General features: G+C 40.1%; 5 protein-coding genes across 8 annotated transcripts in view; 1 reads left to right on the forward strand and 4 right to left on the reverse strand.

Annotated features, from left to right (window-relative positions):
- Nucleotides 1-14848: 14848 nt before the first annotated feature.
- Nucleotides 14849-15493, reverse strand: sst6.1 (somatostatin family member 6.1). The gene is made up of 2 exons (XM_073471065.1): nt 15389-15493; nt 14849-15076 (listed from the first exon to the last, which is right to left on the reverse strand). The coding sequence occupies exons 1-2, from the start codon at nt 15491-15493 to the stop codon at nt 14849-14851; spliced, it is 333 nt and encodes a 110-aa protein (XP_073327166.1).
- Nucleotides 15494-20371: 4878 nt separating this feature from the next.
- On the reverse strand, nt 20372-23603 carry srm (spermidine synthase). The gene is made up of 8 exons (XM_073470316.1): nt 23403-23603; nt 22848-22968; nt 22645-22737; nt 22385-22538; nt 22224-22307; nt 21808-21953; nt 21505-21627; nt 20372-21397 (listed from the first exon to the last, which is right to left on the reverse strand). The coding sequence occupies exons 1-8, from the start codon at nt 23531-23533 to the stop codon at nt 21383-21385; spliced, it is 867 nt and encodes a 288-aa protein (XP_073326417.1). The 5' UTR covers nt 23534-23603; the 3' UTR covers nt 20372-21382.
- Nucleotides 23604-26028: 2425 nt separating this feature from the next.
- exosc10 (exosome component 10) lies at nt 26029-36241 on the reverse strand. The gene is made up of 25 exons (XM_073470791.1): nt 36074-36241; nt 34955-35091; nt 34408-34531; nt 34220-34324; nt 33875-34034; nt 33658-33766; nt 33495-33570; nt 33302-33412; nt 32955-33098; nt 31925-32115; nt 30787-30943; nt 30460-30608; nt 30214-30264; nt 29976-30087; nt 29795-29842; nt 29620-29695; nt 29430-29539; nt 29247-29339; nt 29090-29158; nt 28544-28649; nt 28391-28464; nt 26727-26907; nt 26541-26605; nt 26381-26457; nt 26029-26276 (listed from the first exon to the last, which is right to left on the reverse strand). The coding sequence occupies exons 1-25, from the start codon at nt 36200-36202 to the stop codon at nt 26246-26248; spliced, it is 2685 nt and encodes an 894-aa protein (XP_073326892.1). The 5' UTR covers nt 36203-36241; the 3' UTR covers nt 26029-26245.
- A 6173-nt stretch (nt 36242-42414) lies between these two features.
- Nucleotides 42415-78894, reverse strand: cntn3a.2 (contactin 3a, tandem duplicate 2). Its single transcript, XM_073470311.1, has 22 exons — nt 78840-78894; nt 77117-77252; nt 73338-73513; nt 70148-70243; nt 69456-69659; nt 68491-68593; nt 67958-68142; nt 65855-65991; nt 63571-63700; nt 62972-63122; nt 61936-62063; nt 59482-59651; nt 58004-58121; nt 53442-53600; nt 51333-51482; nt 51111-51181; nt 50201-50435; nt 49602-49711; nt 46779-46965; nt 46434-46546; nt 46142-46310; nt 42415-42512 (listed from the first exon to the last, which is right to left on the reverse strand). The coding sequence occupies exons 1-22, from the start codon at nt 78892-78894 to the stop codon at nt 42415-42417; spliced, it is 3081 nt and encodes a 1026-aa protein (XP_073326412.1).
- A 20143-nt stretch (nt 78895-99037) lies between these two features.
- chl1a (cell adhesion molecule L1-like a) overlaps nt 99038-144179 on the forward strand; it is a 60203-nt gene continuing 15061 nt past the window's right edge. For 3 of the 4 annotated variants that reach the window (XM_073470482.1, XM_073470484.1, XM_073470486.1), the window contains exons 1-23: nt 99038-99390; nt 122840-123016; nt 123553-123661; nt 123794-123981; nt 124126-124248; nt 126765-126935; nt 127292-127330; nt 127520-127625; nt 127733-127914; nt 128050-128184; nt 129162-129302; nt 131411-131522; nt 132812-132972; nt 133805-133970; nt 134413-134537; nt 134747-134851; nt 136298-136495; nt 136913-136983; nt 137084-137306; nt 138177-138292; nt 140414-140618; nt 141659-141781; nt 143489-143671. In XM_073470482.1, coding sequence (XP_073326583.1) covers nt 122935-123016; nt 123553-123661; nt 123794-123981; nt 124126-124248; nt 126765-126935; nt 127292-127330; nt 127520-127625; nt 127733-127914; nt 128050-128184; nt 129162-129302; nt 131411-131522; nt 132812-132972; nt 133805-133970; nt 134413-134537; nt 134747-134851; nt 136298-136495; nt 136913-136983; nt 137084-137306; nt 138177-138292; nt 140414-140618; nt 141659-141781; nt 143489-143671 — 3064 coding nt within the window. In that variant the 5' untranslated portion in view covers nt 99038-99390; nt 122840-122934. The remainder of the gene's footprint in view (nt 99391-122839; nt 123017-123552; nt 123662-123793; nt 123982-124125; nt 124249-126764; nt 126936-127291; nt 127331-127519; nt 127626-127732; nt 127915-128049; nt 128185-129161; nt 129303-131410; nt 131523-132811; nt 132973-133804; nt 133971-134412; nt 134538-134746; nt 134852-136297; nt 136496-136912; nt 136984-137083; nt 137307-138176; nt 138293-140413; nt 140619-141658; nt 141782-143488; nt 143672-144179) is intronic. The other variant, XM_073470483.1, reaches the window with a different exon arrangement.

A 144179-nucleotide genomic window follows, 5' to 3' on the forward strand; every position in this document is an offset into this window, starting at 1 on the left:
GTCATAATGGGGAGTGTGTGATCACTGCCCCACACTAAGACTGTGCTTCTCGGACGGATCATTATTTTGATTATGCTGATCGCAAGACAACATCTTCACTTTGGCAACCCTCAATATCTGGCTTGAAGGACCATCTGAAAGAAAGTCTAAGGAACTGATTCTTTATAACCTTTACATTTTCTAGCTTAGTATGTTGAATAGCCGATGACATCTAGCCGGGGATGAAGCATTAAATTGTTTTCTCTGAGATATATTGAATACTGTTACCACCAGTAAACACAATTAACTAGCCCAAAGCAAAACTTTAAACCAAGCATATTGAGCCTCAAGTAAATAAACCCTAATGATAAGGAAATATCCATTTTCATAATCTGTAGAAAATGAGATGGCAACATCGAATGGCACTTTTAAATGCATGACAGCCTCTTTCGCTTAGCTCTTATCATTATACCACTATACTAAACTGGGTGGAACAGCACACTAGACATTGTTAGCCTTCCAAAAACAGATAATAAAACACACAAATACTAAGCTGCACTCCAAACAAATCAGAAATCAAAAATTTTCCACCTCCTACTCGAAAAAGTACAATGGAAGGGAGCAGTTGTCTGACGTCACACATCAACAGCAGCAACCATTGGGTAGGATGTATTTGTAATTGAAATTGTGCTTACGCTTGCAAAAAAGGCATCATTTTGTCACGGTAAGCCAAGTCTTTTGTGAACTTTTGGCTTTGTGCAATGGAACGATTTGAGTTAGAAAATTGGAAGTTTCATCTAGGAAAATCTGACCTCTGAATTTGATTGGAACACAGCATAAGAGTCATGAAAAAGGTCCAACCTGATTGGTTGTCACATGTGAAGATTTACACGTTTTGTAGAAGAACGTTAAACTGTTGTTGTAACAAAATCAATCTTTGTTTTGAGGTATGATGGATCACAAATGGGCCATCAATCCCATTTTCAAAAAGACAATTTGTTAAAGGCTTTCTGGCTACACAAAATATAGTTTGTCACAAAAAGACTGAAAGGTGCATTAAATGCATTCACTGCAAAAACTGGATTTCCCTTAAAGTGATTTGATATGGTTGACCGTAACTTTACTTTCTAAATGTCATTGCAGAGACTGGTGGTGAAATGCCACAGCTGTACTTATTAGAAACTGCAAGACAGCCGATCCTTCATAATCTACTGCTTGTTTGTTTTATTGAGTAGACACAAAAGATTTTTTTTGGGTGTGAATGACTGCATGCTCTAAAAAAAAACCCTGCGTCCCTCTAAAAGGCCGACAGCTACTCACAACAGCAGCTTTTCCATTGGGTGATCTCTGTAGCGGGCAACCTTTTCACACCCTAAGGTCATACCGTTCACACTGTAAGGTCATACCTCTCACACCCTTGGCTCGGCTCCTCATACCTTAGGGTGTGAAAAACCTTTCCTTTTATTGATAATAGCTGTGAACTGGGGGCAGAATTCAATAATGCAGATGGAAACCAAAGTGAGGATAGCACAATTAATACATGAAAGGTTAAATGTGAAGTCTGAATGCACAGCAGAAGTGAAATGTTTGAGGTACTTATAAAAATCCATATTAAAAAAATAACGTAATAACGCAAGAATAGAATAATAATATTTCTGTAATATTGTGCATTTTAGTTCTGATTCTCTCTTTCGGCCAAGCGTCAGAGAGACAGGCCGACTGAAGTGATGATGTCATCTGAGGATGAAACCTGCAGCTGCTCTTTAGACGGTGAATAATGGACTTTGCCTGATTCACAGCTGAACGGCCTTCATTTAAATGATCTGTTCAGTAATTCACTGTGAAAGAACTGACTCTAAAAGTCGTGACCTGGTGATGCCATCAATTCAAGAGACGATTTCAAGTTTCGTTTTTTTATTTTAATTTGTAGACATCTTCAGGCTTCAGGACTGACACTAAACAATCCGACGCAACCAAATCATCTCAAAACAAAAAGAAAATGATATCAAATATTGGAACAAAGCCACCACCACTATATGCTATTTGTTGCGAGTATGAATTCAAGGTGACAAATTCTTACGTATTGCTCCTTTTAAGTTTAAATAGATCAGCTAGTGCTTTCAAGGGAAGATCCTTTGACCTAATTCACGTAAATGTCACTTGCCTTGTCTTGAGAAGCAATTGTATCTTCATATGAGTTATTCTGAACTCGATACAAGGGACACGTCTGTCTTCCAGAGGCTGGAAGACTTATTTTAAGCACTAGTATATTAAGACAAAACCATCTAATCTCAAGCACTTATATCTAACTGAGATAATCTTATATTTAGATTCATTAAAAAAAAAGGTTCATTTATTTTGTCACATTCCACTGAAAACAATGGTGTTTCAGACGGGTTACATCCCATTCAGATAGAAAATGAACAAAACTATAGTCTCAAAACAATCATTAGAGCTAACACCCCTCACTGACTATGACAATAACATCAACCATTAGATCTTTCTACGGCAATGGAAAAAGAAGTGCTGGGCACATAAGAAATGATGAAGACTAAATCTGGAATGCACTAAAAGATCCTTGACTGCAGTTTGTTAGTTTTAACCTGATCAGATAAGCCTCGCAACATGAAAAGCTTCATGTAGACGTTTTCTAAGTGACCTGAAAAGCTTATATGTGACTTAAATCAAGCCATGGTCTAAGCACAAGCGTTCATTACAAAGGTTTCAGGATGCATATGAATATTAGGTCAAGTATTGCACACGTGCGTCATCAGCAAAGTACATTTGCAAGACATTGGCTAAACTCAGTCTGTGCATGTACCGTGGATAATTTGCTCACACACGGAGCTGAACATGCGCTTGAAACGTGCAGCGACACAAGGCACAGGCCATTTTGATTTCAGCATGATCAAATCTTGAAAGTCCATGTGCGCAAGACAGACGCTGTCCTCGCAGCGCTGTTTCACTTGCTTGCTGTACCATGCAGTAATGAAGTGCTTCCTCATAGGAAGTCAACCAGTCATTAAATAAAAGAGAGGCCACCTGAGATCAATCAAAAAGACGAAGGGACGGTGACTGTGTCCGCAGAGTCAACAAAAGGCAGTGATGGAGATGCAGAAAAAGAGATCTTCGAATCATATCAGTTGCTGGAAGCAGGCAAAGAGGTGAAGGTTCCTTCTTTTCCTCGTTTTGCACTATTTACTCATCGCTCTGCTGTATCTTTCTGAACATCTTGTGCTAGAAACAAATTATACTCCCAGCCACGCTTGAACACTTTGTAAGTGTATTTACCCTCACTATGACATCCCTCTGCGTCTTCATCCTCACTGTCATCCTCTTTCTCCTTTCCACCGGCTGCAGTCTCAGTCGTCTCAACCGCCCACATGCTGTAAACTGTAATTAAGGACTTGAATAAGTGGGGATGTGTCACTTGAGCTGAACACAGAGGAACAATGTGGAGTTTACCCACTGTAATTTGCTCGTCTGCTGTAGTTTTGCAGGAACGATAGAGTTTAGGCTTCCACTTCCACCTGCTGCAAATAACAGATGGTTTAAAAGGCCATGCTGTCTCTTAGTGTGAAATACTCATTCACTGATTCGTCAGTGTCTGATTAGATGTACGGCTTTCAAATGTTACTGGCAGGAACATCCGCATTTAATCCACAGAACAGAGAAAGCTGTTTCACATATTGTTGCTTCTGGCTGTTCTGTGAACTCACTCTGACTTGAGGCTCGAGGCCAGATGTTCATGAGAAAGAAACAGAATTGATTGAATGCCGTCAATATATATTAACATTTTTCTTTGTTCTGCGGGGAGCAGCAGGCTCAGTTTAATGTTTCCATTAACATTGCCATTGTTTTCGCACATTGTGCGTGGGCACAGAGAATGCATTAAATTGCATGAAACAAAAACACACCTGGAAATGTCTTCAAGTGATTTCTTGCAAAACACTGGCTTAAATTTCCTGCATGTTCGTCATCCACCACGAGCTTCCTTTAGGGGTTGCTTCAGAGAAAATGGCATGTAGAAGTACGTCAAGTAAAAGTGGGAATTTAAGGATGTATGAACATGCAAATTAATGGCAGGAATAAATGCTACTGTATAGGTGCTGTTCAAAGAGAATACACAAGGAAATGGAGCCAGTTTGAAGTTGTTCTGCTTGTATCAGTCGCATGCAAACCAAGACAGACCAACCAACACTTCTATTAATCAAAGGCCTCATTTAGTGTTGAAAAGTGCTCAGATGAAAAACAATTTGAGACAGTCTTTCACATATGAGATTTTAGGCAATGTAAAGTTGAAGTCATAGTTGATAATTAAGGCATAACGGGTCATCAAAAGGGCAAAGCTGTGGCCAATACACATCTGAAAATTCAAAAATACTCACATAAGTAACATTCATCCCTATGCATCAACCCACTGCTGCAACAGCATGTCGATCGAACAATGCCTATACCACATCTACTGTGGAAAGCATCAGTGCATATCAGCCATCCCAGCGCTAACAACATTTAATGTCACTGCCTGGAAAATATGACATCCTTGAATATATCAGGCTTACTTTTTGTAAAGTTAAATGACCTTTTTGTTCATTAATCAAGTTCAACCATAAATTACAGAAATCCGGCCCTAATACACCTGAAATAAAAATAGACATTGGGGAAAAAATATTTTTGAGATTTTTTTAAACAAAAATGTAAAAATAAAAAGGGTTTATTTGTTTCACTTAAGGAACATTGCAAGTGTCCCTAACACCAAGCCCACATGTTCAGTATATAATTCATTGTTCCCAGCCTCCCCCGATGCTAATGATCAAGAATGGCTCCTGATGAATTGATGTTGAGCCTTTTTGTGCTGGATTTCACTCCTGACGTCACACCCATTACTCTTCCAATTTGGTCCGGCATGGCTCTTTTTCACAGATAACAAATGCAGTCATTTCCTTGCTAATTCAAACAGGCCCCAGCGTTAGCAATTCAGCGGACTGCCATGAGGCAGTAAAGCATCCAGTGACATCGGTGGGAATGAGCAATGATGAGAAATGGCACACAGGTGCTGCCCTCGTCCCTGAATCCCTTCCTTCATTATGGTGCCTCAATGCCGCCGCGCTTTATCCTTTATTACATTTCAAATAGCTCTCTTTTACAAAACTACTGAATTACAAAACACTCAACATGACTTTTACAAGTCAGAAAATGCCTCCAAGAAAAAAATTACTCATCTTTCTTAGTAGTTCTTAGTAAACCTGCAAGTGATCAGTATCATAATATATGGACTCATCATGAACATACCCACATCACTGGTATGAAATTATATAATAGTGCTGACAGGCCATGACTCAAAAACTCCAGTAGGGATATTAATTGGGGGGTTGTTTCATGTATAATTGATTGAACATTTTCAGGTCTGTTGGGCTTATGAAAAATGATGGTCAGCCTGAACATTAAACATGGATTTCCAATATGAGTAATGGCACGACTCTCTCGTCGGCAGCGGCGAGGAACTTTACATGCCATTAATAAATGAAAATCATCACTGTCACCCATAATGCTGTGGTAACATTTAGGATCTCAATGGTTCAGATCACTTTTTTTCTTTTTCTTCTTTGTATCTGCATTGCACCCAGGCCATTTGACATAAGGGGATTTTGTGTTGTTAGAGCAACTGCAATCAGCTGTATTGTCATTCCACAAGGGCCCAATTGTCCCGAAAATAGTCATAAGAAGTACTACATACTGGGAGAAAATAACATTACTCGAGATCCTCATCTGCTGCTGTGGCAACAAATCTATTATGGGTGCAAAGGCTGAGCCAAACAAGGACAGTTCTGGTAGATAATCACAGGAGTGTCATCCTTGTGATTAGAGACCTATATTGTTCACATCGCACAGGACTCTGCAGTGTTTGAACAAGACAGTCGATATCATCTTGTGCTGCTTTCTTCCCTCCCTGCTGCCCTATTCTTCTAATGACACTATCACCACGAGTGGGTCCAGGTCATGAGTCTGATGCCCAGCGTAAAAACTAAACTATTGACCTGTGACGTAACTCGCACCACTTGATCACAATGGATCACAATAGATCACTGATAGAAGCGACAGAAGTGATACAGAAACAGCTGTGCGACAAAAAGCTATAGACAGACGCTTCATTTATTTCCATCTTCCAATAAGCTTCTCTCATTATACTGCAGAACATAAATCATATGATGAAAAGTACTTTTCTGGGGCAGTAATAACCCCAGTAGAATTTAGTCTTTAGACTTGAGGTCTTCTCAAGGCACATAGACAACAATTTGCTTTGACATCACATTCAGAACAGAACAGATAAAGTGATGAGTTTAGTTGTCAGTCTTTCATGAGGTCACTGAAGCACAAAACAATTATTCTTTACATGTTTCACCAATAGTACAACCACCTCCACACTGCAATGCCTCTGCTCCACTGCTTAACTAAATTATAATCCACTTGTTGTGGGTAAAACATTTAGAGGAGAATATGTATTTTATATGTAACTTTTTCTAGGTAACATTTAATGTCTGACACTGTACAAACTGCAGAGATACAGTGTTCGAATGCAATGAAGGATATGAACTGATCCAATTGTTTTTGTCGGTTTTGCAAATGTTAAATGGCCCTCCCATATGCAGAAATGATGGGAGTTGTCCCCTTCATTAGCTTATATAATTGTAAACATATCATTTTATATAATATAATAATGTGAAAACAATTTGTTAAAATAGGCTAATTGGTGAATTAATAACCAAAACAGAGAGGGGGCACTATATCTTTAGAGTAGCCGCTAAATGCTGTTAGCTAGTTAGCTCAGTTAGCTGTGCAGCTAGTGGTGTGGACTATAGATAGATAGATAGATAACTTTATAAATCCCCGAGGGGAAATTAGGTTATCATAGCAGCAGGTACATTCAAGTACAAATGCAATCAAAATACAAGGGCAAATACAATAAGAAACAATAAAGTACTACATTAAAATGCTTAAGTAGTTATAAAATAAAATAAAATAAAATAAAATACTGAGGTAAATAAAATAAAATGCTATGAGCTCTGGAACCAGGATATTGTTGGTGTTTACATCACTAGCACAGTAGCTTTGGACAGAAACAGACCAGGGCTAGTTGGTTAGCATGCTAACCTTAGTAGATATTTCTGCAACACAACACATAGATGTAATGACGTCAGAGCGGTTATTTCTTCACACACTGTAGATAAATAAAATTCTTACACATTGCACCTTTAAAGACACAAAACAATGTGTTTGTAAGTTTGGTTGGGTCCCGCCTTAATATGCCTCACAGTGGTTCAGTTAACTGCCAACCAACCCTGCAACCCCACAACAACAACAGCAACAACAACAACAACAACAAGGGAAACATCCACCCTTGCCTTTACCTGAAATATCTCAACATAACTTTCTGAGCGATTTCAGGTTCATTTGCAGTTTCAGATGAGAAGCTTATATTTTGGACAACAGCAAAGATAAGACTGGCTCCCTTTGGAGAAAAAAGATAATCTTAGGCCAGAGTGTCATGGTGTCATAGTCGTAACTGCTGTCCCTGCTTTAATCTCTGTGACACATCATCTCCCTCTTTCCCCCCTCACATTTCCTGTCTGCTTGTTGATTGCCTTAAAGCAAAAATGCCAAAAAAAACAGATCTTTGGGCCAGTCTTTTTTAATAGGGTTGTCATTTTTCAAATAATGCCACAACATCTTCAACTTAATTTCCTGTTAGCCATGCTAGCGGCTATCGGCTATCGGATGGGTAGCCGTGAAGTTTTTAATCATTCAGGGGCTAAAATCTGATAGCAACTGAGGAGGGGACTAAGTAAACATTACATTTTCTCAAGAGCAGTTTCGAGGGGGGAACACTCCGTCATCTTGCCAGCTAATGAACGCTACATTGCTGCACATGCTGCTGCAAACACTAGTTAATGTTATTGTGGCTTGCAAACAAGCTTCAGCTAACCAGTGGCTGACATAGAGAGCGACCTGTAATTGGTCGCTTACCCTACAAATCATTCAATTCAATGAAATTAACAAATGTTAGTATGCCAACACTCAAATTTAAGATGGAGACAACAGTAAGCATTATACCTTCGCATCAACATATTAGCATTGTCAATGTGAGTGCATGCTGATGTTAGCTTTAGCTCAAAGCACCACTGTGCCCAGTAGAACTTCACAGAGCTGCTAGCATGGCAGACTCTTCCTCATGTTTCGACATAGTCATTGGGGATAATTGAGTCAAAACTTTTGTAGCCTTTTATTTTTCTTCATTTCTAATTAAACCGTGAAGACTAAAACTCTCGAGAGGTAGTGCAAGCACACTAATGAGCCCTAGTTTAAGACATCTCACATTGAACTGCTAGGATTTCTCCTCTTCGCTACGATAAATGTAACCTGCGGTTTGCATTCTACGACACTTTAAGGTCATCATTAACTAAATCCTCGAAACCCTGTGTTTTGCTTTCACACCGCGGACCTGCCCAGCCTCCCAAAGTAGTGGCATCCAGAATGAACAGGGTCACTATAGTGACCGGCGTGCTGCATCCCTTCCTCATTCTGGTGACAGCTCATTTTCAGAGCCACGGCTTTAGCACTGAAAGAGCAGAGGGCCCTATAATGATCAGCTTTTAGCGCTGGCACTGGGCAGCTGAATAAGCCATCAGGCATCATTAGGCCCTGCTGGGGAAAACAATCTCTCCATTCCCATCGGTGCTCCCAAACAGGAGAACTCTTTGAGAGAAACACATCAGAGATACTTAAACCTGTGTGTTGTGTGTGCTGCAGCTGGCGCCATTCACAGTCAGAGACTCCCAATTCCTGATGATGAAGCTCTTTATGAAACTTTTTAAAAGCAGAATTGATTGAATCGGAAGCATCTGGTTGTGGGTTTAACTGTCAACACCCACAACTCTTTATGCAAAAATATCCGTTCTAATAAATATAAGGCAGCGACTGATAAGCAGCGGGTAGACGTGAATTCATAAAAATATTTTCAATTGAGGAGAGGAGAGTCACTTCTGAAAGGGCACTAATGATGTCTGAACAGAGTGATGCAAACCTACTGGATACTCACAGAGACAGGTCTATTATTCCTACTGGGTGTGCACTTTCCCTGGACCATTTTTTAAAATGGTTATTTTTATATTTATTTTACTTCAAAATGCCTCAGCTAGTCAACCACAGTGCATTTGTTCAGTGCTCTGGATACAGCCCATCTAAAATGTCACCACTAAACAAATTGAGCCCGGCTGACAGAGATGAATAAGGCTGCTGCAGGCGTTGTGTCCAGAGTCGCCGGGTTAATAAAGTACAAGTACATGTCTACGGACTGCACAGAACTTCCATCTCCGCTTTTCAACCAAAACATGTACACCCACTGTATAATGTATCAAATACAACTCCAGGAAGGCTATGATGAGTGGTTTTCCTTTTCTTTTTCTTAGCTAACATCTAAAATTAATGTGTTTATGTTCTTTTATATTTTCAGTACATGCTTTGAGTACACAACACATTCTATTAAAAATATGTCATCCCCTGTCTCCTCAATCTGTGAAACATTTCATTTCAAAAGATCATTCCACTCCTTTTTCCGTATATCAATTTTGTTCAGTATAATATAACTCTGTTGATTGTGTTTGTAGTACACTGCCTTTTTTGTCAGCAGGGAATCACTGCACAACCTGCCTGTTCACACCTTCCCTCAGAAGCATTATTTGAGCGCTGAGTGTTAATTTGGCCTGTCTGGACTGATCAAAGCCAGGTTAGGGAGCTGTTTGATGCTAACCGTTTATAAATCTTCCCTTGTGCAGGATGAAAATTAGTTCTGACAGGTCTGTGAAACACAGATACAATCAAAGTGATCATGCAGCGGTCAGTGACTGAAATAGCTTACATTGACGGTAAAAATGATCCAGTGTATGCATTTGTAGGTAACATCTCAAAAAGTAGGATATTGAGTAAATTTACAAAATAGTACAGTAAATATAAGAGACAGTATGTGTACTGTCAATCAAGATTTAGTATTTACTGCTCAAAAATAATCTACTTGGTGTTAGCTGAGACAGTAAAAATACAATTGGACAGATAAAATCTCTTCACCCCTTTCTAGTTTGATCTCCTGGACACTCTATGTGAGGAACCTTTCCCTAAACGCACCTTAGACACTTAAAGCTGCATTATTAGATTTTTGTCCACTTGGGGGCAGAAAAACAAAAACAAAAAAACAGCTGGCAGCTGGTCTGACATGTTGTCATCATATAAAATTGTCACGACGATCTTGTTGGCAAATCCGTTATCCGTATATTGCTTTACTGAGTCATTGTTGTCTACATAACAGCGACATCTCAGACTAACTGCTAGTTTGGGTCAACTCAAGCTGTCATTTTCTTTGACAGCCAACCTAACATTCGCGAAAGTGTTGTTATTATTGAGATATGAAAGCATCAAACTAAAATGCATTTTAGCTCGCGTACCACTGGTGGTATGTGTACCGCAGTTTGAGAATAATGGTTTTAGGGCACTAAATCGAAAGTGCCTTAAACCTACATTCTGTCTAATGGCCATCAGGGGGAAACTCCACTCAACATTAAGACCAGTTGTATGTAAGCGTATGAGAAAATTAAGCTACTTCTCACTTGATTTATTAACTCAGTAAACAGTTTCTTAATGAGTTTATGGTCTCAAATGCAAGTTTCAGATCTCTTCAATGCAGCATGATGTTCATTCTGTATATTACGTTCCCATTTAAACTAAAATAGATGATAAAGCAAGATATGCTTCAGGGCATGGCTATCTTGTGATAGACATATCAATACCATGTTGTGTACTCGGGCTCTCAGTCAGATCCAGTCAGGATATCCTCCCCCGCCTCTCATTCAAATACAGCCCATTGTGGATCCCAAAAAAAAAGAAAGAAAAAAAGGGAAGATGGCATTTCTTTAATTTAAAACTGAGGCTTTAAAACGGTAGTTGGGTGACACAACGGTGGGTTTAGATTATGTTCAGAGCTTGTTTTCTAAAAACAGCTTCCCCCTGTTGCTTAAATGGGGCCGATTAAGTAGTGAGAATGGACCATACAGAAAATTTGTGGGCTGTGAAACCAAAACAATTTACTAAAATAGGCTAAAATGCTCTGTGTAACGGCAGAACTGGTTGATAATACTCTGTGGGCTTGACTCTACAACTGACCAATTTCACATTACTCATAATGGTTTGATTATTCCTTAATGTATGTAAATATCTTTACTAGATGTCCACCAGTCCTTTTCGTATATTGTCTATTGTCATTCCCCAGATGACTTATGGTCACTATTTTTACACTGAGAAATAAAATTAGCCAACATGAAATTACCATGAATCATATACCATATATATCATCATGTATAGTCACATCCCGTGCAGTTTATTGCTCTTCTTTGCATCTATGTAACTATGATGGGCTCACTTTAGAGTCACTCCTACGAGGAGCGTCAACAAAACCTAATTCTTTATTTTTAAACAGCAGCACACATGAACTCACATTTAAATTTGAATGACACAGTTAGGCCCAAGCACTTCTTTCCCTCCTCCTTCAGATCAAAAGGAAAGTCAATAAAATGCTTTGCTTGCAGGCATCAGCTTTGATGTTGCTCCTTGGCATGCTCATTTGAGCCCAGGGGCAGGAAGTCAGGAGTGGACGGCACCTTCACTGACATCAAATTGTTTTGTGTTTATGATCTCATGCCCAGAGATACCAACTGGCATCAGATGCTGCTTTTTAGGAGTAGAAATCTTGTAGTTTTTATATATATATATAAAACAATATATATATATAACATATATAATATATATTGTGCTTTGTACTTCAAAATAATTGTGTCTTAGCATGACACAGTCTAGTTATCCTCCCCGAGGTTTGAACCTGGATATGTGTCATTTCGATGTGAAGCTTTTCACTGCGCGAAAAAATGAAAGATGCTGCATGATGAACTGTAATCAAGTAAGCCCACAGGAGCCTTTGTCTATTCAGCATCGTTAAAGGGAGCGACAGAGCAGAGTTCCCAGCGGTTGCGAGAACCATGTAATTACATTGCTTTGAAATTTGTGGAACTATAACTCACCATCAAGCGGTATTTTCAGGGGATGTTGCAGTCAGGATGGATCATTGCGGAGCCTTTCTCTCCGGCTGTCTTGAACACGACAACAAAAGGAAGAGAGATGACATCACCGTGGCCTTTAATATTCCTCCTGTAACTGAATCATTGTTGAACTCATGTTAACTCGTGTCTTTACACCTGTGAGACAAGCACATTTATGAGCCATTATCTCCTATTCATCCTGCTCAGGAAGATAATGAGATAGTAACTAAGTTGAGAAGAGTGATTGGAAACAGCTCTGAGCTTTGCCTGTCCTCTGGCTGAGTAAGATTCCTATGAACTCTGGTGGTTCATTATTGTAGGTTTTTTAAGATTTCACATTCACATTTCGCTGTAAGTCTAAACCTCTGCTAAGCACAAGGCATTATTTACCACTGGCAGAAAACTTCAAACAGAATATTCACCAGAGGATAGTTGGAAAATTATGTTTTTACGCACCTACTGGTTTCCATTTTCTACTCAGTTACGTTTAAAAGAAGCTTTAAAGGAGTGATATGTGGTTTTGGGGAAGAAGTTTTAATCAGAAGAGAAAGATCTTCATTGACTGATGTTTTTTATGCCTAAACAAACTAAATAAACAAACTCTTTTTGTTTTCATGACTGAATAAACAAACTGACCTTAAAGTACAACACAATTTCATAGTGTTTTACTTTGTTTACATTTGGTGGACCCTGCCACCTTTCTAGCTTCAAACAGTGTTCTGGGGACCTTATTTTCTCAGAGAGCAGCTTGTTTATTCAGTTTTGGAAAAAGTAAACATTTCTGAGGTTGTATTATTACCTCATTAATGTTGTAAATATTAAAATTCTGAGTTTGAATTTCTTCTCAAACTACATATTGCCCCTTAAATATGGAGCTCAATTAAAAAACAAAAAAAACAAATCGAGGTGGTCTTTGCTGTGCATGTATGATCCATAGCTCCTGAGCACAATAGTGGAAGGTTAAAAGGGGCTAGAATGAATTCTTGTTAGCTTTTTGCTGTGATATTTAATATGGATTCAATTCTGCATTGCCAGTTTTCTCATTCACACGAGAGATAGGTCATGATTTTCGAATATTCTTGAGCTGGTCAGTACAGGGCTGACTGTTTATGATACTGAAATCTACAAGTAGGCAAAACCTGAGAAATTACACTTATCATTTGAATACTCAGATCCAGTAAAGGAGTTAATGTACAAGAAAGAAGTGCCAGAAAGTTTTGATGTATATACAATAATATAACCAGTGTATAGTTAGTCATTAATGTACTGAAAGTGCTTGTATGATGGCAGTCCTCTATATAAAGCAAAGAGTTGTTAGCTTGTTTGTTTGTTAGTCACGTTTATATATAAAAAGAACTGTATTTCATGTGAGCTGGCTCAAACAGCATGACATTTCACTTTTATATACTTTAACACATGAAATCCATCAGTTCACTAATAGGGACTGTGGGCCCGGCATGAAAGCCAATATTTGATTGCGGCCAGCACCGACTCCACACTCTACCGCAGTAAGTGGTTAACAAACACACATATCACACTGGTTGTACATGCCAGAAGAGCCGATGCAGGGTCTTGTTTGCTGCGAGAATCGAAAGCGGGGTTGATAGGGTCACACAGGCAACACTTCATTATCTCAACATGCAGCAGCAGCAGCAACAGCAGCCTTGCCTGTGCTTTCACTCTCCAACACATAGGTCAGATTCATATACATGCATTTTTCAGACTAAGACTGATCTTTAGACCTGTCATTGTTTTCACTGTTTAATTGTACAACAGGCTCCCACCACGTGCAACGCAACTGCCGCTGCGGTCCAGTGACAGCATTGACAGACTACGGGGGAAGCTGATTTATTTATTTTTCTATTTTACTGACATGTTTAATGACCTGTGATTCACTGAAGCAACTCCCTCAACTTGTGACTAGGAATTAATAGGGACCACTAATAAACCATGTACCGGGACACTGGACATCTTTCACACACTGTTACATTTATAGTTTTAAAATATTTAGGCTCAACATCGTTATTTTTTATTTAATTTAACAATGATATAGTTTTTATTAATGAATCAGCACCAGGATATTAATTTAAGGGTGTAATTGCAATTGACATTTTAATGCTTATTTTTTGTTTCTTATTGGAATATTATATACAATATACAATATTTCTTTCCCCTCAAGTATTTTCTTTGACTGGAAACTAGAAAGACAGTTAAACAGCAACAAGTACAAAGTAGCATAAGTAAGATATCCACATTATGGACTGCACAAGAACATTTATTGACTGTTTTTTAGCAGCAAACCTTCATATATTTCCATCATTTTAGTGTGTGAAATGTTCCAATACCCCCCAAAAAGTACAGCCATCATTTCTTGCATGAAATTTGACTTTGCGTTTATGTTGTCGAAGCAGTTGGAAAATATGACCTTTTCTTTTTTTTTGATCAAAAGCAATTAACTGTGATAACCATGTCAAATATTATATCCATGCTTTATTGTTGACCCTGAAATAAAATGTTACATACATAAATACATACAGTGTATACATAAATAGATACATATATCATTAATATTCAAACAGACACACTGTCTGTCTCAGTGAAGTCCATCGATGCTGCATGTCTGACAGGTGTAGATGATATGTACAGCTGAGGTCTACTACAGTTCATGTGGAGCTGGGAGGAGAAGGAGTACAGTCGGCAGGCAGAGCCGGGTGGGTTTTGGGGCGTTGTTAGCAGGAGGTGAAAGTTTTCCAGAAGAAGTTTTTACAGGGGGCTTTGCGGTCACGCTGAGGCAGCGATAGCCTGTTGTAGACAGCCCTCTCCTCCAGTCGAGACTCCAGCGGCTCCTCAAGATCCACAGGTGCCGCTTCCCCCGGCAGCATGTTGGTGTCCAGAGCTCCATCCAACAAGCCAGACACCAGCTTCAGGATCAACTCCTTTCGCTCTTTGCTCAGCTCCTGAGAAAAATCAGAAAAGGGCATGTTATTAAAGAGACTAGATCATAGAAAATGTGAAAAAGTATTATCATTTTTTTCTTTTTCTATTCAAGATGTATGAATTACCAGTATAAATTAAAAACTGAGTAGATTTTCTCTTGAAAATTCTTCAATACAAATAAGAAATAACACTTTATTTCACAAGCAAGATTGTAAATAAAGCATTCTTCTTCAAATTCAAATTATCAAAACAATTTTTCTAACAAAAAATGGATAAAAACACTTCACATTAAGTGCAGTGAACTACAAATAAAAGAGAATCAGCCTCCTCACCCTGTTCAAATGGATGGGGCTCCTATCCTCCACAGGAAGCACGGCGGCTGCTCTAACGCTGAACAGAACCCCCATGAGAGCTGCTATCACCATCAGGAGCTGCATGCTGTGACAGGAGTACAGGTGACGGACCAGCTACAGTCACAGGAGCAGGAGGCTCACAGAGATAAAAACGTGTGTGTGAGTGTGTGTGAGAGAGAGCGAGAGTCTGAGCAGCTCACACTGTCCAGAGATCCAGAGGAGAATGGTGGAGAAAGTGTAGTGCAGTTGGTGGCAGCTGGTCACAAGATTTGGAAACCAGTGATGTTTCTTCTGCTCTACCTCCAAAGTCCCTCACTCTTTTATACGCCTCTCCCCCCGTCTGCCACTGACGTGGAGGGTGGTGGGTGTATGACGGAGGGTGGAGGGTGTATGTGTGTGTGTGTTTGGGGGGGGGTGTGTACGTGATTGTGAAAAAGGAGGCGAGATGAAGGGTTCAGGACAGAACAAATGGAAGTGTTCAACAGTTAACCTTTTTGACAAATTGTGATGCGTTTATGTGATTCATCAGGAGGAACATCTGCAGCAGGCGACGACGTCACCGGGTTCTGACATCAACATATAACTAATGTGTTGACAGTTATGAGAGACAGTCTCAAATAAGACCTCTTCAGGCAGGTGGACAGACAATTCCACAACTCATCAGCTGGGTGATATCAAGATTGTGTTGTGGCAGTCAAAAAAAAATCTAAAATACAAAAGAACCACAATCTGACTGATCAGTGTTTCACACTGTTCTTCTGTCAACATCTGATTCCTGTCAGAGTGCTTCTACGAGCCTCTCTGACACCTCCAGATTACAATTGAACTGTCTGACACTCGCCATGACTTGAGGGGGTGTCTTCAGTAAATGCACACCACCAATATAGTGGAGTAAACAGAGTTGTTAAAAAAAAACAAACAGAAGAAAGAGAAGAAGCCATTCTTCCTCTGAGATTTACTGCGAGATGTACGATGGAGCTGATGGTTAACTTTGATCTGTATTAACATGGACAAGTAGTTAGATTACTACTTAGCAAGTTGGTAGATTAAACTTAATAGGTTTTTATATGCTTGTCTGAGTTAAAAATAAAACAATGGCCTTTGGTTAAGCAGGAATACTATGAGCAGGTTTGGGAAAAAGGCTGATAACTGATTTCACCAATTAGACCAACATCAGGCTGCTTGTCAAATAAAAATAATAAAAGCTAAAAATAAATAAAAGCTCTTCAACTACAGTATGTTCCAACTGGATTAACAGAAAAATAATGTCTGGAATATCATTGGGTGCATAAAAACGGCTGTGAGAGTATAAAATATGCTCGACATATTTAATAGGCTGTAGCTACAGTTCAATTAAATTCACACTATTGACTAAGCTGTTTGGATTCAACAATTGAAAAAGCTCCCAGTGCACATTTAATGTGAGCGACTGTGGCTCAGGGGTAGAGCCAGCGTCTTGTTATCTGAAGGTCACTGGTTCAAATCCCCTGGTCTGCATATCAAAGTGTCCTTGGGCAAGATACTGAACCCCAAACTGCTCCTGATGTGCTAGTCGGCACCTTGCATGGCAGCCACGCAATCAGTGTATGTATGAATACTGTAAGTTGCTTTAGACAAAAGTGTCAGCTAAATGTAAATATTGCCTTTTTTTCCTTAGCCAAGTCTTTTGCTTCTTTCTTTCTCTTTATACGAGTTACACAACAATTGATTATGTTTAAGGATGCAGCTGTCAGATATAATATGGGGTAGAGCTACGATGATTAATCAATTAGTTGACAACTATTTTTATAATTGATTAATTGGCTTGAGTCAAATTCTCTGATGTCAGCGTCTTAAATGGAAATGTTTTCTGGTTTCGTTACTCCTCCTTTTGTAAAGTAAACTGAATATCTTTGGGTTGAGGACAAAAGACATTTAAGGACATTTAAGGAGGCCATCTTGGGCTTTGAGAAACACTGCTGGTCATTTTTTTTTTTTACCATTTTCTGACATTTTATATGCCAAACTTATTAATTATGGTGCAGTTTTGGGGAATACATTTTAATCAAAGGAGAAAGATCTTCATTGACTGATTTTTTTCCCCCAAAAAATCTAAATAAACAAACTTTCTTCATTTTCATAACTGAATAAATAAAGAGACCATAAAGGACAACACTGTCACAATGTTTTACTTTGTATTACTACCTTATTTTCCTCTGAGAACAGCTTGTTTATTCAGTTATGGAAAAAATAAATATTTGTTTATAGTTTGTGTTATATTATAACCTAATTAATATTGTTAATGTTAAAACTCATATTTTGAATTTCTTCTCCAAAACAACATAATGCCCCTTTAATCAAGAAAATAATCAGCAGATTAATAGATGATAAAATGAATTCTTAATTGAAGCCCTATGGCTGTTATACGGTACAACTGTTTGTTGCACTCTACATTAAGACTCATTTATGTGTCATATTTCTAAATAATGTAGCCTTTGTATCTGTAGCTAAATAACATCCATAAATGTAGTTATAAAAAAATACGTGTGCTTCTTCCAAAGTCCTGCAAAACCCTTTTATACTGGTCTACAGTATATGAGCTAAACAGACATTCTTGTCTGAGAGGAAATGATTGTCTCAAATGGTAGAGAAGTTGCCCTCAGCCTCCAGGTTATACAGCTGAAATGGCACAATTAACAGAGTTTACTGTTGTGACGTCTTCAGACGCTGCTGCTGGCAGGGAACATACAGTACTTATGTTCCAGCAGGCCTTAGTTGATTATGTTCAAATGGATTTGTCGTGCTTTCAAAATAGTGTTTGAGGTATTTTCTTCATACACTGCTGATCTGAAGAAGGCCCGGAGCCAATCCAAAGATTAGCCGACTGTTGAAATGGCTCTATATTGGGAATTCAGTGTGTTTGAAGCGTCTACAACAACCGGCCTCCTTAAAAGTATCTGCTGTCCAGCCCGCAAGAGACTTCAAACAGTGAAAAAACGTCAGCATGACGGCTGGTATAGGTCCTCCCAGATCTCATTAATGTGCGTGGAAGTCTCCATTTTCACTACGTCTACTTCATGTATAGCCTCAAGCACCACCTCAAAAACTCTCTACAAGGGATCACAAAGGAACACAGACTCAAAGATCAACTGAGGATTTAGTGTTGAGTGTCATCTCTTAAACAGGTAAATCGGTCTATTCAACTGCACTGGAAACATTTAAATTTGACTTAAAGAAGACAAATGACACATTGTCTTCAAAGCTACAGCGGTGCAGGTATTATTATTAAAACACATCAACATCAAACATTATATTTGTGGGTACTGTAAAGGAAGCATGACAATAATGTACTGCATTGTGGCGGGTTGGCCACTTTTTAATAGAAAACCTGAGAGGGCTGAGGTCTTACACAACAAGAACTAGAGTTGATGCAACTGAGAGCAACAGTGACACTTTCCATCACAAAACACTGACTCATCTGAACGAATGAATGCAGAAAAGAGGCTTCACGGGGCTTTTTCATCCAAATTCAAAGAAAAGCTAAAATACAAAGACCGACTCTCTGAAAATGCATTTGGTGAATTTGAACAGTATAATTTAGCATTCCTTTATATCTTGAGAATGTGAAAGTGGCTGGTATGGGGTGCCATCTTGTGCCTGGAAATTGAAACTACACTTGGACCTCACTTGTGCTACAGCATTGTTAATACCAGCACCTAAGGAATATATTTACAGTTAATCATTAGCAACGAACCACAGCTGGAAAACACATCCCATATTAACCTGCATTTAGTTGGAAAGAGATACTGCAACGGATAAAAATTAGCCAGGTTTTGGACAAGTGGATAGACCTTGAACAAATCATTACTTTCTAACTGAAGTGAAAAAAGCAGAATACTTTTCCTGTATCATTTGTTTTTGTAGTAAAGACATCAAACATGAAACTAGAACAAAATAATACTGAAATGCAGTCCTGCATCTACAGGTGCATCTCAAAAAATGTGAATATCATGGAAAAGTTTTTTTTTTTCTGTCAATTAATTAAAAAAATGAAACTTTTAATCTAGATTCACATAATGTGAAATATTTTGGGCCTTTTTTTGCTCATGAAAATCAAAAATCCAGTATCTCAAAATATTAGAATATTACATGAGACTGATCAAAAAAAGGATTTATATTACAGAACAGTATGTTCATTTATGCACTCTTGGTCGAGGCTCCTTTTGCATGATCAGCCTGTGGCACTGCTGAGGTGTTATGGAAGCCCATGTTGCTTTGATAGAGGCCTTCAGCTCGTCTGTATTGTTCGGTCTGGTGTCTCTCATCTTCCTCTTGACGATACCCCATAGATTCTCTATGGGCTTAAGGTCAGGCGAGTTGGCTGGCCAATTAAGCACAGTAATACCATGGTCAGCAAACCGGTTACTACTCCTACTGAAAAAGGAAATCAGCATCTCCATACAGTATGGAGATGTTGATTTCCTTTTCCAGCAGGACTTGGCACCTGCTCACAGTGCCAAAACTACTAGTAACTGGTTTGCTGACCATGGTATTACTGTGCTTGCACCTGTACCTGTACTTTTCTTTTTGTGCAAATAAAGAAGCAGCTGTCTGATTAAACTAACAATATGTAACTATTTTAACTTAAAGTAACAGCTTCGAAATCATTTTGATGGCACACTGACTTGTAATAGGGAGAATGGTGTCTCGGTCAGTCCAACTCTGCATCCCGATCGCTTGTATATGCACTACATAACTTTGGGTGGGTGGGTAGGATCTCCTGGGACGAGGATATAACACATTAAGGCGCCATGTCACTCAATACCAACGCTGTCGGTGAAACTCGATCGTATTTTTATGAAGAGAATTTCTGGTTTTCACTGATTTACAGTTTCCTGATCCAAATCACAGAAGACCAATTCCTACATAATGGGGCTTTAAATCGGTCAGTGGCTGAATACACACAGATCTCACTTTGACCATTTTATGTTACCAATTTATTTATTATTATAAAACAAACTCATTGCTGAGGTCAACAAATATTGAATGTGGATTTACAACTAATAGGTAGTAACATGTGATGTAATCATGACTCAGCAAACAGGCTTCCTACAATACAAGTTTACTAAAAGGTAGTCAATACCCAATACTGCAAGTTATAATTGCATAATCAATTCACATTAAAGACATTTTGTGCCTTAAAAAGCTCCAATGCCATTCTCCGTTTTATTTTTTAACACCGTAACATTAAAGTCTTCCATATTATACTTATGATCACAGCTGAGCATCAATTCACTTCAATTGGTGATATTTTCAAAAAGGGACAATTTTCTCAACTCGTGACACTTGACCTTTCATCGAGGACACAATCTGCCTGGTACACTATGATAGATACAGAACAAGTTCTTTTCAACACAAACAACCAATTTCAGGCACTATAGGGTTCATGTGTGAGGACTCTAGTATTCTGAATAGACAGTCATGATGGGTGTCAATGGTGTATCTTCCTAGAGTACAAACTGATATCAAACAATACAAATAAAAGTACAGCAATACATTACATATACATACTCTATATGGTACGTAATATATTGCATAAAGTGTTATGCAGTGAATCCAATAAACAGTACAGTTTCAGAGTGAGGTCAGGTTTGATGGCGATGCTCTTCCCACAGTAAAAATTAAATTGCTCTTCATGAATATGCTGATAAGACAATTACAGAGTAAGAGGTAAAAACCAAATACATCAAAAATAAATAAACACCGAGAGCGTGTAAGACTGGAAGGAAGGAAAGAGTAGAACAGACACTTTCTCGCTATGACTCAGCAAGTTCCCACACACTGATTATTAGTTGCCCCCCACCCATAAAATCATGAAGAGGCTACGCTCTTCAGTGGTGCTGAACTGTGATGAGGAGGTGAAGAAGCCGTAGAACAAGGTTGCTTATTTGTGATCTGAGGGCCAGGTAGAAAACGAACATCTGTTGGTGCTGGTCATGCTTCAAGTACCTGTCAGTGTTTCAAGAAGATACTGATTGAAAAGTAGCCAATATTTAACTGTTTGGACTTTCATTCAAGTGCATGCAAATCATTTATGAATGCAACATTTTATTTACCTTTCTTGCAAACTCAGGGAGGACGAACGATGCTTTGTGAATTTCGGGGTTGTAATATTTAAGGTTCATATTTTCCATTTCTTCTTTCGACAGTGCTTTCACTGGATCCTTGAAATTTGTTTCCTGATTTAAAGAAAGGAAGAGGCACTTCAGTCATCTGACGGACGTTACCAATCACAAACAGCGGACAAGTTAATGCGCGATGGAATGGTTTCACAACAAGCCAGTCCCATTCATATTAGGCAATCCGACAACAATCAGGTGTGTGGCGGATGGCATATAGAGAATGACAAACACACTTACAGGATTTTTACTGCAGAGCATGAATCCAATTTGGCCACTGGGATAGGTTGGGATGGTGCTGTAGGCATATTCCACCACAGGGAATAGGGTCTTGCAGAAGGTTCGCATCTCCTTTATCAGCTCCAAATGGAGCCATTGACACTCTCCTGTGAAAGCGACACAAGAGCAGAGGAAAGGCCATGTTAATTTCCTGTCTGCCTTTTTTGGCCTCCTTCCATCTCAAGACTACATAAATATCAACCAGGAGGAATTAATGAAGGCTGCGAGTAATAACCAGATTTTTTTGGTAGACTTGAAAAGAGGATGTTAACTGATGTAAATTCTACTCAAGTCAGGAACTTACTAAAAAAAAAAAAGATCACTCATCAGCCTTTCTACAAGTTTTAACACACAACTGTGGTGAAATATTAAGTTACCCTGGGAACAAAGAATTCCACCGCCTCTCAATGCTGCCTTCATCAGCTGATAGTAAGACTCCTTGAACAAACTCTCAGCAGGTCCTGCAACAAAAAAAAAAGGACTCAGAATAGGGCTACTACCTCAAAGATGTTATTGTTAACAGAAAAGTGGAACTTACCAACAGGGTCTGAGGAATCAGTAATAATGACATCGAAGGCATCCTGGTTCTGCTTCATGAATTCAAAGCCGTCTCCAACATGCAGGGTGAGCTTGGGACTGAAAAAACCTTTGGCCATCCCTGGGAGGAACTTCTTCGATACATTAATGACATCCTGCAGAACAGACAACATTAACACTGAGTGAGGTGCAGTATTACGGACAAAACAGTGTAGCTCTCCAGAGAGAAGCTGGAATCCTCGCCAGTGTTGTTGCTCCCACCTCATCTATCTCACACAGAACCACCGAGTCCACCAGCGCATTCTTCACCACTTCCCTCAGCACACCGCCGTCTCCTCCACCGATGATCAGCACCTGTAGAAATGGAAACGTGTTGACTGTCAGGAAAAGAAACACGGCTTGTCTCTTGTGTGTTGTCATACTGCCACATCAGTGAATTTCACAAGAATACATCTGAGTGATACCTTCTTGGGGGAAGGATGGCTGCACAGAGGAAGGTTGGCAATCATCTCTTGATAGGCGAACTCATCCCTCTCTGTGCACTGGATCACTCCATCCAGCACCAACACATTCCCATAGGTTTTACTGGAAAATGACGTTACAGCAGAGCATGAGGCACATTTGAAAGCTTGAAATCCCTGAGCCCAGAATATTAACATGAGATGTTAATACTTGTGTTAGACTTGAGATGGATTCATAGCAGTTAAGCATAAAGTAGCAGCACATGTCTAGCACATTATTTCCACCACTTTAAAAAAAAGAAAAAAAGAAAAAGAGAAAGAGCTACCGTGATTTGTTTACCCAACAGTGACGGTTAGTTACCACTTTTGCTACCTAAGTCTAGTTAATTCACTACCTAGCTGGTTTATGTGAGCTACAACTTGACACAACCAACATGCAGCTATCGTACCCACTGAAGAAACTTCTCAAGATGCCACGAGCCTCAGATTGCTCATTCATTTCTAGCAGATGCTAACAGCTAGCAACGTTAGCCAAGTTGTGTAGCTAAAAGTACTCACCTCTTGAAAACCATAACATCTTGAAATTTGGACTTCTTGTTGTAGAGGACCTCTTCCACTTGGAGGCTCATTGCCTGTCCGGGCCATAACGTGCATTTTTCCGTAAACCATCCATCTTTAATGTGGTCCATGGTGGTCAGCTGCCACAAGTAATACTAACGTGTTTATAAGTGTGGCGACGTGAGTAAGTTACGACAAAGATCTGACACTTCAACGTTATCTGACAGCTAAACGTGATGGCTCGTACTTTAGCGAATGGGACGCCGTTGACGTCAGTGTCTTGCCGTTGTTCGAGCCAATGGGGTGGCAGGATGTACCGGTTCGTGTATAGTTTGGTTGACTTCGCACCACCAGCGCCGTCCATGCGAAGCTGCATGCTGTAGGGCTGCTGGAGCCCACGTGAAGCTAAACCGCTGTGCCGTGCCACTGCGCATGCGCGGGAACTAGACCTGAAGGAGAAAGTGGGTGAGGGAGTGTGACTATTTGTTGATTGATTTTTTATTTATTTTTTGAAGTAAGGCCTTTTTCCAAAGGGATTCATATTTTCACAGGTCCCTCCCCTTAGAAACAAATAATACAACTTCCTCCTAAATCTTTTAAACCCAAATCATGAGTGGTCATCTAAAATAGCTATGCATTGTATCATAAAGTGCTGAATATAATTTTCTTCAACTCAAGAACAAACTCGAGGTGATGAAAAATGTATGAGTTTTTATTAAATGCGTCTCTTCTATTTTACAAAATTATATTAAGGATGCGTCCAGTACAGCTCAGGTAGAACAACAGAGGATGCATCATATGAACAGTAATATTAATGGGCCCTTCTCAATACTTGCGTTCACATATAACAGTGGTAGCCTACATACTGAGTAAGTCTTCATATATTTTCTATAATAACTCTGCTATAATTCCAGGGCTTGTATGTGTTCGTATTCATATGCTTTATCTTGTGTTTTGTCATTTAACATCCTCGGTAGAGCCCAACCTATAATCGTGTTTGGGGCCAATGCCGATACCAATGCAAAGGGGGAAAAAATTACGATACATATTGGCTGATATACACGTTTTTTGCAGTGATCCCTCATATGTGGTTGTCAAGCACTTGTGACAATGATGTGTAATGGAGGCAGGATATTATTATTTTTTTTAATCATTTAACTAAAATGAAATCAGTTCACTGACACCGTAAACTTCACTGGGAATTTAATCATTATAAATAATCCTGAGCATCTTGTTTCTGCATTGTAATCTTTAAAAAAAAAAAAAAATTAAATCAGGCAACATATGCATGATCTGTGATGGGCCAATATCAGTCAGTCAGTAGCTTGGGACAGACCTGGGCCTGCTCAAACATATTTGAACTGACCCAGCAGTATTACGTAACCATATTGGTTTGATGTAATGACAAACAGTTATAGCCTTATTTTATTTTTTTTCTCATGTTTACTTGTGTTATAGTTCTTTATGTAAATGTAACCCACAACAGAGACAGCACTGCACCGCATGTAACGGTTATTTAATAAATGATGACATGCCCTCACTTTGTTTATCTCTACAAACATAAATTGGATTTTTAAAACTATTTATAGAGCTTAGTCCCAGAGTCGATAGTGGTGTCCTCATACTTTTGTATAACACAGAATTAAAATGTGCTGTCACTCTCAAAGGTTTACCATTTCTTAATTCAGGGGTTACCACTTAATACTTGGATTAATAGTCTGTGGTGCTACTGAATCTTATATTTACATCAGTCATATATGTGTAATGTAAAGCTGAGGATTCAAAGTAACTGCCATAGCCTGGAAATAGGTTCTCAACTTTTGTATTTAAGCACCACAGCATGTACAAACATCATGTCTGCTGAAGGAAGCCTCATCTTGTGCTTTTGATAGAGATTTGTTTAGCAAATAGGGCAATAATGCTTTTTTGGAACAAACTGCAACAGCTATGCTCCATTTTACACCTGTGATTAGTCTGAAAATGAACCATTGAGATTAGACTACTGACTGCTGGAGGGTGTTCCCTTCACTGAAATCCTTCTTGGCTTGCTCTGGAAAGCGTGATTAGTTTGCTTACTTTATCCCCTGGATATACTGTTCTCTGTTAAGGAAACAAGGCCAGCATTGTGCAAACAGACAAACAAAAACAGACGTACACAAATGAAACTAAAATGTAACTTAAGAACTTCTAGGCAAGACCTTAACAAATGTATACCTCTTTTATGAAATGCAACAACATAATTCTCAGTGAGACCATTCCAAATTGGTTAATGCGTCAGCTTATCACAAAGAGCACAGCTATGAATGAGTACAGAAAAAGTGACTAAACAGCTGTTTATGAGTTTCAGCTCAGACTACACAGTAAACTGATGGCAAACCTTAATACTAAGGAACTTTTTTTTTTTAAACAGTAGTGGTATTTCAACTTTCTGGCAACAGTTTGGAGATTGCTCTCCTCTGTTTCAACATGACAATGCCCCTGTGCACAAACTGAGGTACATTTATGTCTGTATCTTAATATCAGTGGTGAAAGTTGAGAAGAAAAGTCTGATTATGATACTGCTTTACCAAAATGAAACTCTTTTTTTTTAGATTTGGTTTTAATAAAAAAAATATAGGCAAGAATCTTTTCCTCTAAAATCAACTTTAATAAAGAGGTTTGTGCGTCCACATATTTACAAGGTAAACTGTTCCGCAGATGGGGAAAAAAATACATTTTGAAATTCATTAAATACTGAAATACTGAATTTCACTGGCAAGAAGGGAGAAATGGGAACATTGTTTCTGCAGGATGAAAAAAAAAGAAGATTTAAAATAAGACAGAAAAGGAACATCAAAGACAGTTTATCTTTTGGGCCAGTTGTGCCGGAATCCTCTGTAGAGAATAAACAGACAATGATTAACACACTGGGATGTTTGAATTTGCACAAGAAAACAAAATAATCTTCTTGTGTATATTACTGTCTACTGTATGTTTACCTGTCAGATTTTCCAGCCATGTATGACATACTCCGGCCTCCAGCTCCCAAATTGGATTTTTGTCCTTTGGCAAATTTCTGTTGGACCAATATTTTAAATTCATCAAGCACTAACAAAATATATATTGCAGAAACACACAAATGTATTAAAAAATAAATACCTTTTTCTTAAAATCATGGGATTGCCGGTTGGGATCAAACTGTGTGTTGTCCTTTGATTTATTACCTGTAAAAAAGTACATGCATGTATGTCAATTCATTTTTATAATGTACAGCAACTGCAACTGAAGGTAAAGTAAGATTTGATTTGTCCAAAGTAATATGAAAAACCTGAACAATATACATACCAGCAAAGACTTTGAGGTCGGACTGACTGTAGTCAAAGGGCTTGAAGCTCTCTTGTGGAGGCGGTTCAGTCTTCTGGGGCTTCTCTGCAGATGTCATCAGCTTCTTACTTGGTTTGGGAGTCGACTCTCCAACCTCACTGGGAACCCTCTCTCTTTTCTTTGCGCCACCTTTTGCAGATTCCTAAAGAAATTGATCATTATATTCTGTTTAATTCTCAAAATAAATATTTCAACAAATGTATTATTAACTGTGTGTATTTATGCAATCAAATTTGCAGTATATGGTGTGAATGACAGCATCAGAGGTTTAACCTTCATGACTGCTTTGTAATTACATTACTGCTGAAACCAAAAACAACACAATTTCTTCAAAAAGTAGGTTTTATCATCCTTATTTATTAACTTGAAGAAAGGATGACATTGATTCTTATTTATATTTGTTGATCCAATTAAAAAGGACTACTTTGCTAAAGATCCTTTTTATGGTACTTTTAATCACGTCTTGACAAATCATGTATTCTTGTGATATTATCTCCCCGTGGTTGTTTCCGATTCATTTATCTGACTTGCTTAAATTGAACTGATGGAAGTAAATCAATTTTTGATGAATAACTGTCACTAACTACTGATGTTGGAGCCCAATAACAGCTATATTCCCTCGATAATGTCATTCATAACATCAATGCAGTAGAAGCTTTGGAAAACCGCAAAGCTTTTATTTCAAACTGAAATTAGAAAAGAAAGAAGAAAAACTTCACTGCCAAAGTGCCGACTGGAACTGACAGTTAATCGGCAGAGCCAATGTTTGCCTGCAGTTGGCAGGTTGACGAGTGTTACTTTCAAGTGCGGCTGCCAACTGGTCTGACTGTAATGCATTCCACCAGACGGTGCCAACGTGCTTATTTGCCAGTGCCGTTTCAGCAGGGAGTGCCTTAAAACCAACGCTTCACTTAAGCCATCATCACACAATGGATTACTGGGGTGCACATCATTACTGTGTGCACCAGCGACTCATGGCTGAAGGCTCATGCAGTGAAAAGTAGAAGCAAGAGTCAAACGGCAGTGACCACTCTTCCTGTTCTCTTTCAAGATGAAGTACAGGGACTGTTGTCTCACTGAGCCTTTAAAACAGAGAGGAAACACCATATGGTGGCATGAGCACGTAATAGCGGGAGGGTGCCAGGCAATACCCCAGAGAGATGGCGCTAACAGAAAGTGGGCTTTTGGGTAGACGGTAGCTATTGTTGTTCCCCAGGAGCACAGAAAATCTTTTGATGAGTGGAGGACGTGTCTCTAATGCGTCAATCCCACGCTGTGCTTTCTTCTTCCCCAGACACATCGTGTGACAGATATAAATATTAAAAGGCCACTAAAATGCCGGTGCTGCAGACTGGTAGCAGTGGTTCACTCGCTTGTGAGTCACCGCATTTATGCACAAAAATACCAGCCGTGTCTCAAGAAAATAGGGGGCAATGCAGAGGTGTATGCTGGCTATTAAAGCACTATCTTTAATACACAGTACCAGGCTCTTGGGTGACTATAACTCATCTTTATCATATGCTCCTTCTCTCCCAACAGGGACGTCAACAGCGAAGTTGACAGAGTGCAAAGCCTATCTGAGGCGGCACGGAGGAAACGGAAGGACGAGAGTGCAAATGACTCACCACTGCTTGCTGGCGAACGGTGGCAACATTCTGAAGAGACTCCTGGTAGCTCTGTTTAGCCTTGTTTCTTTCGTCTGCAGAAATCAAAAGTGAAATTCAATAGGGAACAATACTTTAAAAAGTGTACATTTAGAGCAAGTTAGACCCAGTTACCTGCCACTTTCTTTGCGTGTTGTTTTGCTTCTTCTTTGGCTTTCTTCTTGGCCTCCAGCTCTTTCTGTTGCTGCTCAATACTCTGCAGTTTCCATCTTTTACTGATCTGTAAATATGGGATGGTACAGCCATGAACATGTAGTTAAGAGGAAAACACAAATAAGGCCCTGTCAACATGTACACAGGTATTTCTTAAAACAAAGCTTTTCTTTCTGCATTTTGGCCTTATATACACACGTATATACAGTTTTCAGTGTTTACGTCTGGACGGGCAGACACTCACATACACTTCCTTATTGGGCCTTATCAGTGAATGTAGCATCATTGGCAAATGTGAACTCTGAGTATGTGTTATATGATACTGGAGTATCTGAGTTTGTACACTGACAGAATGGATGTTATATTGTCTGTATTATCAATGCTGGTTTGTGTCTTTCTAAATATAATGATGGAAAACAGAGACAAAATGGCTGCTGACAATGTTTTCAATGTGTGGACGAGGCCTAAGTCTGGATATACATGACTGTATTTAGCTCTGTAAGTTACCTCGAATATTTTTGAAGATGGGTCAAACTTGGCATTCTTGTTGACGTGGACATCACTGGAGGGTAAATACTGAAATTAAAGAAGATAGTTGAATGCTGTGCGTCGAGGAGAATAAAATACAAACAACACTGAGGGTTAATGACTTGTCATCTCTTACCATTCTGAAAGGGTTTTCAAATGACTCAATGATACGTCTGGCTTTCATTTGAGCCACAGGGAGGGACTCTTCGTCTTTCAGGATTCTCGGCTCCTTCAAAAGGAAGCAGAGTTCTTACATTAGGCCTCAACACTGCATACAAATCAACTGGCTTAATAAAGTCGACTCAAAGAAGACCTCTACCTCAAACAGTGTGATTTTAGCTTCTGCCATGAGACCACTTGTTTTCTGTACATCAACATCCATGTTGTGCTCATCATCTGAGAAGAGCATCCCTTGTTTCACAGGCATTTCTGAAAATAAATACTTGTTTAAGGTACTAATATATTATACCAACAGGATAATGCACAACATATACAAGTATAAAAATTACCATCAGGAGAAAACGGGTGGAGGTCACTCTCAGAGACCCTGGATGTATCATGAGGACCAAACAGCGTGACCTCTGGCTGGAAAATTATACAAGATCACATGTATGTTACCCCAGCAACAACTGCAGAATGCAAAAACTTAAAACATCCACATGGTTGAATAAGTTTTGGACAAACCTTTTTAATTGGTGTGAGTCCCTTATTCTTTTGAGCAGCAATCTCCGCCTATTTGGAGTGTAGAAAACAATGTTTGAGTGATTTAGACGACTTCACTGACAAGTGACTTAACAACACAGACACTGAAATTACTTCACAGACAGGAAACGTTAAATCCCTGCTGCCACCCATCATTTCTCACCTTAAGGAGAGGCATTTCTCTGGCTTGCTGCACGAGCAAATGGAGCTCATTGACCTGCTGCCTCACCAGCGGGGGTACAGGGTTACAGCAGGCAATGATGCCCTGAGGCTCTCTGAGGAGATAAAGACAAAATACTTTGCTGGATGCTACGAATAAAAACACTAAATTCCGCCTGCAATGAAGTGAGAACAACGAACACTAAAGAAATGAATCAAAGTGGGAAATCTAATCCACTTACTTTGGCAGCTCCTCAGATATCTTGATCATCATGTGAGTAGGCAGGACATATCTAAAACACATAAAACATTATATTAAAACATGTTAAGACAGATGTAGAAAGACTATGAATGATTCTAAAAGCAGGGAGATTGTCACAGAAGCATGTGGGTTGCAAAATCTGGCTGGGCACGAATTATACATAGGAGAAACCGCTCCAGCAGCAGATTTCCAGGAAAGCAAGTCCATCCATTTCCAAACAGCCTACCCGGTGCTTTCATCTTCCTGCCTGGCCAGCTTGTCCCTCCAGGCAAACAGCAGTCTGAAGGCAGTGAGCTGCTGGGTGTTGAAAGACCTTTTCTGCTTCCTCTGCAACTCCAGATATGACTCCTCTGTGTATATAGGCTTCATATATTTCTGTATGGGAGTGGGGTGGCATAGTGAATTGTGACAAATGTCATAAAATACAGGAAATTATGTGTGCGGAAATGTAAAAATATGAAAGCAGTAAAAGAAACAGACAGAATACTGGAATAGGTTGATTTTTAAGCGTCAATTTAATCTTCATGATGTATGAAATGAGGTCTGTTCTCACCTTCAGGGAAATGTCTCTGCTTTTGTTCCAGACACTCTGCAGAAGACCAGGCTGCCCGTGGTTGAAGTCCAGCAGTTGCGCCCTCACACAGTCGTAGATATAAAGGAGGTAGTGGGTGTCTGTCCGGGCGTACTGCACCATCTCATCTGGCAAGGGGCTACAAGGCCAAAGTATGACAGTTACTTCAATCAATCAATTATAGTAAAAAAAAAGTATTTTAAGAGTGTATTAACACCTTTATTTGGTCTGCAACAAGGGAAAAGTAAAACATCTGTTGCATTCTAGTTTTGGTCTGGTTCTTGCTCACACTGACTTTTAGTAATTAAAGGAGGAGTAAATATTACTTCACACAGAAGGACATGCAACTGGTTGACTGGGCAGTTTTGGTGATTGTCACTGTGCATTATTAGGACTCGAAAGGGGAGATCGAACTCCGGTGACTAACTGAAGTTTATGCAGCACTTTAATGCTTCTGATGTGTATATTTATGTTCTTTAGTGTCACAAAGAGCTCATAAAGAAATAATTGATTATAAGCATTATTAGTTATTTGACTGCACATTGTCTGCATGTAATAAATCATGACTAAAAGGGAGAGACAGGACAAAAAGCAGGCATCTTGTATAATGATTTAGGGCTTATTACTGTGGGATCCCTGTCACACACTTTAACTTGACCCGTTAATCGAGGAAAATACCTGCGCTGATGTGCATACATGTTAAGCAAATGAATTGCATAAATATGTACATAGCTTAGACAGATCAATTATAAGATTGCTTCCTGTACAGATTTCACAATCAGCAGATTGATTTATTAGTAGTTTAGCTTTTTAAAAATTATGCTAAAATCATACATGTACCATCAGAAAAATCCCGTGTTTGGTCTGCTTACTTTCATACCGTAAAGGAACATGAAAGTGGGCCGATGCCACCCTTTCTTGGTGACCTCAGCCCACTTGATCTATCTCGCATTTGAGTGTGAACGATGTGTTAACATATGCTCCTTGTTTCTGAACAACTGTTCCAAACAAGCCAGGTGTGAATACATCCCAAGAATAATGTTATAAACAGTCTGAAATACATGATACACTATCTTGTTAAGACATTAAAAGAACTCTATCCCATCAGTCATCTCCGTACCGAATCCTCCAGTCAGCCAGCTGGTAGCGTTTGTCTGAGCCCACATTGCAGAAGTGCGTGAGCAGGTGGTCGAGAGAATGTCTGGCCAGGTTCAGAGCTCGGCTAGCCTGATGCGTGTCAAAAAGTCTGACGACATACAAGCCGAAGTCCCTCTGGAGCCACTCAATGTCAGAGTCAGCACCATGAAATACCTGAGAACAGGAAAGAAAGATATTCAGCTGAAACCTCTCTGGAAAGCTTCCCAAATTAAAAATAATAATAATATGACTTGCTTTGATGCAGAAAATATTTGAATCAAAAACATTAAACATACTGGAGACACACCATGTGACATTTTCCCATTTGGATTATTTCACAGATCTTGTGAAACAGTTCAAGCCCACGCAGCACACGTTTCACGGGTATCCTACAGTAAGTGAGTGAGTCACGGCAGCTCCCACACACCAGAGGACACCCGCCAACTTTATTAAACACGTGTGAAAACTGTAGGGCTCTGAGACACCTCAAAGGTTTCAAGATTATATCTTTGCAAACTTAATATCACTACATCGCTGGAGATTTCTTCTCTAGGTACCTTTAGATGGTTCAGATGCAGCCAGTTCATAAGTAGTCTGAGTCATCTTCAATTTCATCTGCTAAAAAAATATATTTCCTTGAGGCCATTTTAAGGCTGTTCTTATTGCTGAGATGTTTAATTGTTTTTAGTCATTTTAAAAGCAAAAATATCAATGATTTGCTGGTTTCAGCTTCTTAAGAGTATGGATTTGTTGCTTTTCTTTGTCACTCATAATAGTAAATGAAGTCTTTTGGACTGCTGGTTGGTAGAAAGAAGCAATTCTTTTTTTTTTCTCCATTATTTACATCAGTGTGAAAATAATCAGCAGATTAATTGATACCGAAAATAATTGTAAGTTGCAGCCCTACATAGGAATCTTGGCAACAAATCTTAGACATGTAATATAATCTTCCCTTTGAACAGTCAATATCAACAGGATACAGGAACAAAGGATTTGTGGAACGGTTCCATTACCTTGACAATGGCCGGGTCAGTGAACGCCTCGTTCAGGATGTACATCTCGCTGCGGAGCTCCAGCGTGTCGATGATGAAGTCCTCCTCTCTGGTGGAGATCTGCATCAGAGAGGTGAGACCGAGGAAACTCCTGTAGGAGTGATGCTGTGGCGGAGAACAGAGTGTTAACATAAGTTCTGCTTATACACAAGAGTTAAGCACAACACTGAATCAATGCCTTCCTGACTCAAGATGCCAACATTATGAGTCTCACAAAGGCACCATCTGTTGCTCGGCTGTTTCATTGAATCACATTGCATCGTGTAGGCATACATAGAAATCCAAGAAGCTATTTTCCAATCCCTTACCTCAAGGTCCACTGCAAATTCAGACAATTTGCACAGCTTCTCATTAAGAGCCACCAAATCCTCCAGTGTGTCAATGAAGGAGAAGTTAGATTCAGCCATTGGTTTGTACATCTAAAAATAACCCACAAGCAAAAGATTTAGCAGAAGCCATACCAATAATCAGAGTACCATATTAAAGACAATTATGACTTACCTGCTGTTCTGGCTTAGAGAGAAGGCTTTCTGATATTACAAGATGATCCAGTTCGTATTGATATGGGTGAGCAAACCTACAATAATCAATATCACAACTTTAGATGGAAAACGAGAAATAGAAAAGGCCAAAGAGTAAATAATACACAAGAGACAAGTCTTACATGTCTTCAACGTGTTCTTGAGTTCTCTGCTGGTGAATGAAGTCAGCCAGGGCAGCCGGGACATCGAGGTCCTCGGGTCTCTCTTTACGGATTTGTTTGTTGGTGAAATCTACAAGTGGAGAGCAAGAAAGCAAATACTTTATGAATGTGAAGAGTAAAGTTAAGCCAAATTAATCTTATTAAAACAAAAGATTGGAAGAAGAGAGAGAAGTCTTACAAGAAGGAAGAGGCTTTACTGCGTTGGGCTTGATGAAGATCTTTGGAATAAATGGTGTGTTGCTGTTGTCAACTTTTTCCTTGAATTTCAGCTGAGGCCTTGCAACATTCTTGGCATGAAGCAGTCGGAACATCTCAGAACGACTGCCAGAGCCAGAACCCTGTTCAATAAAAAGCATTGTTTACCACAAGGTGTGAAGCACCTGTATGAATGCTTATCAAGTGTTTCAAAAAAAGAAAACAGTCTGGTGCTTTAAGTGCCTGAATGCCAGGACTGGCACATAATGCTTCAGCTTGAACGCAGCCCAAATCTGCAGTATAAGAGCTTAGAGGTTAATTAGCCAACCTTGCGATTCCAGCTGGAAACGACAATCTTGGGAGGCTGAAACCCTGCGGGCATGACAGGCTGCTGGCTCCGGTTCACCCCATCAGCTTCATCGAGAAGAATCCCCTGGAAATCAGATTCATGCACTCTGTCGGTTTGCAAAGACTTCATGATGAAATTTGTGTTAACATCAAAGCTTTAGGTCATACCACTCTTTCAAGGATGACGTCGTTCGAGTCCACAACCAAGTCAAACCTCTCCTCCAGCCCTGTCAGCTTGTTCCGGTCTCTGAGGTGAGATCTGCAGCCGTGGACCTGCATTATCTGGCTCATGCTAACACAGGGACACAGTGACAAGAATGAACTCAGTCAGATATGCGTTACCGCTGCGCATCAAAACAGGATGTAATGTCACGGACTGTAAATGGACTGCGAGAGTGATGTTGCATTGTGTAGTCTGCTAGTGTACAACTGCAAAAACTGGGGTGATTTGACTCCACTAGAATCAGGTTAACCTCCATTTCCAAAGGCAACACACAGCACGTGAGCGCCTTTTCTCTTGGACAAATGTGCGAATTCATGTGTTCACATTCAATAAAAATGAACTTTGGCATGCAGTCCACAGCTCCTGACAGAGTTTGTCAGTTTCATGAGCTTTAAGGTCATTGGATGAGAGGTAGAGCCATCACTGGCAGCGACAGGTGCATGTCTGACTGAGCCAAAACTCACAAGATGCCACAACATAATATATACTCACAAGTGTAGGAGCTTATCTCCTTGACTTTCACAGAACTCCTGGAAGCCCGGGAAACTCCGATAGAAATCAAATTCATCTCCAGCTTGAGGCAAGCTGGCGGATGCTTTGGTGGCTGATAATACAGCACCGAATCCATGCTGCAGAGGAGAGACAGGCCGAGCTGTTAGTTAAAGGGTAATGCCACCAAATAGATTCTAGATTTTGAGAAGGAAGAAGGATGTGTGGAATAAAAAGGTGACATCTCTGGTTCGGCTGTATCGATTTTGATCAAGTGTCCACAATGAGTCCAACAGTGTTATAGGAGTAAAATGGGAGACCAGTGGACAACTTTTCAAAACCGGGCACCTACATTACCCACAATGCAACTTAACCACTTTTTACATATGCAGTAGTACTCCCCAAGATCTGTACATACACTTCAATGTGTAAAATTGGTGGATTGGTTATTCTTTAATACTTCTTAAATTGTTCCCAATAGAATCAAATGTAGCACAATTAAACATTTACAACAGACAGACACTGGAAGCTAACGTCTATTTTGCTTCTTAGTTTATTTCACGTCATATCGGGGTTTTCAAAACAAACATGGCGGCCATTAAAAGTGACATATTTTAAGTTGTTGAATGCTGAATGACACAACTTATTTCACCTATTTATCTTTTTACTAGCTCTGTCAGCCTCACAAATTTAGCTAGATATTAGCTTTGTTTTTTAATGTTCTATTTAAAAGCTATCACTTCAGCTAGCTGAGTTAAATACCGTTGAGCTGAGTCCTTTAATGCGTGTGATATTTTAGACGAAACAATTTTCCTATTTCACTTTCTATTTCTACCTTACTTGCAGACATAGCGTTACATGAAATGTACACGAGAACACTGACTTTAAGAAAGGCTAATGTTTGTAAGCTAGCGTTAATTAGCACACCAACGAGGCTCAGCTCTCGTAAAAACCGATCATTACTTTACAAATTACTTCGAGACAACATCACGTCAAACGACGTCTGTTTTCTACGTTTTCTGATGCATCTACACTAAGGTGACTACACACACATCCACGTTGCCCCCTCGACTGCTAGTCTGAACTCATAAACTCTGCGTCCAGCTTCGTTAGTTCACTCACTTTAACAAAGGCATCCACGTCTTTAAAACCCGGACACAACTCGGGTTTCTCCTCGTCGTTTGGGTCTGAACTGTTGTCTTTGAGGCCACTGTTTGTGGAATCATTACTCTTTGAAGAAGAAGCCATCATCTAGTTTGATACTACTGTGTACATGTGAGCCGCAGGAAGCAGCCCTCTTTTCCTCAATGTTTTCTTCGGGAGCTGCTCGGAGGGAAGCTGACGGGGGAGAGAGCGACACCTACCGGCCTGGAGTGGAAGCACAAGCACGGACTGTGTTTGCTTTTCTACAATTTATTGGGATCTTACTGGAAATATTGTGACATTATCATGAGTAAAAATGCTTGTTTTTACCTGAACGTGCTGCTAAAATACAACTGTTATTTTACATACCTGCAACATTTGAGTTTTTGCTATTTCAATGTTGACTTCTACCACCCCAAATCAAGAGAGGTCACACATCTTGTCATTGTTCCACTGCATGGTGAGGCTCTGGTCTGATCAGTGTATCTGTTCAATGCAGTGAGACTGCAGACACAGCCTGATCTCCCCTGGAGTGTTGCACCAGGATGCTGGTGCCATGGGGGGGCAGTATTGACATTTGCAATCTGCAGCAACTGAACTACAGCATTCGCACCGTGTTGCGGGTATATATGGGAAGAATACACCAATCACATCATAGACAACATCTCTGTAAGGGCTATCTAAACCATATGTGAAATCACAGCATTTTGCAGTTTTCAGTAATAAAGATACCACAGGTATAGAAAGCATACTAAAAGCCTTTCTTTTAGTGTCTTGTGTAAGAAGTTACGGTTGCCTAGTGCTGTGATTCAGTGGTCAATAGCATGTGAAGAGCCATCACTTAAGTATTGACACACCTGCTCATTATGGATGATCTGTGGTGTGTAGGGAGAAACCTTTCTTTTCTTCACTTCCCCTGCCTATTGATCTCTTCACAGGGTCCTCTCCCTCTTATTATCTTAAAAGCATCTCTGCAACACTGGCTCAATCAATATTTCACAGCAGCTTTCCATGTCATTCCATTGTTTTTAGTGGAAGGTATCTTGACTTCAGCAGATACACGCACACATGAGCCCAAGAAATTAATCAGTGTTCTTTGCAAATGCTGCAGTACAAGCCGACTGCTTGATACATGTTATCTTTAGTGTCAAAACATTGGATTTTCTGTAAGGATAGTCCTTATTAAATAATTGAACAATTAGTAAATGCAGCAAAAACTGTCGAAAATGTGTTCTTTATCCACTGAATAGGACATTACTGCTGCCATTTACTCTCATTTATATGCTTTTTCATAATATTATGCATTTTATAGCTTTGATGGTGCCCCAAAGCACCACTCAAATTCCTCCTGCAGTAAAGACACTAAAACTGCTGATGCCGAAAATGACACCGTGCCACACATATAACTCAAAAAACAAGTCCAGGAGAGAAAATCCTCAGTGAATTGTTTTTATTAACTCCCTCATTTAGAAAACACAGATGCACCAAACGATATCGTACATGCACAGCTTCAGCATATCAAGATCAGCTGATGACTTTTCAATGTGAAAACGTTTACTGCCACGATCTCACGGAGATCACCTGGACATCAAAAATACTGAGGAGTCACAACAGAAAGGCCAAGCGTTGTCACCCGGAGCTCTAATTGGATTTTCTTCATCAATCTCAATGGAATTACAAATTTTGGGTAACTCGTTTATTTGTTTTCTGATCAATTCTGTCTTTTCTGATCTTGAAAGTAGCAAGAAAATTGTAAAGTTGTTCTGTTATAAAAAGACAAAAAGTACTAGTAGATAGTACAACTTGTATTATCTAATGTGCACTGGCTGACTACCCTGTAACAGGTAGTGTTTGTGTCACTGCACCAAAAGGCTGTGTGTGATAGCAGCTGCTAAGAAATGTTTCTCTCTGCTCATGTATTTTTCAGATTCTGGGGTTCGACTGAGAATTACAATTGGAAGTAGGACACCACAGTTTGGTCTCCCAGTAGGGGGGCATTGCTTCAAATCACAAGAAAACACATACAGCATGTACAGTATACTGTATGAAGGCAAGGGAGATCTTATCACACTGGCTTTTGAATGAGCCGAGACTGGCTCTTAAATGTTAATTTAAAGCAACACTTGACCTTTGTGCAGAATTTTTAGAAGAAAAAAAAAAGAAACAATCAGGAACCATATCAAACATTAAAACAAGAGAAAAATCAAAATCCAAACATCTCCACAGTACTGACACGTTACAAAACAAAGAGGTTGGCAATGCTTCTATGTACCCAAGACACACGTTCATAAACTGTAATGTTGTCTTTTTTCCAGTTCAGCAGAATCAATAAATCAGCCAGAATGATGCATTTTTCCTGTGTAAACATTTGTTAGCTTAACAATGACATTCTGTGATGAGAGAATGTATACAGATATAACCACACGTAAAGCCACAAAAACAACATAACAGGATTCAAAGACTGCTTTCAGAAAGTAATTGACACTCATCGGGGAAGGAAAACCTTTTGTCTTCACATTTAATACAAACTGTATCCTGCGAGCTGCGCCTGACCTGGCCTTGGGATTCTGGAGCTTTTCTCCACTTGTTCCTTTGCACTGGCGATCCATGGTGATGTGAAAAATAAGAAATTCAACTCAAACTCGTTTATTTTCTACCTCCCATACTGACCTTGTATCAATGTTTCTGTTGCCAAAAACCCTGAACCGTGGTTAAGTACAAGAAATGAGTTCAAACTATTGTTTTTCCAAATAGCAGAATGGTTGAAAACAGTTGTCCATGACCCCGTGGGGTAAGGTAATAACCACACAAACAGACACACACCCTTGAATCTTCCTGGTGTCATCTTGATGGGATTGTCCTGATTTAGTCCTCCCTAAATCCTGATATATTAGTCTTGAGCGGGTGTCATTAGTACCATTATTCCTATGCCCTTTCCCATAGAATCCCCTCAGGCCCGCTCTAATTTACTAAGATATTTTAATGTCTGTTAAATCACGGCACATATCAGGCTTTCCATTTGTCAAGTCAGACTGCTAAATAGGCCCTTGTGTCGGGCGCTGACACATTCGTGATCTATCCGCCCCTGCCACTGTAGCACTATTGAAAGGTAGGATGAAGCAGGTCTGAATACCTGAGCAGGGGGGGTTTGCTGAAATACATAAATAAACAATGACAACACGTAACACATAAAAAAAGCCAATACAACTGACAAGAAAGGACAGATTCACAAAGTATTAAATCACAGCTGACCATACATTTTGCCAAATAATGTCTAAGCTGGTGGCTAGATTTCAATTATCAGACTGGCACAATTGGCAGCACTTTAAGCCTCTCGTCTCGACTGTAATGGCTCATGATGCGTGTTGACTGGCACGACTACTCTGTGTTGCACAGATGGATGAAGACTAGGGCTGAATATAATGATTATTTCCAATTATTAGATCAGTCTAGGAAATGTCGGAAAATAGAGAGAAATGCATTATGCATACATTTCCCCCAAACGATAGATGCTGTTCTCTCGTTTTGCCTGTGCAACAGTCCAAAGCCCAAAGATATTATACCATGGCCACTGAGAATTCTGGACTCTGATTGGCTGACAGGCGATCCAGTACAACTAGAAGAGTTGTAGAAGAGAAGAATCGAACCACTTTAGGCAGCACTGAACTAGACACAAACAGATTTGAAAAATAAAAATCTTAAAGGGTAACTGCGCCATTTCTCCGCATTAAAGTGTGTTTAAAGGGCTGGGGGAGTACTACTGCATATCTGAAAAAAACAGTATAAAGCCTTTTGTGGCTCCAGAGGAAGCTGCATGTAATCTGATAAATTACCTCAAGCGAAGTCACTCAGTGGCTAGGCTGCATTGTGTGTAATGTAGGCACCATTTTAAAAACAAATAATCAAAATCAATACACCAGAACCAGAGATACCGGCCACTTTTTTCGACGCAGTCTCTTTCCTTTTCAAAATCTGGCTCCTACATTTCCCACAATGCAATTTAGCCATTGAGTGACATCACTGGGGGCAATTTATCCGATTAAACGCAGCTTCCTCTGGAGCCACAAAAGGCTTTAAACTGCTATCATCCACATATGCAGTAGACCTGTAAACACACTTTAATGTGTACATTTGGTGGAATTACCCTTCACTCAAGGTGAGTTTTACATCTGGAGGTTAATTTCAGCCACATTGCAACAGTTTTCTTCAGCAAATGGAGTTCACACAGTTGTGTGACTCACAGGAGGAAACTAAAATTGCTGATATAGCCGTGGAGGTTTGGAAGGTCTGGATAAAGATAGTAAGCGAACCTTGAGCTGAGCTTTTTTTAGCTATTGTTCAAAAGGCCAGGCATGAATTTTTATGCTCACAAAGTATTAAACTGCTATTTTGTATATCTGTAACTGGACTGTGTTACTTCATGCAATCAGTCAAATTACTCTTGAAAGGAACGGTTTGCCATTTTTTGGAAATATGCTTGTTTGCTTTAACACTCTCATGTCTGTGGATTAACTGAGGAGCCACAGGCCCAGTTATGGTTGAAATTAACAAATTTCTATGGCGTGACCATATCAGAAGGCCACACCAGAAGGGGAAAGTGAAAAGCCAGCCTTCATAGCAAGGGGCGAGACCGGATAACTGTTTAGGTATGGGGATAACTGTGTATATTATCAGACAGTGTCTCCTCCAAGACTTGTATACTTCTTCACTCATGTACATGCCTGGTCACTGAAGGGGTGGGATGGGTGTGATGTGCAGATTGTCATTTGAGGAAAGTTATAGAAATTGTCAAAAGCAGCTCCCACCTCCGATTGAGGTCAAAGCTGTTCAAAAATCCGCCACGCACTTCTGATGACATTCAACAAACAAGATACGACCTGAGCTTCACAGGTGCTGGTGGGCATGTTTGTTATCTTTGGACAGAGCAGCAGTTTCGCCTGCACCAAGACTACATCTTTTCTCATCTAACTTGGCACCAAAGCAAATAAGCACACAGCAAATAAGATTATTCCTTTAAACATAGTTTACAAGTTTTTGATTCTACTGCAGCTGCATAACAAGACTTTAGTCTAAGGAGGATCTGTGAGCAGGTTAAAACTCAGAGCCCAGCCTTGTGAAACAAACTCCTTCTGACTATCATCTGTTTGGTGCTTAGCTACGTGTTGCCCAGCTACTGTGTATTTCATCTTATTACTGTAAACAGTAGGGATAAAATTATTCTAGGTAGCTGAATGACAGTTCATTTATTTTGAATGCATATAGCAGTTTTTTGGCATGTGGCCATGGTATAAAGGGGATAATAACCTTGAGTTGGATTGTGTGGCAGCAAATGGATTGCAATCAAACCTACACCTTGTTTGGAACGTTTGGCATTTTCACCTTGAAGAATGACAGAAATGAGATGCTGTACATTATTTTTTGTCACCTGACTGAATGTTTCAGCATTAGTTTGGAAGGAAATACAGCTGTACTACTCTCCCACTACTGCTGTATACAGGCAGATATGAACTCTGTGAATGCAGAGAAAACCCATCAATCAGTCGGCTTTTACAATAACTGGTCTGAGGCATTAAAACCTGTAGGAGCCCTCATGGTACATTCAGCTCTCAACAATCAAATGATAAAAGGTAATTGGCTATCACTGGCACTGTGAGCTGTTTTATGAGTTTCATCTGGGACACAACCAACTTTTAATGGAGCACGAAAAGATGAAGGTGGCTGCAGTATGCTCTGAAAGTATCACTGACTAGTGTCTATAAGTGACGGCGTTACAAGAATCTCCAAAGGCACGGGCACGGGTGAATGAACATGTTCCGACTCGCCAATTCAGATGTGGAGAAGAAAAGTGAAAATCTCCAAAAATACAAAACATGACTTCTCATCACGGCCCTCCGCAAGGTACACTGAGACCTTAAGTAGTAAGAAACTGTGAGGAATAAAATGTTGAGGAAAGCATGTAGCTATCTTAGCAATAACAACAAGAAGGCTGAAACTACTTTGGCACATGAATGGAAGTAAGGCATCTGTATCATTCGAAAAAAGAGTTGAAATGGAGCATTGTTCCCAACCAGGCAGAAATGTCAAAACAGACCTACGTAAAAGGAAAAAAAAAGAAAAGCTCAAGCATTTACCGTTAATTAAGTGTCTGGCAGCACGCTCCACCCCTGTGCTGCCTCATACCTGCAAACTAACACTGCAAAATAGTATGTGGTCACCTCCAAAACTGAGAGGAACAAAAAAAAAAAAACAAAACTCAGCAACTTTCACAAATTTAAGAAAAAAATACCAAGAAGAAGGTTGAAAAAGAGTTTGTCATTGTGTCACGACGTTGACCTGAATGTTGATATTGCGATGGCGAGGAGCAGGGAGAGGGGGGAGACGTCCACGCTCCAGGCTCGCGAGCCGCGGGCACTCATACCTGGAACACACAATACAAAGACAGACTGATGTTAAAACGGCTGGAGGAAGCACACAGTCTTATCTCTTCATTTATTTTTTTCAACCGAGAACAGATCAGCGAAACATTCCAGACGAAAGTGAAAAAAGTCTTTCAAACCAGACGCAATAACTTTGCTGAAATGGAAAACATCATTCACACTGGAACCATGTTCATTACTGTTGTTATTTTTCATTGTGTGTATTGTGATATTTTAGAATGTGTTTTTTAACCAACCTCTGAAGCCGAAGGCAAATTTCCACATTTGTGGACAATAAAAATGATTATTAATGCCATACCATTTCTAAGTGGTATTATTGTTGCTGATTGCTTTCTTTTCTCCTCAGAGTCGCAAATACTAACAAACCTGCCAGTCAGCCTTCATTTCCATGAGATTTCGTGCAGTGGTGAACAAAATCTAGTAAAAAAAAGTAAGATTTATAGGGAACCAAACAAAATCCCCATGGGGTCATTATTCTACAGCCACTCACAGGTCGTGATTGTTACTCTAAAGGCTCAATTATGCTCAACTTTAGAACTGCATATGGACACGGACGGAGCCTTCTGTCCATACTCATTTCGTTCATATTTCTGCCAGTTTTCTGAAAGCTTACGGATACAGACCAACAGAGCAGTACCTCCGGTAGTCGTGGGGGCCAGTGCGGCCAATAGTTCAAGCGAGACAAGACCACAGGACAAGAGGAAGAAGTTTTAAAATGGGGCAACTTTTTGAAGAGAGGTTCTGCGAGTTGGTGAGAACGTATGATGTTACTTTGGCTGGGCACAGAGACAACCAGTTACCGCAGAACAGCTGGACGGGAATTGAATGTGAGTCAGAGGGTGCTGAACGAAAAGTGGAGGTCCCAGCGAGACCAGGTTGACTCTGAGCGGCGGCCTTAAGTGGTTGTATTGCTAAACCGCCATGGCATCCTGAAAGACGCATGGAAGTATGTGGGCAGTGACGGTTATATTGTTAAACGTATAAAGTTTTATACATCAAGGGAGCATAAATGAGCCTTTAGTGACGTTACGGAAAAAGGATCCCTGTTAAGCACGGGATGACTTACACATTTCGTGTCACAATTATCCTGGCTGGCAGAACAATGTGATTCACAATATTAACCCATTAATTATCGAAATATGCTCTTCTTAAATCTTATAATGGCACTAAAACATTGTTGAATACATTTAAATAAAAAACAAATATTTTTAATTGCTTCACAGATTGTACATCTTTTCTTTTTAGTGAACACGCTTTTTGGAGAAAAACAAAAAATCTTAAATAAGATAATCATAAATCATAAGGTCCACCTGCATAAAGGAAAGATAAATAAATGGTGGGCACCTCATCCTCCTGTCATTCTTTCGCTTGGAATCCATCCACACATCCGATTTAAAAACATTTTGTGGGGGATACAATGGGAAAACCAAGCCTTCTGTCATGGTAACAGGCTTAGGATTTTGGAATGACTGGCTCCCAGGAAATCATATATAAGCCTGTCCGTTATTGAGCAGTAATGTTATCATCATAAAACACACTTCTTTCATTCATTTGAATTCCCCTTTAAATTAAAAAAAAAAAACATAAAACATGCATGCTGAAGCTTAACAGGGGTTTTTAAAATGCGGTAAAAACTAAATCATGTCCTGCCTTATGACTGCGAACGCATATATAAAACATAGATATATTAAGGGAGCTGTGTGTAAAGGGACCAGGAGCCTGATGCAGTTTGCTCTCATCGCTAGTTTCTCATATGTGATTTAAGCGACTCAATTAACTCTTATGGATCGCTGAGTATTTTCGTGTAATGACATAATATACATATAAAAAACCCTTTCCTGGATAAAACATATATCTTCCTGAACATCATCTGCACATCTGATGATTTAGAGCCACTAGCTTCCACAAACACAGCGCTCTGTTTGGCCTGCTAATGTCTTCAGCCCACATCTTTCTCTTTGCAGTATCCAAAGGATCGCTGTGAAAAAAAAAAAAAGGTCTATTTTTCAAATGAAATTTCAAAGACAAGCCAGCGAGGAATTCTATCTCTCTCAACTGCTGTTTTCAGGGATTCAACACAGAATATCAACAATGCAAATTAGCATTTAGAGCAGAAGACGAGCCCCCCGGAGTCCCACAGGACAGTAATAGCACCTAGTAAAAGAGGAAGTCAACCCCTGCGACAGAGATGGATTGTGCTGCATATTTCAGCAAAAATGTAAGAGCTGGAAGAAGCCGAACGGGGGTGGCTGGGGACGCGAGTAATGGTGAGTCAACGGAGGACAAACTGTCCCTGTCAGGTTTAAGAAGTGCTAAGTGACTTCATTTACAAGAGTGGGCAAATAACACAAAATAGAAGTTGTGAGAGACCGGGGGTCCTGCTGAATCTATATGTCGAATGTTACCGTTCTGTTGTGTTTCTCTACAACATGGTGGGATCAGCGTTTTTCAGTGATACTGTTGAAGACTGAAAAAGTCCTACATTTCTTGCAGCCATTCTGTTGTGCAGGAACGAGCCAGACTCAAATTATTCCTTGAGCACATATCCACTACAACATAAGCAGCGTCTATTAATGCCACAGTGAGATAACGTTAGCTAACTGCAGCTAAGTCCTAATGTTAAATAAGCATATCAGTTTGCTGACATCACGTCTGTGTTACTGGGCAGTTGGCTCAGTCAACTTGCGCCAGATTTGCTAGCAAGCCGTGCCACAGCAGCAAAAACAGCTCCAAAATAATGAACGAATGAGCCTAGTTTCCGTCTAACGTTGGCTGCGTGAATGTGTTAAGTAACGTCAGTTTGCTAGCTTCAAAGCTTGTGAGTGAAACATGCAGGGCTCTTGGCAATTAAAATTGTAACTTGTCTGGGACAAGTAAACTTTTTGGCCAGACGGGTGAATTGCTTGAAAAACCTTGTTGGCTAAGTTTAAAGACAGCAACTTGCTGTCGAACAATAACTAGACTAAAACTAATGAAGAAAAAATTTGATTAAATTAATAAGCATTTTTTGTCTGAAGACTAAAACTAAATCTAAAATAGCTGCCAACATTAACACCGAACCTGAGAGAGCTTCCCTACTTGGTGGTTTCATATGGGATCCAAGGCAAACGTCAGTTCGCTAGCTTCGAAGCTTGTGAGTGAAACATACAGGGCTTGACAATTAAACGTTATAACTTGTCCAGGACAACTTTTTGGTTAGACAAGTAAAAGGCTTATATTGTCCTATCGTTCGAAGGAAACATATAGGGAAAAACCATGTTGGCTAAGTTTAAAGAGAGAAAAGCAAAATTTGGTAGCAAGCCATGTCTCCATAGCCTGGCTGGAGGACAGCTTTCCCGCAAAAACAAAAAAGGCAAAATAATGAATAAATGAGAGCAGCTTCCAGGCTAACGTTATGTGTTTGCTAACATCAGCTTGAGAGCTTCAAAGCTGGTGAGTGAAACATGCAGGCCTTGACAATGACCAGTATGACTAGTCCGGGACAATTAAACCTTTTGGTCATACAATTCAAATGCTTTCTTTTGTCCTAACTAAAACAAATTTTTGTCTAAAGACTAAGACTAAATCTAAAATAGCTTCAAAAATGAACACCGATCCAGAGCGAGCTTACTTAGTTGGTGGATTTGTATGGGATCCGAGGCCGGGCCCAGCCCTCCTTCGCTCAGCGTCTGAATGTGGATGATGTAGTCGTCCTCTTCCTCGGGGAGGGTCAGCTCTGCTGTTGAATTGGCTGTTGTGAGTGTGTTTACCTCTTTGTGTCTCTGTCTTCTGTATGACAGCTGAACGGGGGAGAGAAACAAGCCGGGTGACACTCTGTAAACATGCATTCTTACAGCCTGACAGCTACCACGCAGGTAAGGTCCACGCTGAGTGTGTGAAGCTTACGGTGATGTTTAACTCACTTGGTAGCCGGTAACTTCTGACTCTGATTCCATTGCCACCACAGGTTCCCAGTAAAGAGACAAGTGAGAGCCAATTAGGGTCCATTCGACATTCAGCGGCGGTTGGGTCGGTGCTGCATGATATAAAAATAATTCATTGTCAGCACAGAAACATGTTAATGTCACATCATTATCCAAGAATTACCATATTTCTCTTATGCGATACTTCCAAGAATGAGATTAGATGTACTTTCTCTTGCTTTTTAGGGACAGCTAAGAATAGACTTCCCACCTCTGAATTACAATCAGCGTGGATACAAACACAAACACTTGAGCAGCAAGGCGCCTTCGGGTGCCGCAACGTACGTGGCTTTTTTGTGGTCACGTTGATGGCAGGGAGGAAGGGGCCGGTGCCTGCTGTGTTGAAAGCGCTGACCGTCAGGAAATACTGCGTGTTTCCTGCCAAGCCGCTCACTGTGACCGAGGTCTGGTTCCAAGGCACTCTAACCTTCCCCATGGTCTCCGGTTTGGTGTCATCCTCCCAGTAAACCACCTGTTTAAGACGGAGAGCAGGTCAGTGAACCGTGATACGTGGCGTTGGAATGCGTACGACGGCAGAATGCATTTTCCATCACATACAGCACAACGATGCGTTTGTAGCTGTTTTTGATGTCGGGAGAGATATGTGATGTTGTTAAATGATCGCCGCGGGGTGTATCATCTGCTTCTGCCTCTGATTCCAGCAGGATATTTGATCTGACATTACAAAGCTTTTGTTGATGCACCTTTACAACTCTGAGGAATGTTTCGACATTGTTCAAATACCGCTGAAAGAGCGGCACAGTAGTAAAGATATTGGTTAATCTACTGTTTTTCTGAGTGTTTTATAAATAATTGCATCTTTATAATGTCAAAAATAATGAAGTATGCCCACTATAATTTCCCAAAACTTGAGGTGACGCCATCTAAATGATGACTAGCACCGGAAAACACAAAGGTAATTTCATTTACAATCATGTAGCAATAAGCAGCAAATGCTCTCATGTGAGAAGCTCGAACCAGTTTTGCATTTTTGCCTGATGACTGAAACGATGATTCAATTATCAGAATTAACAATCAAGATGCTTTCATGGCGTGACCGGGGGATTTATTGTTCGATTGTTTCAGCACTACAATACATCATTAAATGTAGCGTCACACAGCCTGCAAAAATGATTTCCCCCCTAATGAAAATCTTTCTCATCTTGATATGGATTTAAATGAAAATATTACACATCAAATACCAACTAAAGTTACCAATTATATAATAAGTGACCATTTTGCATAAACTGAAAATAAATGAACCCAAACTGACATCCACCCCACACCCGTCCTCTTCCCTACCATCTTTATTCAATGTTAGCTGGTGTTGACGTCGCTGAGGAAGCTCAGATATGAAATGGCACAAAAGCTTATTTTCCTGGATGGAATTATTGAAAGAGCTTTGATTTTATTGAGAATAATATCAACATCTCACATTAAAGCACTTTGATCGCCCTTATTATTCAGTCTGAATTATGCAGGTGAGGCAATCAGGCTGTCCCAGATCTGAAGGTAAAATAGTAATTCAATCTACTGCGCTGGGTTTAAAATGTAATAGGCCTAGTTGAATACAGGGCTGCAACTGACGGTTATTTTCCATTAATCTGCTGATTATTTTCCCAATTCACTGACTAATCAATTATGTTCAATAATTCATGTGAAAAATGTTCATCCCAGAGCCCAAAGTGACGTCTTCATATTGCTTCTTTTGTTCAGTCAACAGTCCAAATCCAAAACACTCTTTATTTACAATAATACATGTCACAGTCAACCAGCAATTTTTTTATATTTCGGCTTGAACGAGAAACATTTATCAAAATTGTTGGCTACTAATTTTCTTTTGAACCAACTAATAGATGAATCGTCTAATTGTTGCAGCTGGTGTCAAATATTCTTATTTATTTAGTGAAAAAAGACTAAAGAGTGATCAAAAGTGAAACTTAAAGGGTAATTCCACCATTTTCACAGATAAAAGTGTGTTTGCAGGTCTTGGGGAGTCCTACTGAATATGTGAAAAAAGTAGCATAAAGTCTTTTGTGGCTCCAGAGGAAGCTGCATGTAATCTGATAAATTACCTCCAGTGATGTCACTCAATGGTTTAGTTGCATTGTGGGTAATGTAGGAACCAGGTTTTTCAAAAAATCAGTCCACACTGTTTGACTTATTATAGACAGCTTTAAAACAAATGGTAATAATCGATTAAGCAAAACCAGAGATATTGCCTTTTTTAAACCACGCATTCTTCTCCCTGTCGCCTACATTACCCATAATGCGACTTAGCCATGAGTGGCATCACTGGGGGCAATTTATCAGATTACACACAGCTTCCTCTGGAGCCACAAAAGGTTCCAGAGGAGCAGTTGTACAGAAGTACTCCCCAAGACCCCCCCAAGACCTGTAAACACACTTTCATGTGTCAAATTGGTGGAGTTACCCTTTAATGGTGGGCCATGGGTTAAAAGCAAGCACCCACTATGAGGAAAGGATCCCAGGTTCCCTTAATTGCCTGGCTTCCTGTGCAAAGTGTCATTCTGCTGAAAATAAATTAGGGAGCCCAAATAATTAACAAAAACTAAAACAGTATGAACATTATTAGGATCTTTTTAATTTATGTATTTTTAAAAATATTTTTTGTATTTCTAAAATTTTGTTTAGCTGGAAACATCTGGCGGGCCAACTGTGGCCTGCAGGCCCCACTATGGCGAGCCCTGTGTTAGACTGTAAAAAACAGTGTTCAGTATCATCACACAGTTTGTGTGTCGTTAAGACGCCATTTCTTGGTATTCTCACATGAAGTCTGGTACAGCATTGCGACGCAGACTATCATGAAGCACCGTATCATGACCCCATAACTGACAGCAACATGAAAAGGCATGTGGACAGGCAATTTTCTTTTGTTCTCTATGAAAACGCTGTGACATGTTTTCCTGTCGCGTTGCTACAAAGAACTGTATAATTTCGGCTGTAACGGTCGCCTGACTGAAACAGCCATTTCCATGGCGACACAGAGTTTGGAAGTGATGGCTTTGAGGTGCAACAGGGGCGATGACAAGCATTTGAATTGTGCTGTGTGTGATTTCTATTTCCATTTAAAAGGGTAAAATGTACCTCATAGCCCAGAACCCTTTCAGGGGTGAAGGAGAGAGCCTGCCAATTCACCTCAATCTCAGAGGCTGAGACACTTCTGGCCCAGACTCCTGCTGGCATCCCACTTGGCTCTGAAAACAGACAACAGGAGACTGAGCATTTCTGCACTTCTTCCAACAGCACAGAGACACGCAGAACAAATCTCTTCAATTTTTACATTTATAACAGTGCACCATTCCCCACTTGGATGAATCATCACACACAGGTGCTGCTGGTAAATAGACCAACACCACACTACAGACTGACCCCCTCTCAGCATGCTGAGAGGTAGCATAGATCTAAATGCCAACCGGTTTTCATAGCCATTCAAAAGAGCGGTGATATTTTGAGGCAATCAGTCTGTCCTTACATGAATGTGTTGTGCAATTTTTCCCCCCTACCCTTTTTTACTCATAAAAAGATTTCTGCAGATTTATTGTCCTGCGTGTCTCTTCTGCTTTTCATGCAGGGAAATAAATGCCTCTACCTTGAAAACCACTTTCATGATCTCTGTCCCCCTTTCACAAACAGAAAAAGCTTTGTAGCTTTGCAAAAAATCCCACTCACGTTCATTCCCTTACCTATCTCTGCAGAGTAGATGGTGACCACAGGGCTGAAGGGACCCTGTCCTTTGCTGTTGTAAGTGCCAACCTTGACATGAAATGGAGAGAAGGGTGCGATGCTTTCGTTGCGGTACACGTAGCGAGACGCGCCAGGGGCAGAGGTGGCCACGTGAGTCCAGCTAACTTCTCCGAAGGCGCGGAAAGCAATGATGTAACCAAAGCTCTCACCATTCTGCAGTTCTTCGGGGACAGGCTGAGAGTGAAACACAAAACTATAGTGATATTAAAACATATACAAACCACTCACGTTCACCCCGCCGCTGGGCTGAAACAATCACCACCCACACTCTCATGCTGCCAAAAGAAGTGCGTGACCCACAAATTGCTTTTGTGACCCACCTGACGAAATGAAATGAGCAGTAAAATGCCATTTAAAAAAAAAAAGAAAATCCAAGCTCATTACAGAGCGTCTGTGCAGCTTTTAAAAATGAAAAGGTATTTCTGATTTTAATGAAATGAGAAAACTCAAATAATGAGATAGCATGAGCCGGCTAATGACTTCTTCAATATCTACATTATTTTTCAGCTCCCCGGCTGGCTTCCTCCTTTGCTCGATTTGAGCAATTCACTTTTTGGCTAAACAACAGCAATTCAGCGCAGATCAAAGCCTCATAAATGACAATAACTGTCAGATTCAGTGTTCTGCTTATGAATACATCGCCGCCGCCTCACATGCAGACTCTGTAACTATGAAATTACAACGACTACAGCGCCAGATCTCAATTGACCCAAAATTTATGACACCCACGAGCCAAACAGAGCAGGGGCTTTGATTTAGGGAGAAATATTAAGCACCTCACTCAAAGATAAAAAAGATTAACTGCAGCCACTTTGAGTAACACACTAGAACATAAGACTGATGACTTACCTCCCATGTGATGACCAGTTCAGATCTGCTTCCACCTCCTCCACCCACATCACCGGGGGCTGCATCAGGGACTACACAACACAGACCATGTTCACACCTCCACACAAGGAAACACTCCAAGCTTAAGAAAGTTGTACAATCACACTTTGAGGATTTGATATTTTCTAGCTGATCAGGATGACTTGAGGAGAAAAGGATAGTGGTGAATTGCATTTACTGTACCTGCGTCCTCTGTCCTGGTCTTGACTGACACAGGGCTCGGTTCTCCAACCCCAACACTGTTTTTGGCCAAAACACGAAACTCATACTCCACCCAGGCATTTAAGTCCACTACAGTGGCCGTCAGTGTGTTCCCATCGATTACCTCAGGGACTGGAAAAAAACAAAAAAGCATTTATATAAGCTGATAAAAAACAGTGGGAGTAGCTGAATAAGAGTAAAACAAGAGAACTAAATCTATTCACAGTTGCAAAACAACAAAATGAAAAGGACAAATCATTAAATAACTATGTTTAAGCAGTGCACGATGCCCCATAATGTAAGTGTTGTTATGATGAAAGTCACATGAGCTTTGGTTCGGAGTCTAGACTATCAAAAGTCTGCCATAGATCCAGAAAACAGACCTTCCTTGTATTTTACAGCAAAATACTCAAAATAAACTCTTAAGCTGGCATGCAAGTGTGATGATCCTACAAGTAATGTGAGGGAGTTCTCAGGGTACGATGTTCCCCAGATTTACATTGCACGTGATGGGAAAACTACAAAGGGTCCTATGTCCTCAAGGTCCTGTGTTGCTCAGCTCTAGGGTCACGATTATTTGACCAGAAAACACAATCAGAGGGTAAATGAGATACCTGGGAACATACTGTAGATCCGTTCCCTAATGTGGCTACTCACAGCTGTATGGATGGAGGAAATGTAGAGGACAGAGGTAAGTTAAGGTAACATAAAGGGGTAGGATATGAAAGGAGCTGTCTGCAGCAGTGTCTTCTTTGATGCTAATGCTAAGGGTGCCATAGAAACTTCAAATCCTACACACAATTACTTTAAACGTGCACTGACAGATTTTTTGAACTTGAAACAAGCTGAAACACTACTGACTGATACTCATGTTATCTGACTTGTAAGTAAACAGTTGCCTATTCAAACATCCAGCAGATACGGAGCAACATTAGAAATCATTTGGAGTTGTGTTGTAGACTATCTGATAAATCCAAGTCCAATATTGTCTTTTGATCATTTTAGCTCTGCACTCCAGACATATGTGGCTTTCTGGCCGCTAAATGCTGCACTGTGTCCATCGGCTATTTTTGGTGAGAATAAAGGTCTAAAGGCATCACCATATCCACTGTATGCTATCTGCCTTTAGACCTCTTTCACACTACTTCTACTACAACTACTACAGCCAAAACTGAAACTGATGAGAGCGGTAAAAACTAAACTGATTCTAGGAGATTTACAGATAAAGTATCCAACATTTCTGCAATAAAATGTCTAAAAGCGTCTAGACATCTGTTGTATATTTCGTTGAGCTAGCTGCTGTGTTACACTGTGGCTTTACTTATACTGTAGGTGGATGTGTTCTGTTCAACATTTTAGGCTAGCTGTGGCTCATTTCCAGTTCTTTGTCCTGTTAATCATTGAGCAGTGTCCCTAATGAAAACTAATGAAATAAAAAAATCAAATTTGAATTTCATTCCATTCATTTGGCAGATGCTTTTCTCCAAAGCAACTTGCCATATGTGCATGGAAACAAGAGCTAGATGGCATCCAAACAGATTGACTTAGCTTAAGCCAGTGGTTCTTAAGATTTTTCTGGCATGCCCCCTTTCAGGAGCTGGAAAAAGCTCATGACCCCCCAGACCACAGTATGGTTCAATCATTAAAAACGATGGGGAAGCACCCGAGTTTAATTTAAGTGAGATAAAGGTCAGCACGATAGCATCAGCAGACTCTTGTTTGGTATATTAATTCAGCTGATATTGACTCCATATTTTCCCCCAGGTCATTCACGCCCCCACTGCAGTGGCTTTATGTCACCCCAGGGGAGCTCGCCCAGTTTGAGAACCACTGGTTTAAGCAGATGAAAAGTACTGTCTGGTTTGAGGACTGAGGCAGGTGTAAAGGTCAGTAAAGTGGTTTAAATGAGATCATGTAAAAGCAGCAGCGATGACCTCTAGTTCTCCTGAGTCAGACCCTGAATCCCTCCCATCTCCAGAGCTGACCCCACACTCTGACCTCCCAGCTGTAAGAAAATTTCCCTGCGGGGATTCATCTGAACACCATCACATGTGGTATTAGATGAAAATTCATCTTCCGACTGCTGCCTACCTGTGTTAACCCTCTGCCAGCCCACAGTGAAGGGAGTCCTGGTCTGGATGAGGTAATTGGTGATGGGGCTGCCGTTGTCTCTGCCGGGGCTCCAGGCCAGCTGGGCTGTACTGTCTGTCACCTCCTCCACCGTCACAGAGTCTGGAGGGCTGGGGGGACCTGGCACAATCACAGGAACAGACGCTGAGGTTCTTGCACATGCAGAGGCACAGACGAGACTATGAAATGTGGATGTGACTACGTGTACTCACACCTACTGCAGGAAAACAACATGAACACCTAATATATTTGCTCAAAAGAAACACTTACAGCCAAACTACATAGCTAAAAGAGATTACTGTTAAGATGAAAGCCTCTATAGCTTGAAGTCGGCAAGACAGAAACATCTTTAAAAATCTTTGAGTTGGAGGAGAAGTTATGCCCTTCACAAGGAATTAAAAGTTAATTCAAGATTTATCCTCCAATACTCGCCCAACTTGTAATCCTTCCCTTTCGTGGTCCTCCCGGTAATTGATCGATGAAACAGCAGACGTAAGTAGATGCAGGGAGTCAAATTAAAAGGTAAAAGATGAAAAAGGGCCTCGCAGCCCTGAAGAACCAAGAGTTTTATCATTTATTTTCATTATCCCGCCAATTAAGTGGTGTGATGTTTTACTTTAGCCTCATCTACTGTTTCCTGTCCTAATGAACGTGTCGGCTCATCAGAAATAATGGACCACTAGAGAGCTGTGAGACAGACCGCAGACTAATAACGCCCCTAGATCTGCTCGCACTCCTCACTGGCTCTGGAGTGGTTTCTAATCTGAAGCAAAACATTCTAATTATTAAAGTGGGAAATTATTATTTTGATACACAATCAATGCTTTGGAAAGATAAACCACTGATTTTGCGTTTATGGTTCAGCCGCTGCGTGCTACATGTGTAAAAGCGTGAAAGCATAAATATTTAGCAGACCCACTCAACATGCATGTTAATAAGTAAGGCTGCTGAACTACATTTTCTTGTTTACACAAGCCTTTAACGTGCTGCCCACATACATTTGGCCTCCGAGGCCTGGCTTTAGAGATATTGATCTTTGTAAAACTCATTAGCAGCTCTTGATCAAAAAAACCTTTAATACACTGGCCTCATTAATACATATTAATGGAGCACACAATCAAGGATCAATTCCTTATCCTCTTAATTATATTTCATTGGCTGAGGCAAGAGGGTGCTGTCACTGTCTTCAGGGTGTTCAAATAATCTGTTATTAATATGGACAGACTGTCTGGGCTCTTATTGTGAACTTGGCACGGGGCAAATTAATATCGGGCAGCATTATGAAAACTTACAGACATGCTTATGTTATTGTGAGCTAAACTGATTATTACCAAAATTCAGAATATAAGCCACACATGTCAGAGCTGAATCTGAATAACAGTATGTGATACAAGGGATGAAATAATATTGGCTGTCCTCACTGTGTATTTCCCCATGCTGTCTTCCAGGGTGATGACGATGATGATGCAGCTGTCAAACAAGCACGAGTGCTCGTCAAGTGGTCTGAATGCTAATGACAGCGATGTTATCTGTGTAACATGACCTTCTCCATAACCACCACCACCCCGCGGAGTGTTTGCGAGGCACCGTGGAGTGGCATCTAAAACATTTTCCACAACCAGTGTAAAAAACAGGAACCTAGATGATCACTCAAGAGTCTTTGTGTCAGGCGCTATTATCATTGACCTTCAGCGCTGCGAGAGGAGTGGAGTGAGACACGATGGGAAACAGCAGCACCCTGCAAAACGACTCAACAGCTATCGCTGTCTAATACTACATGACTGTAATAATTCCGTCTGTCACAAATAATACAAATAATCTGGTTTTACTGCGAGTATGATCAAATCACACTGACCCAATCATTATCGCAGTTAAATGAGTTCGTCATCAATTGCTGTTTTTTTGAGAACACGTAGCCACAAAGGGAAGCGAGATTCTCACAGTATGTGTGCAGCTACTTTTGTCTTTAATTCGTCAAAGATATCTGCCTCTATGATTTCTGCCTCCACCCCAAAATAAATGGGGGATGAATGGATTTTTTTTTGTGGTGGCCAGAGCTTTGAAAAATGACATTTTGAAAAACTCACCAGCAACATCTATTTCCAGATTCAGTGTCCCTAATGCTTTGGATAATATACACAACACAGGACAGTGTGTCTGGTAGGAAGAAGATCCAAAAAAAAACAGCAACAACTTTTTCTGCAAAGATATATTAACGTCGGTGGTGGAAGGTAACTACGTAAGTACATTAAGTGTTTGCTGTACTGTGTTCAAGCACAATATTATTACTTCTTTTCCACTGTACTTTTTACAGTTACTTCACTGTTTCCCAAAAGAGTACTGCCCCTCTAAACTATTTCGATGGTTTTATTTCAGTGTTGAGCCGCAAAGTATCAAATATTTTCACAAAAATTCACAGAAACAACTGAAGTAGATGGGGACTTGTTTTAAAATAAAAAAACAACAACAACTGGAAAACAACAAACAAACAAAACATAAAGTGGCTCCGTATGGTTTGTGCAGCGCAATCCAAGTCTCCAAAAAGCCCAGAGATTCAAAAATTGATTTGGAAAGATGTTATTTATCTCTTGATGCACGATTGTGCTCGTGCACTCACTTGAAAAGCTAACACTTTTAGCTCAGCAGCTACAGTAAAGATTTCGGCTTAAAAAATGGTATAAATCACTTTTTTTGTTATCGAGTCCGTCTCTTGGCGTCCTGACACTTGGGTTACGCTGGAAAAGCTGTATGGAGCCATTTTGTGTTTTTTTTTTCAGTTATTTTTTTTTTACATTTTAAAACAAGTCCCCATTTACTTCAGTTGTTTAGGAAAATGCTGCAACGCTGTTTTGCTGTGAAGCTCCAGAAATGTTTCATGGACTAAGAAACTTAACCTGACCTTCCATTAGCATGAGGGTGAGAAGATAATGACTGAATTTTCATTTTTGGCCGAACTGTCCCTTTAAGTAAAGGATCTTAGTACTTCTTCCACCACTGATTATTGTCCATGCATTGAGATGGATATGTTACAATCTGGACAAACAACAATACCTGCTTGATACCACTGGGGGTAAGTTTATGGGTTGTTTACTGGTTATAGGTATAAACATAGTGGAGGTTTGCAAATGCGATCACGACTGTCTGGCCACTAGATAGCCATGTCAGTTTAAGGTTTACAGTTGTGAAAGCTTCCAGTCGTCCCCCCTCCATGACTGGTTTCCTATTCAGCTTTATGCTTTGTCGCCCAACATTTGAAGCCATTCGATCCAAGCAATGAGACATTCACGACAGCTGCCGTGGGCAGGAAGTGTAAATAATGCACAATCTGAGTCGCTGACAAGTTTCTCTCCAGTCAATACTGGGGCCAATACATTTCCATGGGCTTGATAGTGCCTCTACATGAGAAACAGCCTCATTTCCACTTAGTCCTCGGCCATTTGGAAAGGTTATTTATGCCATTTGCCTACAAGATCTTCAGCACGCCAAGCTAAATCACTGGTGGGTATCCTCGCAAGATAAAGATATGGATCTGAGCCGCTTCAAATCTTGACACCCTAATCATCCCTCACCTCATCTGACATTTAACATATTTGCGTACTGTCAATTTGCTGGGCGATTTGGCAGATTATTGATCAAAGGCAAAAACATCCCTCCTCTTGCAAACCTGCCGCTCCCCGAAACACATCACAAAAGTTGTTCTGTTCTGTTCTGCCCGATGTAACTCTCGACAATTGTGTCTCTGTGGAGCCATACATACTGCACGAGTGAGCACAGACAGGCATCTAAACATTTTCCACTGTCAAGTACGATCCAAGTATACTGGAAATTGGTCATTACAAAGAAAGAGAGAGAGTGGAGAGAGAAAACACAAATAGCTGATATTCCTGTAATTTCACACAGTTTTGTCAAGTTCTCCACTTCCACAAGCATCCCTCCCTGAGCGCAATATAAAAGAAAAGCAAGCCTCCTCTCCATCTGAGGTAATCAAGCGTCTGCTACTAAGCAGCACATGAAAACTGTGTCCTCTCTGATGACACACCGAATGGTTTTCATGAGAATATGGACATTTTGGTTTGCAGGCTGAAACAAAACCCATTTCAGTTTAAAAGCCAAAATGAACATTACACGCCCCGACAGCCAGCATTCTTAATAATCTGAGTAAAAAACATAACCATAAAACATCTTCAAAAATCTTTGCTTTTTGCAACACAGCTTTATTTGACAACAGAATACAGACACCTTGTTAACGTGGCTTTTTACATGACAGAGTGTCCTTGAGCAAGACACTGAATGCCCGAGTTCCTCCCTGTGCTTTGTGTGTGTGTGCTGGTGTGTAAAAGGATGAATCAGTGGAAAATTGTAAAGCGCTTTGTCCGTTAAGGTACAAAACGTTATGTAAGTGGAGTCCATTTGCCATTTACAGCTAGATTTTTAGTTCCCTTTTTATAAAGAAAAACGAACAATCCTGGCTGTGAGCCCTGTTTTAATTAGCGACTGCAGAGCAGAGAGGAGGTTTTTCTTACCTTTCACAATCAATACAGCCACGGCTGACAGGCTCTCCACGTCCGTGTCCACCACACAGATATATTTGCCGGCATGGTAAAGCTGAATGTTCCTGATCATCAGATCTCCTGCTGTTCTCTACCAAGGAGGAAAGAAAGCTTTATGTAGCATGAAAGATAACAGACCTTGTGACAGCTTATTAAAGAATGTAGTGAAGCATATATAAGGTGCAGTAAATAGCGGTGCCAAAAACGTTTGCAGATCCTGCAGTTATTTTGCTGGGAACTCTGCAGAGGAAAATCTGGCCTGTTTTCAAAAAGACATTTTACACCGGAGATATTTTACACATATCTCTCGACAGCATGTGCAGCTGAAGTCATAAAAGCGAACATAATGAAACATTTTTGAAGACGACGGACCAAGACGAGCTCAGGTGAAAAGGATCAAGGCAAATTGTATGTAGCAAATGGTTTTTGTGTTTGACAAGGCCTCGCGTATTTCATTTGCTTTTTGTAGAGGTCGTCGCTGCTATGTTCAAGACCTGTTGCAAGAAACTACACAAATAAGGTATTAGTATCAGAGTTCAGCTGGTTTTTGCTCGACTGGAGAGGGAGAAAAGGCCCTGTAGATTCTCATCTGAGAGGACACCCGTAAGCGGCACATAAGTGGTGAAATCGTTCTTTTGGCATTGGCAGGGAAATGTGGCAGCACAGCCAACACGGTTTAATTATGGAAATTAAATTCCTTGAAGCAGCAAAGTTAAGTTGATAATCTCTTTGGACTGGGGACATTCTAGCATTCCTGGGGAAGGAGTCTCTTCTCAGATAAGAATATTGTCAGTCAAACGCACACAGGAAGAATGGTTAATCTCAAAGGGTGTGAGGGTGTTCTGAAAGTGTTTTGTCATTTGGGGCGCTGCCATGCTTTCATTCCTTTAAAAGACACCTCTAATGATGTGTATCCCCTTCTTGTTATACAGAGCTGTGCAGCAAGCTATGTCAAAGTAGGATTTGAAAAGAATTCAAGACTAGCCAAAAGTATTAAAAAATAGATTACCTCAGAAGGCTGAGCTCCAGTGGGAGAAGTGTACTCAAAAAGATGACAACGTGTCACAATGGCTGAGCAACTAACCCATTACCTACATGATGGTTTTTATGTAGGAAGTGTATTTTGACATAGTAACCGCTGTGTTTCCATTCACAAAAGTACAATTGGAAGCTTAGAGGGGGCTGAATGATCTTATAGCACTTCCTTCCAAAGATTTTCACATTACCACATCTTATCATTCCTCAGAGGAGACTTTTAGAATTGCAAGAGGGATGGCTTCACATCACGCTGCAGCCAAAGCAGCCACAGTAAATCTCTCTGAGAGATACCGTGATGTCAAACCACAAGCTGTCTCTTTTAAGTGATGGCAGGGATGAAGTGAAGCAAGATGGGAAGAGGTGCCAACTGCCCATTCGCACGTTCTGAAGAAGTATGACTGCGGGTCACTCACCCCACCCACAAGCTCAAAGTGACCGTCTCCCTTGGCGATGAGCTGTCCGTTAAAGGCCCAGGAGAAAGAAACGTCAAGGACGGGGTCACTGGTGACCTGACAGGGTAACACGATGCTCTCGCCCACAATAATCTCCATATCCGCTGGCCCCTGGGTGATTCTGGTTGGATCTGCCACGGACAGAATAAATAAAAAAAACATTGTGAAAAGAAGTCATTTCTAACGCGGGCGGCTGCCAATCTCACACAACATTTGTTGCAACAAGATGAACAGTGCTTTGTTGATTTTTCAGAATAAAAGCACCATATGGTGGCATATTGCTGCCACGTCCAAAAAAAAAATTGCATCAGTATCATGTTTTAAGGTGAAAAGTTTATTGGGACTAAGATGCTTTTTCATGTTAAAACAAGATATTTTCACATAATTATGATATACACTTATTAAATTATAACAAGAAACTTTTCTTGTATGTACACATATATAACTATATATATAAAATATATATCTTTTTATAATGTTTCATGTTATAATGTTATAACTTACTGTATATTGTTATGACATGAAACATTTCATTTTATATGATGATATACTGTGAAAATATCCTGTTATAACGTGAAACATTTAAGGTTTAAGATTTAAGGCAAATTATATTTACAATTGGTCTGCTGTACGCAATGTTATTGACTTTGAATCTTGCTAGCACAACGTTAGCTTTCTGCCTAAAAGCTGAGCTCAAGGATTCTATGAGCTGAGCGGACTAGTTTATCTGTCGTTGCTAGGTCTTATCTAAGGTTTGTCCTATTTACTGGAGTAGTGAACAATGTCTCCATTGCATGAGGACCTTATGGGATTGTAATGATTGTTCCAGCTATTAGTCAATCTCTCAGGCGTTGCCAGAGAAATTAAGTTATGGCTTGTAAAAAACTTTATGTTTTGATAGCAAAATGCATAAAAAAAAAAAAATGGTAGAAACATTATGTAACTTTTTTTTTTAATCTTTAAATAACAGCTTCAAAATCATTCTGATGGTACAGTGTCTTGTTTCATGGTGAATGGTGTCTCTGTCTCAGTCACTCTGCCCTCCTCCTCCTCCTCACTTGTTTTCTGCACTATGTAACTTTAGTGAGAGGTTAGTGACCATGGTGTGAGCTGGATGATGCCCAACGAGGTGTGGATTATCAGGAAATAATGGAGGACTTGGAAGGCAGCACTGTCCGATGCGCAGCTCGTCAGATATTATCTCTCACTTATTACCATACCATTTTTCTTTAACTGGTGTGGCGGCGATACGCTTCCGTATGCACAAGGAATAAAGTAATACAGCACTTGCACAAGAATGTGGTATATAATACACTAAGTCACAGGCAGAGCAGTATTATCTACATAGAGGAAGGTCTCATCAAAGTCTGAGTCGAATAATGTGATAACATGAAGCCTGCCACGACTAAAATGGCCTAATACTCGAGGCTGACACAGCTGGAATAATCTTCTGAAATCCTGATAGCAATTACAATACACTGTGGATCAGATAAAACTTCATGTAATGGGCTTCTCTCTGCATCCAGAACAAAAATGAGGGGCACTGCTACAAAGTCTACAATAGCAGTCATTTGGCTAAGTCTGCTGTGCTTCAAAAGTCATGATAATGAATCCACTAGAATCAAATAAAGAAGGTACAAAGGGAGTGGATTTGCACTCTAACATCGTACCTTATATAGACTGTCAATGGATAAAAAAGTGTCCCCTCAGTTCTTAAGCTACTAATAATCAACGTCTGGGTCACTGGCTGTATTATGGCCTTGAAAAACAGTCATGTGAAAACATAACTGGCCTTGGCACTTAGAGCGGCAGACATCAGCATTCAGCATATTAATAAAACCAATAAGAGGACAACCAACTATCACTCCACTGGAAACACACGCTCGACAATAAAAGCATCTGTAACACCTCCTCGCTAACGCTTTCATTGCTTCCACTCAGGGACTTTCATTTGTTGCAGTAAATTGGTTGTTTCAACTGCTTTGAGGAGAACAATGATCCAGTATTTTCTCAAACACCTTCCAAGTGCATTATTGCAGCCGCTGCAGAATGCAGCCAAACAAAACACTCAATAAAATGAAGCTGACAGATAAGAGTCGTTCTTTTAAGGTTGCAGTTGAGCGTTGGCATTGAGAAACATCCCCCAAAATAAATACATCAACAATAAAATCGCATGTAAAAACATCTAAGGATGTTCCTTGATTATGCAGAGCGCCTCAAGCAGAGAGACTTCCCAAAGTTTTAACGTGCTGCTCAAAGCAAAACCTAAAGTTTGTTTATGTTTTCTACCCACCAGTTATTGACTCAAGCCCTCACGGTACGGCAGCTCTCTCCTGTGTAAATCCATACTGAGCAACAAATTCTGCTTACTAAGTGGCACGCACAGGCATTCTGCTGTTTAACGGCGGAGCTTACCGGTAACGAGGAGCCTTCCAGTTGTACTCGACATGCCAAATCTATTCCGAGCGAAGCACGTATAGCTGCCTGCGTCAGACCTGCTCACGTTGGCAAGCCTCAGTGTTCCGTCCGGGGAAAGCGTGATCCTGAAGGAGCGCATAAACAGAGACAGCAGCTTACAATCCAACTTAACACAGAATCATTTATTATTAGATAAACACCGATTCTGGATTTGTCTACATGTCAATGATAATGACATCAAAAGTGTGCGTGTGCCCAGACAAGGCTTGAAAGGGGCACCTGCTCTGACATCTACACAAAATGCTACTTGAAAAACAAGTTAAAAAATATGAATACACACAGTTTCTTGCTTGTAACAAGTCAAAAAGAATATATTCAAGGAACGAGTGAAAATTGTCAAAAGTCCCTACACTGTACTGAGTTTTTGTAATTCTGTCTGTAATTTTGATGTCTTCTATTAAAGGTCCCCCATTTTGCTCATTTTCAGGTTCGTGCTTTTATTTTGGGTGTGTACTGGAAGTGTTTACATGCCTTGATGTTAAAAAGCACAGCATTTTTCTCATTCACACCATCTGTGCAATCTGTCTGTCGGTCCTCCTGAAAAGTCTGCTCTGATTGGTCAGCTCTCACAGGCCTGAGCAGACACAACCAACCATGTTTCTGCCCCTTCTTTGCTTGTGTTTTTGCGACCACGGCCATGCTGAGGGAGGTGACTGTATAAAAGTCCTGGTGGCTCGGTTGAAGGCACATTTCCTTAATACGAGCTTTGTGCATTTCTTTGTGGATTGAGTGTTTTTGATACTTTCATAGTATTTATATAGAACCTAGACCTGCTTTATAATAAGAAGATATATAAAAAAATATATAATCTAACCTTCAACAATATGGGACCTTAAAGATGAAGATTATGAGTTTTTGCAAATGCAGTTGATTGGAGTATGTGCCTCCGTTTCCTTCACTACTTTGCACCATCTGTTGTTTTGCTACACCATCGTAAAAGAACACATGCAGCCACTTGCAGTTCACTCATCACCTGTCATTGGTGTGGATAGGCAGGTTTCCTTTCTTCCATAAGATGCTGGCGATGGGATAGGCCTGCGGTTTGCACTCTAAAGTCACTGTAGTTCCTGCCTTGGCTTTGAGCAAAGCTCTGAGGACGTTCCCTGTGAAGTCTGGTGGAGAGGCTGACGGGAAACAGTAAACTGACTTTAGTACAAGACTGCAGCAAATCTCCCCGGGCATCTGAAGCAAGCTTCAGTTTGATCTGTTCAAAAATCATCAAATGTTAAAGAAATGGAGACTGACGTTTTATAAAAATTTAAAGGAGAATCAACTAAATATAAAATCGAATCACTAGTGATCATTTTTTATTCTGTTTTTATGTAGAATATGTTTTTTGTTAAACTGGGAGTCCTTTATCCATCACCCCATCCTCACCATAACATCAAAGTGAATCAGGATATCACCAAGGGAAAAATTATGTTTTAAATGTGCTTGGCCCCACAAAACCAACCTCCCTGACCCCATTATCCACTAATCCAGACAACCTTTAAGAATGACAGTAAGTTGACCTTTAAGATTCTTTGGCAACAATGATTTGAGGATTTAAGGGACAGATAAATGCCATCCTACCTAAAACCATTAGTTCAGCAGCAAAATATATGACGCCGTGTTTATTCTCCGCCACACACTGGTACATGCCGGCGTCAGATAGCGTCAGTGCCGACACTGACAGGACTCCATCCTCCACATGGATTCTGTCCTGTGAAGAAGAGGATGAAAGAAAGCAATTATTGCTTAAGACTTGAAGGTAGCTGGTGCTTCGCTCAGCGCGTTCTGGCGAAAGCTCAATAACCATCGGATTGGGTTAGAGGCACTGTCAATGGGCGCAGATCAAATCAGGATTATGTTGCAGAGAATGAATCAGTCAGAGCGCAAACTACATTTTTGTTTTCCATATATGCTCGTTCTTACCATCATGTAAACCAGTCTTATTTACAGCGTGCCGGTTGTCTACGTAGGCGAACCAAAGACGCTCTGTTACATTGGAGGCAACAGTGTTCCTATTCTGCATCTGCTGTTGGTGTGTTTCTTCAAATTGATCTGTTGTTATTTGCACTATTATTTCCTTAGTGTCCTCTGTATAGCGTGACAGCTAACTTTGTTTTCAAGCTTCAGAGGCTGAACAAAAGCTAAGTCATGGACACGTCTTGTGGAGATGAAGACCCTTTTAAGCCGTCAAAGTGACAGTGGGAAGCGTCAGTAAATATACTGGTGAGGTTCATTTTGCTTTGGGACAGCGTTCCTGACACAATTAAAATCCTTTGGACATTGTCATTTGGTAGACATCACCCAGTCCTAATTTGTGATGAATGATTTTTCCAGAACAGATATTGTTTGATCCATAAAATCATGTTTATTTTTGTTGCCTGTGAGCATTAAGCTCTCACATGCATTCTCAGTATCTAACTATAAAGCAACAAATCTCTGTCTGTCTGTTTGTTATTCACATATCTTGAGAACCATCCATCCGATCTACTTCACAATTGGCAGGTTTGTTGCGGAGGACCCGAGGAAGTGCAGTGTCCAGTTTGGTGCAATCTGGACACGCGACACATTCTATATTAATTGAGTTGTTGTTCCCACTTGAGAGGACATTCATGAGAATTTTCCCAGAGGGAAAAATGTTTTTTCTTTTTAGATAAATTCCGACAACACGTGAATGCACAGTGAAACTGTGCTCTCATGATCCCTCTAACGTGATCTCACGGGGAAGTAGATGTAAACAAAATGGAGATTAGCGCGGTGCTAATACAACAAAAAACAACAGCAGAAGATTAAACAATGGATGGGCGGGAAGATGCGGTCAACACGGATTTTCTATTCTTCAGCGAGAACTGGAGGTGGGATTTTAAGTTTCTGTCACCAGTAGTACGCTAGCTAACATTAGCTTCAAGGGCTGGAATGTTTACTGTTCCTTTGCAGCACTGTCCGCTACTCCGGGATGCCTCCGTCATTGGTAGTCGTGGCCCGGTTCGGAAAGTACTGATGCAATTGTCCAGATTTTAAATCGTAAGTATCAAAATGCTTAATGAGTCTGTTTGCAGTTCAGGAGGCTTAAAACTGGATCTGTAAACCCCTCACATTAGCAGATAATCTTTGCCGAAGAGCATGTTTTGAACAGACTGTGCACTTATCATTTTAATTAAAGTGTACAGTTACACAACAATATGTCCATCATAAGCCATGCACTGTATATCTGAAACTAAAATCATGAAAACTACATTATACTGCCTCTATGATTGTGCAAATGCCAATCATATTCTAAATAAAGCAACATAGACTATATTATTGAAATCAAATTAAAGAATGGCATTTTAAAAAATGTCTTTCTCATAATAAAATCAGACAGCTTGTATTTTGCCCTGAGCTTTATTAAATGTGAGTAAGAAAGTCCAGCTTAAAGCTGTGGGTCTCAAAATACACAAGCCTGCATGTATTTCTCTGGTGGTCTGGAGTAAGGTGTGCTGCTATATACAGTGTATTTCACAGAAGATTAAGTCCATTGTCCCTAAATCTCGAGGAGCTTAAACATGCACCATGAATAATGAAAAACAACCACTGACTCCATTCAGATGAAATGGAGCAATCTCCCAGGGACTACACTGATCCACTCTCTAAGACTGTGTAATCTGCCAAGGTAGAGCAGAATAAGAGACAGTTACATCCATGTCTCATCACTGGCGCACCTCAGCGAGATGTTTACACTCTCCTCTCATCTCACTCTAAATTGCACTTGGAAAAACAGCAATGTGTTTGACGCCAGGCTCTCTAAAATGAAAGCATGAGCTGAGGCTGAAGATTAAGTCTTTAAAATGAAATACTGGTAGGTGGCAGGAGACGGGCTGTAATTTACCTCCGAGAGAAGCTGTTGGCCGTTCTTCAGCCACGTGTAGGAGGGTTTTGGTTTCCCATTGGCCCGGCACTCCCAGTACAGTCTCTCCTCTATGGCCAGGGATGTGTCCTTCACAGCCTGGATCCACTGAGGCTTGGCTGAGGGAATAGAAATAGACTCCGGTGAAATATCTGACGAGAAGCAAGACGACAGTTTCTGAAGGAGCACAGTGATTTATCATTAAATATGCTGCATCCAAAATAGTTCAAAGGAAATGCTTGGGCAGATTGACAGCTCAAATAAGTGGAAATCATAAAAACGTTTGGAGAATGGGTTTGTCTTTAAAGGGAATAGAGAAGAGAAGAGTGAATGTGGGCTATCACTCAGTTTCATCACTTAAATGTGGCAGCAGCCTGTGGCAACTCAAGATTAGCACCAAACACCGCAAAGCAGGAAGCGCTCATCATGGCTGAAGTGCACTGACACTCACCCCAACCTGTCACCTTGATTCTGTGTATAATAAACATCATCCACCGTCTGCTTCCCATCCGGCACAGCTCATCCTGCTTCTTACCTTGCACATATTTACAGCTTTTCAGGGAATTTTCATGGGTAGTGCTGTTGCCCATAATAAGCACAGCTCACTTCGCAGGCACTGTACATACCGTCAGCTCCAATTTCACAGGTGTCATTTTCCCTCTCTCACCAAAATTCACAGCTGAAGTAAGCCAAGAACCAAGAAATGTAATAACTATAGTCAAATTAAAATCAGCAGCCTTTATGATCCAAGGAGAGGGCTAAGAATACTTCCAGCTGTGTGTATAACAATGAGCTGCTAAAATTATTATGATTATAATGTCACCGAATACCAGTTCTAAACTACTTAAAGCAACTGTTGAGGTCACATAATAAGTACATTCAAGGTCCAGTGTGTAGGATTTATGGGGCAAAAATGGGATATGATTCATAATGTTTTCATTGCTGCTTGATAGTGCTGTCAATCAAATCTGAAATTCATTCTTTATTTATGATATTAGAATTATGATAAAATTTCAAAAGCTCATATTTAGCCTATTATCGATACTGTGAACCTATACAGTGTATACACTGCCAATGCCGCTGTCAGCACAAGGTTGTTATATGTTCTGCCTTCACACATTACCATTAAACTTTGAACCAATAGAGTTCTTTCTCAGTAATAATTACTGTCATCACAGTAAGCCTGGTGATTAGAGGGAGACAGCGCTATCTGCTATGTAAAGTTAGAAGTTAGCGTGAGCACATTCAACGTGAAATTGCGATGCAGATATCTTCACATAGCCCATTTTGGGGAGTGAATCAGCCAAACACGGGATGTTACTGCTAAGCATTGTGCTTTCACCACCCTACACGCTGTAACCATGTTGTTAGCCTTGTAGTCAACCCTCTGCTAATGTGGCGGCACAAGCGCTATTATCCCAGCGCTCTTCTGTCAGAGAAACACTAGACTAAAGCGCAGCTTGAGTCTGAGAGAGCTGTGACCGAGCCTGACCCCAACTCGACAGATGTTCAGTTTTTTGCACATGCACATTGTAGATGACTATGAAAAGGCATTATACGAAGCACATTGAGAAAAGAAAAAAAAAAAGGATATACATTTATTTCACATCTATGGAGAGAACCTGAAAGCACAATGTCAATTTAGCCCATTTTTACACTATTTTTTTTACTAAACGAACTTGAAAGCACCATGAACCCAAACATAATTTTATATTTTTGTCCATAACGGTCTCCACCATTCTAATATAGCCACAGGGCCCAAGGCAGACTCACCAACGTTAACCAACACCTTTATTATTTTTAATAATAATAAGTTTTATTATTTGAATTATATTTGACTCACAAAATTCCTTCCACAGCTGTACCATGTCATCGCAATTGAATTTTAGTGTTTTTACCAGTCATTGTAGGCGCTCTGATACGCTTTGAATGGGAGGGTCAGCGAGGGGTATTTAGTTGGTTACAATCGGCAACCTCACCACTAGATGCCACTAGATCCTACACACTGGACCTTCAATACATAATTTTTTACAATCCGGATCGTTGTTTGTATTGTCTTAGCATGCCAAACAAAAGTCGAAGTACCGTAGAAGGCCAGGCGACCGGTGGCTGTGTTCTTGCCCATCTTGTTCTCAGCCACACACTCGTATCCTCCTGTATCGTCCTGCTGGAAGCTAGGGATCTCCAGCACGGCGTTCGAGTACTTCATTTTGACTTTGCTGGGGAAGGGGACGCCATTAGCCCTCTTCCAGGTGATTTCAGGCACAGGGCTAGAAGAGAGACAGTCAGGAAAGCTCAGCGGGAAATCATGATTCACTTTCCTTTGAACTTATAAGATTCTCGCTCAGGTAGCAGGAGTCTGTAATAATCCTGCAATGAAGTGTTTGATGGAGCTTAAAGCCTGTATTTCTTTTGTGGATGAATGGTTTAGAGTTAAGTCAATCCAACAACAACATAAAAAGCTGTCTCACATGGTTTTCAGACCAATCATGGCTTGGCGCTACACTCTGAGAAATATAATTGCAACAGTAAGTTTACTATATAGAAATCCACAGGCTCCTCGCCCGGAATGAAAGACAGCAGAAGATTGAAAACATGCTTCAAGGAATCCAGCTTACTTCCCAAGGGCGAAACACTCCAGCGTAACTGTTGATCCTTTTGCGGCGGGTACATTGTCTGGGAAATTAACTTCTATTTTCGGCTCGTATTCACCCATCACTCCTATGAAGAGCAAGCACAAGAACTCGCTCAGTCCTCCATTATTCATGACTTACAAGCAATATGGCTCGCATTATGGACCAAACAATTGCAGTGTAAAACTAACAGAGGAGAAATAAAAGACACATGAGCAAACATTCTCTCATGGGGGAACTCAAAGTAGTACGTCACTTAAGTGTGCAGTGGCCACATCGGAGTGGAAAAACTCTTGCAAGGAATAATTTAAACCTGCTCTTAGTGGAGCAGTAGATCTAAAATCTTGTGTTTTCAGCTCGTCTAGCTGTTTGTCTATTATCTCAAGGCTTGAGTGGGCGGCTCCCAACCTCTTGTGTTTTTATTGTTACTATCAGTATTCAGAGAAGACAGCCGAGGCCCGGATCAGAAAGTGATGCGACGGGATTTAAATTTATGCAGCTACATGTACAGTACACTGAGTGGAAACTAACTGGTTGAGCCACCAGAACACTCAATGTAATGGTCCAGTGACGTACAGCTTATGTTTAATTCATTCCCAAGGCAATCTTTATTCACTCTTTCCATGAAAGCATAACAGAGAATAGAACAACAGAGCGCTGAGGGCCGGCCTGAGAATTCATGTGAAAGCACAGGGAAAGCTTTTAAAGTGAATGCGAATTATAAGAAAGCTAAGTCAGCAGAGACGAGATTTGGGCGCTTTGTTTGCTGGCCTACATTGAGGAGCAACTATTTACTTACAGGCATTAGCACCGAGGGACTCAACCACAGCGAGGCACGACAGGACAAAGGGCTCTCATGCTTAGTATGATGATTAAAGCCACCTTGAAAGGGAAGGTCCTTAACATTAAAGGCATACTTGTCACATCCTGGCCTTAAGCTGCTGTCTTACCATCGGTCCTGAGGATCAGAGACGTGGGCGAGCTGTGCACTTTGCCCTTTGTGATGCTGTTCATCACTACACAAGTGTAGTTACCCACGTCGGAGGGCTCCACCTTTGCAATGTAGAGGTTTCCTGTCTGCTGGGAGACGAAACGCCGATTGTCTTGTTGAACAAAGTATGGGTACTCGTTGAAGACCCATGCATAAGTTAGGTCTGGAAGACAAACAAGGGTGCAGATCATTTATACCAAATATAATGACATTAAATGGAATTAAGGGGCACTATGTAGTTTTGGAGAAGATATTCAAACTCAGAGTTTTAATATTTACAATATTACTGATCGCTATATATGAATGTTCTCAGAGGAAAATTAGGTCCCCAGAAGGAGAGGAGACTGTTCCGCCAAATATAAACAAAGTAGATCAATATGAAATTGTGTTGTCCTTTAAGGTCAGTTTGTTTATTCAGTTTATTCAGTCACAAAAACTGTTTATTAAGTTTGTTTAGGGATAAAACAAAAAAATCAGTCAATGAAGATCTTTCTCTTCTGATTAAAATTTCTTCCCCAAAACTACACAGTGCATCTTTAAGAGTCTTAAATGTGATTATAAAAAGGCCAATCAATGGTGACAAGATTATACCTTAATGTTTTAACTTTAAACAATTGCAGTGTTGGAGAGAGGGAGAGAGAGTCAGTTTACCTCCTGAGGAAGTGGGCGTCCCACAGAGTAACACCACTCCTTGCCCCTCTCTGACTGACACTGCGCTTCTGGTGTGGACTTTGAAATGATCTAAATCTGAGCCAAAAAAGAAAAAAGAAAAAAAACAATGAGAAGAAAGATCACCGCAGGATCTCCAATATCAGAGAGAAACACTGCTGAGTAAAAGCTCTCAGCAAGACACTGACACAAGGCTATAAGAAAATTGTCATGAGGACGGCATTTCTGCAACGCCTGAGAGGGAGAGAGACTTATGAGGGGTTGTGTAAAAGATCAAAATACAGTGCAGACATTTGAGCCCAGGCTCTAAATTAGACATTAGATACAACTTTAATGACATGGGAACTAGTGTAGTGTGAACAGTTTATAAGTGAAGTCATGTACACGTGTATGCAAGCTGTGCAACCACATGAACATACCTGCCAACACTCTCATTTTTCTGGGTTTCTCCCTTATTTCAAAGCTCTCCCAGCATCACCATACATGGATAAATAGATTTGGTATATTTGTCTGACGTCATCCAAGTTGCCAGATCGTCTTTGAAACACAGTCCACAAACACCACATACAAATTAAACCCATCTGTCACCGCAACCTGGCAACTCAGGTTCACGGCAAAGCTAATTTGACATTAGCTGTTGTCAAAATGTCAGGGCAGGATGGTGTTCAACCTAACAAACATAAATACTACCCGCCACTTCCTCATGAAAAAAAAATTGTTAATAAAAGCAAATAAAATCAAAGAAAAGCAATTTTAAAAGGTGGGTTTTCAAAAGTGATTGAGAAGATGAGACTGAGTTTGCAGCACTGATCTCCTCAGGCAGGTCATTTCACAGTCTTTGTGTAGTAATATAGACCTTGGAACAACAACAACTAAGGACACTTTTGAGAATCTCAGGGAGCATGAAGGGACATAGGGAAATAAAAAATCTAACTTAGAGTGAGGCCTCTCAGGGTTTTGTAAGTGTAAGGAAGCCAGGATCAGTGTAATGTGGTCATGTTTCCTAGCATGAGTCAGAAATTCTGGCAGCAGAGTTTTGGATGAGCTGGAGGTGGGAGATGGATCTTTTGCTCATGCCAGAGAGGAGAGGAGTCTAACGACTGGTTATGAAGGCATGAATAACAGTTTCCAGATGTTTGTTAGAGAGAAATGGTCTAAACCTGCTGATATTTCTGAGATGGTGAAAGCCAGATTGAACCACTGATTTAACATGTTTATCTGAGCTGAAGTTTAATTAAAAAAACACTGAAATTTCTGCAAACCTCAGTTACAGAATGAGAACCAAGGCTGTTAGAAATGTGGGTTTTTGCAGAATTTTGTCCAATAATGATTATCTCTCTTTTATATCTTTAAATGTTGGCAGGCATGCATGAGAACTGCATGATGGGACAGGCTGCAGCCCAAAAAGCAACAAAAACAAGTTGAAAACAGTAAAAAAAGCCTTAAAAAGAGATACTATAAATATAATTTGGTTTCTTGGTCTAACTTAAGCTATAGTAGGTCAAACAAGAAGCTACCGCTGAATAGTAATCTTTGATGTCAGATCCAAAGAATGCTGAAAAATAAAACAAACTAAAAACCACATTGATACACTTCAGGCGTATGTAGGCTGTTCTTACAAACGTGGGGTCAGAATAATTTGACGTGTAGTTAATTACTGAATACAAATTACATGTCAATTTTTGTAATAAGGAATGTACTCCATTGGATGACAAAAAATGAAGTCTCATCTGAATACTTTTGGATTATTTCAAAATCAAACATTGCTCATCAAATAGTATCAAGTGCAATCCAATATTGTATCTTATGCTAAAGAAATGGACAAAGCCCTAAAAATTGAAGTTCCACAAATATTTATTTTTCTCTTTAAAGTGACATTATGTAGAAATTGGCTTTTGTGCGATCTGGTGATAGGGGGGCAGAGTGGCTGAGACAGAGACACCATTCACCCTATTACAAGACACTGTACCATTAACATTATTTTGAAGCTGATATTTTTACCTTTTCAATGCATTCTCCATATTCAGTATTTACAATTGGTTAAATAAAAATGTGTACTGTGTCTTTTCTTCTACATGTGGGATGCTGTGCTGAAACAATTGTCATATATCGAAGCTGCAATCAAAACTGTAATCAAGTAATTCTTCATAACATTTTTACAAAATGTAATCTGGGATGATTTTAGATACTTATTTTTTGTAATTTGACTGTGTAGACCTGAGAACATGTTTACATGGTTATTAAATATGTTTCTCAGTGCTGGTTTATTTTGATAGGGTTCTTACCCTGGATCACAAAAAACAAACGTATTTTCCCACTTGCCCTTTGTAGCGTCGAGCCACGCAGGTATTTCTTCTCTGTATAATCTACAGACTTCACTGCAGTTCTCAACTGGGAATTTTTTCATTTGAAGGTGAAAATTGGTAAAACTCTTATCGGCGAGGTGTGTAGATTATCCAGTGTTACCAGCACATTAATTCTGCCAAGACTCATTGTTGTTGAGTTATTATTAAATGTGATTATTCAATTTTCTCAGCCGTGCATATCTTAAAAGCTCGTCGAATAGAACCAAAAATATCCACACTGGCCAGACACCACGGAGGGAAGGTGTGAAAAGATGTTTTGTTGTGATCATGAATAGAACCCTTAATGAACAGTGCATAAACAGTACGTATTCGTTTCTTTATTCATCTGAGGTGTTTGCTCACCGCAGATATGCGATGTGAAAGAAATTAGAGTTTATATTCAGCCCAAGCTATTATTTTGTGGCAATGCAGAGGTAATAAAAAGCAATGTTTGCACTGTTTCTACTATTCATTTGCATTACTTCGTGTCTTATAACAGAAATAGCATTTTATGTTCCTGTCAGAGTAAAGGGTGGTTTCTTCAGCCTTCAGTCCTTCTTAAGAAACTCTCCTGACAGTACTTTAGCAAGTTAGTTGACAAAACAAAAAGTGAAGCAGTCATTCCTAGTTTGCATGTATGAGCACAAGTAAAGAACAGTCGTCACACTTAGACTGCACCCATTTCACATCAACATCACACACTCAACATTGCAGCACTGATAAATATTGCAAATATGGCCCGTCGGTTTGCTGTGCGTCTGCATTATTTGCTAAGTGCAGTTACACTTCAGTTTTCTTAGTAAAAAAAGTGACAAGCTGAAACTTACAGGCAAACTGCAGACTCGCTCTCCTGCTGAGGATGGCTCCTACAGTGTTGTACGCCATACACTGGTACATCCCTACATCCTGGTAGCGGTCCAGACTGCTTATAATGAGGTTGCCCCCGGACAGACGCCGCCGGCGATCCAGGCCCAGATTTATGAGAGTCCCATTCAATGACCATCTGTGAGGGCAAAGACACCATCAGTCCCTGGCAAAACACACTGTCCATTTCGTTCTACCAACCAAGGTGGTCTGACAGGAGGTGAGCAGAGAACACAACTCACTGTAGTAACTCACTCCAAGTAAGAATAATTTACTGTAAATTTGCTGGTGTGGAGGAATTTATAGGCTTGAAGCATGAACAGCATGAACCGTACGGGTGTGAGTTTTGCCATTAATTCTTTTCCTGCAGTGATTCAACTTTCCCTGACAAAGGAGTATTTTTCTGAACGGGGCACTATGTCATTTTGGAAAACAAAATTCAGAAACTCAAAGGTAATATTCACAATATCAAATCCAAAACTGAATAAATAAGCCCTCCTCAGAGGAAAATAAGGTCCCCAAAACAACAAAACAGTATGAAATTGCGTTTGAATATTCAGTTTCTTCAGCCATGAAAATGAAGACAGTTTGATTATTCAGTTTGTTTAAGCATGAAAATCAATCAGTGAAGATCTTTCTCTTCTGTTTAAAAGTTCTTAAAAAAAACTAAGTAGTGCACCTTTAAGCCATAAAGAGTAACATGGAAAAGAAAGCTGATAAATGCGTGCACATCTCTCAAAAGTAAATATGCTGATGAGCATTTGAACGGTCGCATTTTTGTTTTCTTTTACAGTCTTAAATTCTTCTGAAGTGACATTTTTATGAACTATAAGTTATTGATAATTTCATGCTTCATGCTATCTATTGTATTCTGCACAGCTCATGATTGCTGTTCTGTGCCTGTAATCTGATAATGCATAATGCTGCGATATCCAAGCGTCTAAGTCGTTTGTTTAACTTAAATCCTAGCGTGTTATTTATATTGCATGTTTCTCTTTTTGTTCTATTTGTCTTTATTTTGCTCTATCACTTTTTGCTGCTGCAGCGATCTCATTTTCCCCACTGGGATCATTAAAGTTTAATCAGGGAGAATCATACACAAAGCTGTCTTCTGCTATTTAAGGGAAGCAGAAGATAAGGGTTGTAGAAGCCATCCTAGATATTATCATCAGTCTTAACCATAATCACCTCTTCTCTGCCACATTATATTTACATAATGTGACATTATTCCACCTTTGACTTCTCATTAGGACAAAACATTAGCAGTTGGCAAGAGGTAACAGTGTACTGGTGTAACAAAGGGTGCCTTTTACACTCCGTTTCACCTGCCATTACATCTTTCCCACACTTAGCAAGCATGGAAAAAAAAATTACGTTCCACAGCAGGTTTGGATTGCACTATCAAATAAATGACGCACCTGAAAGAACTCTAAGAAACACAGCGTTAATTCATTGATTTAAACATGTCTCATTCTTCAGCAAGAACAGACTTGCTTTCTCCTTCGCCACAAAACTCAATCTCTTTTTAAATGCTATTCAAAAATGGAGCATTGAAGAGTTCAAGGGCAGAGCACTTTATATGAATGTTCCATCGTTTTTCTAAAAGCACAGACGTTTTTTTTTTTCCTTCAGCCACATTTTTCTACTTTGCTTTCCTTAAGAGGGAATGAAAGCCATGGAGGCCATGACGGGTAACTTCTCACATGCTTTCAAGTCTACTTTCAATGATTTCTTAAAAAATATATCCAAACCATTGGATGTTAGTGAGTGCTTGCTGATGAATTCTAGACACTTATAATGGGTAGCTGTGTTTTTGTATGAGATAAACCCTATTACTTACTGAAGGTCCCATATTCCCATATCACACTTTTATTTTGGGTGTCTAATAGAAAAAGCTAAAAAAAAAAAAAACACATTATTTTTTCTCATACTGTCCATTGCTGCAGCACCTCTGTACCCCTACACCTCTGTACAACGCTACAGTTTAGCTCCTGTCTCTCTAAGGAACCCCTCCCGAAAAGCCCAGTCTCCTTTGTTTGGTCAACTCTCACAAGCCTGAGTATGCACCACCCACTGTGTTTCCAAATCTGCTTAGCGGGAATTTTTGGAACCACTGCGTTGCTGGGGCCGTGGCTGAAGATTGTGCTTGTATCGTTGTGTGTATCGTTTATACATGGGCGTTTTTGCATTTCTCGTCGGATTGAGCATTTTGACACTTTTTACACAGTATTTATACGTCACCTGGACCTGCTTTAATCTCAAAGAAGACATGGAAGACATTTAAGGCAACGAGGTTTGAGAAGGGTTGGATCAGCTGTGATTCACGCCTGTCTGCTTAGATGTTTGTGTCCTGTCCTGAGTCACCATTTCCACCTCTTTTTGACCTGCTCTAAAGTGCCTCTGCTGTTCAGTGGAGCCCTGAACATCGGGCAGGTGATTGAATAGCAACACCGAAACCGAATTACTCTGCTTGAGACTAATTTTGTGAACACATGTCGTCAGACCATCTGACTGCAGAGAAACTTGTGTATTCCAGATGATCCTGCAGCCCAGAGCTGCGGGCTTTAAACCTCAGGTTGGGTAAAGGTTAGGCAAGTCACCCTCTGTTTAGATGTGTTCAAACCGCATCCCTTTTAATGACCCGCTACGCAAGAGATGCTCTTCTATATAAGATGTGGCTTTTTTGTGCCACTGCAGTGTGAATACTATGAGGGTCTCATCTCTTTGTGAGTGACAGGGCTGGCAGAGGAAAAGGGGAAGAAGGGGGAGACAGCAGTGTGAGCCCATTTACACTTCAAGAGAAGAGCCAGAGAGGTGCTGAGGGCATGCAGAGCCTAGCACAGCCAGCTCGAGAAGACACCACGTTAAACATGCTCATCTCACCTTTAATCAGTACATGGAAATACCTGGTCTAAGGCGAGGGCTGAGGAAATAATAGTGATTATCATTCAGCTCGTCTCCACTTTTCAACACCAAAGACATTTGTAATCAATGCCTGTTGGTGCCAACTGGTGTCTAGAAGACTGCATTGGTCTCACGGCGCTTCGTTATATAACAGGAGATTTAAGATGCATTACGATGCTACACATGTGTCGCTAAGATAATATCTGGCGAGACAAGAGGCAGATTGGCAGCGTGTAAGTCAATAAGAATTAGTAAAGCCATATTGACACCACTGCTAAGAGCGTTTTTATGCATTTCAGTCTGATTTGGAGAAAATTGAACGAGCAGCAAGCACCAGTGATAAATGATTGAAATGGGCTCAGTGGGCAAGACTGAGTAATTTGAGGCATAACTATTTAAATGTTTGGGTTTTAGAATATTTTCACCAAAGAATATCCAGATTTCTTTTGAAAAAGCTGGTAGTTCTAAACAGATTTTTAATCTGTTTTTATGTCCCCATGCAGCCAAATATTATGTTTCCTCTCGTAACTAGCATTAACCATGGTCCTCTTGTGACACTGACAGCTCAGAAATGCTTTCAGAAATAAGAGTGAAGATGAGACGTGGGAGAAAGTGCACATTAACTGCCGATAATCTGTCTCACAAAAAAGAAATAAATGGACTAAATTATAATTTTATAATCAAGTTTGCAGACAGATTTTGGGATTGATCATTTATAAATCAAATTTTCACTTTTTTTAATGTTCAATGTTAAAATAAGTTGACAGATTCGTTTTTGAAAACCTCAAACGCTGCGCACCATCTTTATCTTACACACACACCTTAGTCTGACTCCTACCTGTACTGAGGAGCTGGTATTCCCTTTGCATCGCAGGTCAGGGTAGCTTCTTCTTCTATTGAGTCGACAGGAATGAACAAGTCACCTGGCTCCATCCTCCATCTTGGACCATGGTATGATCCACTGTCCAGACAATCTGTCGGAGAAACAGAAACAGCCTGAGCACAGAAACGACAAAAAAAAGAAAGTGCCATAGAGTCCAGCCTCCATAATTCCCTGTTCTTTGGGACGAAATGGGATATTCGGGTCTAATAGGACGGCTATTTCAAAATGGAAGGTTGGACATTACTAAACATGGGAAATGACTCAATATGTTTCATGTTATCTTGAGGTGTTGCAAAGTGCACATTTCTGCAGAACAAATGAAGGGAATAAAATGAACACCTGATAGTCTATCACTGCGCCATAATTATTTCCTGACACTTGTGTGAAGTGTTAGAAATGCTGCAATTAAAAACAATTACACTTTCATATTATAGAAGTGGAAAAAAAGGTTGGGTAACACTTTCTATGAAGCCCATGTCTATAATGCAGCCTATAGTGCCGTATAATCATAGTTATAAGCCCTCATGAATGTTTATAATGGTTTATAACAATAATAATAACATGTTAATACTGATGTCTATAATGCTTTATACATTTTAATGACATTGTATGTCACTGTATGTACTGTAAGTACCTAATCAAAAAATATTTTGTTACTTAATTAATAACCTAAAGCACCTAATTGCCACTTTAAGCAACTTATGACATTATAACGCATTATAATCATGATTATAATGTGCTATAAAATGATTATAATGTATTACAACTTTGAGAATTTTATTCCCCTATGGTCCTTGCAAAATAGTGATTGAGCAGCAATTATGAAGTATTGATACCTGGCCTCATAAGTCAGTATAAAATATTTTATAATCTGTTGTGATTAATGTTATAAAGGATTCTGAATATTTATGATTGCTTCTAACTATAGGCACACTATAACACATTATAAGTATATAAGTACATATATATCTATAATGCAGTACATATTCATCAGTACTATTACACAGCACTATAGACCTGTTGTAACACATTAAAAGTATGTTCATAATGCGCTATAATGGATCATAGACATCGGCTTCGTAATAAGTTATGATTATTGTTGTAAGGCATTATGAATATCCATTAGTGCTAATTACTATGATTATACAGCACTATTAGCGTACAACACTGAAAGTATGTTCATAATGTGTTATAATGTATTATAGAAATGGGGTTCACAGAAAGTTTTTTTGAAAATGTAGATTTTTTAAAATATTTTATTGGCAAATCATTATATAACATTATATGTAAAACGAAATCTTATTTGTTTTGAGTTGAGAGGAGCAATCCTTGCTCTCTGTTCTGAGCATAAACACTATGATGAAAAGGTAACAGAGCATCTTTGCTTTGTGTTTTGTGCCACTTACATTTTCTAAATGCACAAAGAAAAGTATGAAAGACAAGATAACAGCCTCAAATATCTCTTCATCAGGCCACTATCACAGAGCGGTGATGAGAAAGATTGAGAGTATTGTGTCTGTGTCGTGAATGGAAGTCAATACGGAGGAGCGTTCCTTCAAACCCGGGTCCACCCCATCATCTCTGACACTGACATGATTTTCAGCTCTTCAGCTATCATCCTGCAACTGTAAATGTCCAAACGTGAAAGAATCATTACTCATATGAAAAGGTGGTTTACCTGCCAGACAGTGGATGATTGATAACAGTAGAAGCTGTTTCCATGGCAACGTCATCTTTGGCAGCCAAGGGCAAATGAGACTTTCATCCAATAAGCTTTGAAATGGCACCGGTGTTCTCCGTGAGAGGGGAGCTTGACCTGTTGGAACAAGAAATTTAGTTGTAAAAACTCCACATTTCTTTATCCTGCTTTCAACGTTGTGCCTTGTCAGGAGAAGACAAGCCAAGTGTCAAATGTAAAAGTATGATTAGGATAAAATTGGATGTGGAATATGGTGCAGGATGTGTCACATTTCTTCTGTCCGTTCTCACATTTGTAATCAGTGAAGATTCAGGCGGTGTCACTTTGTGCCCCGTTGTTTGGCCGACTTGTACCCGGAGATGTCTGAGGGTGATACCAGAGGCATATGGGAGGAAGCCCATGCCAATCTATTAGGGGAGCGACCAACGCCTAAGCTCATCCTTCACTTGGACGGATTCACTCTGGCTGCCTGAGGAGACTTGGACCTGGGAATTGGGTGCCATCCAATCAATTAGATTCACCGACAGCAGCATGTGTCTCCCCACATGCTGGGGTGAATCAAGACAGCCTGATGAGGAAGCCATTCCACCCAGGTCCATAATCAAGGGCAAGTGTCTGTCTGCTTGAAGCATGTGTTGCAAATTGCAATGCACCCACTTCTTGCAGGGGGGAGACTGAGCGAGTAATGATGCAATTATGAAATGTCAAACATACACACAACGGAGAACCCGGCAATAACGCAGCAGTTAAGAGCGCAGTCACACGTACATGCGTGTGTTCGGAGTATATGCAAAACATTCACATGAACAAGCAGGTCCGCTGCGCACACGGAAACGCACATCTTTCCTAGAGCTGTTCAAGATATAGCAAGGGCAGAGACAGATAATAACGCCAATCTGCTAAATGTCACACAACCCACACACACCTAACTCACGTTATCACTGTGTACAACACATTTAACAACCTTCCTACACACACAAACACACATGCATGCACACACTCGCTCTCCATTTAGAAGACATAAGCCGTGATGTGCGGCTCATTTGTGGCCTAATCCCGGGGCGAGCCTGGTTCAGAACGCTACTTATGGAGGGTCTAATTGTTTGTCAGCTGCCTGGATGTCAAATCAGACACGTGGGGGTCTCAGCTAGGATTTTCTTCCCTACCTTTCATGTTCGCTCTGTCCTTTTTCTTCACCCAAAGTCTGAAAATTGGATTGGTACGCTTCCTCTCAAGAAGAGTCCTGCATGCCATACCTCAGTGATAGGCCCACAGTGTGCAAACTGCTGGCACCTCAGGACTGAGGATTGCTGTGTGTGGAAGGTACAGTGGGTATTACACTACTGTCGACTTTGCATGTTCTGGTTTGCATCTGTAATGGGGTTTTTGTCAGGGATGGCACCGTCTTGCAGCTGACGCAACGTGCTCCGTTTTGTTTTCATGCAGCTCTCTAATAAATCATTCACAAATGCAAAATACTGAGTTACAGAATCCTGTCAGTGATATCACACTCAGTGACTCACATGTACCTACTGTAAAGGGCTATTCACACACGCACACGCAGGAACACACACAGAGGCGAGCACAAGCATGTAGCCACCCACCCACACACACACACACACACACACACACACACACACACACACACACACACACACTCACACAGTTGCACACACCTTCTCAGCTTGCACTCATGGATAATGGTGCTAACGATGGCGGTGATAAAAGGTGGTGAGAAAGCTTTGCGGGGTGAATCACTCTCAATCAAGGAGGGAGCCTTCCTGTAACAACACACCACTGGGTTAACTGACATGAAAAAATAATGTATAATCACGATATTCGCCACCTCCATCACACTCCGCCTGCATCCAAGTAACACGCTGGTTGAACAAATAGCCCAGCTGGCAGAGTGGGAGTGTACTTACTTTGAAGGCCTGAGCTGCATTCATCACAGAAATTCCAGCTGACATTGTAGCATATACCAGTATGCAATTACCTTTTGAATGTTGCAGGATACAAGTCCTGTGTGTGTGTGTGTGTGTGTGTGTGTGTGTACATTTAGCACTTGCTGTATCTCAAGAGTAATAATGCCAGCCATTGCTTTGACACTTCTCAAGGTTTGCAGTTCTTTCTTTCTTTCTTTCTTTCTTTTTTTTTGTTAAACCTTTTGGAGGATGGGTACCTTTAGTACACTTGAACACATTCATTCAAGGCTGATTTAGCCCCTTCAACTGCGTTGCTCTTGGCCTGTAGCAACACATTTTTTAGAGGGTGAGGTGGAAGTGAAGCCAGGCTGCCTGCAGTGTGGCACCACACCAGGTGGGAACCACGGGAGCAGCTCCAGACAAATACACCACCATGTGAGTGATGCAACAGCATCTCTACATCAGTTTGACAAAGAAAGGCACGGCTGAGCTGCAACTCCTTATTGAGAAAGAAATAATAATAATAATAATAATAATAATAATAATGATAATAATAAAAGTGCTTGTGTGAATGCAACCAGACAGCTGAGTGTGGAGGAATTGGCTGCAGTTGGGAGGGCACGTCACGCTACTCCAGGATAAAACAATCATTATCAGATACATGACTTCAGGAATTGATGGGCCAATTCGGGGATAGTAGGCAGGACAGGCCGACGTTTGAGCCTGTTTGAGTGAATAAATATTTCAGCATATAAATACCACTGTGTCAATAATTTAGATTTCTGTATTCGTGCACGTTCACAATCGCGCGCGTGCCGTGTATTGTGTGAGTGTGTCTCACCTCTTATCTTGAAATATCTTGAGAGCAGCAGGAACCGAATTCAGCCCTCGCGGATAAAGCGACAGATTGATCCTCCATGGAAACCTTGTTTTGGGGGGAAAATCTCGGTCACAATCGCAAGGTCGTTCACACAGGTGAAAATGAGAGCCGGTGGTCAGTCAGTCAGTCAGTCAGAGGAGAAGGGCTGAACGCAGGAGGCATACACACGCGTTTCATATCGCTGCTCTCCCCCTGCTCCTCCACTCCCCACCAAAAAAAAAAAAAAAAAAAAAAACACACACACACACACACACTCCCTCTCTCACACACACGCGCGCGCACGCACGCACACAACACCCACGTTGTTTGCGGTGCTGAATCACATTTGAAACATCCCCAGTTTAGAGGCTTGACTCTCGCCTGTGTTTACGCTCTCGAATCCAACACGCGCAGGTCTGAAATTGGGCTCGAGGAGGAAATCTTGCGGAGATGATTAATTATGCGCATCAAGTCAGCTCCCCCCCCCCGAAGGAGAAGAAGAAGAAGGAAAAGAAGGAAAAGAAGAAGAAGAAAAAGAAGAAGAAGAAGAAAAAGTGGGCTGCACGGCGGCGAGGATGCGACGGAGCAGCCGGAGCAAGAGGCAGCGGCAGCAGCAGCAGCAGCAGCGCCGGGATGGGAAGGTGCGGGAGGGATGGAGGGATGGAGGGAGGGAGGGAAGACGCACCTGGAGGAGAACTGCGCCCCCCTGCGTCAGACCGCAACACTGCAACCGAACTGTGAGGCTCCTCGGTTCAGGATCAGTGGAGCACGGGGTCATCATGTGGTTTAGTCTCAGGGCATTTTCTCCCAGGTTTAGACAACAGAAGTCACAAACAAAAGATTATGCACATGCAGCCGATCAATAAGCCTCATCGATAAGGCCCGCGACCCCCACTGACTCTCACACCCTCCCCACAGTATGGAGGACCAGACCTGCCTGAATCCAAAAATACATAAATGAATAAATACATATACTATGCATCAAAAACAAAATAAAAACATTAACTTAATACCGTGGACTTACAGCTAGTTCATTTGAATAATAGTCATACTGTATGGTAACACCTAAATGGTAAATTTATGATTTATCACACTTGAGTCAAACAATTAAATGCTTTATAAACAATTGATTTATCAATTGTAAAGGTTTATAAACATAATTTTCACGTTTATAATTTAAATAATGTGTAAAGGGATCTAAATATATGTTTACTATAATTCCTTATGGAGACTCCCCAGACCAAAATATGTGACACTGCTAAATGATGTGGATTAAGGCCCGATCCCAAAACACCATTTAATCCTACCATTCCATTTTGTGTGTTCACGCTTAGGGATAGGGCCTCTCAATTCTTGTTGAGGTAGAGGGGTAGCGAGAATTGTTGGGGCTACATGGCCTCCCAATGCAGGTTTTTAGAGGCACACCTCAAACGAATGGTCATGAGAACTCTCTGTTGTTTTCGATATATTTTGGTCCTGCTCTTTAAAACAAGCAAAAACACAATCCCCACTATTTTGCAGAGGTCTTGGAAGCTAACTAACTAGCTAGCTAACCATTGTTATCACCAATTTGTGCATGACAGAAGGAATTGTGAGCGTCCATGCTTTTCTATTTTGATCAGATACATGGCAAATGGCATTGTTATAATACCCAGACTGCCACAATAATAAGAGAAATCACCACAGCTGAAGAGGGTATACTGGAAATGGCCCGTCGTGTCTGTTTACATAAACGCCATGACTACTGATGACATATGAGGGCCTTGAAGGGTTGTCCCAAAAATTGGAAATCAGATTGAGTGCTTGGTGTAGTGCTTTGCCTTATTCTCAGCAATCGTAAATCAAACACAAGACAGGTCCATTTGCAGCACCTAATAACCCCTATTTCATTATTTATTTGTGTTAACCATCTACTTTTTAGTAAGTTTCACTTGGCTATTCTGGACAGTTTTAAAGCAGCGCTATGTTTTTTCTGACCACTAGGGGGCATATAGTCTCCAAAACATCCTAATGGGTGTGGGTCGCTTTGGTTTTGCATTCTTCACCAATCACTTGTTTCCTTCACCAAGCCTTTATTTCTCACCAGACAGCAGCGTGAAATCAGCTCGTGTGAGGTTATGAGCTAGGAGTGGCTGCCAGCTACGATATGTGGGGCCACTGAGAGCCATTTGGACTCAAGTATACACGTACCAGAAAACCAATATAATGAGCTGCAAGTGGCTGAAAACACAGAGCCACGGAGTGGGGTGTTAAAATTACTCAAAAATGTGCGAGTGTGGCTTCTTCTTTGTGTGCAAGTGGGGCATGCATGGGGGCTGAGTGACATCACTCAAACTAGTTGTGATTGGAGGACGCTGAAGTGTTGTGGGTACAACTGAGCCTGTTTTCCACTCGACCACTCACTGCACAAGAAATGCACCTGGTTGTTGTGGAAATGTAATGGAGCAGCACAGATAATGTGAGTGTGCTAATGATGATAGTGATATTGGTGACATTTCTCCCTTTATAATTGGCCCTCTTCACTGACGTTGTGGCATTTTACAGTAAGGAATGCAGATATGTAGTGCATATATTACTTACAGTTACTGCTGTGCATAGTCAGTGGGCCACAGAAGTTAACCCAGAACCTCAAACTTTTTTTCGGTGTATGTGCCACATGAAGAGTCCTAATTGGGGTCCGGTATCTTGTTCTATATTACATCTATGAGCAGATCAATCTCGAGTTACACTGGATTCTGCTCTGATCCAGAACCGTATATAGACGGGAGGAGAGCTCCGAGATTACTTTTGAATTTTTGGATTTATCCTCGCTATCAACACGACTGCAGCTCACACACAGTCAAAGTTGATGGACAGTGTTTCCCAGATGTCGAACGCTTCATATGAAGATGCCGACCACATTATCATCACCATCTTGTTGCTGCTGCTTAAAGATGCACAACGTGTTTATGTATATTTGAATATAAATAACTGTTTATATGTTCTGTAATTTCTGTTGCATGAAGGAGTCTAAACGACCATTTAGTTTTACAACCCTGTGTTGTATAATGATGAACAGATTACCTCGTACCTTGTGAATTTGTTTAGGTTTGAATATTGTTAGAAACATTTGGGATGATGTAAGTAAGCGGCACAATTCAACAAAATATAGAACATAGCACAGCGTAGCACTTTTTAGACATTTGAATGCAGAAGTCCTACATATTATCTTTTAATACTGTTTCTTCTTTTAGGAATTCTGCTGCTTCTGTCGACTCTGTTTACTTCAGCTATCACTCGTCTGTCCATCCTCAAAGAGGGATTCTTCCTCTGTTGCTCTCTCTGAGGTTTCTGTTTTTTTCATCTTCAGTTAAGTTGTTTACTCCCTCTCACCGAATCGAGGGTTCTAAAGGATAAATAGAGGGTGTTGTATGTTGTACAGATTGTAAAGCCCCCTGAGACAAATTTGTGATTTGGGGCTCTATAAAAGAAAATTTACTTCACTTGACTTGACTAACCGCCTTTGCCAACTGAAAGAAATTGGGTTGCTGCTCGTACTGAGTTGCAGAAGGCTGACGCTTCACTGTTTTTGATAAGCATCCGCTGACAGCTTTGCTTCATGGTGAAAGGATGTATTTCCCATGACAAGACTGAAGAAGAAACTGCTTTCACTTCCAACTCTCTTCTTCCCTCTCTGTTTCTTTAATTCACACTCTCTCTCACACACGCAGCTGCCCTTCATTACTTTTTTGTCTGTCTGTCTCTTTTTATTCAGACGCAAACACTGAATCCCTCTTCTTTATTACCACAGTCATGTTACCCTTGTGTACATTCACCACCAGGTCAATATCTGCACTGGGCCTCAGTGAAGCCGAACAGTATTATCGTAGGTCCCGTAGTCCCTCAGTCTACTAGGAACCCCATTAAACCTACATTGATCATCCTCATTTCAGGCCCAGGTTCCTTTAACATGGCCAGGGCATCGTTAATAATGCTCCATACAGCAGCCATTTGACATTTCCTTTAATTATGTCTGTAATTTATTCATGCACTTGATCCTAGGAGCTTGTTGTGAAAAGCTTCCTCCAGGAATATTTTATCCTGCTCCTCTCGAGGCCTGCGGATTAACCATCTTAATAGCAAACCCCTGAAGGTATTACTTCCTTCACATTGTGTGTGTGTCTGCGGGTGTGTGTGTGTGTGTGTGTGTGTGTGTGTGCATATAATGGCATTGTGCCTTAAATGCGTGTGTTAAGCTGCAAAAGTCATTAGGTCTTATTTCTCAACCATTCAGTAGACTGAATGTAAATTCTCCTGTATTACTAGCTTGTCTAATTTTGGGCCAGCACAAAGAAAAGTGCAAATGTTTGCAAGATCTGCGCTTATCGCACAATGCAGAGACCCCCATGTTTAACCCAGATTTGCAGACGAAAACATCACCGCTTAATTTGCTCACTCTGCAGGTCGGTGAACAGACAGCGAAACACAGCAATTTCCCTCAGAGTAGCGAGGGAAAATCTCGAATGCACACACTTCAAAATGGGATTAAAGATGTTAATTATGATGTTTCTTGATCACAGAACATCGCTCAACTCCTGACTGCACACCTGACAGAAATTCTTCAGGCTGTGTGGAGAAAAATGCGCACATTTGGAGACTGGGGAGTGGAGGCTCTTATGTGAAAAGAGGGACAAACACACACATACACACGCACGCACGCACACACACACACACACACTCTCACACACACTCACACACACACACGTACATGCACACATGCACAGGTAGAAATACTGAGCTATTTGTCACTTGTAAATGGAAAGTAATTTGACAATTTGTCAGGACTGGAGGAAACACGATATAGCCTACTTTACTATTTCATGAAATATTGAACAGCTATTGCTTCAAATATGTAAACTTACATCACTTTCACTTTCCTTGTAATCATTTTTCACAAAACCATAAATCCACTTCCTTTTCTCATACCCCTTTGCTCTATTGTATAATACATCTGAACATAAAAACATCACCCACCTACGTGGTTGTCAATCCAAAAAGGATTTGGGTGTTGTCTGCAGTTCACTTCAATACATCACACAGATGCTCTCACTCTCTCGCTCTCATATTAACTCAGTCAGATTCCCTGGTTGTTTTCTTTTTATAAAAATGTTTCCGGTAGCCTCAGTTCATTAGCCAGGCTGTTCTCGACAGCCTTGCATAGAAGAGTAATGGGCCAGCATACCTTTTATTGCATAGTGCAGTTCCATGGCTGTGGAGGTCCATTACTTTAGAAGATCAAGAATTTACTCTCTACCGCTGCTGATAGGGAGGCTTTGCGAGGGGCTAATGAAGGGAAAGATCCACTTTGAGATAAATCCTCCTGTAGGTCAATAAAAAAAATTTGCCTGGCTACAGAAAAGACATGTAAGTAGAAACCAGCTCGTGAGGTCTGACCTGGGGTGAGTCTAGTAAATTCAGCATAGAGATGCACAATCTGTCTATCTATCTGTGGAACGGCATATGGCAGCAATACATTCATCATAGGTGGTAATATCTTATTTTTACAACCTATTAATCATAGTAAGCATGTGTTGCATAAAAGATATCTTGAATCAAACCTCTAGTTTCCATGAGCTTGATGAGGACTAGATGTAATAAAATTGTCAGTTCCCACAAATTACACTTACAGTAATGCTGCATATGTGAAAAAAAGTAGTATAAAATCTTTTGTGGCTCCGGAGGAAGCTGCATGTAATCTGATGAATGTATCCAGTGAAGTTACTCAGTGGCTATGTAATGTGGGTATGTATGTACCTACATTACATAGGTGCCATATGTAGGCGCCAGGTTTTGAAAAGGAAGAAGAAAGGCGATGTCTCTGGTTCTGCTGTATCAATTTTTGATCATTTTGTTTTTAAACTATCCATAATGAGTTGCAATGCTAGACCTTAGGACTGCTTTTCAAAAACTGGTGCCTACATTACCCACAATGCAAATCACATTCAAGCTGTTAAATGTGGCATTCCATCTCCCCCCTTCCATTGCATTCACGTCACAAAACTGGTGGTTGTCGTGTGCGCAGTAGCTAACACTGCTAAAGTTACTTAGCCAGCAAATGCCAGCTACTACTAACCTAGCTAGCAAATGTTAACATTGTCAACGCTGACTGACGTTAATGTTGATAACGTCAACTAACTAGTTAACCTAGCTAACTCAGCTATCTTACATTTTTTCCACAAGCTGGCAACTACCAAGACTGTTGATAGCTGTCGAAACACAGATACCACATGATACCAACGTCGTTATACCTCAGTAGAAGCTGCACCCAGCAGAATTCACACAGAGACAAACATTTTAAAATTATTCATTCACAGTCATTGTAATGTTTTTAAGGAAAAGAGATCTGTTTATTCTGCACCTTTCTACAACCTCTGTAAATGTATTATTTTTAAAAAATGATTTGTTGTGATAAAAATGTTATTAATACGGTCTGACATTGATTAGGCATGATGCATAGACACACTTTTACTGGATGTGGATTTTGACACTGAGTAAAATAAGATAAGGGATAATTTCAGTGTTACAGCAGCAAAAAGACACAAAAAGTACAGATAATAAAGAAACTTAAAGATAAGTCTTTCTACGTATATAAAATAAAAATAAGAATAGATCAAGTAGAAACCGTAAAACAGCAATCAAGCTAAAACTTAAATAGCTCCATTTATGGCACAGAGAATTTGCTTTAATGTCAAACAGGAAGGACTCGTGGATAAATTTCTTGCAAAAACAGATGGTGGTGTGCATAAAAGACCGACTCTGTCCATTATCAGCTCTTATCCCTTTTACTCATTTAAACAAACCCATGCAGAGTGATGCCCAGGGGAGCTAACAGTAGCCTTCTCCTTTGCAACAGGAAGGCAATATTTATTGGAAATGTGGTCATAATCTGGATCATAATTTATCAGCACTTACAATACCGGGACTCTGCTACAGAGGCTGATACTAATTATCTCTAGCACAGTTTCATTAATTATATCAAGCTTACTCAAGTAATTTACGGTTAACAGTTGATTGCAGTGAAACGGCATACAAAGATAAACGGATTAAAATGCCACACGTGCTGTAAAGTAGCAGCTCGAAATGACATTTACACACAATGGGATGAGATTTTTGGTGAAGCTCATAATGGTCAGTTGTGCTGGAGACTGTCAGAGGTGTTCATTCAACTCAATGGTCATTCAGAGGCTGTCGTTTGTAGTGTTATTACGCAAATGTCCGGTTAAGAGGTTTTTAGTTGGTGTTGGTGAGGGGCTACTTGTGACCAATGGTTCTCTTTGGCTAAAGCAGTTTTCCTATCATCAGCAACTCAGCAATGACAACTGCTAAAACAAAAAGGCAGCTTTACATGAGTGTGTTATTTCAAAATCAAATACCAAGCAGCAGTGCGTGTGTGTGAGTGTGTGAGGATCAGAGACCTGAAAATTGCGGCTTTTAACAATGAGATTTCAAGTCAACATAAGGCAACTTTAGGAGGCATGAAAAGGCCAGAAAGTCTCTTCCTTTTACTCTTTGCAGCCTCACAGTAATTTGGGGTTTAGTGTCTTACTCAAGGGCTCTTTAGCCGTGTTTGTGGTCTGTATCAACAGCCACCTTGCAGTTGATAGTGTGCAAATTTAATAGCCTGCTCAACCTCACCCAGTGCCAGGGATAAACCCGAGAGAGTTTCTTACAGTAGTTTGTTGGTAGTCAGTATCCCTGCCTCTAGGCCAACCTTGAAGTTTTGACAAGATTAAATTGCACTGACATCATCATCTCCCGATGCCTTTACAGCCCTGGTAAAAGGTCCCTAAATCCTAAAGTCGCAGTGCAGACAGAATTAGACTTGCTGCCTGTAGCCTTGCACTGCTGAGCAGAAAGCATTGAGAGAGGAGCAGGTGGCAGCACACATTACTGCCCACGTCCTCGTGCCAATCTAAACAGACATTTTCAGTGCCGCTCATTTGGTTATAAATTCTGCCAATGGCAACACATAAAGTGATAACCGAATCAAAATTGCTTTAATGCTTTCACTTCAGTGAGGACATGCAGGAGGGGAGGTGCTAACTGTGGTAAAGAATGGGAAGAGGAGATTGTTAAAAAAAACAAGTTGCCATGTGCTAGGTTTTTTCAGACAGGACGTCTTTCCTGCTGTCATATTCAGGGATACCTTGTTTGACAGCATGAAGGAGACGTACAGATTTAAATCACGCTTTTAGACACCTGAAACTGTTTCCATGGTGACCGACCATCCTCATGTACCATGGGCATATACTCACCTAGACATCAACAATGTTTAGGTTGAGCGGATGTTCCATTTAGTTAAGGTGGTATAAATATTTTAACTGTAAAACTGTTGAGGGGGATGATACAAAAGTACTTTCAGCTGAATATTCATTACCTATGAATATTTTATCTTCCAATTCACCAGCTTCCCATTGATTAATTTTTAGTGTGTGTGTGTGTGTGTGTGTGTGTGTGTGTGTGTGTGTGTGTGCAGACATGTGAGTACTGTGTGTGGTTTTCAGGGTTCAATTCTGCTGCCTGATATAAGGCTGTCTGACATCTCCAATCAATAAAGCTACTCAGCCTACAAGGTCAGCCTACTTCAATTTTCTTGCACAAAAAAAGGACTGTCACACAGTCATTGGTCGGCTGCAGGATCACATTTTCTTCTCCTTAATATTTCTTGAGTACAGATATGGACACAAAAGAAAAAGATACAATTGTTAATATTTACTTTACTTGCTGAAAAGAAATGAATTCAGAAAATGTGTTGCAGAGATATCTGCTGAAGTTAGCATGCTAACCAGCTGTTCTGGTCCTTACTGTATGTTAGTGGTGTAAACATCGACACTCACTCAGTGCGTCAAGCTCGGGTTTGAGACCGTTAGCTGTACGGCTAACCGAGCTAACTAGCTAACAGCAGCTATATTTAGCAGCAATTAGCGGTTACACTATCAATATGCTGCACGCTATTTGAGTATGAACTTGACACGTGGACAATACTTACATATTGCACCTTTAAGTAGAGTAAAATTACAGAATTGAACAAATACTCAAGTACAAGTACCCCCAAAAATGACCTAATTACGGTAATTTGAGTAGGTGAAATGAGTTTCTTCCAGCCCCGATGAAAACCATCTATGACAAATCCATTAATAGCAGAAAAGAGTGAAAAAATTCTGAAGCTTCACTCAACTTGCTTAAACCAAAGAGTGCTGCTTGGCCCTCTGGTGTACCTCCTTAAATGAAATGTTTACCTCCTTCATGAGAAAACAATGCAGTTGGGAATTGTGTTTACTTTCATTTTGAGAGCATTAGAAGCTTATATGTAAGTGAACCCTGCAGTATAATGGAACAAACAATGGGGATGTCACCCAAATCTTCCTCTCCAGAGATCGCACCCTCCTTCACATAAACAGTGCCGTCATCATGGATGTTCTGCTAGCGTGCAGCCCGGGGCTGCTGGCATTTTGTTTTCACACATTATTCTAAAGTGTTCAATGAAAAGATCTATCTCGGGTGAATGGAATTTAGATACATATAGGTCCAAGGTGCAGACCACAGTATGGATTTTCAATAGTCTCCTCCTAATGAATGTTTTCACTCTTTTCCTGTCAATAACACAACGATCCCCTGCGCTTAGCATACATTTAAATCTACAAGCATATAAGCTTTTGTAAAAAAAACAAAAAATGATGTGAGATAATTTTAAAGATGTGCTTTAGTTGCAATTAAACGCCAATGACAACATGCAGTACACAAAACGGTCTCATCAGCACAGTCAAGAAAATCACAAAAACACAATTAACCTCAAACAGCTGGTAACAAGCGACGACTTGGCAGTTCTCAAGTGTTAACTTGCACTTTTTTTGGTGACAAATGATGTGGAAATATTGTGAAAAGGCAATGTTTTCTCATAATGGCCAACATGAACAGCAGTAGATCTGTTTGGCTCTCAGAGTTTCATGGATGATCATTAGCTGGTTAAGGGTGAACACATCTGTTTCCCAATGCCTTTGCCCAGCTGAGCATTCAGGATGTCAAAGACATGAATTATTCAAACAGTGTGATTAACACAAAATGCTGACTTATGAGTATACATGAAACAGATAATCTATGTTACAAGTGTATGAAGACAAAACGTTGTTGGTGCACTGACAAGACACAAATGAAACTATAGGATTGTGTTTTTTTGTTATTATGATGTATTGCTTTCATTTAGTGCTGCACTTATTTTATTACTGCAAACTAAAGAAAAACTAAACCAAAATGATGTGATTTCCCACTCTCGTTGAGATTCATTTTATATAAAAATTGTTATCTTCAATGTGCTTGCAATAATCCCTGTGCTTGACAGTAGTATTTCAACTTTTATATAAAACTTTTTCATGTCATGATAACAAAGAAACGACTCTGTTCCTTCACATCTGTCATTGTGCAAGGATTTGTTCAGTGGGCTAAAAAAAAACAATGCACCCTTTTCTCAGTAGAAAAGGGCTTCATGTTCCAGGTTAGACAGACTAAAGTGTTGGCTGTTTGAGGCAGAACCAACTTTGCAATGTTACATCAACCTGTTCCTATTTGCATGACAGCAAAAAAAACAAAACAACATTTTTTCAGCACTATAAATATATATAAAGTGAGGCAAGAGCACATATAAGCACACATTTACACTTGCACATGCTTGCTCTGTCCCTCTGCCCCACACTCACATACACACACAAAAACACACATATTTCCAAAGCACAGAAAAACACAACAAAACATAAATGCACCCCTTAGTCACATATTCCCAATGTGCACGTGTATTAAAGTCATTTAACATTTCAATTTAAATTCTTCCCCTGGGCACCAATAGTCGAACGAGCCGCCTGTATAACACGGTTAAGTGGTGATGATGTAACTTCTCGTATTCCACTGCAACACTGATAATACACACATTCTCACACGCTCACACCCCTGGGTCTTGAGTCAATAAATGGAGGCAGCTGGCTTTGATTGCACTTATCAGTCAACACATATTCCCAGTCCATCTCCATTTAGCGCCCATTGCAATGCTGTTATCTTGTTGGGCAGCAAATATGAGATAATCGTTTGCCAGAACAACTGAAATTGAGCATGAGGCGTTTGATGTTCCCACTGTAGTGTGCGCAATACAATCAGTCATTAAAAAATGCATGCAGCGATACAAGACACGTTCTCTGAAACGTTCTTCTCCAGAGAGAGCCTTTCTCAGCACAGTCACCTCCGTTCTGTAAGGCTGGCGCTCTTATGGATATCGACTTCAAGGTAAGGTTGGACACCTGTATGCTGCACGCCATGAAAATCGTACTGACGGGAATCGAGAAAGATCCCTGACACCTTCAGGTCAACGTGCCCACAAGCTGAGTCTCAGTACAAAGATGCTCATAATTAGATGATTTCATACAGTGAGCAGTAGTTCAGACATGTGCTGTAGATAATCCTTGAAGCGCTGCTTATATTCATAGTCTGAATGATAGCCTTGCCATGGCAAAAGGACAATCAGTCGGAAGCAGTTGGCAGTGCTGATCCCACTGAAATGTTGGTTTTAGGGCTGAAAGTCCTCTATGGGTGTAAATCATAAGGCCAATGATTCCAATATCATCTGAACTAAATCTATTACCAAGTGCATTTAGTTTGCATTTCCGCCATATATGTGTCGTCTAGTGGAGCCCACATCAATCCAATCTTAATGTTTTAATTACACCAGTATTGATACTGATCATATGATATTATGTTACGTCACTGAATCTGCCATCAGCCAACATTAAATAACTAAAAGGACTGCTATCAAATCACTGTTGACCCTCCTCATTGGCTTAAAGGTAAGGGAAAACCTGTTGTAGTTGAGTGAGCTAGAGAGTGAATGACAAGAGGGAGCCGCATTAGGGAGAACAAAGCAGTGAATCAGAGTAAGAAAACATCCGCCTGTATATAAACACGCCCACACCGCCACACAACCCTCCAGATTTTGTGTGAATACAGCCAGAGTGCACACTCCAACCTGTCCACTGTTTGCCTCTCTGCTCTGCCTATGTGTGTATGTGTGTAGCTCGGCCCCACCGTCAGTCAAACAGACAACTGTCACTTTATATATATATATGTATACACATTAATGACAGAGCAGAGGAGAGAGACAGAAATAGAGATGTAACCTTGTCACTTTATTTTTAGTGTGAGTCCCAACCTCAGGCTGGTATTGGCTTATGCCCAAAAGTTGGCACCCAATAAAAACATCCTGAACACAGCAAAATACTAAGAAGGTCTCCGCAGATATAGACACTGCTGCATAGTTCTAGAGGGTCAAAAGGTCAAAAGTAATCACTGAGAGGAATTACTCAATAGTCAATTATGAAGGTGAGTATACACATTTGTTTGTTGTTGTTTTTTTGGAAAATCCTGCATTGTATGCCTTTAAAAGTAAAAAAAAAAAAAAAATTATTCACCTCCTTTAACAATTATCTGAAGGTCAGTTTAGAAAAGACTGGTCACATTTTGCCAAAAATTTCAAATTAAGAGCCATGATATTTTCAGGTCTGCCTGAAACTTAACACAGAAAATAAATTTCTTTGTACTGTGTGCATTAGGCCACTAAGCCGGCAGGGAGCCCCAGGGAACCCCCAAATTTTGCCAGTCACTCGCAACTTGCAAGACCACCATCAAGACTTTGAATGAACTGTGGAATATCGTCTTTAACTGTGAGGTCAGTAGATGTATCTTATCGTACCAAGATAAGATACGATAAGACTTTATTAATCCCTCACCAGGGAAATTAACTATTTACTATTTGAAATTCACTATTTGATCAAATATTTTGTATTCGGTCAGATCTACCTACCTGTATCGCTGAAATAACTACACAGTATAGGGAAACCACAGGGAAATGTACTTAGAAGCTCCCTCTGGTGTTTAACTCAGATAAATAAAATATGACCGCAGCAGACCCAGCAGGAGAAACACCAGTAGAATATTTCATGTCTAACCAACTTTAAAATCCACTCAGATCTTCCACATTCAACCAAAAACAAAACACTGGGAGAAGCAGTTGTGGTGCACTGGCGTAGGTTGCATGCTCAGATACACCTGAAAAATGTTAATGTAGGCATGTAATATAGATACTGTATAGTGCACATCATCATCTTCTGTAACTGAACATAAATCTGACCTTTTAAACATACTATTTTCGCTTGATCAGTCAAATGACATTTCCCGGCTTCTCTAAAATAACACGACATCAACATATAATGTTTAAATGTGCCCAGTAAATACTAAAAGTGAAAGCCTGATTGAATTATTTCCAGCTTTCTGAGCTTGTGCAAGACTGTAGGAAAAAAGGTTTCTGGGTTGTGTAGCTGCTCCCTGGTGTGCAAGGCCATCTGAGATGTCACTAGGGGGCATTGTTATACCACAGGAGGAAATACCTGCCACCAATAAAACATACATCCATTACTATGGCAACTACATTTTCCACACTCCCTCCTCTGAGGAATATATTTTTTATGTTTTCTCAGTAGCTCAAACACAAAGAGCAGAGGTCAGTGTGAGCGACTGCACGTATTGATAGGAATAAATTGCCGTGAGGAATCAGACTCAACATTTGAGTTAAGAGTTTTCAATTTGGCAGATATGTTATTTAGAATGACTCCTACTTATACACGCTGTGACCGAAACGTGGAGAGGAATCTACAGATCTCACTTATCAGTGCTGAACTGCTTTCAGCCAGAGAGAAACACAACCTGAGTTCAAGATTACAGGTCAACGTAGCACAATGGCCTCATAATGGGTGAAAATGTGTGATCTCCAAGCTGTGCTCTAGTGTCGTTCTCTCTACAGACGGGTTATGTCAAGGTTCACAACACAGCGTTCAATGCTGGTTCAAGTGCTAATTGGAATGTAAGCTTCTTCTCGAACGCCTTACAATTATGTTTGGACCTTGTGGGAACGGAGAGTGTCATGGACAACTTGACAGTGAAGAGCTTTGTCTATGGTCTATATACGTTGGAGGAAGTCTGAGTGTTTTTGTGCGTTTTCAATCCATTAAAAGCCTTAAATCAGTTAAACCCTCTGAAGGTTAGTGCTGTAAAATACAAACTGTACACTTCGACCCCTGTATTAAGAGGCATATGCACTCATAATAAAGTACATACCTTGAAAATAAACCAATGAATGAACTACATTTACATTCTTCGAATATTGTTTATGCTGTATGTGTGTTTTGTAGCAGCTGCACTCTACACAAAGCACCATTACATTGAACAGCCTCGCCAAAGCCTAACTTCGATCACCAAAGTATGCGTGGAATTTAAAATCTCAAATTTATAGTCCAGCTTAGTGTATTTGTCACAAAAGTGTATTTTTACACAGAAGTTTACAGGAGTGGGAGAGCATCCTTCACTGTGATTACACAGTGAGTATCAACTAAGACAAATTGTACATACAATTAAATGCTTATTCTGCTGTGTCAGCAAGTCGTTGACAAAATAAGGTAAAATTGATTGTGCTTGTATCTGAATCAGGAGAGAAACATCTATAATAGTCACTGACACAGGTCTTGAATTCACCTGATACAGCACTGTGCACCAAGTTTGAGATGTGCAGATGTGTTTGAGAATACTTTGTCATAAGTCTCATTTGCTTGCCTTCTATGTGCCAGAACGCTCTGATAGGCCTGCAATACATGCTGATTTTCAAATGCTGATTAATCAGACAAGTATATTTTTTAGATTAACCAAGTAATTGTCCAAATTAAAAGGCCAATCACAATTTGTGAAATCCCATTTTGATTTAACACTCAAGTAGTGAGACACAGTCATTTCTTTAGACATTTATTATTTTAAAAAAATTAATTGACGGTCTCTGTTCAGCTGACAGATGATTAATGCTGCTGATGTGCTAAAACATTCCAGATGTGAATTATCAAATGGATCCTAGCTTGATTTTTTTTTCATTTATAGCAAAGAACATCTGAACATAATTTGTTTTTATCTCTGCCAAAGAGGTTATGTTTTCGCTCGTGTCCCTTTGTTTGTTTGTTTGTTTGTTTGTCAGCAGGATTACACAAAAACCAGTGAATGGATTTCCACGAAACTTGGATGGAGGATGGGTCTTGGCCCAGAATAGACCCCATTAACTTTTGGTGCAGATCCAGATAAAGGGAGGGATCCAGGACTCCTTTTTTGGGTTACTTTCTTTGAGATTGTAAGATAGGATGTTTATCAACCTTTTCATTAATTTCTCAGGGAATAATGGCTGCAAATCAGTCTTATGGATCTTGATGGAAAAAAGCTGGCACATTTTGGTGTCTGGTATCTGTGAGTGAGTAAGATGAGATGCAGCTCCAGGTAAAAATCCAGATCGAGATTTAGATGTGTTTCATTTGATATTGGATTAAGCTTGATTGGATTAAAGGGGCATGCTCACGTTTTGTGTACGTGTGCACGTCTCTTTGTGTTGTGTCTTTCTGTGTGTCCACATACCTGCACTTCACATTCCTCTGAGAGACTTGGGTAAACCCTGCAGTTGACAGAATGTTTCAGCTCTTTGAAAGTGAAAATACACAACATGTTTTTCATTCTTGGTGAGTGTTAAATGTGTTTGTTCACTCACAGATCTGATACGACTCAAGTGTGGTACTGTGGGTGAAGTGAATTCAGATGGGTGTGTCACTCTGTGCAAACACTGGAATAGTTTTACGTATTTTCACCTACTCACTCTAAGTGTGCATGAGAGAAGTAGCACTTGTCCATTGGAATTATAAGCTATTCTTTAGCTGTATCACCTTTAAATTTGAGAGAGAAGCTAAGTCCACTCAGCAGCACCTATCTTTAGAGATGCAGACATGGCAATTATGTGCATGAATGAACACTGATTGTCCATTGAAATGACCTATAACAACTGTAACTGACGTTTATAGGGAGGCTCAGCTGTGCTTATTCCATATCTTAACAGCACTGTGGAAAGAGGGTGTCTACATGCACACAAGGATCCTATTGTTGAGCTTTATTCTGTTTCTAATCATATTGGGGATATGGTGTTTTGATTAAACATGATGGTTATGTTTATTGAAATGGTTATTCATATCCCTATAAATGATCATAACAGTATCAGGGTTTGTGATTGTCAGCCTGTAGATGTGTCTTGATGTCTCACCATCTAAGTCTAAGGAGGCGACGATAACAGGATTTTAAACTTTGATACAATGCCAGGAAAAAAACCACAGCTAAAATAAAATAAAGTCCCCTAATGAAATGACTTTTCTTTCATTACATTAAGAACCTGCACACGGGGCTGTTACAGAAAAAGTAACATACCAACACATTTGTAATGCTTCTAATATTTGTGCAGCCTTGGGTTGCAGTGGGGAAATTGTAGTTTCAAGTGTAGCCATATTATTGGCCAGTACTGACCTATCACAGATTTATCAGATCGGCATATATATTGCCTGATATGCGACTAAATGAAAACATAATGGAGAAAAAGATGCTTGGAATAAGGAATTATTACATTCCCAGTGAAGTTTATACTGTTTCAGTGGACTGATATCATTTTAGACAACGAAGTTTATTGCACAATATCCTGCCTCCATTACAAATCTTTCTCTGCATAGACTTATCGCTCTTTCTTGCCCACAGTAGACTATTCCTTTATTTGTTATTTGTTCATTTATTCACTGACATGTGAATGGTCCTGAAAGAGGTCCCTTGTTTTGTTTTTTTAATGCACTCACACTGATACATCTGTCTAAACAAAGCAGACTTTTTACTCTGAAAACGAGCGTGGACAGCTTCTGCTCATACCGTACGTGTTCTTATTAATTGATGGGGCAAAATAGATAGTGTGACAAGAAACCCAGGTCTCCCCTACATCGGCCATATATCCTATTGATATCTGATTCTTTTACTCTGTGGTAATATCAATATTGGCATCGGCTTCAAAACAACTGCTCTTGGATGGTTGTTTGTCCTGTGCTGAACTGTGTACCGGTGTACCCTGCTGTCACCCTGAACCATCAGATAATGGATGGAAGTATTTAAATGTGACGCTTTAGACAATATGTTCAGAGACCACACCAAGGAGTACTCCAGGTAGCACATCCAGGTTTCTTATCAAGGTTTTCCAGGTTATGACATTAACATGAGCAAAACATAAGCAGGATTCTCCAAACACCAGGACTTTAGTGTGCACGTAAACGCACCATGAAGCTGCTGGGACCTGTGACCGGCCCTTTGATTGACACTCGGCGCGCGCACACGCCGGTTGAGCTATTTCCCCACGCTTTACACGCGCACATATTTGACTTAAAGCCTGTGGGTGCCTTCCGGTTATAGTATATGACAGCAGACATTCCGTCTTCATGTCAGTCATTCCGTCCTCGGAGTTACAGCTTGTCCTTTGACCTCTGCGCTGCTAAAATAGAGGAAGGACCCTGTGGAGACCCGAGTCACAGCTGCAGTTGTTGAGTGCGCAGCTTTTGGCCGCCAGTCAAAAAAAGAGTTTCACACCGTGGACGCCCGAGGTGAAAAGGTAGACTAGCTACGCACTTCATTCGTCTCAAAGTGTTCCTGTGGGAGCTGTGTGTGTTTGTCACTCCCTCGGCTCTGACTCATACTCGCGGACTAATAACTGTCATCACTTTTAAAGTTTTGGACTCCATACTTTGAAGACAGAGGACTCCTGTCATCTCTCCAGGTGCTCGTCTTATGGGTAAGCTCTCCAACAAAATGTACCTTCAGACAACTTATTGTTTGTGACAGAAAAAGACCTCCGGATTCATCAGGAAAGCCGGCAGCGTGCGTTTTAAAGCTCGTAGTCGCCAATAAACGCATCGCGTCTTGTTTATGAGTGGAGATCAGGGGCGGCTCTCAGGTAAACGCTTCACCTGTGAGCTGTCTGATCCCCGCGGAGCTCAGAGACAAAACAATCAGAAACAAGCCCACAGCAGTGCAGATCATTGGAGCCAAAGCTGAACAAAGTCTGATATCGAAGACAAAGTCAGAACATGTTTGGATTTTTATCTTGGCTAGTTATTGTCTGAGCTGGTGATGCAGTGTTTTCACTGTGTATTACTCCCTCTGGAGATCATGCTTTTTTAACATGAATGCTGATTTTCTCATCATCCTGACATTAGTGTAGTAGTACACACAACTGTGCATACCATTCCCCTTATATATTTAAAGCCACGTCACAACTCTGTTTAGTAATCTGTAATCTCATTCATGCATTTTACAAGTAGCCCTTTTCTCTGTGACCAGCAGAATGAAGCTAATCCTGGTGCCAGCATTAACTTCAAAGTTATCTAGGATCATTCAAGTGAATAACACATGGTCATCCCCCAGTACTGATTCAAACATGAGAGTGCAGCAGGCTGTGCTGATTCCAGTTAGGGCCGGGCAATCTATTCATACAATTGATTTTGGACATGCGTGTGTTTTTTTTCCTGCCTTTTAAAGGCTGCATTACAGTAAAGTGATGTCATTTTCTGAACTTACCAGACTGTTCTACTTGTTCTCATACTTGCCTTAACCCACTTAGTCATTATATATATATCAAAAATCACATTGTGTTCATATTTTGATAAAGCACCCTACAATATTATGACAGTATCCATATGAAGGTATTTGGTCAAACATATCATGATTTTTGTCGACCAGTCCTAGTCTTTATGAAGGGCTTTTAAGGAGATAGATATTGAGATATGTATGTATATCATGATATTACAAAAGAATATTGGTTATTTTAAGGCCGTATCAGCTAGTCTTAATAAGCAGAGGTGTTACGATACTCCAAATCCACAGTTCGATTTGTTTACAATTTTTGATTTTAGTTTTTTAAAGCACTGATTTCTATACTGTTTTTAGACTCGCATCTAGATTTGTAAAGATCAATGGCTAGTGGTCAGCTCGCTTTGTCGTATTTTAACTGTTTTTGAAGTTTGTTTTCACTCGGCAAGTTGGCCCGGGGTATCGCCGATACTGCCTTTGAATTCGATTAGCGAAATTGAAAGGTCATTTTGATCGATTACAACCAAAATGTTGTATCTTATTCCTATCCCTCATGCAGAGTAACATGTATCAATACTTTTTATACAGCAGTTGTAATTAATTAGAGTATTAATTGGAGTCAGGTTTTCATCAACAGTGTTTTACATTTTCAGACTTGCTGGGTGATTTATCTGTACAGTCACGTTAAACTCACCTTCTCACTGGCTTGCTGCCTCTTTCAGAAGTCAGAATTCCTTACATGAATAGAAATGGTTTAAAGTGAGTTCAGTTCTCTTGCTCTCTTGTTGCTCTGTCTGGTCACTCAGAGAGTGAAGAGGAGTGTCGGCGGGTGAATTGCCCAGAGCATTGGCCATGCTCAGGTCCTGTGAAGCTGGCCTATTCAAGCCTCCGCAGCTTTGTCACAGTGAAATGGGTCGAGTCTCCCTCTTTGTATGACCCAACTTGACTGAAATGTGGTAATTGGGGAATCCTGGGATCCTCACTCCCTGTGGTGATGTTTGGGCCAAGCTTTGAATAAATTCATTTCCAGTACAGCAAGTTGTTACATGAGAAACAGGTCAGCTTTTAATTTAAACTTTGAATCACATCCAGTTATGTGTTCATTCAGGCATGGTGTGTCTCTCTCAGATTCTTTCTTTGATGAATGATTGATAGTTTCAGTTTATGAATATCTTTGTGTGTTTGCCTGTTGGTAGGATAAAATAAGATGTCACCTAACATCATCTAATAAGATAATACCTTGCATTCTACAAAATTCAATGAAGCAGAAAATCAGCAGGTTAATCAATAATGAAAGTAATCCTCAATTGTAGCCCGATAGGCACTCACAATTTGTAATCTTGGATTTAGTGCTGCAAATAAAGGATTATTTTCATTATCAATCAATTTGCTCATTTTCTCAATTAATCGTTGTCTTTGTAAAATGTTAGGAACAGTGAGAAACGTTCTTCACATTTCTGGCCAATGTGGGATGTTAATGGAAAATATTTGAACTGGTCACACATCTAGATCTATAGGTTCATTTGCATACACACACATAACCTCTGCTAACCCTCCGTGTTGAATGAAGCTCCATGTGGGAACAAGGCTAAGAAGTCAAATGTAGTTCGTGTGATGCCACTCTCCAGTTTAGTTGTAGTACTCTCACTATGCTGTATCATGTTAAGATCAAGAACTGGGCTCCAGGTCCGAAGATGGCTTGCAGCCAAAGATCACATCACAGCTAGCCGGGGGAGGAGAAGGTGTGACGTGTGCCGATCAGTGTGTCAGAGAGACAAGCTAGCTCTGATGACTGACTGCTGGACAGTGCCAGAGCCCTTTTAGGCAAGTCTTGCCACTCGGCAGCCATTTTGGGAATTCCCCCCCGGCAGTTATTTCAGGCTAACAAGATCAGGCCCCTATCTAAATGACTCGGGAGACAGCCATAACTTCACTTTCAGTGGTCACCAGGACATAAAAAGTGGAAGTACAGAATCATCAGTCAAATTGAAACAAACAAACAAACAAACAAAAAAACGCTTAAAACGTTCTGTGACTTTGCCCCAAAATAAAGTTTAAAATGCTTTTTTTATTCCACAGGTTGTACTTGTACTATGCACGCACTCAGTTTTCCAACACCAACTTGACGACAGCTCATCCTACTGTACAAGAGCGCTTGAACAAAAAGTATAATGTCTAATGTTTGAATAACCTCACCTTTCTTGTTGATGAAGGTTCTCAGTCATCCAGGTCATGGTAATTCTGAGTGCTGTATCGTAGGCAACTGGACTTGTTTCAGTTTCTTGAAGACGTTTCACTTCTCATCCAAAAGGCTTCTTCAGTTCTCTCAGAAAAAGAAACTGGACTTGTTTTAGTTTCTTGAAGATGTTTCACCTCTCATCCAAGAGGCTTCTTCAGTGAAGAAACTGGACTTGTTTTAGTTTCTTGAAGATGTTTCACCTCTCATCCAAGAGGCTTCTTCAGTGAAGAATCTGGACTTGTTTCAGTTTCGTGAAGACGTTTAAGATGTCCTCAGTGAAGAAGCCTCCTGGATGAGAGGTACAGCACTTGGACTCACCTTTCTTGGTAATCCTGTGCATTACGTTGATATTCTTGCCTTTCCATGCCTATAAGAAGTCCGTCTGCAGCCTCACCAAATCAGTTTAATCTGTCGTGAACCTCAGCTGTGTGCTCGCGTCAGTGCAACAACACAATTGGCTGATATGTTTCCAAGCAAACAATTGTCTTTTTTGGGGGGAAAGGGTGGGATGTGTGTCACATCTGGCGTTACAGACTTTTCCATTCAAAATGGCTGAAGTGGTGTGTCTCTTATAACGTCTCTGACAGAGTTCACAAACGAAAGCTACTACGATTAATTGTCCCTTCATCAATGCTGACTGGGAGATGGAGTCCAGTGTGCTTCTCACTCGGGGCCCCTCTGTCCTGCACACGTCAGACAACCTCACCGAAAAGCTGACTAATGCCGTGAAGACATACTTTCTCAACGGCTGTGTGTTGGCCTGCGTCCATGCCCATCCCTTGAGACTCCAATCCAAATCCAGAAATTAACTGCTTACTTACCAGTTAATGAATGTCAGGTTTTTAAAAGCAAAATTAGTTGAAACGGCCATCCATACTGTCCAACAGTCAGAAATCCCAAAATACTCAGTTTATTGTCATTTATAACCACGAAAAGCATCAAATCCTCATATTTGAGAAGCTGGAACCAGCAAATAATTGGCTTTTTTGTTAAAAACAACTAAAAACCAATTAAGTGATCAAAATAACTTCCAATTAATTTGCCGGTAATTGCTGCAGCTTTACTTGGATAAAGTCCACTCACAACACACAAATATTTCTGGCTCTGCGTTCTTAAGTCTAAAGATTTAAATCTTTATTTCCATCGTGCAGGTTTTTTAGACTAAAGCGTTCTCCACAAAAATGGATTGAACATTCAGAAGCTGTGTCTCACCGGCATTTTCTGCTTTATTGGAGCCAGAGAAAGGATGATAAATTGTAAATGTCAGATCAGTGAGTGGTTTGTCTGAGAGCACTTCTTATTAAACATGTGCTTGAATGCAAACTGACAGTGGATTCAGCCTGGAAATGTCATCATGATTTGACACCGCGATATGGGAATGAAAACTTTCCAAGGCTCCCCAGTCTCAGCAATGAGAGAACATACATGTAAAAGTGTTTCAGCAAATCACTTTCTGCAACTTTATCAAGAAGGTATACACACCACCACCCTGGGACAGGAATATCCAGCATGTGTTGCCACATGCCAGGCGTGCTGTCTCTACCTATGTAGTCTGCTTTACAGAAAAAAAGGTAATGGCCCCTCAGCAACCTCTGTAATTGTATAATTGGAACCTGTCAGAGGAGTTTTCCTACAGTATGTTCACTTAATAGTGCAGTCTTTGTTAAATCCTGGCATTACAGAAGTGTAAACTAGCAAAAACACTTAAAAACTTGATGTTTTGTGTAAAATACTATATCAATCAATTCCGTGTGGCACATTTATGCAACATTCTGTCATTGCATGATGAATTAAATGAGTTCTATATGCTGCCAAATGTATCGTGACAGAAAAGAGTATGTTTAGCTGCTGTCAGCATCTGAGCAGCTCATTGTTATCCATTAGGAGCAGCCAGCGCAGCGTAAGAGCCTTACCAGGCAGGGGGCAAGTTTCTCAGCCACTTAGTAAGTGACGCGCTGGGAAGAGTAAAACTACATCCAGTCACTTAGAGTCAACAACATTATGCTATCAACATGCCGCCACTGCATGAAAGACTTTAACATAACTAAATAATCCAATTTAGTGGTGGAATAAATGGTTTACATTGCAAATAACTTAACTCCTCTGTCACTTCCAGAGGGATTTTGGACGGTTAAATGAGGGCGTTTGTTTTTTTTATCAGATTCTGAGAACCACAAGGAATCAATCTCTGGGTTGGAACTTTATTGATGAGGCAGACGCAGTTGGGGATTCCCTTAATTAGAAAGAATAGAGCGGGATGGCGAACAGACATGCCAAATTGCAAGATTTTATGCCATAAAGAGTAAAAGCAACTCAAAACACTAGACCACCAGTTAGCTGCTTAGTATGAGGCATTTAAAGGTTTCTCCTCCCTGCAAAATATAAAACATGTTAAACAGACGCTAAATCCTTTCATGTGCAAAGCTCTCTAATTGCAGCAGGAACAACAACTACACGCAAATGATCATTTTCCAAATGAGACAATTTCACTGTCAAATCTTACAAATATTGCTATAATCAAATCAAGAAATTGTCAAGAGAGCATAACGCAAAGGCGGCAAAATATCTCCTGCAGCAAGGAATGAATAAAAAAAAAAATAAAAGTGATCGTGTTTGCTTTTCTAGAGAAGCACAATAATCACATGCTTTACATATCAATAGACTCGGAGAAAGCATTCCTGTGGATTAACTGTTTAAGTACTGTTTAAGAAGATAATCTGAGAATACTGCATACATGAATAAATTTAGCAGTCTGTGCACTTGAGAAGATAACAGCTGTCAGGAGCAAAGTGACATAGTTGATTTTTTTGTGCAAGCTGAAATTGGCCAAACAGAATCTTTTTGTATCAGATACAGCCGTCAGTCTCACAGAGCCATTCATCATCTGCAGTCAACGGGTCGGAAGAATCTACAGGAGGATTTTTATGTTCGATAAAGAATGGCAGGTGCTTGTGCTGTGTCGTTCCCATGCTCTTTCCTGCTGTGAGCATTAGTTTGTGCAGTAACTCCCTGCTTCTGCACCATAAAAGGACACGCAGGAATCCCTTCCCCACTTCTCGCTCAATATTTTAATGATGCTTGGTTGGCTTTGATACGAAGATGACCATGAAAGAGAAACTAAACGGGTCGAGCACTGATGTGTGTATTTGGTGGGGAATTTATTGCTCTCTCCCGAGGACAGCCAGTCCACATTTGGAATGCTAGTGAAATATTTACGGGAGCCACCGACACAGGAACTCACCACTGTCAACACTGGTTTAAAATAGAGGGGTCACTGTCAGAAAATGATTGTGTCGTCAGCCTGTCTATCTTGTCTATTTGCTGACAGATTTGTTAGCATCATACTTTGGCTCGTCCAGGGATTCAGCTTATATCCTGTGGAAATTTCTTGAAAATTCTGAGTAAATCTCTCCAGCGTGGATACCATCAGTCTTGTTACCATGGTGTCTGGCTTTCTGCCGCTCAGCTCTGGCAGCTCCTAACAACTAGGAGCAAAGGTCATGACCGCTTCAGCCGACAACTGTTTGGTGAAATAAACGCCTCACACAGCGGGCACAAATAACTTTGCACCCCTCAATTGGGGAAATTGAAGTGTCTCCAGCGAGCACAGGAGGAACATGATGATCTGGCATTGAGGGTGGTCATGTATGCTGTCCTCAGCCTCCCTCGACCCCCCCCATGCTGCGCATGCAGGAGCTTTTGCGCAAGTTCAGTTGACAATAGGCTGCATTCCTCCTAACAAGTGAGGAACATGGTTTGCTGGCACTTGAAATGCTCTTCACGGCATCCATCTGCTTCTGAACAGTGCCCTCACTGTTGAGACCCCTCTTTCAGGGACAAACGCTCATTTTAAGACAGAAATACCGAAATAAGTTGTGACATATGCAGCACATCGCCTTGTTTACAGTGACAGCAAGTCCCAGTTGCCAGACTATGAAGTAAACATCCTCTCCGCGTGTGGTCACCTCCTGCAGATTTGTCTGTGGATCACTGAAAACTCTGTTTTGTTTTGGTCCTTGAGCCCATAGAGAAGGGGAACATGAGATAGACTTCAAAATCGGGGCATATCACACAATTAAGACCGAATCTGATTGTACAGTAGGCACTTGTGTGTGAAAACATGATGATAAGTGGTCTCTGTGTTTGACAGTGGTAAAGAATTTGGCTGTGACGCATGGTTTCCATGTTCATACATGTTCCTTTGCTTTAAGGCTGGGAGGATCGACATGAGTCACAACAGTTCCCCACCACTTATTACAGGCTCAAAACATGTCTGGGCTGTGTCCCATTTCCAGTGTATTCCTTGATTTTTACTGAAGATGGCAGGTAGGGAGAAAATATCTAGATGCGTTTCTTAAGTGATAGTAGCAATACTAATACTAATAATAAAAAACCAAACTGGATCAGTAAATTGGTTATATTTAAGCCAAATCAGATGTGTGTCTTCAGGAAAATGTACTTAATGTATAAAAAGTACTCATCAACGTTCATTATATTATCATTTTTTCTTATACATACATTATCTGCAGGGGAGACTGGTCCATAGAAGCAGAGGAGGTTGCTCCACCTGTATTTTTAAGTGGCACGAGGGATACAATAGAAATTGGTTGAAACAACACATCACCAAATCTCAGTATCATTTATGAAATAATTTTTCTAGCAACTAGTGTAAAATAAAATGACACGGTGGGTTGGTTTTCCTCCTGTCCTTGCCAATTTTTTGAGTCACCAGCTGCAAGTGATTATATGTTTACTGTTACTCATTCATAATGTGTAAGCAGCATTATATTAAGGGTCGTTCCGATACCAGTATTGGTTACGCCTAAAACTGCTGGATTGGGTATCAGTGAGTACAAGATCTTATTAAACAGGACACTGGTACTTTCCAGCAGCATACCCCGCACCTGTACGCAACTTTTACTGCATAAGTAGCCAATATACTGTATATACAGCATATACTCGTGTAACTTCAAGCACAAGACAGCAACCTTATTTGTTGATAATTTTCTTCTTTTTCAGTTATGACTGACTGTAAAACTAGTTAAGTATAGGTATTGGAATCGATACTAGGAATGAAAAAATGGTATATGACCGTCTCTAATTATATTATTGTGGCTAGTTGAGGTGGAGCTCATGTTAACTACTTCATGCATTGTTGGGTATTTGGGGTTTGTATGTAAAATCTTGATCTACAATCTAAAACAAGATGTGACACAGATGTCACCACCACCACATATCACCACCTTTTAAGTTGATATAACAAACTTGTTACCAAAAAGCTGCTCCAGCAGATTCAGAGCAACATAATCATTTATTTGTTGTGTTTCTGGCTATTAGGTGAATGTCAGTCTGATACAAATGAACCAAAATGATACATTTAAGGGCCACAAATGTTTGGAATTTTTGACTAAATCAGTTATTTCATTATCAAAAAAGTTTGCTGATTAATTTTCTGTTGGTTCAGTCAGATTAATTGGCTAAGCTTTGCAGCTCTACTTACTGTACATCTTTAAACCAAAGAGCAGAAAGGGCAGTGATGCATGAGAACACATACTGTAAGTTGAAAATATTATCTTAGTGGCTTTTTTCATAATCATTAAAGCAGCAGCCTTTTTAATGCTGAGATTCACCCCTGTGATGAGCATGTTGTGCAAGTGTTGTACAAGCTTGTTTGAATGCCTATAGTGGGTCGCAGTAATATAGGTTGTTTTATCTTCATCATAATATACCCAGGCCTCCTTAGCTCTGCTTTTGTAGCACACCATGGGAGTATTAACTTTGACCCTTGCACTCCAAGCGCAATGATTTTGCTCATCTACTGCTGGTATTCCTTACAACAGGCTCTGAAGTGAATGCCTGTCTTTTCCTGCTGCTGGAATTTGATTCATATGCTAATGAGCTGAATTCCCATGGATCTCTCTCTCCTGTGCTGTAGATATCACCCCCAAAACTCTCCCTCTCCCCTCTCTTGCTTTTTGTTTGTTTTTGTCAGTCTTGCACTCGCTAACGTTCATGCTTTCTCTGGGTCACAACCTTGATCACAGTAATCTTACACATGACTTTTTGAGTAGTAGTATGCAGTTCCATCTTTGTTGATCTGCATCTTCATTGCCATCAGGCCAAGTAAAGGTCCAGGCAATTCAGCATGTATGACCCTGCTTTTCAGAAATGCTTTTTTTCATTGAATAGATAAATATGAGGGAGATAAATATTATCTTTTATTGTCTTGAATTTTCTATGGAAGATTTTTTCTCATCAAACTGCAAAATGTTTTTTTTTATTACCTTAATAAATAGAGCCTGACCAATACTGTATATTTGGGGCTGATGCTGACACCGATATAAGGCTAAATTCCCATTGCATCCAGCGTTGTGGCAAAAATCCAGTGGCCAATCACATAAACTGGCGATCAGACTATGACTGAAGCCACAGTGGAGTGTGTCGTGTGTATTCACTCAGTTTGGCTTTGTGCACACATCTGTGGATGCAAACGATCACTGCAGGACCGGCATGCTTAAACTACTCTGGCAGAGGCATGACTGGTGATCATAAGCAGCATAGAACGGGTCAGTAGCAGGGCATGTTATTTAGCATGGATTAACACTACAGAGGGAACACAACAGACATTTCTCTGTGTAGCGTTAAGATTCACTTTCACTTTGGTTCACTCATGTGCCCCAGTTTAAAACACAGCAATGATCTGCCTGTTCCTGGTTGTTTACTGTTATTTTTAATCCATTGATGAGGACAAACAATCACTAGTAGGAGCAGCATGCTAGTAGTATAATGACATAGCAGCTTTGTCTTTCGGCAAACTGAGGGTTCCTAACATGTCACACACACGGACCACACTGCTGCACCAACCCGCCGCATTTCGCCGCAAAGCCAGATTTGGTGTAAATGCAGCCTTCGGGTGTGAAAAATTTCAGATAATTTATTATTATATTGGCCGATATTCTTATAATATATACATAAATATACATTTCTGCAAAGATCCCTCAAATGTGGCTTGTGACAAAGATGCGTACTTAATGAGGGCAGCATATTTTTTAGTTTAACAAAACACATTGTCATTAATGACATCTGTGCACTGAAACTGTAAACTTCACTTGGAATTTCAATATTATAAATTCCCCCAAGCACATTTTTCTGCAATTTGTTCTGTAAAAAAAGACTTCTTATCCTCACATATCGAACAAAATATACACCAACACTGATATATCTGGGATAGGCCAATACCGGCCGATAATATCAACCAACCAATATATCAGTCAGACTCTATTAAAAAAACAAAGGACTTAAGTCAGTTATTTATTTGTCCCAAGGGGGCAATTTGGTAACTATAATTGTATTCTGGCCTCAGAAAAATACTTTGGATTGATTTCGGTTTTGGATTGGCTTGAAGGGCTGTGTTTGTTTCATATGAGGACATGGATTACATAATAACAGAAAAACCACTGTCATTAATCTGTGTTTAAAGCTGAGGCATGCATTCTAGAGAAATTCTTTATTATTGAGTCATATTCTCAGGTGTCAAATACCTGTGCTTTGGAGTTGGCCACCGGGATGCTGGCCAACCCAAAGTGTCAGTATTTGACAGGTTGAAGATTATACACTTCCTTAAAGTAGAATTTATGGCAAAGCTGTTTTGCAGTAAATTGTTACAATAATACAAAAATGTAAGTCAGACATTGGTCCCAATAAGGCTGTCTACTCCCAGCTGTATCCAAATGTGAACACACCTGACAAAAAAAGGACAAAATGCAAGAATATTATTTGTATTTTCAGTATGAACTCTTCAGCCAGCAGCTCCATGTTGAATGTTCAGATGGTCCACCACAGATGATGCACACTGTAGTGCAGAGGTTTGCCACTTGCAAGTATGCGTGCATTTTGACAAACAACACAATGATAACCAGATGGTTTTACAGCAACACTGTTCAGTGACAAATAAACTACTGACCCTCTTTTGAAAAGAGTAAGGACGAGTAAAACTCATCCATCAGTCTAAAAAAACACCCAATGTATTGAACAACAGCAATAACACACAGGCTATAATTCACATTTGTCATGGTAATTACAATTATTGTACGTCTCTGCCTCTTCATGGTAACAGCCATTTTTTTTGTATCACTTTGAAGTTTCATTTTTCATCGTGAAACTTTACTGCAATGTTGTAAAAAGTGAATGTCCTCCATACTCCTACAAGTGCCTTTGCGTGATAAATGGAGGAGGTATTTTGATAATTGTTAGTCAGCAGAGTTGCCAAGGGGTATGTTGCAATCTTTCTGATTTACAGTAAACAAGCTTCAGTTGATACTTGGCTCTGAATCTGAGACCAGCCACACTGAGTTTAATCACTACCTGCCAACATGTTTAGTGTCGGTGTTGAAACATTTATTAACCTGACGGATCCTGTCACTTGTTATATGGCCCACCTGTTCTCACGCTGAAAGATGTCAAGCGCTGCATCATCTGCATACAGATCGATCCTGGCCACCATGTCCATCACCACATTTTTTTCTTTGCTCTGGCACGTTGCTCGATACACCAGCTCCCAAACTTCCGATGCAACACAGTGGAACCTCTAAAACACTCTTTAATGGACCCTTTCAATAGGGCGCACAGACCAGAACAAACACTTTCATTCATGGTGTTCCAGAAATGCAAATGAAGCAAGGTCCTGACACTTTCACAGGGGTACCCCTGTCATGGGCTTGTGTTAGACAGCAGTGAGGCTATCACTCAGGCAGGGTGATGCAAGGTACAGCTCCTATGTTTTCTGTCCAGAGAGTAACTTAGAAGCTGACGAGTCTCCTCAAGCACTGTTGGCTCTGAGCCACAACATTGATGTAACAGATTACAGGCAAACTGGGTTAAAACAAGCGAAAACAGGAAATGATAGTCGGTTTCCAGAAAGAGCTCTTGAAATACCTCAGCTGCTTTTAGTGATGTGATAGTAGCACATTATATGTCATTCTTGTATTAGGATGACAATAATTGTGTTTTTAGTTGATTCTATCACGGATAGAGATAACATGACATAACATGATATTTTCTCAGTCTGAGTTTTATTCAATTCAATTATCAAAAATGGGTTGTACTTATCTGATTGATTATATGTTGTGAGCCCTTGTCAGAGCTTGCTTTACAAGTAATGATTTTTGTTGGATAGCTTTGAGGGTGCACTGAGGTTGCACAGGAGCCTCAGTTTCTTGACATGTTGCAGCAGATACTTCGAAACGCATTGATTGCCAGCTGATTATGAGAAGGCGTATTTGGAATTTATTCATGATGAGTTCTGTCACATCACAAGTGTAGATGAAGAATGTAGAATATTTAGCAATTTACTGTCAACACTTATCATTCTTCTTATTCATTTAATCTACAACTGTTCATAAGTACTTCACTTTTATCTTTTTTTTTGCTTAATGCTGCTATGCATTAGACTGTGTATTATTATTGCCCCATATGCCAGCGATTAAAAGGTATTATATTTTTGAAGCTGTACAGATTATACATGATACCTCTTAATGTCACACACACTTATGAGATTGCAGTCCTGGCTCAGACTCTCTTCATCCAGACAAACAGATGTTAAGGTAGAAATATTACTCCTGATCCTTTTGTGTCCCGTTTGAGAAGAAACTAGGCTGCAGGTGCAAGCGGCTTGAGGAAAGACCCAAAGTGACATGAAAACAACTCTTTTCTTTTCACCTTTTCTACCTAAGGCTTGACTAATGGCAACCAGTTTTAGTTGTTTACAAGGCAGGATGGGAGAGTTAGAGTGTTAACAATGGTCTGCTACAAGACCAGACAGGTCTCACCCTGAGGTGAGCCATCATAACATTCAGTGTGTGAGCCCTTCGGAGATGAATGTTAATCCCCTGGGTCGCGCTGTTATTTCTAAACATCACAAAGTGGCATTTATCATAACTTGTCACTGAGTGCATGAAAGTCTCTGTAGCTTCATGGGTGGCTGTTACTGTCAGTTATTTCTTTTGACTTCCTACATTGAGAAGAAAAGTGAGATGAGAGAATTCAGTGTGTCAGCAGGTGCTGTCACTGTCCTTTGTCTCAAGTGGAAACAGACAATTTACTGTCATTTCCTTTGGACTCAAGACTTTGTAGTGTTGTGGGTGATTGTTACATATTGTTAAAGCAAAATTAATACTTAGAAAGGCAGACAAGCTGAGCTGCATAAGAAAAACAGACCCATTACAACCTACTTGATCCATTAAACAAAAAAAGTGAATAAAGAATGAAAAAAACACATACTATTGCAAATCATGTACAGAAGTTCCCCAACATTTCAAGTTCTCTTGGGGGAAGGCATTGTGTCCAAGAACTGAAACGGATCTTCTAGTGTCTCGTGTCATTGGGAGCTAATCCTGCACATAGTTAGAAACACACACAAACACATACAGTGCCAGCACTGTAATTAAAGGTCCTCTGTCCTGTTCAAAGACCTGATCAAGGAGCTTGGGGATGACATGTGCTGGATTTCTAGAAGGCTAAATATCTGATTGAGTCACAGACAGGTCAGCGAGCCAGGAACGGGCTACAGCCAATGACAGCAGACCCTCCCCTCTTTCTTCCTCTCTTCTCTGCTGTCATACATACAAGCTTTTCAGCATTTGTTACTGTGTCGTCCTTGCTGAACCACAATATGAGCTGGCATGTTTTCAGTAGCAAGTAGTAGTTTTCAGTAAAAAATAATCCTGGCTTTCCATGCATCCTTATCCATCCTCTCACCCATATTCTTTTCTATTACTTCCTTGTTTTTTTCACTGTAAATCAGTGCACAAACAACTCGGCCCACTTGGACTGCGTCATTCATGCGTCTACAAACACAAATTTCAAATGACATGCAATTTGTTCAAAAGAATTAGAACACATCATTATTTTCATTGCGTTATTAACTGTACAGCCAATCTAACATCACATTTGTCCCATTCTTCCAGCAATCAAATGTTGATTTTTTTTAACAGCTGTATAAACTCATTATTTGCTTTATGCCTGTCACTTTTATCTTGCCTTACCTTATATCTTATCCTTGATGGCCTTTATACAATCTTCTGGCAGGGGGCCTGGTGAAGCTTCGTGTGCCAAATAATATGCAGTCAAACAAGGTTGTACACTTGGTGCTGCGCCGCTCGTCTGTCGTGCCTCAGTTAGGTGGTAAGCTATGTGAGTCGGCATATTTGTTTTCATTGAAGAGTAGGACAGTTGCCTTTTGACAAAGTTGACGAACGGCCTTATTTTTGTTTGTGACTTTGGCATCTAAGGGTGCTCGTTATTGCCCTCAATTTTCGTAACATTACATTAGTTTTGTTTACTGATAGGTCCACAGGGCCATGGGTCTAGCTGATAGTTTTAGAGTGCTTGATCACAAAGCAAACTACAACAAACAGCCTAATGCACTCATGAACTACACATTTCAATCGGGTTATTAAGGCTCAAATAGGAACATTTTGAACAAATGTTCGGATTTTGAATAAAAATTGACAGACCTGCTGTCTGATCTTGTTATGTGTGACCCCTGTCGCTGATCAGTCATGCAGTGTGCAAAGCACAACGATTGCAAGACTGCAGATTACAAGGCAAAAAGTTGTGTAGTGTGAAAAGCACAGCGATCGGACGACTTTGGAAGTTGTGTGATGTTGCCCAGCCATTAACATACAGAAATCGTCATGATAAATTAAAGATGCGATGGCTATATTAACAAAATAGTCTCCCCACCACCAAAAGTCAAAACATCCGTCTACAGCACACAAAACTAATTTAAATACATGGAATAACACTAAAAAAATTTATGTTGAGGTCATTATAAAGCTGTTATTTCATTGTAGCTTTCATTAACAGTCATATTTGTGAACAAAGCACTATAATCCTAAAAAATGCTAATGTTTTAAGACAGACTTTTGCAAACTGAGCTATGGTCAAAATTCTGAGGGTTGGACCTACACAAACAGCATTTATGAAGCAGAATTTCATCCATTTGTTGGACTTCTTCAAAAGACTTTACCAACCCAACTAAATACCACTTAAGGCCTTCAGGATTATCCCATAAACTAATTACCAGCTTAGCTCAGGCCATAGAGCACAGCACTGCTCCCTTATCTGCCTCTCTGCAACAGCGATGAACAATGTGTTAGGGTGAAGGAAGGTGTGAAGAGGTCTTCTCCTGGCCTCCGTGTTTGAAGGGAGGAAGTTGAGTGTGACTGCTGGTCTCCACACTGTCTCTCCCTGTGCTCCTAGCTGTGGCAAACTGATTAAGCTGCTGAATGCCACTGTTTGTCACTCTTCACTTGTGCAAGGGACACGTTCCCATAGTGATTCATGTTGTTTCCTGGCCCGTATCACTCAACAGACTTTAATTTTTTAAAATGGAAATTCAGCCTTTGAAATAATTTGTGTTCACATGTCCATGTTTTCTTTGTGGGGGAATATTTTCCCCCCACAAAGCACAAATCTGAAGCACTAGAGGAGAGACTATTTTGTTCATTCAGGAAATGCCCAACCTTGAGGTTTGTGTTTGGTATCAGGAATTAAAGGTTGTAATGTAGCGTGCCAACGGTTTGCGTGCCAGGCTAGCATCTGTTAATAGAGGCAACTCTTGACCTGACATTCCAGAAAGTACTATGTGTCAGCGCAAGAATCCCTTGGAAGCTTGGCCTTCCTTAATTGAGCAGCACACCTCGGCAAACATCAGTACACCACATGTGCCCCAAGGATGGAGGAATGAATCTACTGTTCTGGCATTAATGGTATTTTAACGACCCATAAACCTATGTAAGGGTGCTGCTGTAGGGGTGTGTTTAGTTCAAATAAATCACATGCTATTGGCACTGATGGATAGTAACACAGTACATTAACTCAAGTGCTGTGCAATAATCAGAAAAATGTAGAAAGTCAGTATGTAAATATATGTATTATTTAGCCTGTGCTGTAAATTTTAAAAGTTGACTTTAAAAAAGTCAGGAAACCGATTACCTCATAATTGTTTTTTCTCCAAATAAAGTCACTTTGTCAGATATTGCAGTGTACGTTTACTTGTACATTTGACAGCCGAGTACATTTATTGCCAGAAAACTACTTTTGACTTTCACTTTTACCAAAGTAATATATTTTAACACGATATCTTTACTTTTACTGAAGTAAGGCTTTGGGGAACTTCCTACAACACTGGCTAGTGGTTTTTGGAAAGTTATAGATGTATCCAATGCTAATGTTTTTTAACCTCTAGCTCTCCACGTGCATATGCTTTACAATGTTTTTGTTGGAGTGCTTAGAGGTTTAAAGCCGCTACATGCTTTTATCTTTAAACCTTTTGTTCCTGTGTACAATGAAATTGCGTCAAACTCCTCCTTTACGTAATACTGGAAGTGCAGGTTTGTAGGTGGATGTGTTTGATGTGTGTCAGAGAGTTGTTTGTGTGGATTCTGCACTCAGATGATTACTAGCTTGTTATAGTACTCGATGGACTGAAACAGAGACAAGACTAACTTCGCTGCAAGCAATGCGAAAAAGACGCGTTGACCTTTTGAGGTAAGGTGAGTTTCTATTTCCTGACCTTAACTAGTTTAAATTCTCATTGTGTTGAGAGGGAAACAAGACTGTCAAGAGTTGTTTTGCAAACAATCAAAATTTCAACAGCATACATTTTCTCTCATCATAGAGAAAATCTGAATATATGTGGCCATGTCTGGTTGTTGGTTAATACATTTTTAATCAATTAAAATCTTAATGTTGATTAATTGATTAACCATTATTTTTTAACATCCCTCGAATGAGTTAGTATCTCAACTGAGCAGTCTACTGTATCTGACACCTCAAAATCTATTTGATACAATCGTTGAGATATGGACAGTGTGACAGGACTTTGCCTGATATTGGCATCTGTTGAGTGCATCAGCTGTTTTAATCTTCAAAAATATCTGTAGATGTGTTAACGTAGATAAGCAGGTCATTCAAAGAGTATTGTTAATGAAGCCGAGATGATAAAACACAGATAGATGCGGTATTCGCTACACAAAGAGTAATCAGATAACACCTGCAGGTGTCAACCGCAGAACTTTGTGACTCATATGCCAACAATAAGACTGGATGGTAACCATATCAGTTCTACCAGTAGCAGTAATACACAAACAAACATGCCACGATTCAGGCAAACGATCAGAAACACATTCCTCAAAGCTACTGTTGTTTTGCATGTGATTTTTTGGGTCTTTGCTTCCTCCATAGATCCAACAACAAATTAGTCCTGATAAGGTCTAGGCACCAGTTGGAATAGTTGTCACTAGATAACCCACAGTTTGAAAGCATGCATGAGAGTTTTTCTGAAGCAAAATGTGCTTGATAACACATTGTGTTTAACTTTGTGAATTTTAAGAATGAGACGTTAAGTAGCCCAACCCATTGAGTCTCAATCGTCTCGTGTACTATACAAAGAAGACACGGGAAAGCTTTTGTTTGCCAGAGCACTCTAGTATTTCTTCTTGAATGGAGCTTGTCTGGAGGCGAGCTTCCTCTCTGTCGGTCCCAGCAGATGTTTATGGACGTGTGAACCCTCCTCCATCGTTGCTCGCCATTGTCTAATGACAGCAAAGCTTGTCACGATGCGTTTCTTTTGTGTGTGCATGTCTGCATGTGGTGTTGCATATGTAAACACTGGAATCTTTTTTATTGTGCTTTCAAACAATCTTAGAGATTATAATACAATCATGAATTAGTCCTGACCTTAGCTGATGTTGTAATAGATTTACAGTACATGCTTAGGTGTGTCCCGGTGGCCTTTCCATCCTTTTTTAAATTATACTCATCACACACACACAGACACATATATTTACAGTTGGTTGACCCAGTCAACTCATGGTGTAGTATGTCAAGCTTTTCGTAAGTTTGTTTGGAAGGTATTTCTAATTGCTATGTATGTGTGAGCTTTGCGTAAAGAAAGAAGCACATGACTTGTAATTACCTGAACGCACAGGAGGCAAGAACTGTTGGGGAGGAAGTGCATCATGACAAAGGCATGGGGCAGGGCAACCGTTTTTTGTCAGTCACCACAGGGGACTGAGGTGTTGGTGGAGACATGATGATGGAATTCACAAACGAGGTTTCCTCTTGTTTGTTTTTCAACATTCATGTTAATTTAACAAGCACAATGAAACTGGTCATGAGCAGAGACCTGTGCATTGTCTTCTGTTTATTACAATGTATGATGGTCACCAGTGAGCTGTGAGTCATTATCAGAGCGATGATAATTTGAATCTGAAAAAGGTTTGATATATGTATTTTATATCTTTATATGAAGACATGGCTAACCAGCACAATTAATGGAAATTTTTTGATCCAGTCCAACGTAGTATGATGATTTTAGTAGGCCAATCTCTGGCAGTTAGGACCTGGCCTGCTCCTTGGGAATGTCATGGTTCCTCATGATTCCATTCTGATTCAGGGGGCTATCATTTTCATCATCAATTAGTCTGGAGATTATTATCTCGATTCATTGATATGTTGTTTGATATATAAAAATAACAGAAATGAGCAAAAATGTCAATCTCAGTTTTGTATGATGAGTTCGACCAACAGTCGAAACAGTCCAAAATCTTAAACTATTCACTTTCCATTGATATAAAACAGAGAGAAGTAGATCCTTAAACTGGAGAAGGTGGAACCAGCAAATGTTTGGCAGTTTTGCTTAAAAATGATAAGTGGTTGTCTAAGGAGTTGCAGAGTACTTTACATAAATCGACTAATGAGTGAACAGAAGTAATACATACATATTTCAACTTCAGCATCGATCTTCTATGTTGTATTTTTAGTCTCCTTTGCTTTTGATGCCAACTTTGCATGTCTCAGTTCCCATAGCATACAGCCAGGTGCATATATTTACTTAGACAAGACACAGTGTGTTAAGCCTAACCCTGGCCGTGCAACAGCTATTGTCTTCTGATTACCTTAATCTTTTGTGTACATACATGGTCCCATGTCTGCATAGCATGTCAAGCTTTGAGTGAACATGTAAGTCCAAAGTTTTGCCTCCAAGGCTTTTTTTCTCTTCATTTACAGAGGCAATGTTTTTTTAAACATGGAGAAGTTCCATTTGAACTGATGACAGCTGTCTCAAATGGACTGTGTAATCATGTTTAGTGACAGCAGCTTTAGGTTGAATTTCACTGTTTTAAAGTTAAAAACAAAGTAGTAGGACTGTATAGAAAGTGTGGTTTCCTAATTTACGCAAATAATTGAACACAAAGGAGATTTGAAGAAATTTTGACTAAATTGCACACAGGCCACTTCCACAGAAGCACAACATTGTTTTGCCCACAACACGCTTTCCAAGGTGTTTTTGAAGTGACATAGTGGCGAGTCTCTGTGTCATCGGGGCCTAAGACTGAAAAAATCATATCAGGGTAAGACGTAAAGCTTTCACTACCTGGTTTCAGACTTTAATATACTGCTATACTGTATGTAATGTCAGCTCTTTTTCCTGCTGGTTGAGTGACCCTGGGGGTCAGTGTGAGCATTGTTACCCAATTTTTTTGGTCATTATGTTTCCATTAGGCTTATAAAATAATGTTGTAGGTACAATCTCCATCTGTAAAACACTTTAAACTCAAAACAGTGTACCTGCATCGCACATCCCTGCTTTAGCTCTTGGAATATGAACGGGGCCTATTGAGAGTCTTACTGACCGATAACATCGGAGACCTCAGCATAAAACTATTTGAATTGCTTGTGTAGATTCAGGAGAAATGCAGGTTGAACTGAATATATATATATATTTTTTTTTTACGTATCTCCAGATAAGAAAATATCATTGCATGATAAAAATCTGTCAAAAGTAAGAAAGTTGAAAGGAAAATCCAAATCATGTTTTTAAAGATCCTAGTGGCCTGCTATCAACAGCATCATGTCTATTTCAGGCATCTCCTCCCTTGCCTTCATCTATCAATACCCTGGAGCATTGCATGGAAATGAAAGTACACTTCCACAAAAGCTCTGAGAGAAGATGACTCCCTTCCCTTTTCAATGGAGCTAAGACACATTGCATTAAAATCATTGAAACGAAGCTGGGTGTAAATGGGCGTGCATAGTTTGTGGAAGGCAGGATGGAGGGATCCTGGAAAAAGGGAGAGAGAGTGAGAGAGACATGCCTGTACTTCCTCTCCGCCCATTCTTTAATGCTCGCTGAGTAGCCCTGCAGTGCAGGCTTTGTCCCAGTCATTGTCACAGGCTTAGAGAGCCTCTTTGCCAAGTGAGAGGCTTTGGCGACATATGTCACTTGAGTGAGTCTCCTGTCGCTCCTTTAGCCGCTTGAGTGGAAGGGCGGGCAGGGAGGCGTGTCTGTGCAGCAGCAGAGGAGAAACGTGAGGTTGAGGACGAAGGACATGTCAGAGATGTTGCTTCAGAGAGTTGTGTGAATGATCCCTTGATGGTCCTGTACCGAACTTTCTTTATGGACTTGTAGTGCAGCTGCCTTGGGCCTCTTCTAGAGGTGGACTTAGGATGTGGAATGACTCCAAAACCAGTGAGTAGTCTTCATGAAAACTGCTGTTTTCAGTCCATATCTGTGTATTTTAATAGATTATTTTTGTACTGATAATTTCTGCATTACTTTGCATTCTGTTCTTTGCAGCTCATGTACATACAGTCATTTGTAGGGCTGCTGGGTTGTCTGAGGGAAGTTGTACTTAGTTTGAGTTTAAAGAAAGGGAGGGGGTCTTTGTATACAGTGTGTGTTGGCAGGGATTAGTCATGTAGTAGTCACACTTCGTGCCCCGGCCAACTATTGGTTTAGGAAACAAAATCCCTGCGGATTTGTGGCTATGATCTGCCATGTGTTCAGGTAATAGATCCTTTGCTCCCAAAACAAATGCTTTGTTATCTGTTTACACAGGGACTCCACCCCGTTTTTACGCTCTAAGGACTTTGCCTTTCAGATGGACTGTGTCAGCCTTGTGTGAGGTATTAAAGTGGCAGGTTTGCACATTTCCACTTGCATATGGTTAGAGCTCAGTAATTAGCCAAATAGAAAGGTTCCTTGGGTGTGCACCAGGCAGTGGATTTGCTTCACATGAATGAAAGTTGCCCGCTTGGTTCTTGCCAGGATCAACACAAATCTGGATAAAAGGTCCCACACCTCATGTCACTGGTGCAGTCTGGGCCTCCAACGCAACAGGGACTTGGCATGCTTTGCTGGGCTGATGTGTTTTTTGTCTGTGATTTAAATCACAACACTGTCACTGATGTTTTATGCCTGTATACTACTACTTGTAGGTGGTCTCAAAGCTGTATCTGAAATACAGTATACAGAAGCATTAGACTAAGAATGACCGAGGTTTACAGCTTTATTACAACATGAAAATGTAGGCTTACTCCACTGGAACAAACATGAACCAGCTTTTGTTTACCATTCAATCCGGGGGAAGATAATCACAAAAAGTCCTTATTGCAAATAATACTCAGCCACAATCTCTCAATTTGTTTAATTGATTCTAAATTCAAGCAGCTTAATCCTGCAACCAGTCTACAGCAATTACCACATTAACCTTTCTCACTAAGATGGACAACGCATGAAGCTTTGTGTCCTTAGAAGAACCCCGGGTAGCACTCAGTCATTGTTAAGCAGCGTACTGTATGACTGCTGGAGCTCCCTGCCTTCATTCTCCTGATAGCAGGATTAGCTCGGGGTTGAACCCATTTGGCATTGCCAGAGCTGCCGCCACAGTCTCAGTGCTGTGAGAACTAAGCCGTGAAATACTGATGGGCTTAGACCAATTTATAGTCTGCCATCTTGGATCTAGTGATCGTCGCAGACAGCAGCTTTGTGCCAGTCGGGTTTACTGTAAGCATGCCATGCGATGCCACCAGCCAGGCTTTACAGTTCAAAGGGTAATCCCCAGACAAGTACTCTGCTGTGTTGTGCTACGACATCACAACAATGAGGGACAACTGACTTTGAATCGCTAGTAGTATCCTCAATGGGAAACTGTGCATCAGTTTTTTATACATAATAAGCAATAGGGTTGGGTCACAACAGAGATGAGAAAGAAGCGAGACAATCCACAGCAACTTCCATCATCAGCTCTGGAAAAAAAATGATAATTCAGTTATCATTTTTTATCAGTTGTTCCCTGTTTTTCCGTCATTCGTGATGACGAACGTCACACACTTGTTTTAAAAAAAACAGCATATACACTCTTATTTTGGTGTAAAAGAGGTATTGGGGATTTGAACTCTCCTACAAGAACAATGAGACACCAAGAACGTCATCTTCATCTTTATGTAAATGATCAGCTAGTTGAAGAAGTTGTCGTTTTGCGATAACTGGGCTTATTTTCACTGCCACTGACGTATATTAGCATTTTTAAGATGAAATCGTAAGCTGAAATTCAACAAATGGCCGTGTCCGCAATTCCTTACCGACATGCTCTTTAGTAAGCTAAAACAGTAAGTTTTTAGTATGTGCAAAACTGCACACTGTTTATGGGGAAGTATTACAGGAGTGACAACAACAACAACAATAGAAACAAAGCCGGTGCTTCTTCGTCTTTGGATTAGGCAGACTAGACGCTTCAATGGCGTATTGCTCCCCTGTTCTGCTTATGTTTAGTATTCTTTTTGACTGTCACTTGTATTTATCATGTAGTCCAATACTGTGCTGATATGCCACCGTTTTCCACCAATTTTCATGACTGCATCTTGCATGCTACTGTGACGCAAAAATCTGTCTATAGACAGACGGACAGACATAAACAGTTCCTGCTACAAAAGGTGTCAACAGTTTGCCATGTTGACACACATACACACAAGGTGAAAAGATAACCAGTCGATGCTGATGCAGCTGGTAAAAACTAAGGATGAAAAATATAGAATTTGAAATGATTTATTCTCATTGCTCTGCCTTGGGGTACCAAGTCTTCAAGTTTATTCAATAAATGCCATTTAGGTAATCTAAATTTATCGCAAAACATCATGAGGAGTATTATTTTTTTACCCTGAGGCATGTTTGGAATGAAACTATCACAACAGAACATCCCTGAGTGCATTTTAATTGGTATTATCTTAGAAAACACAGCAAAATATGTGGGTTTGATGTGTTTTCATGGTGTCAGATCTAATTCATGCATTTGCCTTCTGGTTTTCTTTACTTTCACTTGGCAGTCGGCCACATTGTATAAAGAACCTGTTCTCAACATCGCTACTTTAAGTGTGATTATTCACAGCCCATTTAGAACTAAACAACTCTCCCTCTGTGATGTTCATTCAGCCTTACATTTCTGTGATTGGAACAGATGCTTGCAGAGCTCTTTGCTGACCACCGTTAGTCAAACTGTTGTTTATTTTTTCAAGCTGAATTAGTTGACTTATGACCATGTTTTTGATCTTTCTCTCACTCTTCTAGGTCCTCTGCGCCTTTATGAATTTCAAGTGACGCCTGCTGATCTGCATCAAAGTGTTCTCCTGATCTCTGCTGTCTCCATTAACCAGTAGAGGGTGATGAGGTTGGTGGGGACCCTGCAGCTTGTTCTGCTTCTGGCCTTGACCTCTTTGGCCACGGGCCTCAATATTCCTCTGGAAGGTAAGAGTGTCATGATACTGAAATAGGGCGTACATAATCAGTACTTATTCTCCAGGAAATATGAAAGAGTTTGAATGCTGTGAAAAAAGCAAAGTTTTTAACTACCTGTAAGCCAAACTAGTTGCTCAATGTGTTAACGTTCCTCTCTCTTATGTTCATACTTTAAGCTCTCCACCCTGCTTGAGTGTAAATGTTTGCAGCTTTTTTAAATTATGACTAACAAATAACAACTTGAAGTAAATTGTTTAAGTGTTGCAGCAGATGTGTCTTTGTTTAGGGAAGGCTTTGCAATGAAGTCCTGGTGTGCTATTTTAGTTTGGTGTGTATCCAAGGCACCTTATTTGTCCAGATCATGCCAGGTTGTTGACATTCGCCTGACTTCTCAGCTTCTTACAAGGAAGTATGAAATAACAGGAAAGAAAAACGAAAAATATATAAAAACCTTGTTTTCTTGTGTGTGAGTGTAATCCTGTCACAAAAACGTACCGTTAAACATTTCTGTGATCATTCTGCGTGTATGTGTCTTCATATTACAGTGGAGCAGCCTCCAACCATAGTAACTTATACAATTCGTCCCATTATCGCCCTTCCGTTTGATCACACTGTAAAGATCAAGTGTGAAGCCAAGGGCAACCCAACACCAGAGTAAGTGACACCACACAAACTCTCTCACTGTTTAAGATAAACTGTGACAAAAGATCAGGACTCATCACTTCACAAAAAACATTCTGTATATCAGAGATTAACTGATGGAAACTATATATTTTGCTCCAACAGATACAGATGGACAAAAGATGGCGAAGACTTTATCCCTGCGCACATCACGACAAACAAAACAGACCCCACAGGTGGAACTGTTGTGCTTCACAGCAAGCACCTTGTCACATTTCAGGGCAAATACCGATGCTACGCTTCTAACAAGCTCGGAACTGCCATGACGGAAGAGATTGAGCTCATGGCTCCCAGTGAGTATAATTTTCAAAAGAAGCTCATCTACGTATAATGTGAAATTACTGATTAATGCTTTTCAAATTCACCACAAGTGAATTGTCTTTAAAAAGTTTGCATGATAAGGTTTTCATCTTGATTAACATCTGTCTTTTGATTAGGTGTCCCCAAGTTCCCAAAGGAGGGACATCCTCCCATTGTTGTTAACGAGGGAGAGCCGATCACCCTGCACTGTAACCCTCCCGAAGGCGTTGCCCCACGTCAGATCTACTGGATGTCTCTCGGTAAGCAAGAAGCAACTGTTTATGTCAGTAACTTATATGGTTGATACACCCCTCCCAAAAAACAGTTAATATTCTTCATGACTCTTCAAAACTACCACTTCACTTTCAGTTGTGTTTCACTTTTGTTGCGTTGGTTGTGCAAAGGTTGAAGGGGCAAACACTCAGACAACATTGCAGTCAGTTAGTGGCTTGATCGTGTTTTCCAGTGAAGACTATCACAAAGGCTCCGTGCTTAAATTAACTATGTAGTACAGCGTGTCACATGGCCATGTCTACAGGCAGAGGTGTTGTTCTTCCATCATTTGTCCTTTTGACACAGAAATGCTGCCAAACTGCTGCAAACAAAGACTCGCCATTACAGTCCCTCCAGGATTTCGTGGTACTTTTTTTGTGCCTGATTTCATGACAACTTTTTAAAAAAAAATTGCGATGCACATTGCAATGATTTCAGGCAATTTCTTGCAATGAAATTGTAGGAGCAAGTGAAATTGCAAAAACATATGTGTTTTTGCTGTAGAAGTTTGTGTTCCACCACAACATTGCAAACAATGCAGTTTACTTCTGCATTCGTGCAGTACGTCAGGATATTGCCTTGCACGGTCTGGAAACAAACTAGTAAGTTTAGTGACATACATGTATGGCTGAATGTTTTGGACCAGGGACAGCTGTAATTTATAAAACTTCCGGGAACTTACAATGATTGGTCAAATTTGCTGAAAAGTTGTGGAGACTGAACAACATTGCAAGGTTGCACAGAATTCAAAGGGATTGGTTGAATTTGCCTTAATTGTTGTGATCATCGCAACTGACTGGAGGGACTGATTATACTGCTTTTTCAACTGAACTAAACAATGCCAGTATATTACTTCCCCAGTGTGTGATTTTAGATAGCATGCCGGCGTTGCAGAAGGAAAAGAGGTGTGGTGTGTAACACAGCAGCCAGTGTGACAACATTTGTTATGTTGTGCTGGCTCAACCTTTTTTGAACTCTGTTGCTACCTCCGCTACTCGCTTAAAGGTGGAAATGCAATGGCCCCCCATTTCCTGTTTGTACCTTTTATACAGAATGACATCGTTGAATATAGGCATGACAATCTGTGTTAAAGGGGAAAAGGGTGAGATAAAGGGAAAAGAGATACAACTTCAAATTCTGCCTTCGTTCACTCCTCCTCATACCCGACCACCAAGGTCGATGTGTGTTTAAATTTAAAAAGATGTTAAATGCACAATATAGTGTGTTAACAAGCACTTCGCTTGGGAAGCTGGTATCACGTCCATATCACTGTGCAAGCGCCTTGTGTCTGCAACACACCTTGCTGAAGTTTGGCGCAGATGTAACTTCTGGCCATCAGTGAAGTTAGCAGGAACAATGAGAAGAAAGTTACACACCTTAGGCCCACAAGTTTACCTCACATTAGGATCCTTTCACTGCCAAAGAAAGTGAATCCCTGTGTAAATGTCACCACAGTTCTGTCTGAAGGGCTTTGTCAAAGGGGGCTGAGTTTTCTGTCTAGCCACTTGAGAGCTCCTCAGCTGCCTCCAACAAACCTGACTGATGCCAGAAAAGAAAAAAAAATATTTCTTATAAATATTTTTTTTGGTGTTCAGAAAGACAGGGCCTAGAGGCATGGGAAGGAGTAAATAAAAACACTTTTGCACAATTCTTGTTTTAAGGTTATTTAAAATCTTTGTTTTTAACTTTTAGTCTCAATTCCACTCATGGATATTTCCTGGGATTGTAGCAATCTATACATTGAACACGATTAAAGATACTTAAATACTTAAATACAATAGGTTGTCCAAAAAATACAAACACATTAAAGAAAACATTGATAATGTGAGTCTTTGAACACTGGGATCTCTACTTCCAGTGTTAGAAATATTGTTTACTCCGTAGTACTGACCCATCTTTGAACCATCCTGAAGTGCTGTGTAACGTGCATCAGAACAAAATATGTCTTTTTTATGAGTTTGCCTTGAACATTGACAAAACAATTAGTAACTCAAGGCTATGTCTTAAATGAAGCTCTTAAGTACTTTGAAAGGGTGCTGACTAAGGAGTGACACAGAGCGTCACTGACCCGTGACTTAAGTAATGGCTCCATGTAAACCAAATACGCTGTTACAGGGTATTTATAATTTCACTGGCTCTATGAAAGGAAACTCTTCAGGGCATTCCCATTAACATTACCACAACCTGGACCATATTTCCCCATATTTTTGTGTTTAAGCAACTAATGGGGACAATCATTTCTGATATTGGTCCAGTTTTGAGTGAGAGTGCTGCAGCCGGCAGCTGCCAAATGGGCTGCAATGTAATCCCTGTGCGTGCACCATCGAGGACGTCCACGTAAAGAGGCATTCTCTCTTTTTCAGGAAGGTTTTTTTCAAGGAGGCTCTGTCCACTCTGTGTTTCCTCACCAGCAACAATTAATCTCGAAAACACATCTTGACATCATACACAGCCATTGTCTGCAGTGATTGCTTATCTCTGATACCCTTGTGTTCTTTTCCAGGTCTCCAGCACATTGAGCAGGATGACAGGGTTTCCATGGGAATTGATGGCAACCTGTACTTCTCTAATGCCTTACAGAAAGACAGTCGTAAGGACTACTGTTGCTTTGCTGCCTTCCCCAGAATACGCACCATCGTCCAGAAACACGCCATGGCTGTCGTGGTCAAGAGCTGTAGGTTTACAAAACGATCTGCATTGCTTTACTGTATGACGGTAGCTCATGTGTTTGTTATGAGATCAAGGACAGATGTCTGAGGAGTTAAAATACAAACAAATGATACGAATCACCACAGGCCTTTGTGCTTTTTTCAGAGGAGTACAAAGACAGCATTTGCATGTTTTTTCAGGTATTTACTGTAATTTTTGAAATGTTCTTGGACTGCATACCAAGAAGCAGGGCTCGACTTGTCATGTTGAAGCTCCGGGAAAGTCTGCTTTGAAGCTGGATTGAGCAATAGATGTCAGTGACGCTAAACCATCACTGCCACCACGAGTATTATTCTTATTGTATTTTGTTTGTCGTTCCAGTGAATCCTGGCAATGAATCTGCTGACAGCCCTGATGCCAGTAAGTGATATAACACAGCAAAGCCTTCACAGTAATCAAATCAAAACATGTTTCAGATTATGTGAACAGGCAACATAGTTGCTGTGTATGTTGCAATAAGCTGCAGATAACAGATGAACTGTAAGATATTGTACAGGCTATATGATAGGGTGACATTTACATAAAACTGAGGAGGCCTTCTATGTTCAGCCCCCCCAGTGAGAAGACCCAGCATGCTGCTGCCCTCTGGTGTTCAGACAGTGAAGGTGCTGTTGAAGGGAGAGACGCTGCAGCTCGAGTGTATACCGGAGGGATAGTATGTATACATGCTGTATCATCACAACTGCAACAACACTATGAATCATTTATCATCATTGTTATTTTCCCCTACGGCTCACAAAAGGTCTCTGTTTCATGTCATAGTCCCACTCCAATGGTAAAATGGAAGAAAATGGGTGACAAGATGGCTCCAAGGAGTAAAGTTGACCACTATGGAAAGCTGTTGACCATATCTGCTGTGGAAGAGAGGGACGGGGGGAAATACATGTGCACAGCCGAGAACTCTGCTGGAGAGGCAGTCCACTACTTTGATGTAATAGTGGAAGGTAGGTCAACACCAGGAGCCAATTACGCATGTATTTGTGGGTGCGTTTGTTTTTGTTTCAAAGAGAGAGCTGTTGACACAGGGATCCAAAGTTGTTTTGACTCAGACCAACACTGCTCTGCTTAACATCTCCCAGAGCAGCCAAAGTGGCTGACAGAGCCTCCTCAGAGCCAGCTGACTGTGATTGGGTCTGATGTTCACATCAAGTGCTCGGTCACTGGAAAACCACCACCAGACATAACGTGGAGGAGGAACGGAGAACTGTTCAGAGGTGAGTGGGAATGATTTGAGCTGTGGTTTTTCTGCATCCTTGCCACTGGGCAGGAGGACAATCAGCGGCTACACCAAACTTCATCCACACAACTCTGAATCTCACAAGTAGCTATTCCGCTAGATGTTCTTCAAAGCTCATGAGACGGGCTTGATTCCTTGGCGGGAATAATTTGTTTATTTTAAGAATTTAGATTACAGAAGCAGTGTCTTTTCTTTACAGCTTAAAGTAAATTAGAGGAAAGTATGAACATGTGAAAAATGCAACCCAGTCTTACAGGAGTGGTCTTGAGGTTGACTGTTATATCAGAGGGCTGATATTATGGGCTGGCTTATTATAATTATACTGGAGTTTAAATACATTGTATTGTACATTGGGACAATATGCAACTGTAGGCTTTACAAGTATTTTTATTAAATCTAACCCATTGATTGTTTGATGATAAAGTTTTTTTGTTCAACTGTAACATTTCCTGCATGTCCTGTGTCTTCTTTTATGTTAGCTATTGTATAAAATAGTAACATTGGCCAACCAACTAATTACTTTGATTAATCTGCTGATGACAGAAAAGATAAAAATGTCCATCACTATTTCCTACAGCCCAAGTTATTGTCTACAAAAGTAATTTTTTCTGATGTGAACATCCCTATACACAAAGATTTTCAGTTTACGATGTTATAACAGAGAAAAGCAGCAAATCTTCACATTTTTAGGAACTAGAACCAGAGAAAGTTTTTTATTTTTGCCTGATAAATAAAAAATGCCTTTAATTGATTATCAAGGTTGTTGTCAATTTTTCTGTTGATTGATCAATTGCTTAATCAACCAACTGTATCAGGTCACTTTTATCATTGTTTTTAGACTTTCAAATACTGACATCAGTTTATGCCAAAAACCCAATGCTGGTTGTGCTTTACTGTAGTAGTGTAGTGTTCTTGTGAAATGATTTTGATGTTATGTGTGTATGTTGCTGTCAGATGACCCAGACAACAACAGGCGTGTGCTTGATGACACTGTGGTGATCCATAACGCCACACCAGAGGACAGCGCCATCTACCAGTGTGACGCCTCTAACATTCACGGCAGCATTCTGGCCAACATCAATATCATGGTCACAAGTGAGTAATACTGCAAGACGTTATCCATACACCAGCAGCGAGGACAGAGTTATTGCCTAATAAACACAGTGGCCACTCTGTCAGGTACAGCAGGATTCGGGAAATGTTGTGTAGTTTGTGTGGGCTCAATGAATTTTCACAGTTCCTTCAGATTTATCAGATCTTGAGGCGGTTGATTCTCTCTACAAAACCGTTTTTTACCTGATTAAAAAATACATTCTCATGGCTCATTATCATCCTGGAAACATTTGCCTTAGGGTAGATTATAAGTTGCAGGAGAGTAATTATAAGCAACACCATGTAGATTCAAGGCAATCAGGAAAGATCATCACCAGTAAATGAGAAAAGGGAGCACCTGCACACTTACTTCATGCCACAAAAGTTTAATAATGACAATGTTTCGATCCCCATTAAAATGTTCTAATGTTTCTATGTAAGATAAAGGTTTGATATTTTGTTCTGTGTACTTTATTACATTTTTAATTGTTTTTGGATGTCTATCACCCTGGGCTTTTGTGATTGGTTAATGGGGTTGAAACATTATTAAACGTTTCTGTCATGGAGTAAAGGTGCAAGTATTAGCATTTTTTTTAATATTTAAAGTGAGAGGAGAACCATGACAGACAATGCCTATAAATGGATCCTAGGATTTGTATTGATTAGACTGAATTTGCAAGATTTTTCCACCCCATTTTGTGCTCACATGCTTACTGTAGCTTTATCTGCATTGAAATCGTAGCCACACCACTCTAAGATGCAGCTGTATCCCATCAGGCTGTGGACTTGAGATGCACCTCTGCATGTTGTACTGAGCTGTTAGCTTCTCACCATTTGGCATGAATGAAGATGTCTAAACGGATCTTCTGTTTATTATAGTAGAGTAAATGGCTGCATATACTGCATGTTGTGCTTTGATCCAAAATGCACTGGCCCAATTGGGAGCATTTTCGAGGGTTCACTGTCTTCAACACATGGACAAGAGAAGCCGCAAACACTGTGACTGGTGGACGACCTGCTTCTACTTCCTGAGCCACATCCACCCAAATGAGATTATACAGCTCAAGTATTTTTCACTCACTTTTTTTCCATTCCAGCAGCTCATTATCACTTGTCGCTCCTGTCTGGAGGAGCAGATGGCAATTTAATAAAGAAGCCTACTATGGAGAGAGGCACTTCCTAGTGAACCTCTGTCCCACTGAAAAAAAAAAAATTCTAACATTAATATAGTTTATACTATAGTAATATGAGAATCTCTGTGATTTTAACAAAGTTAATTAACAATACATTTGATTGCATCCAAAAAAAAACACCGAAGCTCCCATGAACCTGTGTCAACACTGCATATCCATGATGCAGTATATACCAACAGTGTCTACCTAGTACTCTGTAAAATAAGTCATTGTCAACAGTAATTTTTGTCATTAATTTGTTCATTGTTTGAAGTATGAAGTGTCAGAAAATATTAATAACTAAAAAGTTTACATATTCATACTTCTGGTTCTGTCTGATCCGTGGTCCAGTACTCAATGATAATGGTCTTTAATTATCTATGGTAATGAATAATAATGTATTCATTATCATAGAAGACAAAGAAAACCAGCCAGTATTCACATTATATAGAAGATGAGAGTACAAATCTTTGGCATTTTTAGTTTATTAATCAAAGATCAGAATCGCTGCCAATGAATGTTCCACCAGTTGGCTAATTGACAGATCATTACAGCTTTACTTCCATATTTGTCTAAGCCATGGCCACTTGGCATGAATCGAACTAAGTTATGATATTAGATTGTTTTTTAAAAGAATATATACAATCCTTATCTAGACAAATAGGTTGAACCACACGCAACAGTGTGGAGCAACTCAATGTTTACAGATGTTTAGTATTTGGCACCATTACAAATCTCTTATGGGATTTTGAATGCACTAAGCAATGTTACATCTCTTGAAGTGTTACAAAGAGGTTGTGATGCTTGTGCCTGCGTTTGAATTATATCTGTACTTTCAGTTATCTGTTCTTCTACCCCTATTCTTTGTGAGAAGATTCTCATGGGCAATCACTTGACATTTGAGCTGCTGTAATCTCCCCTCCTTCCCCTCGCTCTTAGATATGGCTCCTCGGATACTGACAAGGGACTATCAAGAGTACGCTGTAGTGCTGGGAGGAGACATCACCATGAACTGCAGTGTTTTTGGCTCTCCACCACCTGAAATCTCTTGGTAAGCAATCACCAGGGAGATCAGGTACTAGTCTGGGTGACGTCTGTTAGTGTTAGGTTTCAAACAAGATTTTGACATGTATCGTTAAGACAGAAGTTATTTACTTCATGTATTTATATCACATTAGTTAACTGTGTGCGGTTTACAGGTGTCTGTGCTGTCTAATTGGCCTTACAGGCACAACATGGTTTTCATTGTGCTTGCTGCTCGGTTCAGTGCAATGCTGAGAGCCCAGTGGTGTCCATTGACGCGTTGTGTCTGAAAGAACCTTAAAAGATACGTTCACCCAAAAATGCAAATTCAGTCGTTATCTACTTACACTCTGATGCTGATTGAAGGTTGGATGAAGTTTTGTTGTCTACAAAACATTTCTGGAACTTCACAGCAAAACGGTGTTGATATGATTGTGAATAGATAATGACAGAATTTGAATTTTTGGTTAAACTTATCCTTTAAAGAATGAAGCAGAACATGTACAGTATCACCGCTGTGAGTCATGCTATTAATCCAACACTGCTTCAGGTATCTGCATGTCGCAGTCTGATGCTTGACACTTATGTCTGTTTAATGAGATAATCCTCTTCCGTTCCTTGAAATTGGGCTAATTAAATCCTATTAACTACCTCTGCAGCTCTGCTACAGTTCAACAAAAGGGAAATAGGATCGCAGACAGTTCCTGACAAAACACTCTTAACTTGACACCCTCACAATATTATAGATAGTTCCTCTGAATCCATTAGATGTATTCAAACAACTCTAACTAAACCTGCTTTATTTATTCAAAACCAGAAGCTTTTTTTTCAGAAAGGAGTTAGAAATGTATTTTATTTCAATCAACTGAAATATAACCAATGTCAAAATAGTTGCAATGTGTAAAACATAAATAAAATTATTCTGAATTTGATGCCAGCAGCAGGTTGCAAACAAGTTGGGTGCGGTTTAACCACTTTGAAACACATTGTATAAAGTATATTACTATAAAGAACTGATGTCATTAAACACAGTTTGTTTGCCAATGATTGCATTTAATTTATGTTTTACATATCAGTTTCAGTTAAATTATGGCAAAAAAATACAAAATATACTGTTGATGATATGCTGTATATGCTGTGGAAGAGAAATCTTCCTCTCAAATGACATGATTATCTTGGCTCAACACTGATCCAAATAAACTGAAAACACAGATTGTAGCAAAATGGCACCTTAACTGGCAAACTATGAAGTGCACATGTGCTGTCGGATAAGTAGTACACAGACTCTAAAAGAGGTGTGAAAACTTTCTCTTCTAGGTCCAGATATGAGAATCCAGGACCCATGGAAGGGGAGCGTTTTTCCCAGAACGGATCTTTGCAAATCATCATAGCGGACAAAAAGGACAGCGGGAAATATGTGTGTGTTGCCTCTAACAGGGAGGGCAAGTCATCCATCGCTGCTATGCTGGATGTGAAAGGTATCTCAGCAACATGATTAGTGTTGACTCTCTTAAGCAGGATTAGTACTAGTCACTGCACACAATTGTTCATTTAAGGGCTAGTTCGCCCAAGATGACAAGGGATGTTTTCACATGTGTCTATCAGCTTGGCTAGACTAGGGGTGGGGGAATTTTCCTTTTTGTTATACAGGTGCACTGACCCTTTAAAACTGAAGTCAATGTGGTTGTGTTCTTATAACCACACTTGGTTTAGTACCTTTCTTACTGACACATAGATTTTTGCTGGTCGTTTGTTCAATAGAAGGCTTGAAACTACACATAAATACAAGATGTTTAAGATCTGGAAGGTAGAATTTACTTCTTTTCGACATGCTCTGCTGTGATTGATCAAGTAGTAAAAGCAGTCTGTCTCTGTTAGCTCCTTTGAAAAATGCTTGTGCTGAGTAGCAAATAAATATCTCAGCATCCAAATTTAAAATTCATCTTTCACGGATGTTGTAAAAAGATGCCGCATAAATAATGATGTGGTGGAACATATTTAGAAATATATTTTTCATGGGTTGTTTCATAAATGCAAATTACCATGGAAATTTATTGAGCAATATCGAGACATTTCCATTTTGATTACTCGTTTCACAAATCAAAGAGGCAGTTACTGCGAGAAAGACTCGTTCATAAAGTAAATAATGTGGTTCAACTTCTAATATTCACATTTTATTTGAAGCATAGAGGAATAATGAATAATTTACATCTCTAGCTCTTGTCTAACAAGACAAATATTATTATCTTTCAGTCTTATCTGTTTAATGTACCTATGTGCTCTTGTCCCTGGCTTTTCTTTTATCTTCAGACCCAACAAAAATAGTTGGTCCACCTCAGGATGCACAGGTCGTCAGTGGGACCACTGCCCAGTTGAAGTGTCAGACAGAGTACGATGAGAGCCTGCGGGGCTCCTTTGAGGTGGTTTGGAGGAAGGATGGAGAGGAGCTCCCACTTTCCTTTGAGGAAAATTCCAGGTTTGAAAGTGTTTACATGAGTTTTTAGTAGTGTTTGTTTACAAGGTGACTTTATTCAGTGTATTGATCACTGGAGGGCTAAAGACTGGAGGGATTTTGTTTGTCCTTTGCATCATACAAGCTCATATTTCTGTTCGCCTGGTCATTAGGTAGTTTATCTGAAACCATATCGGTTTTAGTAACAGTTGTTGGAAAGTTAGGCCATAGCACAAACTGCTGTACAAAAACTGGCACGTATAAACCATTGTTGTCTTTTACTGTGTGCATTTTGATGCAGATCCAGGCTGAGATGTAGCTGAAAAAAATAAACTTTTCATATTATTAAATCAGTAACAGTGTCATAGATTGTGCAGCTGCACATGCTCACTTAGTACTTTCTACTTGACTGATTGATTGTATTTGTATTCCTGCTATAAAGTGACAAATGTTCTGATATTTTCAGATATGTATTGGACGACGGCATGTTGCAGATCATGAATGTGAACCTGAGTGATCAGGGAATCTACACATGCATTGCCAGAACCAGCTTAGATGAGGACAATGCCACTGCATTACTCACCATACTGGGTAAGAGGGTTATATAAATAATAAAGAATAGAATATCATCAATTATTGATTACATGTTCTTTAACATGACTTAGAATATAGACAGCGATATCAATAAATTAAAACAGGCCGTTGCATTGTGGTTTGGATGTCATTATCACATTTAAACCCTGGAAACTGACAGTTGCCACTGAACATCTAAAGTTGTTTTTATGTTTTTTTCGTTGCAGACGTTCCCGATGCTCCAAAACATTTAGAGATGTCTGAACTTAAGAGTCCGAGGAATGTCCGCCTGTCTTGGGTGCCGGGGAGTGATCACAACAGCTCTATAACAGGTAAATGTTAATGTAGAGGAAGAAGAAAATTGCCTTTATGGTAATTGTGTTGGTCATATGGGTCTTCTGTCCTTGGACTCTCACTCTCACTCTACTTTGCTGTAGATAAAAGCATATAAACAAAGTGTGTCACCCAAGAATCTGGTGCTTCAGTTTCACCTGATTTGTGTCAGTGATGCTCTGTTCATTAAAGATCTCTCACACAGAAATCGGCTGAACTGTATCACCTGAACACCTGATTAGGATGGTTTTGTTGTTAATTCAGCCACTGTGCATCACTAAATGTTTTCATGTCTCCTCTGTTGTGAAAAAGAGAGTTAACATATTCTGCAGATGTGATCTATGTTGAGTTCAAACTGAAGTTTTTTAAACAAGTGATGGCTGCAAATAGCTGTGAAGTAGCAGAGAAGCTTTAATCTTTACTCTCCCATTTATTTTTAGAACTTACTGATTTACAAGAATTTATGCCAATTGATAAATGTATCCTCTTGTAATGTTTATTAGCTTTGATATGCGTTATCTGTGATCAGAAATTAGAGTAGACAAGCCTGAGGAAGATCTTTTGTCAGACTGAAGTAATTTTAATTGTTTAATTAAACATCTTGGAGCAAGAGACATCAGTTGCTAGGCCAGCTCTTTTCTAAACGATATCTGTGGATCAGACGGCACCAGGTGGATGTGTGTAGAAATATTCATTTATTGTAATTAATTGACATGGAAATAGCCAAAAGCTATTGCTGTGTCTGAAATCACTCCCTTATGCACTCATTTATTATTCCCTACATGATAAACAGTGAGTCAGATACTCTCAGGGTGTTGTTAACTGAGACTTTGGACACATATATTTTCAACACGCATACAGGTGTAGTGTTGCATTACTAATTTACACATCTGTCATTTCAGGAACAAGGATGAAGATTCGCCCTCAGGGGCATTTTGCAAAAAAGTAGTTACAGTTCAGATCTACACCTCCTGAGTTAGATGAGATTGATATTACTCTTATGTTTGTGCATTAAGTACAAAGCAGTAATAAGGAGCCTAATAAATGAACGTCTTGTTATGGCTTTAAAGACTGGACGCAGAGCGAAACAGCTAGCCTTGTTTTCTCCACAGCTAAAATATCTGCCTACCAACACCATTTAAACTTTATGCGAAGCAAAGCTTATGGTCTCTGACCCCAGCTTTGTACTTAACACAAAGACCCGATAGTGGTAATAATCCCCTCATCTCACTTTTAGAAAGGAGGAAAATAAATTGTTATCAGAATGTTAAGCTATTCCTTCTGTTGGTCTAACCAAGCATGTAGTTTGTAAAACCATCAGTAAAGTAAAACGGACTGTACAATATATTAAAAGAAGTCCAATGAATGCTTTCTCAGCTCTTGTATTCACCAGTTGTACAGTGATAAGTGAATGTGTATGACTCCCATCTCCTCCATGAACACAGAATTCATAGTGGAGTATGAGGAGAGCCAGTGGGAGCCTGGCAGGTGGAAGGAGCAACAGAAAGTCCCTGGTAACCAGGCAACAGCCGAGCTGGCACTACACGGACATCTTAACTACCAGTTCAGAGTGTATGCTGTTAATGCTGTTGGACCTGGACCCCCCAGTGAGCCCACTGAGAGATACAAAACACCCCCTGCTGGTGAGACTCGCTCCCTTTAATTAACATTTTCTGCTGTTATCTGACCATTGTGACTGCAAAGTTTTTTGCATTTCTTTTGAAATGTGCAAAGAGTCTCTGTGTGGAGAAGCCAGCTTTTGGACACAGGACTTTGGAGCAGTAGGGGGTTTGGATATTTTTGGGTCACAGAAGCCCTTAAAGTCCCCAAATATCAGCTCCTGCACATGTTGCTGTTTAACCTCGGCTCTCTTTTATGTGTGAAATGCGAACACTTGTGCTAGAATTTCAAAATAGTCTGTTTAAGCTGAACATTATGAGTAGATATTTTTCATTTTAGGAGTAAAAAACTACAGCTGGAAAGTAGATAAAGAAAAAAAGATATGCCCTTCATGCTATTTTTCATTTGTGAATATATGATTGTTTAACTTCTTTTCAAAGCTCCTGATAGAAACCCAGAAAACATCAAAATTCAAGGTCATCTTCCTCACCAAATGGACATTAGCTGGGAGGTAAAAGAAAGAGCATATCTATCTATAAGACTGCACACTAGAAACCATTATAGCACAGAAGCATTGTTCAAGATTTCATCAGTACACTATTCTGTTGTAGCCGCTGTTGCCTATTGAACACAATGGCCCTGGTCTTGAGTACAAGGTGAGCTACAGGAAACTGGGGGTGGAAGATGTCTGGACGGAGCATCTGGTCAAAAGACACTCTTTCACCGTGAGGAACACGTCCACTTTTGTCCCCTACGAGATCAAAATTCAGAGCAGGAACAGCCACGGCAAGGGCCCCGATCCTAAAGTTGTCACTGGGTACTCCGGAGAAGATGGTGAGTTTTAGACTTTATAAGTTCCTTACTGTATGTATTCATATCATACTTAATTCAGAGTTTCATCTTCTTATTTACACCTCTCTTCAGTTCTGCTGTTTTATTAAAACATACCCTAAGGCTGAAGTAGCACATGTAGCTGTTGTTTTTTCTTGTCACTTACTGTGAACTTTTTGTGTTATCGAATCCCACCCTGTCTTCAGTCGTCTTTTGGCATTGTCTGCGGGAAAATGTGTCAGGTTAAGTTCCTTCCTTTATTTCCTTTTGCCCGTGGTTTTAACCCCGTGCAGGTGTGCAGTAGTGACTCTTCCCCCCCTCCTGAAATAAAAGAGAAAAAAAGAAAAAAACTCCTTTGCTAAATCCAGCAGGTGGCAGATAACCTTTGTAGCGCAGAGGGATGTCAAATTTCCACTTCTGTCTCAGAAGCTGTGGGAGATTTGACAGATCGCGATGCACTTTAGACCAACTGATGCACAATGGCTGCCTCTCTCTCTAGTATTTGCTGTGCTTCTATCCTTTCCTGCTACCAGTACAGTGACATGTAGAGCAGAAAATACTGAGAGCATTTTTCGTTTCATGAGTAGTGTTGTATTTGTCCCTCAAAAACTGCTTTGAACAAAGGAAGCCGCTTCATTTCGTGTGTTTGTGAACATTTATGCCGATCCACCAGCATCGTTGTTTTTCACCGACAACAGATAATTACTGCACAGCCAACACTAAATAATATATATTCTGTCTAATCAGACTGTCTAATTAGGCGTTTTTTTTTAGTTAAGGTTCTGCCTTTATACAGGCTTTATGGTTGTGTTCAAGAGCCTCTGCTGTTCTCAGTATGTCTTTATTCCTGACCTTCCTCTATGTGTTCTTCAGTCCCTACTGCAGCACCACGGGACGTAGCTGTGGAGGTGTTCAACACCACTGTTCTGAGAGTTAGCTGGACCCCGGCTCCACCTGCCACAGTGAGAGGTCATCTAGGGGGCTATGATGTAAGTTTTCATGGTCCTTAATCACGATTTCTATCAGACCTTTACAGTAATACAACCTGGCTTCTTTAGGGTTGTATAACTAAAGACTTTCAAGGCAACAGACAGATTACACAATAATGATACTTAGTGTTTACAAAATATAGGTACAAAGAGGTAAAATGAAATGAATTATTCTAATAATGTGTTACTAACTAACATTGACTTGTTAATCAGGCCTATACAGAAATGACTAGTTAAAGGGTTGTTGTCTAACATTAGTTACTAGATAATACAGGTGCAAAAAGATACTTGTTACTTCGTACTTTGTAATTACCTCACACTTCCTAAATGGTCTGTAATTATAGGTGCAAAAACACAATTATAGAGAGTCCTATTAGATAATATGCCTAGTATTAACTAGGTATTTATATTTAAGTAAGTTTCATCTTAAAACAATGCTTTCCAACCTGGGGGTTCCTGACCCCCACTAGGGGTCACCAAAGTTTCACGGGGGGGTCGTGAGGACTGATTTTGAGGGGTGTAATAAACTAAAGGATATTGTTACTTTTGAAGTTCAGATTATTATTTAAAATAATAACTTAATAAAAAATCTTATAGGATAAGGAACAGTGAAGACCTGAACACAAGCTATTTTCACAGAGCCTTCATTGTCTGCAGTTAACACAGCCTAAGGACTTCTAGAAGAATGACCAAGTGTCAGGGAGAAGAAAACACTGGATTTGTTAAAAAGAAGCATATAAAGTATGTTTCATTGTTAAAAATACATACAGAAAATTGTATAAAAAGTATCAGGATCTCTGATGCAACATTCACAAGAAATAATCTACTCAGAATTGACTTCCTGCCATAATGTGAAAGGACAGCAGACTGCAAAAAGATGTTGGTTTGATGATGAAACTGAATTTATAAGCTCAAAATCCTTTACCTGGATTACCTGGTGCAATCAGACCTTTATTCTAACACATTTCTCATTTGTCACATTTTATATTAGACATTTTTTTTTTTTACCCCTTTTGACTCATCTGCCTTCAGTGTGTCATAACCAAAGACAACTCCCTGGGAAATTGGCACCCCCACCTTTTTGTCTTTTTAAGCTAATTTTTTTAACCGACACTGCAAGTTCATTTTAATGGGGCAGGAAATAGCTCAGACAGAAATACAAAATGGTCATTATGTGATTTTATACCAGTGAATCTTTTTTTTTCAAGGTGCTATATCCTGTTAGTATCCAAAGCTTCCATAATTGTGTGACGATGAATAGTACAATATGAGTGACACACTGACATTGCTTGCAAAGCATAAAAACTCTACAAACAAAGTTATATGTCAGCTAAATCTGACAATGTTTTATACATGTGTTGTACTGGTGTAAGATTTGTTTGGGGTCTTCTTAACTTTCTGTATTTCAGACTCTACTAATTATCCTACTCTGAACAGTCCACCTTTTCTGGTGGAATAAATTTGTCATTAGCTAGCTAAAAAAAGCGGTGCGCCACCTGTGGTGGGTGAACTCAACTGTGAGATTCGTGCATTTTATCTCAGAAGCAACAGTTTCGAGGGAAGTTGTTGTGGGCTTGTGAACTGAGCAACAAATAACTTCCCAGATTACTTTTTGGAAGACGGGTGTATCAATTTCAATCTTTAATTTGTTTTATTAAAAAATGATGTGTGATTTAATACAGTAATTTGTTTTTATAACTCAATTAGAATGTACTCGTTAAATGTGGTAATATGATACAATCCCTGTAGAAATGATGATTTTTGGCACATTTTTCATAAATGCACTCTGTCACCTGTATTGGTGTTGTTATGATGTTGTTAAAAGTATGTAGGTGGCACAGTGGTTGACAGGGTGACAATGACAACACGATTGTGTGAATTAGCGGTTTTAACAGACACACCGTCGCCACTTGAGGTGATTTAGAGAAGTCTCAGCTTCACAGTTCATATGTGATATGTGATTTCAGATATCTGTCTCATTACAGGGGAACTGGGGCATTAATTGCTGCTCCTCAATGTTTTGTATCTAACCGTTCTGTCTTAATTTTTTCTCCTTCTCTCCCTCAACTCTGTGGTCTATTCTCTTGTTCCTCAACACTGTCCTTGATCGTCCTCTCACAGGTTCAGTGGTTTAGAAAACGGAGTCTGCTGAATCCCAACAAGGTTTTAGATGAGCGCCAGTCCATGTCTTTTCCTGGAAAGAGGACTCATGCCATTGTGCCGGGCCTTAAACCCTTTTCAGAGTACAGACTCACTGTCAATGTTTTTAACAAGAAGGGCAATGGGCCCAACAGTGACCCTGTCACCTTCAACACTCCAGAGGGAGGTAAGGACCCACAAAAATACAACAAATAGGTGCTCTTCACACACCTAAAAATAAAAGATACACTGAAGCTTGCGGAAAAATGAATTCATGATACAGTGACTCAGACAACAAGAAAATGAGATTTAACAAAAGCACACATTTCGATTACATTGAAGTATCCTGCCACTCAAAAATGTGTTATGCTTATTGTTACTTCACTTGGTTGTTTGTGCTTCACTGTGCAGAATAATAAACATGCAGAGTTTGACACTAGAGGGCTGTTTTGACTGTTTTCAAATTTATCTGCCGAAGGAGGGAAAGTGTCTCTGTGCTCACCTTTAAAGCTGAGTTTAAGAAGTGTACCTACAGGCATGACAACTAGTTTGGAAATCAGTCATCATTCAGTGTGATGTGGGCACTTTAAACCTTCAACACTGAGAAAGGACTCTTTAGTGAAGAAGACATTTTGTGCCTGGTAACTTTAGAAATAATAATAAAAAAAACCCAAACATTTGCATATTCATAGATTGTGGATTTTTCCCTTAGTGAGGGAGAAAAATGTAACCTTGGAAAACATAGTGGAAAAACCATATCAGATACAAATTATAATTAAATTATAATACGCATTCTTATATATCTCAAAACATATCCGGAGGGGATTTGAAATACGGTAGCTATAGTAACATGTTTAGCCTTAAGACCAGGAGAGAAAAATCATCAAAGGTTTCTCATGAAAATACTTGTTTAAGGCTGCTCAGTGTAGCAGCCTTGTGAAATGACAGAGCCGCTTAATACTGTCATGTGCGACATCGGTGCGGTTTTTCATCTGTTTCACAAATAAGAAACAGGTAAAGAAAGCTTTTATAAAAAAACATAAAAGAAAATATCAAGCTTGAAAAGACACTTGGCATGAGAGAAAGAAATCTTATTTGGACTGACTGCTTTGATTCAAGTATCCTAAAAATATTTGTTTCTACACTAAAACATACAGGCAAGTATATGAGCTGCTTGAGAAACATGTCTATACAGGTGGTGCATTAATATTACTGTGGTTTTCATAGTTCCTGCTCAGGTGCCCATCCTGACCGCCTCCAACGCCCGGAAAGACTCCATTTTGTTGGTGTGGGGCCCACCGCTGGAGACAAACGGCATCCTCACTGGTTATCTCCTGCAGAACTACCTCTGTATGTACACACACGCACATACGCACATGCACACACACACACACACACACACACACACACACACACACACACACACACACACACACACACACAATGGTCTTTGACTAATTACTCATGACTTACACAGTGTAGACCTTTAGTCCTGTGTGAGTGCTTTCATTAATAGATTTTTCTTTGCTGTAGCTTTTATGTGGTAAGAGGCATTGTGAAGAAGCGTAGCTGCAGTGTTGAGAAGGAAAGAGCAGGTCGGAGAGAAGGAATGAAAACATACTTCATTCATGATCATCATCCCCTTCTTCCCTTCCCTCTCCTCTCTTTTCATACTGGACACTAGGTTGCACTGTTTAACACCAAACCCTCCACAATGGTCTGCAGCAGCCCAATTGTGATGGCTACTTTAGATTGTGGTTTGACAGTGTCCTCAGTGTTATCTCATATGATCCTGTACTGCAGGTGCTCTTGCAGAGGGATCACTTAGGCCAGCGCCGTTTTTCACCTCCTCTACAAATTTCTTTATCATTTATCTCTCAGAAAGCGTTTTTTCTTGCTAAAAAACCCCTCTCCACCTTTGTGCTTGAGAACAGTGAGGGTGAGGAAGTGAGTGAGGGGCTTTCATTACGCTTCCTCTGTTTTCAAAGCCCACGCTCTCGTTGGCTGACATTTCTGAAGTCTTTTGTGTAAAATGTGAAGGCAGAGACAGCCCTTCGCCGCCTCCACCAGCACCCACGGAGTCTGGCCGGCTCTTCAATACACTCTGTCCCCCTCTCCTTTCTGCTTTTTCCCATATCAGATGTCAGACTTTACACAGATATTCCCACACAATGCAGGCTGTGGGTGTCGGAGGTTTTTTCAGCTGAACTGATTCACCATGAAACTCAAGGATATTTCAAATTTCTGCAAACGCATTGAATGTACTATATGATACACATCGTAATGTATGCACAGTCTGCACATCCACATGAGTCATGAAACGGCTGTGTAATTAGTCTGACGATGTTCACAAACACATGAAATATCCAGTTCTCTGCGCTGCAAACAAACATCAATTTTCTGAAGCGGCACCTGCGTTTCAACGCTGGCACAGTAATGACATCAACGTGGGGGGTTCTTTTCTTTCTACAGCCTGCACACATACTGTACTTTGATCTATAATGCAAGTTTGGTGATACATTATGCTGCTTGTGATTGCTACTACACTGAATTACCCCCTCTGACTTAAGTTGATTTTTTTATTTTCTTTCTTTGTCTTCCATCTGCTTTATCCACCTGTTGTAATTTTTATCTTCCTTTTACACAACACTACACACTTTTTCCATCTTCTCCTTCATCAATTCCTCCTCCTCCAGTTTTTCTTTTTCCTCCTCCTCCTCCTCTTTTCATCCATTGCCACTTGTTTACACACTTCCCTCCCTCCCTACACATCCTCTTGAGCTCTCTATCTCCTCCTTTCATCTCCCCGCGCCTTTCTTCATAATGTATTCCTCCTCAGCTCACCTGTCACGACTTGTATCTGCTACGTTCACTTTCTGCATGAGCTAGCATGACATCTCTTCATCTCCCTCCTCCCTCAGCCGTTGACCCTCATTATTGCTGTGTTCCATTAACATACAACACAAGCCCAGAAGTAATGACTTTTTATGTGTCGATCCATCGTAGGCTCACTCATGCCTCGTGAACTGACCTGACATCTTTCCCCTTCCTCCATAGTTGATGAGACCACACTGGAGGTGGTTGATTCCCAGGAGATAAACATCACTAAGGCTGACACCACCCAGTGGCGGCTTCAGGGCCTGGAGGAGGGCAGGCTCTACCGCTTCCACCTCAGTGCCTGCACTCGAGCAGGTTGTGGACCTCCGCTGGCCCAGGAGAGCAGAACTGTCACTTCAGCTCGTGAGTAGATGACATCAGTGTACTTGTGGTTGCTAATAAGATCTCATTCAAACTGGTTTAGGTGTGAAAGCCCCACTAGTGTTTTAACTAACGATTATTTTCATTAATCATTATCGTCTATTAATGGATTAGTTGATTGGTCTATAAAAGGTCAGAAAATGTTGATCAGTGTTACCCAGAGCCCCATATGACATCCTTAAATGTTTTGTCCACAACACAAGAATATTCAATTTACTGTCATAGAGGAGTAAAGAAACCATCAAATATTCATATTTAAAAGGTAGAATTGGAGAATTTGGACCCCCCCCCCCCCCCCCCCCCCCCCCCAAAAAAAAAAAAAAAAACATTACTTAAACTGATTAATTGAGTATCAAAATAGCTGGTGATTGATTTAATAGATTAACCTCTAATTATATTGCAGCTCTGTAGCACCCTACAGACATGGTAGTTGCAATGTAGTTTTTCATACAACGTGGAGATATTTATACTAATGATTTATTGCACTGTA

The sequence above is a fragment of the Pagrus major genome, chromosome 7, assembly GCF_040436345.1.
Source record: "Pagrus major chromosome 7, Pma_NU_1.0".
Classification (NCBI taxonomy): domain Eukaryota; kingdom Metazoa; phylum Chordata; class Actinopteri; order Spariformes; family Sparidae; genus Pagrus; species Pagrus major.

Excerpts from the sequence above, each read along its gene's own strand:
- sst6.1 (XM_073471065.1), bottom strand. The coding sequence starts at position 15,493 with ATGCAGCTCCTGATGGTGATAGCAGCTCTCATGGGGGTTCTGTTCAGC. Across the intron at positions 15,077-15,388 it reads GCCCCATCCATTTGAACAGG|GAGCTGAGCAAAGAGCGAAA; the intron begins GTGAGGAGGCTG and ends GATTTTTCTCAG.
- srm (XM_073470316.1), bottom strand. The coding sequence starts at position 23,533 with ATGGACCACATTAAAGATGGATGGTTTACGGAAAAATGCACGTTATGG. Across the intron at positions 22,308-22,384 it reads TGATTCCTCAGACCCTGTTG|GACCTGCTGAGAGTTTGTTC; the intron begins GTAAGTTCCACT and ends TTTTTGTTGCAG. Across the intron at positions 21,628-21,807 it reads TGCTCTGCAGTAAAAATCCT|GAAACAAATTTCAAGGATCC; the intron begins GTAAGTGTGTTT and ends TCTTTAAATCAG.
- exosc10 (XM_073470791.1), bottom strand. The coding sequence starts at position 36,202 with ATGATGGCTTCTTCTTCAAAGAGTAATGATTCCACAAACAGTGGCCTC. Across the intron at positions 30,088-30,213 it reads ATATCTGAGGAGCTGCCAAA|AGAGCCTCAGGGCATCATTG; the intron begins GTAAGTGGATTA and ends TTATCTCCTCAG. Across the intron at positions 28,465-28,543 it reads ACACGCAAAGAAAGTGGCAG|ACGAAAGAAACAAGGCTAAA; the intron begins GTAACTGGGTCT and ends TGATTTCTGCAG.
- cntn3a.2 (XM_073470311.1), bottom strand. The coding sequence starts at position 78,894 with ATGACGTTGCCATGGAAACAGCTTCTACTGTTATCAATCATCCACTGT. Across the intron at positions 68,594-69,455 it reads TCTGATCCTCAGGACCGATG|GAGTGATGGGTGAATACGAG; the intron begins GTAAGACAGCAG and ends TGCTCTTCATAG. Across the intron at positions 42,513-46,141 it reads CATACAAATCCACCAACTAA|GTATGAGTGCCCGCGGCTCG; the intron begins GTAAGCTCGCTC and ends TGTGTGTTCCAG.